General features: G+C 38.9%; 1 protein-coding gene across 5 annotated transcripts; it reads right to left on the bottom strand.

The window, feature by feature from the left end:
- Positions 1-32,297: 32,297 nt before the first annotated feature.
- On the bottom strand, positions 32,298-117,637 carry NETO1 (neuropilin and tolloid like 1). Of its 5 annotated transcripts, none has more exons than XM_081078978.1 (11): positions 117,293-117,637; positions 115,210-115,263; positions 114,821-114,958; positions 108,757-109,005; positions 67,059-67,100; positions 66,815-66,942; positions 59,391-59,619; positions 46,371-46,484; positions 43,721-44,279; positions 42,665-42,739; positions 32,298-34,657 (listed from the first exon to the last, which is right to left on the bottom strand). In XM_081078978.1, exons 1-10 carry the CDS (start codon positions 117,318-117,320, stop codon positions 42,679-42,681), a joined length of 1,602 nt encoding a protein of 533 aa, XP_080935104.1. In that variant the 5' UTR covers positions 117,321-117,637; the 3' UTR covers positions 32,298-34,657; positions 42,665-42,678. The 5 variants fall into 5 exon arrangements, with proteins under 5 accessions (XP_080935104.1, XP_080935103.1, XP_080935101.1 ...); XM_081078977.1 differs by lacking the exon at positions 32,298-34,657 and adding an exon at positions 34,664-36,319; XM_081078975.1 differs by lacking the exon at positions 32,298-34,657 and adding an exon at positions 40,865-41,840 and having other exon boundaries at positions 117,293-117,633.
- Between the last annotated feature and the right edge of the window lie 26,542 nt (positions 117,638-144,179).

The raw sequence follows: 144,179 nt of genomic DNA, 5'->3' as shown, positions 1-144,179 counted from the left end.
AAAAATAACTGTAGAGCAGGGACCACCTAGAACACACTCCAATTTTCTTTCTTTTACCCACAAAGTCCTTTGCAGATGTTTAGTACGTAATAAATATCTACTGGCTATGAAGGCAATCAGTATATATTTTACACAAACATATACGAGATCAAGCCACACATTCACAGAAATGTGGTATTTCCGGTGGGGTTCAGTACTGGGCAGAGCTCCCACTCCCACGTGCACAGATGTGTATATTCCTGACTTAGGCAGCCAATAGATCAATCCCTAAACTTACTGGAAGCACAAAGGCAAGGTGGCAGCCCCAGACTCCGCCAATGTCAGAGCGTTCATTTTTCTGCTCCTTCTTCCACAAAGGGTAAATTGTCACCAAGGATAATCCTGCCCCAATACGGTCCTACGAGGTAGGAAAGGAGCTGCGAGTTTCTTGTACATCTCACATCTATAATCTGCCTTTATCCACTCCACAGGAATGGATGGTAAAATCTGCCTTTCCATATCCAAGCTTTCAGCACTCCTGCTCCATAAGTTAATGCAGCATCAGCAAGGGGACTTCTTCCTGCAGGTGGCAAACCGAGGCACTGGCCAATGTCTGCCTCTAGCTCCTCAACAAGCCAGATGGCTTCTCTCTCGGTAGCTGTATTTACCCCAACAAACTTTGGAGGGTCCCAAATAACTTTTCTGTCCCTTTTATGTCCTCAGAAGTCAGTAGGAATTCTCCCAGGGGAGGAGAGAGTGCACTGAAAACCAGACCCCTCACCGCAGCAAACGGTTTTAATCTTTGTTTGCTTTTTGTTTGTTTTCTTATCCCCTTAGCAGACATCCTGTGTCCGTTTGACAGCAACTCGGCCCCAAAAGGAGATACAGTTAAAGACTTTGCTCAAACACAGGCTTTCCAGTAAGTGAAGGAGAACCAGAAAGCACAGATGTGGGTCTTGCCAGTCTTGAAGAGATCGCATCACCACTTTCAAAATAAATGTTTTATCATGTTTATGAGTCATTTAAATAACTTATGTTATTCCATAAATCATTTTATTAAATTACTCACTCCTGTTGTGACACTGGATTTTTCTTGTTAAAATGGGCACTTAATTTTCAATAGCTGGACAGAAAAATTGAGCATAATTTTATTTTTAAAGCATATTGATTGATTTTGGCAAAGATGGAGTAGCTACACTCTTCCCAGTTCCTCTCTCTCTGCTAAAAAATCCTGTTGATAAGACAACCAACAAGCATAAGACTCCAAAAGGAGAAAAAAAGGCAGAATAATAGGTAGGGGTCTCAAGACTTGGGAAATACAGAGGTACTGAGTTCCTGTATTTCATTATCACTTCTGTATATCCCAGACAGGGTGTTGCAGAAGTTCAAATGCAGAATGGCCAATAGGGATGGACAAAAATTCTAGAAAAGTCCATTTCTCTAGCTAAAGGACTGGGGGAAAAGGTGACCTAAGAACAGAAAATTTTTTTAGCAGTAGCCACCCCACTCCCAGCAAACACTGACAGACCAGCCCCATCTTCCTCCCTGGAAGTTTCCGTGGCGTTGGGTGGGAGCAGATCTGCCATATGACCAACCCACCCCTGGAACATGTGCCAGAACCCAGAGGGCTCAGTGGGCAGTACTGATGGCTGAGTGGGGAGCTGACCTTCTGTCTCCTGCCTGCTGGTGGGAGGTGGTGCTCTGATTCCCTGGTGTGATAGAGAGAAAGGGGTCGAACCTCTCACCCACAGCATCCCTGAGACTGAACAAGGTTGTCAGCCCTCCAGTGACCCATTCCCTTCAGGGGTCAGGGGACCCCATGGGCGCTGAGCCTCCACCTAACCATACCCATGAGATAGAATGGGGTGCTCAGAGGACAGGGCTAGCTGACACTTTGCTCTCCCCTGGAGTTAGGAGGTCTAATGGGAAGCTGAGCTTACACCCCACTTGGAGGCAATGAGGTGGTGCTCACCAGGACCCCACTTTCAAAGGGGGAGTGTTGATGGGGCCAAGAGTTTAGCTGAACTATCTCCTTATCCATCCATCCTGGAGGCAGTGTGAGTGTTGCCCCACATTTGCAGGGGTGGTGCCCCTGGTGCTCAGAAGAAAGTTGGGCCTAGGTCCACACCTTTGCTACACTGCAGGAAAGGTGCATGGAATAGGACACAGAGTCCTACAGAATACAATATCCAGAACTTCCGGTATCAATGAGGAACTCAGGTGTCATACCAGGAACCAGAGAAATCATTATATGAATGAAAAATAACAACCAAAAGATGGCAGCACAAGAGGACACAGGTATTAGAATTATCTGACAGACATCACAACATCCACCATAAAAATACCGCAACAAACAACTACAAATTCTCCTGAAACACATTTTCCAATGCTTGTTAATTTTGCGTTTATCTTCCTTGGAGAAAGATCTTTTCAAGTTGTTTCCCATACCACATTTTCTTTTTGTTGCTGAGCTGCAAAAGTTCTTTATATACTGGATACTAGGCATTTATCAGATAGATATATGATTTTCAACTATTTCCCCCATTTTTTAAGTTGTCTTTCTCTTTCTTGATAACGTCGTTTGATGCATGGAAGTTTTAAATTCTGATTTCCATACAGGAGTGAAGACAACGGTCTTTACAAGGGTTATGAAGTCTAACTTTTTTTTTAAATCTTTCTCTGAAAAAATATTGGTTGGGATGAAAACATATTTTTGATTCCTTTTTTTCAAAGATAGCATATAAAACTTTGGAGAATCTTGCCTTTTTTCTCTTAAATGTACTATCCTATGTGATTCTTTTTGTTTTTGTTTTTGTTGTTGTTGTTGTTCTACAGCAAAACTTGTATGAAGGTACACTCATGGTTTCATTGCACTGACTACTTTGGTCAGCAAATGTTTGGTATAAGAAACCCTTCATCATCAGTTAATGTCTCCAATTCCTGTTGAGATGCTCTCTCTCTCTCCTCTGAGGCCTTCTGACACCTGTCTTGTTGGGTTCAGCGGCTCCTTGAACCAAGTAAATAAAGAAATGACCAAATTAGCCACACCCTTTTGCCTCTACTTTCTCCCACTACCAATTTCCTTTATCCCATCTCTATCACCATGCTTTTATGAAGAGCCTGCATAAAAAATGGGAGCAGTGTCCACAACGAGATATCCCAAAGGGGGGATGACATTAATACACCTTGATTACTCTGTCATAACTAGCAATGCTTATTGGTACCTACCTGACAAATGTGGGAACGCTTCTTACTAGACTACATGACAGGACTCTCACATAGTTATTTACAAAAGTGCAAAAGCAAGATACACACACACACTAGATTTTATTCCTCCCAAGCTGACATTGAAAACCCACTGTTTTACAGATTTTACAGAATCATGAAGCTGGAGGGGACAGTGGACTTGCAGCTATCAACTGGCTGTGTCCCCTTCAATCAGACAGGGTGATGTCAAACTCTGCAGCTTAGTATTTTCTCCTCTGACAGCCACTAAAGGGGACAGCCATGTCCCAGTTCTGTGAGGATATTAAACAACCCCCCCAAACACACACTCCAACAGACTATTTCCACCTTGAAAGTCCTCGTCTTTGAAATAGCTGATTGCTTTTCATAAAGGAGAAGGGAGGGTGCTGGCAGGAGGGAGAGACAGCTCTGCGTGGTCAAATATCACTATGGTTTAGCTATTGGCTTCAAAATTGTATCTTAGGCTATGCCCCAAATTAATTGTAACATGTACTCAAGGAAATGTTTCTTGACTCATGAGTGCTCATCGATTATGTGATAAGCCCTACTGCTCTGTTGTCCTGAGGAACCATGCCTCATACACTGGGAGACTCTCTGAAATAATTGGTGACACAGAATTCCGATAGCAATTGGAATTACTTCAGAAGGGATAATAGAAAAAGGTTCCACACCCAATGGGGCAGCTGTGGTCTCTTATGCATATGTTTACTTATATATGTAAATATCTTTTTAGACAATAGAACTTACAGGTCATTTCACGATCTACTATCTAAACTCTAAAATATCCTGCCAGAACAAAGATAAAAAAATGTAACACTTTCCAAATCCTATAGCTATAACTGGTTTGTAAAGTTGAACTTCTAAACATTGGCTTGTTTTTGTTTTGCTATGTTTCCTGTGTTTATACTTACAGAAGCTGCAATTTGCCTGATACCAGCCCAAAGTTGTATGGTTCGAACTCTCTTTTTTTTCAGAGAAGCAAGTACCATGTCTTCAAAACTTTTGTTGCTCCCTCTATGTGTCCTCTGCTCTGGATTTGCCTGTCCTGGCTTATTTTTCCTGATAGGCAACCAGATTCTAGGATTTCTCCATTCCTACCCCCTACACATTATCACGGTTCCTATCAATTTAAATATGTTACGCAATTGTTAAAAATTAGTTTAAAAGCATACACCCTTATTTCACTGAACTGCAGAACTTAAACAGATCACACAGATCCAATCCAGTTGTGATTTTACAAATGAGAAAACTTAGCGAGAGAAGGTACCTGACCCACATCTTAACGTGGACTTGCAGCCAGGTCTGTGACACCAACTCTGAACCCACGACTGCTACTCTGCCCCTTTGGGTCACATTCCTACCAGTGAATTATTTGTAAAAAGTAAAGTATGGAACAAAGCCTACTTTGCACTTCAAACATTCTCACATTCTATAGCCTTTCCTCCTCTATGTAGATGGTGTTTGATACAATATTCAATTATTGTATTTTATAAAATGCTGAATGCTCATTGCATTCTAGACAATGAAATAGATGCTGGTCTGTCATGGTGTGCCAACGTATATGGTTCTTGCCTTCGTGGGACTTGCAGGTTAGTGAGGGACTGAAGTTAAACAAACAGGCCCACAAATGTAGATATTATAACAAACATGGATAAGTGCTAGGAAGGTAAATATAGGGTTGATGGTGTTGCAGAAAAGCGGCGAGGACCGAGACTCAAGCGGCACGCAGAGATCAGGGAGAACACAGCTTTATTAGCCGTGGACTCAGCGGGATTGTTCCCAAAGACTGAGCTTTGGGACTGGGGTCAGGCGCTTTGTTTTATAGAGTTAGGCCTCCAATTTGGAGGGGAAATCTGGCCGGGGTGGCGAGGAGGTCCGTCCCTAACAGCTGTGATTGCTCAACATTGTTTTGACGGGAAAGGCTCTAACTGCTATGTTTGCAGGAAATTGCTCCGATAAGGTATTGGAGGAAAAGGAGGATGGAAGTTCCTAGCGGTGCCCGCAGGAAAAAAACGTCCCAGCAATAGGAAGGTAAAATGGTAACCTGATCTTGTCTGGCTGGTCAGGGAAGAATTACCTTGAGGCAGTCATAGTTCATGTGACATTAGATGAGAAGGAGCCAAATAGAAAATAGGGGGGCAGGAGGAACAGGGAAGTGTGAATACAGGTGCTGAGGAGAGAGTTATGTGACTCTTCAGGGAACTGAAAGGAAGGGAGTGAGGCCAAGAAATGGACTCTGCTGGTTGTCATGTAGGCAGGCGGGGTCTGTGGTCTTCACGCCAAGAGCACTGGGGAGCAAGAGAAGGGAGTGACATTATTAGTCTTCACTGCAAAAATTATTCCGGTTGCATTTTGGAGAATATGCTACTGGGGGAAGAGAGTGGAGAACAGTGTATTGAAGGGAAGACTCTAAGCCACTATAGAAACTTTGAAAAACCTAGGCATTCACAAAATATACTCTAAGAATGGTACATAGAGAGAGGGGAGATGCAGATCCATTCACAGTTCCATAGAGATAAAGAGATTTAAAGACTCTGGGGCTGTGGGTATGTCTGAGCCCCACTCTTCCAGGTGCCTACATTAGTTCATCAAGCATGCTCCTTCCTTTGAACTTGACCTGTAGACTGGCAGCTGTCTGCCACCATTCACAGGCAGCCAGGCCCAATTCATTAGCAACCAAACTGCTGACACCTATGACAATAGTTATCTTTCCTTTCCTTTCCTTTCCTTTCCTTTCCTTTCCTTTCCTTTCCTTTCCTTTCCTTTCCTTTCCTTTCCTTTCCTTTCCTTTCCTTTCCTTTCCTTTCCTTTCTTTTGTCCCTTTATTCCTTGTAACTTTTTTTAAAACTATGGACCATGTCATATATTTTTAAATATATGTATTATAGATATAATTTTCATCATAATATACATTATAAAAGATAATTCAGGAATAAAATATATTGGACAATGCAAAATAAAGCTGTTATGCGATCCTCTAAAATGTATTCCATATCATACAAATGGCTAATAGATGTATGAAAAATGCTCAACATCACTAATCATCAGAGAAATGTAAATAAAAACCACAATGAGATATCACCTCACCCCAGTCAGAATGGCTATTATCAACAAGACAAATAATAACATGTGTTGGAGAGGCTGTGGAGAAAAAGGAACCCTCATCCACTGTTGGTGGGAATGCAGACTGGTGCAGCCGCTATGGAAGGCAGTGTAGAGGTTCCTCAAAAAATTATAAATAGAATTACCATATGACCCAGCAATCCCTCTCCTGGGTATTTACCCCAAAAATCTGAAAACATATATCCATAAATACATATATGCTCCTATGTTCATTGCTGCTTTATTTATGGCAACCAAGACATAGAAACAACCAAAGCAGCCTTTGATAGATGATTGGATAAAGAAGTTGTGGTATGTATACACAATGGAATACTATTTGACCATAGGAAAGGTGCCATTTGCAGCAACATGGATGGATGTTGAGATTATAATGCTAAGCGAAATAAGTCAAACAGAAAAAGCAGAGAACCCTATGATTTCACTGATGTGTGGTATATAAAACTGAAAACAACAAAAAGAACAAGACAAACAAATGAGAAACAAAAACTCATAGACACAGACAATAGTTTAGTGGTTACCAGAGGGTAAGGGGGTTAGGGGGTGGGAGATGAGAGTAAGGGGGAATCAAACATATGGTGATGGAAGGAGAACTGCCTCTGGGTGGTGAACACACAATGGGATTTATAGATGATGTAATACAGAATTGTACACCTGAAATCTATGTAACTTTAGTAACAATTGTCACCCTAATAAACTTGAATTTTTAAAAAATTGTATCCAATAGAAACTAAATACAGTGGGGATTTGATACTCATACAAGCCAATTAAAATACACTTGAACTTCTTTAAAAGCCAAGGGCTTTACACCGATTAGTGTCTCCTTGATTCTATACTGCCTCCCCACTTCCACCCAAGAACGCTTGCATGCGTGTTTTATTGACTGCCCTCTCACATGTCTACGCCACAAAATTCAGCATATGCATTTAATTTGAAGAATTCCCTACACCCAAAAGGCATTCAGGTTAAAATTTATTATAGATTAACTTATTGCAATTATTAGCAAAAATGTATTGAAAAAACAAATTGCTATATGTTTCATTCGTTATTAGACATAAAAAGCAAACTTCCATTGGAAATGAGCCTCTAAGTGAGATAAATGAGGTCTTTTCTATTTTCCAAGTTTTCAGATTTGATGTGTTAATACTATTTCTTGCTAGAATGAAGTAAGGCTAGGACCAATTTTATTTCTATTTTATTGTTTTTACAGATGTGTTTAAAACCTGGTTCAACAAAACAGGCGTGGAATGTTTCGTTTTAACAATGTCATTTATTTCTTTGAACCCCTTTCAAGATATATTCAAAATATCACAGAGTGATCTATGATACAAAATTATTTTTAATATTCTACCATATGACAACTTGATTAAGTTCTGTCAGGAAAATACATTAAGACTTTAAAATGGACAGAAAGATTATTTTGTGTTCTTTCAACTAAGCAGGATTTAGTGGGGTTATCAGATCTAGGCTTCTGAGCCGTTCATTATTTTGGCTGAGCTATTGTATAACCCTTTAAGTTGTGGAAAACTGAGTAATGCTAATGATTCTTTTTCATAGATAATCCAAAGGCGTTTTGTTAGGTGGAGATTCAATTAATTCCCACCCCTTGGGGAGCTGTTCCCAACATTACATTTTATGCCCTGTGGCTCGTGAGTGGTTTTGCGTCTATTAGCATCTTCATTTCAGCCTCCCTGATTACTTCTGTGTGTGTCTGTCTTCGCACTGTTCTTGGAAATGGTTTTCCCATCACACTGGTCCTATCATTAACTAATGAGTTAAGTAAAATCTTCAGCAAGTGTTTATTTGATATTTGTAAGGGAGTCACAATGTCACCTTTCTTAAAAGTTATCTTCTGATAGTTGTGGAGACACCTAGTGGACTCACCTGTCAGAGCCAGGCAGATAGAGAAGAGACAAATGCGTTCCTTAAGGTCACCTCAAGGGCAAAGGAAGCCCAACCACATCTTGGCCCCAGAGTGATTTCTAAGCAGCAGTAGATTGATCTGTTTCTGTATTTTTTTAATGTAATTTGTGTGGTTTTGTTTGTTTCTGGTTTGCACATGACCAATAAATTTTTTCCCCTTGGTAGCAACAATGGCTGGAAATTTGGTTATATGTTGTGACCATTTGAAGGTATCTATAGATGGATGATAGAAATCTATTCTCTTTGAAGTACGAACAGATAATTTTGTGTTTTAGTATTTTTGTCTATTTGTTATATTGAGCTCAAATCATTTTAAGAATTTGAAGCCCACTGGGAAAGAGAGGTCTGATCTCTCTTTGAGATCAGACCTGTAATTTTTTTATTGTTGTTCTTCTGTGTTTACTTTTGACCTGTGGCTGAGGTTGCAGAACTAAAGCGATACAAACTTTATGTTTCTGTGTGCATATACATGAAGAATTCTGTGACTGTAAAATGCTTTCCTATATGCACATAATCTGAATGGTCAGATTTTAACGCTCTTAAAAGAGATTTGTTCTGCTTTTTTTCAAGTGCTACATAAATTTAATATAAATTTAATTTACTATAACTTATTTCTGCTCTATGGAAGAGATGATTCTGAACAATACAGTTTATATCCTGGGGCTATTAACAAGTTTTGCATCAATTAGCAGTTAATTTCAGCATTTCTGATTGTTTATATATATGTGTGTCTCATGTCTGCCTTTGAATTATCTTTCAAGCCAGTTTTAACTATTTGCTTTTTAAAACCTTCGACATGGATTCATTTTACAATTGTATGAGAGCCCTGATCCTTTTTTTTTTTAAGTATTCTATAACAATCCTCTTTCACTATTTTTGCAAACATCTAACTAGAACCCATTTGAGTGGTAAAATAATCTGTTCCTTAGTCATTAAAGCCGCTCACTTGCTCAACACCTACACCCGATATTGTGATATGTTACTTTACTTACGGCACAGATGCATTTACACCTGTGGACAATGCAAACAATTCAATTCAGGATTCCTAGAGGTACACCTTTCTCTCTGAAGTGAGTAAAGAGAGGATAAACAGCACGAAGCAGGCACACACACTGATGGTAGGGTTGTTGTGTCCGTTAATTGAGTAAAGACACACAGAGCATTAGAAAAGCACTCACGGAGTGCGAACTCCCAATCCCAATCTGCGTTGGCTTTCATTACTCACTCGTGTTCTATGAATCAATCAGTCTGTCGCAAAACTATTCAAAAAAACATCCTGCATTGGGCTTATTGAAAAATGATAGTATGATGTAATTTATGGAAAATTGTATGTGGTAGTACACATTTTATAAATGTTAATTGAAAAATTGGTATCTTCCAAGGGAAATAATTACCTTTCCTTTAGACTTTTCCAGAAAATACTTCTTTAAAATGTGAATGACTCACCCTGTACATTTCATAAATTCTATTCCTATTTACATACAAAATAAGCAGAACACTTATCTGTGTGGGAGCTCTTCAAGCTAAACACCCGCTCTCATCATTCCAAATATTCTCCACATGACAGGATTTAGCTCCATTCTGATCACTGGCTGCCCTTTTGAATGGCTGCAGCTTATCGACCTGCCATACAGTAGGGAGTGTATTTCCCCAGAAGTCACATGACAAGAACAGAGTACTTATTCCCATGTTTCCCCAAAAATAAGACCTAGCCGGACAATCAGCTCTAATGCGTCTTTTGGAGCAAAAATTAATATAAGACCCGGTATTATATTATATATTACATTATATATTATATTATGTTGTGTTATGTTATGTTACGTTACGTTACGCTACGTTATGTTACATTATATTATATTATATTATATTATAGGCCCGGTCTTATTTTACTATATGTAAGACCGGGTCTTATATATTAAAGACCTGGTCTTATAGTAAAATAAGACCTTATATTAATTTTTATATTAACCTTTTATTAACCTTATATATTAATATAAGGTCTTATATTAATTTTTGGCTCCAAAAAAACGCATTAGAGCTGATTTCCGGATAGGTCTTTTTTTGGGGGAAACATGGTAGTGTTGCATTATTCTCTTTTCAGATCCTGTTCTTCTATTAGTTTAGTCTAAGCTTACATTAGACGTCCGTGTAGCCACAGCACACTGCAGGCCCAAGCAGAGCTTACTGGCAACTTAGCACTTGCACTGTGCAGTTTTGCATTCGCACTCCTCCTTGCTTCTCCTCATACAACTGATATTTATACCGCAATCTACATGCTATTGTGTAACTGTTAAATTTATGTAAAATTCACTCTATTGTTCAAAGTCGTTGAGTACTCTTGGCATTTTTATGCAGTTGTGCTATCTTCTCTCATATTCAGTGTTGAGTTATATGAGAAATAGATGAATAGGCTCTTGATATAATTTTCAAGTCATTAATAAATAGAGGAAAAAGGCAAGACAAGGTAGGTGTCAAGAGTCATTTTTTCCCCACAAAGACACCCAGCTGAACCAGTCCCGTTCTGATGTCTATCTGTATCTATCTGTCTATCATCTATTCACCAATTGATCTATCTATTTATCTGTCTATTTATCTACCCCAAGATAATGTCTTGACTTGCAAGTGGTAATATCTCAAATCCTGCAAGTTTTTAATGTAACATTCATATCATTTTAACATCGAGCATTCTAGTAAACTCAGGGAAGAAAATAAATTTCATTTAAATGAATTCTCTTCTACATTGACTCCTTTGTATTCCAGAAACCTAAATCTTTTTTTCACTGTCCTGTTTTTAAACAATCTTAATCTGTATTATTTTTTTGTTAACAGATTTATTGAGGTGTAATTGATAAAAACAGCATATACATAGCGTATAATTTGACAAGTCGGAACATGTACATCTCTGTGAAATCATCATCACAGTCACGGTGATAAACATATTCACCACCTCCAAAAGTTTCCTCATGCCTTCCTTTTTTATTTTTTTCTGGTAAGAACACTTAACATGAGATCTACTCTCTTGACAAATAAGTTTTAAGTACACAGGAAAGTATTGTTAACTACAATCACAGTGTGGCACAGCAGAACTGGAGAACTCATCTTCTATAGCTGGAACTTTACACCCACTGATAAATAACCCTCCATTGTCCCCTCCCCTAACCCCCGACAACCATTGTTCTGCTCTGCTTCTATGGGTATGGCTATTGTACAGATCTCATGTAGGTGGACTCCTGCAGTATTTGTCCTTTGGCAAGATGAATGAGAAGTTGGTGTGTAATGAACGTTTGAAAACGGCAAATTGATATATGTGTCCTCTATGGTGGCTTCATTACATGTCAAAATTAATGTAAATGATAGATACATGAATCTACAGAGATGATACAACTGTGTATAACTTAAAACACACGTAAACGAGTACAAGTGTAGCTGGGGAAGTCTGAACAACATCGATGATATAAGTGTCAATCTCCTGACTGTGAAAAAATATATAGTTTTATAAAATGTTACCATTTTGGAAGTCAGGTAAAGTACACAAGAGATTGTCTGTATTATTTTGTATAATTGCATGTAACTCTACAATTATCTTAATGAAAATTTCAATTGAAAATTAATGAAAGTACTTTATGTCAGGCCAATGAGTTTCAATAAATCACCTGCTTTATTACCCCAAGATTATTTCTACCTCAGTATTTACACAACTTCAACTTAATAATTGAGAAAATAGGACCTATTAGCATAGTCCCAGATATGTTCATCCAATAGCCTTTGTTCTAGTTCTAACAATTGAAGTTCAGTATATACACATACCAGGTGTGTCAGCATGAATTGACTGAGAGCAAGTAGTGAGGTTGATGTCTGAATACTACTGACTGAATGTTTGTGTACCCCCAAATGTATGTGTTGAAACCCTAATGCCCATTGTGATCGTGTTTGGAGATAGAACATTTAGGAGGTAATTAAGGTTAGATTAGATCATAAGGGTGAGGCCATCCTGATGGGATTAGTGCCCTTAAAAGGAAGGGACACAAGATTTTTTTCTCTCCACCATGTGAGGATGCCAAGAGAAAGATCTCTGTTTGAAAACCAGGAAGAGGGTCATCCCCAGGAACTGAATTGGCTGTCACTTTGAACTTGGATTTCCCAGCCTCCAGAACTGTGATAAATAGATGTCTGTTGTTTAAGCCTCCCAGTCTATGGTATTCTGTTACAGCAACAGGAAATTGTTAAAATGCAGTCAGAACTTACTAAAACAGCTTCCATGAGTGTATTGTAATGACATTATACTTTGTCTACCTATAAGCTCGATAAGAGTCCTCAGCACACATGCATGCTAAACCACATGAAGAATGATTTTCAGTTTATTTATATGGCACAGGACTTATTGTGCATTGGGGCATCTGAGTCACGTTTTATGTGACTTTCAATCACAGAATAATTGATCCACAGACACTTCAGTTAGAGGGAAAGCAGGACCTAACGTTACATCTAGTTCTCTCTGAAAACTGCTCAATTGTCAGCTGTGTATCTTGGATGGCTTTTCTTAAGTGTCATTTAGATAAGCAACACTTAAATGGAATTACCTAAATGGTTTCTATAGTCTGCTTTCGAATCAAACTTAGCCCTCTCCTAACAACTGATCATATGGTGTTCACACATTTTCATAAATGAACCTTCATACGTAACTATAGTAACATGTCGATCTTTGAAGTATGTGATATAAAATCTTAGGCAATGGAAATATACCTGTGTTATTTTCCGGAAATGGAAAATTCATCTGATAACAAGATATGTCCCGTTCTCTCCAGTAGATGTCTCCCTTACACTTTTTCAAGAATCTAGAAACTACAATAGGCGATGATTTTTTAAAAGTGTTTTCTGTAACTGTTTAGTGATAATTTCCACTCTCTCAGCTTTGTGTTTTTAGAAAATCAATCTCAAATCATGTCATCGCTAGGGAACCATTTTCCTAATACTTACACATAACTTTACATAACATTGGAGAATGATTCTAATAATCACGAAGGCTGCAGGAGTTTCCGCTTATTCTTTACATTGACTAAAAGCGTAGGAAAGATGCTTTACCTGCCCAGGTACGTGTAATCTCTATTCCCACTCCATTAAAAAGGCGGTGGGTCAGTGTTCTGGAAATGTAAAACGTGCCGTTCACCCTGGCAGCAAACCCCAGGTGATCAGACCTTGTTTGAACTCCAGGCTGCTGCCTTACTTAGCAGAGGGCATCTGGCAGCAGCTGTGGGGTAACAGCTGGCATTTCCCTTTAATCGAGTAAAATGAATCTTGAGAGCTGGGTAGACGTTCTTCTCTTGAAATGCTGTTTCCTTTACATTTGTTTCCACTGAATGTTGAGGGAGATAATGCGGGAAAAATGCTTTGAATCTCTTCCCCCAACGAAAGTTATTCCTAATCACCCAAATCTGCAAAATACCTAATCTTCCCACCCCTTTTTATAAGAGAGGCAACAAACTTGATGGAAGTTAAGTGAGAGAACTGAGATCAAACATCTAGGACTGGAAACTCAAAGTCAAGTCTGTCTTACTCCCATGTCAAACGCTTCCCACTGCAAAAAGGAACTCAGCTCTTAACCCAAATGGAACTGGATTATGTCCGAGTTATTCATAGTTTGTACTAGCATTCACCCCATATATGTGGGCTCAGAAATCACATCATTTGTATGACAATCATTTAAATAGTTTACCTTGCTTTAATAAACTTTTTTTTTCTGCTAAGTTTCTGAACTAATGTCAGGAAGTAAATATGAAAATAGAAACCAGTACTCTATCTTATCTTAGACAAAGGGTTTGGATTGCATAAGATCTCTGCAACTCTAAAACATGAAAAGTTTTATGATTTTACTTACCATGTCTTTCTGGTTAGGTAAGTAGAGTAACATTTCTTTGAAAGCCTTCTTCAATGATCAATTCTGCCCACAAAAATATTGTTATAAGGTGATAAGAAGGAAGAGCAGGAACCAAAGTGACCCACGTGCCTTTGGATAATGTTAATGCACAAAAGGGAAATTTAAAATGACTCTTTATAAAACCAGCATTCCTCCAGTATAACATTATATCAAAAGTACCTATTTCAACATTAAAGTTTCCAAATTATATTCGACTTTCTTCAGTAAAAGAAGTGAACTAAAAGTTTTATGTGAAACAAATTTTGCAGTCTTGCTTCAAATAATGAAACGTGAATTATTATCTCATCAAGAATAGGACAGTGGTATGATTTAGAGTGAGTGTGAAAATTGGATAGGTCTTCTAGAGAGGTGCATTTTTTTTGTTTGCTGCTATTTCAAGTTACTGACATTAAATTCAGGGACAAGTGGGAAATAATCACAATAATAATAACAATAATTAATAATAATAATAATAATAATAATAATAATATCTTGGTCAAAAAGGTATTATTTCCTAGTCACGCTTCTGAATTTTACATCAGTCATGTATACCCTCGTGGACTATTAGAGTGACTCTTTATAGGCCTGATATAAGCTTATTATTTTAAATGTCACAGGTCTCCAACTCATTTCTTCTGTTACTTGATCCCTCTAAACCAGGGGTGTCCAAACTTTTTTTAATGTTTTTCACCAAGGGCCATATGCAGTAAAATACACAAACAGCAGGGCCCCTCACTCGAGGTGAAGTGCATATTGCCTCACCTGGTTTATTTAAGTAAACTAAATATATTTTTGGAATTTGCTGCAGGCCAATTAAAAATGGATTGCGGGCCGCAGTTGGCCCGCAGGCAGCAGTTTGGACACCCCTGCTCTAAACACTTGCTGCCCCTTAAAAACAAGGCAATTCCAAGCTCTGAAGGGCCCCGTTGCTCCACCTCCACTGCTGGCTATGGGAGGGTTGACTCCACCATTTTTTTGAATTGTCAATGGATAGGACATTTTACCTTTCTAGCAAATTAATAGGAATGGTGTGCCTTGTAGATATTCTTTTAAGAATCCATATAAAGGACTTCAGAAGAGAAGGAGCAGTTTTACCTTTCCCCTTTTCCTTCTGCTAAGCACTAATACAACTCTGAACATTGCAAATACAAGAAGACTCCAAAAAGTGGAAAGATGGCGGCAGACCAACTGAAACTCCAGGAAGGCATTCACTGAGCTCCTGGGTTTTCTCTTGCCTCAGAGATCCCAGATCTGAAGCCAAGGAATTTCACCAGCCACCCAGACGCATGAATGGGCACAGTCAAAAAAAGCCCCTGCTCTCTCCGGCCAAAGGCCTAGGAAAGAGTGTCCTGGAAAGACAAACCATTTCAGACAACAACCTCTGTACTTCAGCAAATACCACAGGAAAACAATGAGGCTCCGCCCTATCTCCGCCATCAAAGAGAGAAAGGAGCTTAGATTTCTGCTCTTGCCAGTCTTGTAAGAATCTCACATCAAATATAGCAATATGAGTAGGTTGCAAATAAAAGGATGGAAAAAGATATATCATGCAAACGTTAATGAAAAGAAAACAGAAGTAAGCTGCATTGAAATCAGAGGAGACTGCAGAGTGAAGAAAATTATAGGGTCAGAAAAGGGCAATGCTTGGTAATGATCCACCATGTAGTCATAGCAACCCTCAATGGGTGTGTGCCAGACAATGGATCCACAAAATATGCTAGTGAAGCAGAAAGAAGGGAACTGAAAGGAGAAACAGACACATCCACAGGTGGAGTGGGAGACTTTAACACCTCTCTTTAAACAGCTAAGCAATCAAGGACAGAAAATCAGCAGGGAAGGAGAACTTGAGGACCCCATCAACCAACAGGAGCTGATCCGTAATCAGAGAACTCCCACAACAGTGGGACACACGTTCTTTACTAACACCCAGGGCCGTTTACCGAGACAGACCACACCCTGGGTCAGGAAACACACCTCGGTCGATTTAAACGATCAAAATCACATAGAATGTGTTCTTTGGCCACAGTAAAACCAAACTGGAAATCAATAACAGAAAGATAGCAGAAAAGTCTCCAAACATTTGGAGGCTAGAAATACAGTTCTGAATAATCCATAGGTGCTAAAAAAAATACTTTTAAATAATCCATAGTTCAAAGAGGAAGTCTCCAGGGAAATAAAGGAAATAGTACTTTGAACAGAATGACTACACTGAATTGAGTATGTCCATAGGATTTAAAGAATGATTCCTAGAGGATGAAAAAACCACTAAACTGAGATTTATTACAGTAAGCTAAGGTTGAATCTGTATCTCTGCAATACCAGTTTCTTAAAATTGCCGTGTCATTTCTCAATGTCTTTAATTATCTTTTTTTTTTCACTAAGTCAGGATAAAAATGACCATTGAGTACTAGCTTTTACAGTGGTTTGAGTTTTTTATTATCCCCTGCATAAAACAGAGTTTAAGTGGAAATCAACTAAGAACTACTGCTCTTTACAAAAGTTATTCAACATGCAGGTCCTTATTAGCCATTCTAGGTAACTAAGCTATTACCTCGAAGTTACTCACCTTTCTGTAACATCACAAACGGCTTCTTTTTGTGAAGGAACACAACACAATCTCCCATGGAGAGAACCAACAGAGATTTAATTCCACAACCCTGATTCTAGTAGGACAATTTAGCTTCCAAGAGGGAAAGGAAGACAGTCGAAGTACTTTCTAAACAGCTGATAAGACATTTTAAAACACTGAGAGGATTAAAGGGTTCCTGGACCCAACCTCAATGTGTGTGTGGAGGTTCTTCACACCAACAAGCAATTTTCAGAGGCCAGCAGGACATCCACAATTTAACTCCTTTCCAGCACTATCTCCCCAGAGAGAGCAGCAGATCCCACAGGTAAAGGGCTCAGTCCTACAAAACTGTCTCCCTCCACTTCAGGTGCCAACCACAAGTCTAGGTTGTCACCTGTGCTTCTCATTGACCTGCCACAAACCAGAGGGTCCCGTGACCCCCTCCTGGGGTTCGATGAATTTGCTAGAACACCTCACAGAAAACCTGTTTATTCACTAGATTACTGATTTACTACAAAGGATATTAAAAGATAGGAATCAAGAGCCAGATGAAGAGAGAGATACATAGGGCAGGTCAGGAACAAAGGAGCGACCATCTCCCTGGAGCTTGGGGCCTGGCATGGTGGCAGGTGTAAGTGTTCTGCTCCCCCACCATGGAGGCTTTCTGGAGAAAGGGGTGGTGGGCTGTCCTTCTGAGTTTTCATGGCGGCTTCAATACCTAGGCGTGGTTAATCCCATCAGGTGGGATGGGAAGGTTACCTCATCAACATAACAAAGGACAACTTTGTTGCTCTCTTCACTTAGGAAATCCCAAGGATTTTAAGAACTTTGTGCCAGAAAGGGGACAAAGACGAAAAATATATTTATTATAAATCACAATATCACAGAGGGATTTATAGAAGGTGCCTTCTTTTGCGTGCACCATCAGCAGGAGAATTACGAGTTTGTTTCATTTTCAAGACAAAGTTCCAACAAATTAATGTGGTGGTAAACTCTGAATAACTACCACTGACCCAACGTAACTTTTTAGTTCATATAGCAGGTACCTTAAAACCCTGCCACGTAGTAATAGTTATATATATGAAAAAAAATCCCTAAAATGCCATCTGTTATTCCCAATGGCAAATGAACGCCATGGTTTCTACATCACACTGTGGATGGAAGAGACAAAGGAGATGTTATAAAACGCACTGACAGGTATAAACACACTTCAAAATATGTAAGATCAATCACCACAAGACGCGACTTTCAGCAGCCAGCTGCTCCATGCAGATAAGACAACTGCAGAGTCCCAGCAGGACCATGCCAATCAAATGCCTTCTCCTAGGAGTGCTCTGCAAGCCGGTGACAGCTGCTTCCCTCACCTGCATCCACAGTCCCCAAGTGAATGCTCACCTCACTTAATTCAGGTGAGACACCAAGGGTTAGCAGAGAAGGATGAGTCGAGTCAGAAGTCAGTGCAACAGATAATTAGTACATAATCAGTGCACTATTCATCTAAAATGAGGGAGGGAGGGAGAGTGAGAGAGAGAGAAACTATTATTGAAATTGCCTTAGGCAGTTTATTTATTGGAAAGTAGTTTAGTGGGACACTGTGAGCAATATATGGATGCCTTTAGGCAGACACTTTCAATTTAACATGCAAGACACCCTTGCGGGGGTCTTGGAAATCTCTCTTTTTTTTTTTTTTTTTAACACCTGAGGAAATCACAGAGCTCAGTGATTTACTCAAGGGCATGGCAAGTCAGTAGCAGAGCTGATAATAGAAACTGCTTCTACCAATTCCTGGGTTATTTCTAATAGGATTGTTTATCCCTCTCCCCATTGCAGGCGTTCAAAACAGAACTCCAATTTCTTTCTTCAGTTTTCATGTCCAAGAGTAGACTTCCGTGGGCTGACACGTAGCTGGCTTGAAGATCAGTGGAGGGTGTGCTGAGAACGGAGTTGTTGGCCAGCCAGACAGGACACAAGGCCGGTTCCCTGACCACGGAGACCTGTGGAGTCTCTGCGTCTACCGAGAAAATGCCTTGTTGTGTTGGAAACGCCACGTACACCAAGCCTTTGGTTTTTCATTAGCAGGCATAGCATGCACACAAGGACTGCATAAGAAAGCAGGCAGGTAGCAAAATATACACAAAGAAAAGTCTGGCCTCCTTGTTTGTTCCGCACAGACCTGTGAATCTCATGAAAATTAAGTTCTAGACTTTGTACAGTCACAAATTAGGCAACTCATGTCCCCACTCCGATTCTTAGTTTCCTAGCCCTTCAAACGAGGAGTGGGAGTCGATGGATTTATGGTCACATGTCTGATTCCTAAATCTGCAAAATCAGAGTATCATTTACCTTTCTTTGACCTATGACAGCGCTATGGACAGGAAATAATGATACATTGCACAGAAAGTGGCCGATACAATGGAACAATGGCAGGTAGGAGGAGGAGAAGAAGCAGGTGACCTCCGTGGGTGGCATCCTGGTTCTTCAGAGGCACATGGCGGCCCTCGTGATGGTACATCTGATGTGCTCAGTCCATACCCAGAGCAAATGCAGCCCCATTGGATGTGGTGTGTCTGCTCCTTCATTCAACAGACAGTGTGCAAACGTCTGCTGCGTGCCAGGCACGGCCCTCTCTGTTGGGACTGTAGCTTCTCTGCTGGGAAGGGCGGGAGGGACACATCACATAAAGGAAGGAGCCCACTCCAGGCAGTAAAAGAGCAAAGGCTTTGGATGGAGCGTGGGAATGGTAGTGAAGAGAGTCCTCTGAGGAGGAAACACGAGTGACATCTGAGTGATAAGACGGAAATCGGGGTAAGAGGGGTCCAGGCAGAATGTCCAGGACAAGAGAAGTTCCATTTATGGAATTATTATTTTCACCATTCATTACAAAAAATTACTACCTCAGTGTATTTACTGGGCATTTAATGTTTGTGACATGGGCATTATAGGTAGAATTGTATTCCCCAGACGTTATGTGTTGAAGTCCTAACCCCCAGCACTACAGAGTGTGACCTCATTGGGAGACAGGGTCTTCACAGAGGTGAGCAAGTTAATGTGGGTTCTAATCCAATACGACTGGTGTGCTTATCAAAAGGGAAATCTGAACACAGACACGGACACACATCAGGGAAGAGGACGTGAAGTCGGCCACCTACGGGCCAAGGATGGCCTGGCACAGAGGCTCCCTCACAGTCCCCAGAGGAACCACTGGTCCTCAACTTGATTTTGGGCTGCCAGCCTCCAGACCTGTGAGACAATCAGTATCTGTTGTTTAAACCACCCAGTTTGAGGTACTTTGTTAGGGCCGCCTTAGCAATCAAAGCTAGTAGGTATAATAACATCTAGGAAAATTGAATCTCACCCCCCCCAGATTTGATTTTTATGCCAACAATAGTAAGTTACACAAGTGACAAATAACTTTGAGCTAGGAAACGAGACAGTGGAAAATGAACATGAGAAAGATTTTAGGACCGAGCGGATCCCCATGCCGTTATATATGCAGCTATTTCATGATTAAAAGCTGGCCCGTCACGCTTGTGGGCTTGAGGAAAGCCGAGACAGCATGCATTACGTTGTAGAAATACAGATGTGTAGCTTCTATGCACAGACGTGTGTATGTGTCATACATACATGTGTACATGTTAAGCTCTAACCAGCTCAGCCTAAAACAAAGTTAGATTGCTACTTGGCAGTGAAGTTCTTGCAGATAAATTAGCACAAAATTGAGTCTCTTTGGCTACAAGCTCCCTACAACTTTGCTTCCACATTCTGCCGTTAAGTCAGGAGGAATTGCCCTGGAGGATTTAGAGCTCTCTCACCATCACACCAATCAGTTAGCAGAAAAACAAGGTACTGAGAAGAATCCGGTGCCCTGATTCCCAGGCCTATACTCTCATCCCAGCGAAGCCACTTACTAACGCTGCTGTCTTTTGCAAGCATTTAAAACGACCACGTGAAAATGCATCCTAAACAGCCAAGCATGAAAACACAGCCCTGGTGCTATTCTCACAGGACTTCCTAATTGATTCCCACACATCCAAACTTTTCCAGTTCTCAGCAAGATTACAAATCGTTTGCAGAACGACCCTCTTAAACCGTCGCCCTGGTGCTCCGATTTCCTGTGCATATTGTCTTGCACCCCCCTTCCTTGCCTTCTCATGGCCTACACATAAAGGTTGAATTCCTCAGCCTGGTTGTCAGTCTGCCCACGCTCACCAGTCGGCACGTCGGATGGCCTGAACGCAGCTCCCGCCTTACCAACTGTTCACCTTTCTGCACATTATTTACCTGATCAGATGGCTCTTTCCTTCTCTGTTCAGCTGCGGGAAACCCCAGGTGACTAAGTGCCAACCCCAAGGCCACCTGTTCACTGGGCCTCCCTGCAAACGCATCTCCTCACTCAGGTGCCTCCTTTGGAACGAACTATTGTGTAATCAAAATGCATTTGACACAAAGATTTCTCACCAGTGAGTAAATGTCCTAGCATAGTATATACGGCAGTTTCATATTATGTCGAGTACATTTTGGAGGTTGATGACCTCCTGCCTCCGGAATAATGTCATCAACTATTTGGAGCGACTATGAGAGGAAACTCAAGACTTAACAAAATCTAAATTTAATTGAGGACATAACTTAGAGAACAGTTGGCCACATTAAAAGAGAATGTATCATTTATTTCTTGCAAACAGTGATTTCCCTGAGTGCCTTTAAAACACCATTTGATGTGTACTAAAGATTTCAGGGGCACGACATTGCATAAAGCAAGGTACGGGTTGTTGATTCAATTTTTTTAGAAGGAGAGGTTTAGTTCTCAGAGCTGTCACGGCAGAACTAAATTTCTTGGAAACTACAGTAGTCATACTGAATTGCTATTTTAGGAAAAACAATTGCATTTTCCCAAAAGTTTGGCACAGTTTGTTTCTTGTTTTTTGTTTTTTTTTTTTAAATGGAGAAGTCTTATGTTTGCTTTATGGATAGTTCAACTAAGTTACCAACATAAATCCAATAATTATCTTCAATATTACGGTAGTATTTGTAAATAGTAAAAAACAAAATAATTAGCAAATATACCTTGGGACAATGAGGATCTATGGCTCTGGCTTTTATCGATTATAAAGAATACATAGATACTGACATAGGGACATCCCAGTGCTCCATTGCAGTGAAAGAATGAAGGACTACACAGCATAGGACACGACATATGCACCATCAGTGGTCAGCAGCTGGATTTTACGGCGGTCAGGCACATCATCCCCAGGCCCACGGGATGCTGATAATCAATGAAAAACTCAATTGATTTTGATTACGGTAAGAGCAGCACACTGTGTTTGTCGAATGAATTCCAATGCACAACGGCAGTGCAGCTTTCTTAAATATCATCTAACAGTCTCCCAGATACTCCGTGCAGCAGGTAAGCCAGACTCACACAAACAAAACCAGGCGGGGCCAGCAGTAAAACAGAAACTGTTCCAAAAGCAAGCTTGATCCATGGCAGCTTTAACTGCAAAGTACCTAGAGGTGCATTAGCTAGCCTTTGAATGGAGAAAAATTAAAGGTTTGGCACATCCGCTGGTTTCCTGGTTAAACAAAGATGTAGACATCCTGCTCTGTGCAGTAGGAAGACTAACACATTTTGAATCCTCTTCATACATCAGTCATTTTGCGAGATGTCTTAGAATGAGCTTAGAAACCAGTACTAATCCAGAGAGACATGTTTCTGTTGCCCTCTCTTCAGATGTTTATGTCGCAAATTAGAATTTGATTTTCTCAAGTGATAGTTGTTTTGTAAGATTTTCTGAAGGACAGGATCTTTCTCTACCTTATAAATGTTGAAAAGCACATGTAGACCACATCCGTAGTTACCAGGATCAGACCTTCTGGAAATACCCAGAAGAATGTGTAATGCAGCAATCTGCCCTGCCCATTTACCCACTTGGTCACCATGTGTTTGGTGAATGCTTAACATGTTCCCAGCTCCCTGTTTGTGCTGAGAAGTTAGTAACGAGCAAAATGCACAACGCCCCTGCTGTCACAGAGCTCACCTTCAGAGAGTGGGATGAGAGAGCACAACCGACTGTACCTGGTAAGGCTTGGTCACTGGGAAAGCATAAGGCAGGGTAAACAGCTAAAGACTGACGGCGGGGGCAAAGGAGGATGAGCAGTGCTTTTTCAGATCAAGAGGTCACAACCGTCATCTCTGCTAGGATGACCCTGAGCAGAGACCTGCAGTCAGAGAGACAACGCTGTCTCTGTCTCAGGGAAGAGCTGACCGGGCAGAATAAACGGCCTGTGCTGTTTGAGTAACAGCCAGGAGCCCTTCCTGGTTGAAGTGGAGCCGATGAGAGATATAGTCTTATGAAACTGGGGGAAGACGATGCAGGAACAATTACAGTGATGACAAAACACAAATAAATGATATTAAATAGTGAATGGTCTATTTTGAGGCAGTCAGCCCTTTTTATTTCGGCAATGTGCTTCCTTCTACTGGCTTTCCACCAAGTATACTCTTGTGCAAATGTTCAAACTCTTCAAAGATAAAGTGCTTAGAATGGAGGAGACCCACACGCTCCCCCATCCCTGCCCCCATCCCTCTGACAGAGCAGAGCAGAGGGTAAACGGATTTTTAGCAAATATCTATAATGTTGATAAGCTAAATCCTTATAACCAATCACTCCTAACATCCCCCTGGGGGATATCTAAGCATGATGATTTCCATTTTCTAGATGGAGACCTGGAGTCAGTAATGAAGCTGAGTCTCTGGGGAAGTTATTTTCAAGCTTAGCTTAAATTTTAGGGCTTACGAATTTCATGTTATTATACTGGAAAACCTCAAATCATCAACCGGAATAGAGGCAAAACCCACACGGCTCATTGTCCACAAAAACACTTAATGGCTTTTGAGTCAGAAGAGGAGAGTTACAATCACAGACCCAGCTCCTGAGACTTTCTCTTCAATCAGATACACGTGGATTTAAGGTAGAACAGCCAGCCTCCTCACATTCAGAACTCCACAGCAGGGATCCTACAGAGTTAGAAACGCCATATTGAACAGAGTCAGAGACGTGTCTCTGTAGAATTACATTGTTGGAATCCAGGACAAGTACTTTGAAATGTCATCCTCTTATCATATAAATTTCAGAGACCATGTTACACATCATAAAAAAGGATATTAACCAGAAACACAGAGATGAAAGTCTTGTATTCAAAAGAAATAAGAAAGTAAAACATTGGCAGGATTTTGTAGGAGACTGCCCATATGGTTAAGAATAAGAGATTTGGAGTTCAACCTATGTGGGTTGAACCCCAGCCGAGTCACCTTTGGCAACACCCTTCATCTTTCTAAGACTCAGAACTCTTATTTTTTAAATGGACAAAATCATAATACTTATTTCATAGGGTTGCTGTGGGTACTAAGCAGGGTAATGCCTACTTGGTGAGCACAATTCTTGGCATACAATAAGCACTTAATAAACAATAGCCATTAGAAAAATCTTTTAACGATTAATTACTTTGTACTATAAGTAATAAAATGTAGTATTCTCAATTTCAGCCCTCTTTAAAATATGGTTATGTCTAAATCTAGGAAAGTTTGACATTTTTCAAAGAGATCAATGAAGTCTTTCAGTGTATTTTTGATGGTATCACACAATGCTGGTTTCATATGTTATAAAAGTATTTTTAGTAAAATTGCATTCACAAAAAATCCCTGCTTCAAAAGAGGTCAATTATATCTGCACCTAACAGTCGTCCATGAAGTTTATCTTTCAAGAAATAAGTCATGAAATGCTAAGTGGTTGTCTTATCTTAAGCTATTTTTTCCTACATATCATGTCAGCATGTTTTACAAGGATTGGAAAGAAACATTGCTCATGGTGAGACGAACACAGAGATATGTCAAGGACATTTTCAATCCCAAATTGTTTCCTAAAGCAATATATAGCCCTCAAATGTCAACACATCTGTGTTTCATGCTCAAATCATTGAATTGTAAAGGGGGGGGGGGGAATCGCTTACCTACTCAGAAGACTATAGAAGAATTTCAAGACGACAGTGGAGTTTTCTTTCTTGCAGAAATGAAAAAGCATGAGAAACATTGACTTATTCTTATCTGGTTTTTTGATTGTCTATTATTTCTGGAATAAAAATAGCATAAAGCAAATGCATTTCTCCTTTCTGGACTATAAACGTAACCTTGGCACTGATGCTAAACTACAAAAGCTCAGCCCTTCCAGAGGGGGCAAGTGCTGGATTCTCACAGCACTTGGTTGTACAAGAACTCTGAAATCTCTGTCGGAAACCTGCCGCTTCCATTCTGCTCGGTGTCTCTGTGGGCTTGTGGGTGCTCATTTAGGTCAACAACCATCAGCTGCACTGCCGGCTCTGTGACTAGCCACCTCTCTTGTTTTCTCTCACTGTAACTATCTGCAGATGATTTCACTTGTAGCGAAAGGGACTACCACTTCAAAGGTGTCTTCCCGAAGCTACCTTCTAGTTGGGGTGCTGGTGGTGGGGCATTATGTGAGGAGGTTCCCATGTGAGCAACACTATGCTGGGTGTTTGTTTGAGAGTACTTGTTCCTTTTGTGTTATACTATAGCAGAGATCATCATATAGTAAAGTGCTACTCAATGATGTAATTATCATACCCTGGGATTAAAAGCTCGTTTCCACAGAATGTATATTGAGAATGGAAATTTAAGGCCAACTGCAGCGATCAAAATTCAGATGTAGTTTGGGTTAAAACATTATAGTCCACAAGTCTGAAAACTAAGATTTGTCATCTTTCTCAATAAACAACAACAAAAATGCCACCATTTTACAGCATTTCTTTCTTGTCGGACAGCCTATATTTATGGTCTCATTAATCTCTCAAGGCATATAATGACCACAGTGCTATTCTTTAATAGATGAAAAATCAGGGAAATACACAGATATACACGATTGCATACCTAAGTGCCTTCTAGACCCTCTCAGCTTCCTGCTATGCAACCGTGGCCATCTCTTCAAAACCTTCTGAGATTCTACTGATCTTTTTGGAGCCATTTTTGAAGTCTATCTCTCCCCGTTGAAGTAGAAATTTAATTACTAAGGCCCATGTAGACAATTTTTATAAATACAAAACGACATAATCCATATTAATATGGATACATAAATTATCCCTTTACTTATAACAAAGTGAAAACAACCCTTACCTCTTATAACTGGAACCAATACTCTTCTTAGCATAACAACAATAGGAAGTGTTTTAAAAATATATATATAAAGCAACGTGTAATACCTTAGTACACATTTGAGGTGGAAAGCCTGGCTTTGTGTTGGTTGTGATGGCCTCAAAAAGCAGAACCCCAACTACAGCTCCTGAGATAAAGAGAGGGAATTGTTTTGAAGTTTTCACAGAGAAGTTGTATAAAAAATATAGATATGGGACTTGAAGGGCAAAGAGAAGACCCAAGAAGGATAGGACCTCAGACTTTACATGGAAAATTGTCAAGAAAAATCTCTATTTTTGTGGAGTCCAGGAAGACAGACCAAATTGAAAATCTCTGATTTTTGAATGTATGTTGGGGTTCAACAATACAAAACACTCATCGTGATCCTCAGCTCTTCAGCAAAGTCTTCTTTATTCACTTAGTTTTCACATGTATGGAATATATGTATATTTCACATGTATGGATATATGTATATTTTAACCCAAACTAGATCTGAATTATTGATCGTTGGAGTATTGATGAGGAGCTGATTTGCCAGCTTAGTATCCGGGTCTTTAGTCACAGAGGCCAGCCCAGAACAGTACATGGACGGGCAAGGCCACTCTGCGTTGGACTTTGTCCATTCTTCTGGTCTCCCATTCTTATCATGGGGATTTGTTCTTAGGAAATGCAAATAACCTGTTCAACTTCAGGCACCATGTCTGCAGCCCAAGTGGAAAGAAATAAAAACCAAAGTTATGGGCCACCTGAGTCCTATTCTTATTGGTCAAAAACTAGCAACCACAGAATCTGCCCTCAGCTGACTTTTCCTTGTACATCACTGACTAGAGCTGGTTCGTGTGGCCACGCCCAGCTGGGGAGGTGGACACTCAACACTGATGCTCTGGACAAAACCGAGATTCTGTCATTAACTGAAAAGTGTGAACTAGGGACAACACTATAGGCTGAGGGACTCTAGAAGGTGTTAGGGCATCATTCCACTTTTCAAAAACAATTCCTAAATTTGAAGAGTCTGAAGGTGCAGAGAACTGAGTCTGTCATTTTTGCCTCAATTTGGACAACCCTCTAAATGTTCCCCTATTCATACCATACAATTAATTAATGCAAATGGTAGTTTCCTGGAATAGACTCTTTGGGGAAATCCCAAATGATCCCAGGTTGCCAATGAGGAATAAAAAGAAGTAGGCTTTGTATAGCTACTGCATTAATTAGAACCCATCTGGTTTCGTGAAACAATTCCAAAATCTCCACAAGCCAAAAGGATGTGTTTCATCCTCTGTGACAATAACACCTAAGGCTCCGTGTCAACTGAGGTGATAATCGGTAAGCCAAAGGGACTGCAGCTCGGTGGTCTCAAGGTTCGCCACCTCCCGCCACATGTTTCAAGAAGTCAGCAAATTCTATAACATTATGACCAAAAAGGGCTAGCATTTCTATTCTCTTTCTAAAGGGACATTTTCCCCTTTTAGGTTTTGTGAGTATGGAATACAGTGTGGTCTTGGAAAATAAAAGCTGCTTGGCAGAGGCTCTGGGCTCTAACTTGTTTCTTCCTGACCTAATTCACATTGTAGTTGATACAAGCAGCCCGGGACTAGCAATTAGAAAAAAGAAATGTATCCTCTGATCTGTGGAAAGGTCTCTGGAGGAAGTGGAGTTGACTTTTCTGGCCCTGAGTTTCTGATTTCTAACACCAGCACCTTGCCGGAGCTGACTCAGATGACTCAGCCTTCACACATACTCCTCCATAGGCAAGACCTTCACTCTCTGCAATTCAGTACATGGATTAAAAGGCCCACATCGATCTCTGCAGATCATTGGATATCGTTTCCTCTTGTCAGAAAGTAGAGCTGCTCCCCCTTCACTTCTGCTCATTGTCATTCCCAAAGAAGACTGAGAAGGCAGGGAGATGTTGGCAAAGATGAAAACATGTTAAGTAATGTGAAAATGTTGGTTTACATCTAGACTTGATAGGACTTCCACCTTGACAGTAACTAATGAGAGATACTCACTGCAGTTTCAGCAATGAGATCACCCCAATTATTTGTGAATGTATATAAATAATAAATATTCCTGATAAGGGACAAAAGAGTACACTACATACAAAATGCATTTTATACAAATTATGTGTAGCAGTCCATAGTAACCCTGATGATGGTGGGGAATGGATCACAGAATCTTTTTCCCTTCCCTTCCCTTCCCTTCCCTTCCCTTCCCTTCCCTTCCCTTCCCTTCCCTTCCCTTCCCTTCCCTTCCCTTCCCTTCCCTTCCCTTCCCCTCTCTCTCTCTCTCTCTCTCTCTCTCTCTCTCTCTCTTTCTTTTTTGGTGGCAGGGAGGCAGTGATGGTGTGGAAATGAAAAAGGATAAAAAGAAATGGTAATAAATGATCAATAGAAGTGTGACACATTTAGTAATATAAATTAATTATAAGACTAATCACTGCCTTTCTTTATGAAAAATAAATAGTATCCTTTATAGCTACCATGGCTTTATTTGTTCCAGGAGTAAGTTGCCAAAAAATAAAAGATGTTAACAATTTCAGGAGTTGAAGAAAATAGAAGTTAATGGGGAAATAGGACTTAAATATGCTGACTGCCCCATTAAAGTTTTACTATTTTGTCCCTTTAAATGTGCATTTTCTAAAACCACAATTTTCACTATTACCTCCAAGACCCCAATCATCCTTATGTAATCACGATAATTAATATTGGTTAAAAATTTAGTTATCAAAGGAAGCATTTTTAACTTAAATTCACTGCTTATCCTCCTGAAGAGTACTGCTTCAGTCCCCTGGGTTTAAAAGACATAGAAAGTCTTTGTAAAATCCAGCTCATCCTTTGACACCTTGTATGTCAGAAAAACAGACAGACCCAACCATTCCCTCCCTCACAGTAATGCAGTTCAGATGAGTTAACTGATAAAAAGTGTCTCCTCGTACATAATGCATGACAATTATTAATAAATGAAGAGTAATTTTTGAAGAAAAGTACAGGAAATCATGACTAGAATACTAAGTAAAATTTCTATTTAAGACTGGGGTGAAGAAAGTTTACTTTCTCTTAATATATAAGTTTGCTCACAGATTTTAAAAACACTGATTGAATATAATCTGCATCAGAAATGTTCCGGATTCCAGTGATAAAATGTAAATAAGATCATCCCTCATCTGAAATATTCAAATACAATGGAGAGAAACAACCAAGAAAACCTGTCATTGCAATGACGTGCTAGGGTAGATGGATCTGAGTCTGTGGGAACAGGATGGAGGGGCGACCACACGAGGCTGGTAAGGCAGGTATATCCTGGAGTGCAGGGGAAACCCTGGACCTCTTATGTGGTTGCCAAGAGTCAATCTGACAGAAGAAAGACATAGATTGACACTGAAGAGCTCAGGTTAAAACAGAAGGTATGGTAATGCAAACCATGCCTCCAACATGCCAATGCGGCACCAAAGATACATTTAGATCTGAATGTTCTTCATGAAAGAAAGGCAAATTGATCTAGGATGTCAGGTTAGAAAATGTAGATGTCTGAATTTCAGTAATTTCAGTAATTATTTCAGCGATGGACAAGAAATAGTATATGTGGAGACTGAGAAAGAAAGGGAGAGAGACCTCAAAGATGCTTAGAGTAAAGAGGTCGTGGTTTTGCTGGAAGTCAGTCAACCGCAGTCCAAACTGATTGAAGCTAAAAGAAATGTTAGAAAACCCTAAAAGGGCTCAGAGCAAGTGTAGGAGCCTGGGAGTGATTTGAAGATGGATCCAGAAACCTCGGCCCGGTAAAAGTGACAGAAATGTAGGTAATTTCTGGATTCGGAGGCCAAGAGAAGTGTTGATATTTCACTGGTCCACACTGATTAGACTTCTGCTTTCTGCTCTAACAGGGTAGCTGTTCTCACACCAGACTTCCAAGAACCTGAACTCCCCACAAGCTTGCATTGATGTGTGTGCGAATACTCAATGAGTTTCTTCTCCTCTGCTAGTGACTAAAACCTCTCCGAGTCAGGGACATTCTTTTCTTGTTCATCCTTGTCTCTCCAGATCTAGCATCGTGCCAGCAAAGTTTGAATGACAGAAGTGAATGGTTAGTGGATGTATTAATTTGCAGGACGGTAAGCTGAGCGAGACCATCACCATGGAAATTAGATCACCTGGCCTCCAAGTCTCACCTGTCAGGCAGAACATCTGGAACATTCTGTCCACTTTATAACCCTAGCAGCCGTCTCCATCCCTGGAAGGCTCTTGGCAAGGCTCCTGTCATGGAAAATCCAAATTTTCCTTTGACTCTCAGCGTAAGTGTCACGTAAGTGGCACAGGCTTTATAACCAGGCAAACCACATTTGCACCCAGTCTCTTCCAGAGAAGGTGGTTGTCACTGTGAGGTCACGAGGACACAAAACCACCAGATCAGTATCAGACATGTAGGAACATATTTTTTTCACTTTCTTAGGGAAGTGGCTGCTTTCACAATATTCCATTTACACTTGCATTAGCAGTATAACTATAAATATCCTTACATTTGTAATTCTACATAGCTTGAATCTATGATACACGAATTCTCTGCTGACTTGTCTTCCACGTGAGAAAATGTTCGTATTTAAATTTCAGGGTCCTAATATAGGTATCTGGCACCAAAACTGTAATCCATAAATATCCATTTAATACATGAAACCATGATTAAAGGGTTAAGTGGACACATATTTTTTTGAAATTTAAAAATGAGAAAGCTTTTATAGGAGCACAATTAAATTATGGCACTGCAAAACTTTATCCTATAAATAGGTACATATATAATTATATATACATTATAACGCTTTCAATGCTCACCATAAAGATTTATTTTTTGTTGCTGCTGGTTACAAGTCAAATTAATAAACTCTTGATTTTTACAAAGAGCCTGAGAAGCACTACAGCGTAGCACCCAATTGGTAAAGTCAATGTGTACAGTTCAATTAATTGATTCGTTAAACGTTAGTATTTTGATTTCAGTTTAGATTCATTTCAGGAGCAATCAAATTATTTCAAGTTGGAAGACAGTACAGTCACTTTATTGCTTTGAAAGAATGTGGGTGGGAGACATGAGAGATTCTTTAAGAACGAAATTGAAAAGTTGAGTTTCTTGCTGCCAGTAATGATACTAATAAGTTTCTCAATACCTTTCTTATGAAGAAGGATTCAGGAAAAGACTGAAGGGATGACAGTGACCTATGAGCTTTCCAGAGTTAAAAAGGAAAAACAGAACCCTTCCTTTTTGTATCTACTACTGTCAGTTGGGAGAATATATTATTGCCTGTAGTAAGATAGAGAAAACAGCTGAAGCCAGGGACATGGAGATGGAAAACAAGCCCCAGGTTTCAATACCAAGGCCAGATTGTGACAAGTTAGCTACGGTGTTTTCTTGTTAAAAATACTGAGTATAGAGTTCAGAAAGTCAAATGTCACTGAGCAACACAGTGAAACTCTTTACTCTAGCATAAAGATATTTTAGAGAAAGAAAAAGAGAAAGAGGAAGGAGGGAGAAAAGGGGAAAGGGAGGGACAGAGAGAGAGAATGCTACTAGAGCTGTCCTTGCAACTTTTTTACATTATCATGTAATTTGCCCCAAAATTCTATAAGGTAGGTATTTGAACTCATTTTTTTTAATACATTCATATACTGACACTGAGATTCACAGAGGACATATAACCATGAAACTTACAAAGTTCACAGATAATTGCAACGCTTCAACTCAGTATGTTGGATGCCAAAGAACTTTCTGATTTCTCTAATTTTAGTTAAACATTTTAAATAACAAATGACGGTCCTTGAATTTTATAGTTAAAATAGAGATGACTTTCTGAAAGATACCTGTTTTATAGGATCAATTTTATGGAGAGATGAGCTGGATTGTATTTGCTCCCCCTTTCTTCGTTAGACAATTTTACACACCTCCCACTGATTTGGGGTCTGGCCATGTTACAGTTTTAGCCAATGGAATGTGAGTAAATGTGGCATGAGCCCAGACCAAGCAGACGCTTCAGAAATATCACTTGCATTTCCTCCAACTCTCTTGTTTTCCCTCCCCAGGGAGGATAGTGTGTCGCCAATAAGGGCTCTGCCTGCAGACTGGCCTCCAGAGAGAGAAACGTGGAGCAGCTCGGAAGGAGAAACAAATGCTTGTTGCCGGAGCCATTGCCTTCATGGGTTGCGTCTTACTGACGCCAAGACGACTGTCAAAGCAGAACCATACCTGGGGCTTGACACATCAAGGCGAAAAGTATCCATCTTGATGTCATAATAGAATATTGGAAATGGTCATGGCCCCTTGATATGAGAAAAAACAAACAAACCACAAACCTAAACATACACTATTATTTAAAAACGATTTTATTTGAATAATTTATACATTCATTCACCAAATACACATTGATAGCCTGCTCTGTTCCTGGGCCTGTATTAGACAATGTAAGAGAATAATTCAAACATGCAATACAGAGTCCCTGTCCTCTACGGAGATCTCAGTGTAGAGTGACGGCTGTTTTCTATACTCAATGTTGGCACATAGACTAATGGTCATCTCAGCAGCGAGGGTGACCGAGGGGTGCCCAGTTAGCATCACCCAACAGGAATGCAGGCACTCGGTACTGAGAGTTGCCTGACCACCAGTAACAGTGAATGAAGGGTACATAACGACAATAAGCAGGAAAAGTGGATATTAAAGAAGCTATAACATTAAGTAACCCACATAGGAGTCTTCCAAGAACACAAACACAATTGTTTTTTTCTGAGACAGTTGTGTAGTTCTTTAAATGTATACATTAAAACTTGACAAAACCTTGTTGAACTTACGCGGAGGCAAACACCACCAAACACATTTCCTTTTGGGCACTGGTGCCATTTGTCATCACTCACGGTCATGACTGAGCATTTCAAGTAAAAGAGGCAGAAACCAGGGGGCTTTGTTGTCGCTGTAGGTGATATTCTTCATTGGGAACGGGCCCCAGATACTTTCTCTGTGACACCGTGCGGAAAAGGTTCCCTAACATTACTTTTTGTAGACCTAGTCTTCTTTCAGCCTATTCTTGGAAATACTATACCCAATAAATCGCATTTGCGCTCACTGCAGTGTTCACTTATGTCTAACGTTGTCTACAATCTTGTTAGTCACAGATTGCAGCACGGTGTACAACAGTTGTGATCAGATGATTGAGTCGAACGCTAATGTATTTGTGTGTACATTGATAGTCATTCCAACAATAATAAATCCACAGCACGATTATGGATAAATGTTCTCTTATCCCTCAGAGACATAGAGACAACAGGAATAAGTAACACCTGTAGTGGAGAGAAACCCATTAATCTTCGTTAATCACGATTTAGCGGATGCTGATAGATGGGTCTGAATCTCACGTTAATTACATCGAGCATTTAATGGCAGGTTTTGTTTTCAAAGGACTTCCTCTGATTAATCTTTATGACAGCACCACTGACAGTCCTATCATTTTATACGTTTCGGTTTCTCCACTCAGCACACGAGATGCTGTTTGTTTTCTACCATAAATCGTTGAATATGCTACCACTTGCTCCATAATAAGATCTTTAGGATCTACAACGGAAAAATCCAGGCTTTTAAAATACATGCTTACCTGAATGCTTTATTTTCATGTTCTTGCACTAGATTACCTATTACAAAGATATATAATTTCTTATGAGCTCAATGTGCTCCAACTTTGTATGCTAAAGAAATGGCAGCCAAATTAATAATAAAAAGTGAAGTGCATTCTGTTGAGTACAAAATTTTTAAAAATATAGTCAATATATAATACACCAAAGTCCTCATCAGCATATTAAACCCTTAGTCTCATTCCTAGGTATTGATAAGAATATCTCTACTGTTTCTGTTTTGATGATGCTAAAATCCTTTTGTATATGTGGGTACAATCCAACTGGGGACAGGACCAATACATGTCATTGCTTTTCTCCATACAGCACTACTTGAAAGGTGAAAGCAATAAGGGTAAGCATTTATCATTTCTGCAGGCTTCTTTGTGCATGCTAATTGTTTCTCTGATGTCTTCCTTCCTCCCCTCCCCCCCCACACACAGTCAACTGGGTAGAATTAAGTGAACTTACAGCAATATATAAGTTTTTAAACTTCAAGTGTGTTCCACCCAATGACCATTGTTGTTCTTCAGAAATAGTCACTAATGTTGTGATAACTATGTGTGGTGCCAGATGGGTACCAGACTATTCAGAGGGGTCATTGCATAAATTACAGAAACGGCTAACCACTATGCTATACACCTGGGTGGCAATGCAGAGCTACTGTTTTGCTGGTTATTTCTTTTTTCAGATAGAACCCATCCTTTTCTGTGTGCCTTCAGAAATAACCAAATTTGCTAGGAAAACAGGAATATACACATATGAGGTGTTCTGGTAAAAATCCACATTAATGTAAAGTGGATATATATATATATTTTTTTTTTTGGTATGAAACGAGTCCATCAAAACAAACTATGGTTTCATCTGACTAAGACAGAAAAATGGGTGTTACCTCTGGGTAATCAGGAAACCATAGTTTAAACAGACCACTGACTGAGTCAAAATTGCTTCATTCACAAATCAGCCACATTTCCGTGTCTCCAGGTTCCTTTGAGATAAAAGTTGGATGGTGGTTGACTTTAGAAAGATTAAAATTCTTATCAGGTGATCAGATCTGAAGTCATTCCCTGTGAAAAAGGGAAGTGATAAGATTTTAACTTTCCAAACCTGTGGCTGATTAGTTAGAATTTAAGTTGTTAACCCTCCAGGAAATGCTCAGCAATGTCTAACAGACAAGGGCCGGTTTCCCAGACTCTGGTGAAGGCATCAGTATGCCCATACAATCCTGCCATTCTGAAAAGGATTTTCATTTAAAGAATCAAGTAAAATTGAGAAATCTGCAAGAACTGATTATGGTCCACGTAAATAAATTAAGAAATTGCCTACAGCTGGCCAGGTCAGGAATATAAATTAGAAAGAGGACCCATGCTTTTTCCTTTCCATGTTATTTTAATACTATAGATTCTATACCATTTAAATCACCATGAGAATTTATGTTTATTATAAACATATGTATTGTAGTTATACCAAATTTAATAACTCATGGTATAGAACTAATATTCCAGAAATAATTTAGCCACATACTTTTTTATCGTGTGAAATTGAATTAGGCAACGTTTCATAAGTTAAGCAACAAAATTTCAGGGAAGAATTTAAAAAGGCGCTTAACAAAGAAAAAATCCCAGTTAAAATCCATCATAATCCGCTGGCCAGTAAAACAGAAAACATACTTATGCTTAAGCATAAGTTAAGCAACAGAATTTCAGGGAAGAATTTAAAAAGGCGCTTAACAAAGAAAAAATCCCAGTTAAAATCCATCATAATCCGCTGGCCAGTAAAACAGAAAACATACTACTGTGTTTCCCCAAAAATAAGACCTAGCCAGACTATCAGCTCTAATGCATCTTTTGGAGTAGAAATTAAAATAAGACTGTCATGCAGGGTGTCACGCGAAGTCTCAGCTCCCGCTCCCCAGATAAGAACACAGGATATGGCTAGGCCAAAAAGGAACACCCACGGAGCCATAGATAGGGGAGTCAGACCACTATATTCTCGCTGGCGGCATCCACCTTTCTGTAATCCGCGCTTGCTAGCTCAGCCACCATCTTTTTGCCAGCCCCCATTTGCTGCTAGCGTATCCACGGTAGTTATATTAGTGACCAATGACTCACTGGTTACAGCTGACGGCCAACTAGCCACAGCTGATGGCCATCCAATCACAGTTGATGGCCATTTACTACCTGAGCCAGCACCTTTCCACGTGAGGCCGAGAGCCTGGAAACTGCACTCCTGGCTCTGTCCCCACAAAGATCCGGTCTTATTTTACTATAATATAAGACCGGGTCTTACATTAATTTTTGTTCCAAAAGACGCATTAGAGCTGATGGTCCGGCTAGGTCTTATTTTCAAGGAAACACGGTAGGTACATCCACAGATAAAGGGATTCTGTTCCCCAGGTTGAAAGGCTGGAGAGACGACAGGGAATAAGGAGGTGACACACGGATGATAAGTTCTTATGAAGCCTGACCAGCCCTAAGACCGAGGAAACAATGGGAATAGTTGGGGTTTCCAGGATCTGGAATCGAGGTGTCCTGGAAACGCAAGGCTCAGAGCTCAGAGGAGGGCACACCAGAGCCAATAGCTCTGAAGACACGGAGCTTGGTCCCTGAGTGCTAAAAGAAGCTGGAGGCTGCTCTTCAATTTCTAAGACGATGCTGACGGGAACAGGAAGCGAATAACAAAGCAAGTCCTTTTTGTCTTCCTGCGTCTTCCAGTCTTCCTCTATTACCCTGTGTGAGGAGAGCTGAACCAGGATCAGCAGCAAAGGACATACTAGTTTGCACAATCCCAGCCCTGGTAATTCCGAACAGGGGCGATTGGCAGGTGAGATATCATGTTTTACCAACTAGCACCATCCCTAAAAAATGATGTCTATACAAGTGACTAAAAAATAAGCATCAGGTCAGGAAATAACTTATCTGGTTTAGAAAACTCTCAGTGGAGCTGGGAGAGAGAGGCAGGCTCAAGAAAAGGAGAGAGTGTACGCATCTCCTTCCAAGTGCACTAACATTTTATAAAATACTTTACTACTCTCAGTTAATATTAATTAATTAACTAGTTAGATAATTAATCTTTTTAGCACACGAAGACTGTCCCTTCAGAAAATTGGGCAAGTATATTATATGAAAATGTGTTCATAGGCTACATCTTAACAATAATGATCTACCTGGAAAAGGTGCCTTTTCAAGGGTAATTTTTTTTTTTAAAGACACATTCATAAAGGCAGCATCTGTGAGAAACAAATAATCTAGAAAGACCCATGGTTTCTAAGTATACTGAACTGATATGTACTTCAAGCAATTCATTGCTTATGTTTTCTGGTCACTTTTACATTTGTTGCCTATATCTGTCACTATGAATGTGCCCTCCTGGGCAAAAGAATATTTTTTCAAAGAATGAACCAATGTAAACTAACATGCTTCAGAGTCTGAGTTTGAAGAGGTGGTAAGAATTGGGGATAAGTAAGAGCACGTTGACTGCATACTGATCATGAATTTCAGAAGTGGTTTACATGATAATACTGGAGCAGGAAAAAGAAGCTTCTAGAAACCAACGCTAGTAAATGACATCAGTCTGAAGCAGGTCGAGTTTATTAGTCACACCTTTAAGGAATTAAAGATGTATTACGACTGGTTCACTTCTTTAATAACACACAAGGAAGTGCAGAACCATAGGCCATAATATACTTTTATGTCATAAAAGTATATTATAATATACTTTTGAAATCATAGACTTCAGGATTCAAATAATTTTAATAATGAGATTGACCAGGAGTGTCTGACATCAGTAATTTGTATTTATTTTCATTACCCTGTGTGATTTGTCTGAATAATTCAGTTAAAAGATATCCATAATACAACTTAAGCAAACTCATTAATAAAATGATCAGGATAATTCTTTATTAACACAGGGCCTCAGATTTATTGAACAGGACTTTTTTTTTTTTTTTTTTTTTTTTTTTTTTTTATGAAATCACATCTCCGGCTTTTTGAACGATATAATTTTGCTACTTTATTCAACCTTAAGGTTGAATGGATAAAATATGGATAAGATATTCATAAGGCTCTCAATATGGCAAAGAGTGGATACGATATTAAGAATTAATTTAAGTTTTATTTATTTATTTTGTTTTCATCTACTTAACAACTTCTCGGTTGGGACCTCTGTCTCATGAGTGTCATAAACGGAAATGAGCAAAGGGAGAAAGAGGGGTGTGTGCAGTGGGCATGACACAAAAACGCACTCAAGTTAGTGAAGTCGCACAACGCTGACGCCCACTTTTGAAATCATAGACATTTAGGAATCAGATAATTTTAATGATTTTGTTTATTTAACCTCCCTCTCCCCCGAGTTGGATTCTGACAGGACTCATTTTGATCATCAAAATATACAAACTTCATAAGGTAAAATGCTATTATTTATTTTATCACCGAAACACCAATAACTTACTTGCTATTCCTTTCATAAGGCAACAACAACCAGTATGATATTTTGCAATTTAGTGTGCTATTCGGAGGTTGAGGAAAATCCATTCATGGATTTTTTTTTTTTAAAGCTATCAAATTTGAGGAAAACTCAAATTCCTAAGGGAAAAACATAGGAAAAGTTGATGCAATAGCTTACATGAATGTTCAGATAATGTAAAAAACCTAACTTTATTAAACACCTAGAATAACAGTTTGTGGAGTCAGATCCATTGAAATATTTTTAGTGAAAAAAAATAATAATAATGTGAAATAAGAGAAAAGCCAGCATCTCTAAAATGTGGATAGTTCTCATTTAAAAGTCCAAAGATATGAATCTCTACTTAGGTTTCTAGCCTCATTTTAATGACAAAATCAAGTGTAAGTTAATTATGACAAATCAAACATTACATGTCTATGTTGCAATATGATTCAATACGATACAGACTATTTCTGTAGCTTGACATTTTTTTAATATAGACTCATCAGAATGGTTATGATTCTTTATTTTTTCTGTCACTAAAATTTTCTTTTCTTTTCCATTTATTTGTTTTTGTGGCATAGGAAACTGAATTCCTAACAGGGATGTGTGTGGATAATTCATCTGTTGTTTGTAAAGCCTGCTTGAGATATAAGGTCTGAGTTGTGATAGACAAGATTGCTTTACTATTTGAAGCAATTCGACAGAATACTGTAGAATTCAGCAGTTTTGGAAATGTTGGCAAGCAGATTAATAGTAATTCTGATTTTTAAAATTTACTTTCTAAGAATACATAAAAATGGCATAAAAATGGCATATGTATAAAATCAGGTAAAAAAAACAACCCTATTTCCAAATCAGCATACCAACCTTGAATTAAGCAATCAAAATGCACTTGGACAAAAGTGAATAAGTCAATTCAGGGCTTTATAGATGTTGCACAGAATGACATGCCTCCCAGGTTTTAAAAGTGAATTCAAACATACAGAAATAAAATGAAAACAGCTATTTTCAAATTACCTAACAATGTGTAATTATATCACTGAAAACATCTTATGGAATTAATAAAGCACTTATGTAAGTAATATTTGAACTCACTTTATCAAAAATATAATTATTTCCTAAAATAATTTGATTTGAAATATCTCAAAAGTTTTGAAACATCTCATTCCTTACTTACCAGAGTCTGCCCATTTGAAAGTAAGCCAAAGGTTGCTATTCAGATGGTCCAATATAGTCAATAAATAGGAGTTTTCAATATATGGATAGATTTCAATACTGAATACTGGGTTTTAAAGAGCCTCCTCTAGAGGCCTCCAGAGAAAATCTACCAGGTATCCTGGAACCCCCACTTCCAAGATCAGGAGTCCAGAGTTAAACTGCGGACAACGGAACACGCTCAGGACCCTGCTTCAGCATTATCACTGTCTTCTTTTCTGATCAGCCAATGCCCATTGTTAATATTGTTTCGTATTACCACAAAGGAGGCCTATTCTATTCTTCATTTGAAATATGTTTTTGTGTCCCTATGCAGTTGTTATATATTAATATATGTAAGCAATCTATCTTTATCACTATATTTAGTGTAGCTGGATATTTTTTTTTAAGTCTCCATTAGTGGAGTTCTGGTGCAAATGTCTTTTAAGCAGTGAAGCAGCAAATCAGAAGAATGCTGTATATTTAGGAAGAACTGGAGGAGATGGAAGTCTTGTAGACTCCTACAGAATAAGTGACTATGAGTTGTTCACCTAATTTATTTACCTATCTTTCTACTGTTATAAAGAGTCTTGTCATGTACATCATACTTTTTTGAGATCATTCATTCAAAGTGTAAAGGACCCTATGAAGACTTCTAAATAAATTAATATAAAATATCGTTAATCACTTCAAAAAAAAAACCAATCTTTGCATGCAGATGCATCAACTTTGAATTAAAGAGCATACAAGTAGGTATGATAATAAATAAATCTGTTAAAGCAATTTTAAAAGGCTACATTTTAACATAAGCAATGTATATAAAAATATGTAGCAAAATAAAAAAATAATCTTTCTTTATTATAATATGTTCAATTTTTTTTTCTATTCACTGCTTTATCAAATTCATGGGAGTGATTATTTCTGTAGCTTGACATTTTTTCAATATAGACTATTCAGAATGGTTATGATCCTTTAGTTTTTCTATCACTAAAATTTTCTTTTCCATTTATTTGTGTTTGTGGCATAGGAAACTGAATTCCTAACAGAGATGTGTGTGAGTAATTCATCTGTTCGGTTTGTAAAGCCTGCTTGAGATATAAGGTCTGAGTTGTGATAGCCAAAATTGCTTTACTATTTGAAGGACAGAATTCTGTAGAATTCAGCAGTGTTGGAAATGTTGGCAAGCAGATAAATAGTAATCCTGATTTTTTAAATTTATTTTCTAAGAATACACATTCAATATTTTAAAAGTACCCAATCACTAAATCAAACTTTATAGAGTGTGTATGTAATTCAACAGCAATTAAATATATGATTTGACTTTATTTATATTTAAACACATCTTAATTAGTAAGATTTCAGGTATCATATGTGCCTTCAGTATAAGAACAAGTCAGAATGGTGTGGTGTGGGTTATAAACTGGCCTGTGATTTTAAAGCATTTAAAAAAGACTCTCCTATTCTAAACCGAAAACATATTCCATAAAATTTTAGAGATATAAGCCTCAATGCTAAAGGACGTCCTGTAGCTTAAAATGTGGACAGAGTTGATATAAAGCGTGGACTTGTGTAAGTCAGGTTTTTGTTTTTGTTTTTATCACTCTCATAGAAGAAAACATTTCTCTTAACTCAAGTTAGGAAATTATTATACACTTTTATATATCTTTATATAAAAAGTTACAAGTAGCAAGCATATGACACAAAGAAATGGAAGAGTAACAGCAGTATTCCAGGATACATGCTTTTTTACAATGTGTCTAAGAAAAAGGATATTTTTCCCACTGAAATATCCAGAACTGACATGCAGGGTATTTTCTCAAACTGTCAATTCAATCATATTGCTAAGTGCTCAATCAAAAACAAACAAACAAACAAAAAAACACATTTCTATTGAAGGGTATAAACGGTAAACTACCTGATTTCAAAAAACTATTTCTGAAACTGGGCATTTTCCTTTGATAAGAAACAAAAAGGAAACTGAGGGGATATAGGAAAGACCGAAAAACTGAGATTGTTCTTATTGCAAACCAGTAATTTTACTTGTGACTTTGGGCTGCACTTAATCATAACACAATAACAGATGTTATAGTCCGTAAGACCTCTAGCTGGAGTTTCCAGGGTCCATATTTTCACTTTTCACTGTAGCATGTTCAAAATCACTCAGGAACGCACTATTCTCAAGCAGTCTATATAATGAAAACAGTGTACATGTAATGCAAAGTTCATCCAAAATCGTGGTTGTTTTTTTTTTTCACAGATCACACAATGTACAATTATATAACAGAGACGAAAAACAACATAGAAACAAAGTGAAACCGACAGCAAAAATAAAGTCGGGGTAGTCTTAACCAGGAACTAATTTCCTCTTCAAGTTTCCAGTAAATCTCAAAATGTATTTAAATACTAAGGAGCACTTGGTGGCCAGCAACCAAATTAGGAAATGAACAAGTCATTGTGCAGCGGGGGTGTCTTGCTGAAGAAATAACAAATGTCTGTAATTCTTAAGTTGGGATAAAGGCAGTGGAATGAATTTAGAAATATGTCCACTTTTCACAATTCACTATAGAATTTTCTTTTCACAGTCCCCATGTTTGTATAAATAGTTCTTCTCTGAAAATAAAACACAGTTAAAACATTTTCTCCCGTTGAAAAATGCATACAAATACACCAATGTATCAAGGCAATATAGAGCATGGAATAGCATTCACCTAGTTTTAAAGACATTAGCTGTCAAGCAAATTTCACTGGGGACAAATTAGTCTAATATAGATATGGACTCTCAAATGCGAAAAGTAAAGCCATTATGATACCCAGCGACAAATTAGAAGTACACACAGACAACTGGTACTTATGACACACTCCACATTACAAGCATCCAACATAATATGCTGCATTAATTTTGATGAAAGAACCTACATAGTCATGCAAAAATAAGAGTGCACACATTCGAGAAGAACCAGTTAACACTTAATGTATGAGTTTGGAGTGAAATGTTGCCAAATTAAATCAATAAAACTATTATCAATTTTATGTATTGACTTCAATTATATTGAGACAATACTCAATTTTTTAAATTATGAAAACCCTGGGTTTCTTCTGCTATTTCTTGGAAGAGGTCACTAATTTTTGTATCTTTGCCTTAACACATGTAAAATTTAACTCGTTAATTGAACATCTTTTTACTAACACTGTAGCACCATGCTTCGTGGTGAGAATATTCACATTTATTTTAAACATACATGTACTAAGAATCATCTTTCATCAGCTTTGAATCCTTTATATCTCTCGTCATGAAAGGTTATGAAACACGTATCACAGGAAATAATGAATAAAGAACCCATTCCCTAAAAGAATACAAGACGAGTGCAACAAAACAAAACGAAACAAAACAGAATAGAACAAAGTGGGAGAAGGGACTGAGGGTATATGCTTACCTTGAATTTTCTTTTTAGACCCTAGTTGTGTTGTATTCAGATTCATGTTTGCTTAGAGACCCAATGAGGCAGAACCTGGAACGTTACGGCTATTTCATTCAACAAAGTAATATTTGCACACAAAAATAAATATGCACACAAGTAATTACTTAAAAGCATTCCTAAAAATTCATAAAACTATGGAAATATATTTTTGATATCAGCATGCAAAAGTATCAAATCAACTGAAATATTTTAGGTTTTGAAGATGGATGATGAATCGAAAAAGTATGTACACTTATAAAACAAACTACATGCTAGTGAACATGCAAAACAAGACATAAATAGACTGGATTTGGGAATTTAAAATAACTATTTCCCTAAACTTAAATTTTCTTTCCTCGATTTTTTTTTTACTCATTTTAGGGCTAATAATATAATGCAGATAATAGTGTCTCTATATTAAAAGGAAAATGAATTAAATGTTCCTACTAATGTTTGCTACATTTAAATATAAATATCTAGCATTTAGCATAGCATGCTATCCTAATGCAATTTGTAATATAACTATTATGTGATATGTGGAAAAAAGTATTTTCATACCAAAAATATAATACATTATATTGTAAAATATGCGATTTCTACTTTAAAATTATTCAACAAGATGGGGTTAACCATCTCGGTAAGGCAACTATTTCAAAATATCATTTCACCTATTAAAAGATATAAATATTGATTGGGACAACACCTGTGAGCATGTGGATGCAAATTTGCAATGGAAATCCGTGATATAAATGAAAACCATAGTTTTTGTAGAAATGCATATTATGTATGCATGGAAATAAATATCTTTGGTCTGTGTGTGCTCACACACATACACATACATGAATGAGATTTCGAAAGAGCATGGCGAGAGCACTGAAAAGGGAAAAAGAAGAGGGAAAAAGTCGAGACACTATGGTTGAAATCATTAATCAAAAGAGAAACTGAAATATGAAGACAAAATAGGACACGAGGTTCTGGAAGCATGTCTGTCCTCAGGTTATGGTTGTCACCAAGAAATCGACTGATACTGACCGCTGGACGGCTCTGTCGTGTCGTGACAGCCTGTGGCTGGTGGTGGGCACCTCCTCGATCTCGTCGATGTCACAGGTGGCCGCGGCCTCTTGCGAGTAGTTGTGTTTCATGACAAGGATGTTTCTCCGGTTCGAGGGCGGCACGAGGGGCTTGGGGGGCTGGGGGGGCATCTCGGCCAAGACAGACGCGTCTCTCGTGCTGAGGTTGGTGCGGCTGCCTTTCGCGCTGGACAGCTGTGATCCACAGTGATGCTCATGGACGCATTTGGAAGACGACCTCCGCAGCGTGTGGTAGTTTTCAAACTCGTCTGCCACATCGGCAAAGTCCGCGGCGGCCGCTGTCCCTCTGAGGGTGCACAGCTCGTAATGAGGAGGCTCAAACACCTCCTGGAAAACCGTCTGGTCACAGTCCGGCTTCCTGTGGACATATTTTTTACGAGGCTGTTTGATCTGCACAATGACAGAAATGATAATAAGGATGGTCACAATGCAGGAAGTCACGCCAATGACCGTCCCACTGGTGTTGGTCAGCTGGTCCAGCAGGCTGGTTTTCCTCTTTTCTACAGGTTGAGGGGAGTGAAAACAACAGAAAGAACAAGACACAACCCACCACGCATTAATATGGGAGTCAGAGCGCGGACCAAGAACTTTAAGATGCAACAGGCTAAGCACAGCATTTTTACAGGCTCAGAGCAGCACGAACAAATCTTTACAAATGAACCCAAATTTTCACTTTTCACAATGACCCTGTCTTCTCGCCTTGACACAGCCCTCCCAGTACCCAGCACCCCTGCTTTAAATGTCAATGTATGTTGGGAGAAGGTCTTCTAACACCTTTTGAATGACATCTGCCAATGATCTCTTAATTTTAAAAACAGTACACTCTTTTTCTTCTCACAGGTGTAAAGAAAACCTCCAAACTCCACTGCTGGGAGCATGACTCCGCCTATATTGTTGTGAATTTATTCCTGACGTGGATAACTGAAGTGAAAGCAAGAGTAATATTCTGAACCCAAAGGGTAACTAAACTTTACGACAGACATTTCTGGAATGGTGGCTCAAAGGCGTCTGGGCATTTTCCCCAGTGACACAACCATAAGTGGTAAAAAATTATCTTTAAAAATCCCAACCATTTAAAGTCTGAGAAATTATCCTAATGGCATACAGCACAGAAAGGTACATTTAATAGTAATGATAATAATAATAAATCTCCTACATTTCTTGAAGAATCGTGAGTGTCTGTGGCATTTAAGCTCCCACAAGCCCCAGTTTGTCATGATGAAAGCTGTACTCAGGGAGACTCCAGACAACACTGGCTGCCTCTCCCCACAGCTCCAGCCTGGAACTACAGGGCCTCCCCTGAGGGGCACGCCGGTAGCATTTCTCACCTCCCATCCATACTGCAAATGCTCAATTCCAAGCAGGGGTGGCTGAGAATCCCTTTCCCCACCAGCCCAACAGGTAGGACAGGGGCTCTAATTCAAGGGCAGAGGGCTGAGAATGTAGGCCTGTCACATTGGTCCCAGCTCCTTCATACAGTGGAACCATCTGGAAGCCAGCTGAGAAGACGAGATGGGACTGAGAGGGGCGCCACTGTCCCTGCTCCCCCTTCCTCCAGAGCTGCAGTGCAGGAGGGTCTGCCCATGAAGAGAGGCAGCCCAGAAGGACAGAGAGCACTACAGCTTTCCCTGAAGAAAGTTACATTATTTGGCACCCAGTGTGGACATGCTCAACAACAATGGAAATTCACAGTACTGTAGTGAGATTCTTCACAAAACATTTAATTTCCCATCCATTGCAAAGTGGCTCCTTGGACACAAAATGGATGGCACTCACATCTCGCCTTCAGATATCTGGGCCGGATCTGCCTCTCTTACACACTGTATGGAGCATGGCTGCTGTGCGTGGCCTATCTGCTTCTGCCCACAGGAGGTATTGGAATAGAGAATACTGGAGTTGAAGCATGAAAGAGTTCTCTGCCTGTTTCTTTTCCTTTGCCAGTCGGTTCTCATTAAATCTGAATAAAAGAGTATGGCTGGTATTTTCAACTTCATGAACACATGCAACATTTCCAACCAAGCCAAGCTCAACGTCTACAGAACCAGACTCTTTACAGGCTGCAGGAGGGAGCAGGACTTTGCAAACTGTTCTCATCAGAAAGGAAGCAACGCATTTAGGTACCAAATCGAAGCTGAGTTTAAGTGGCTGGAAGTACTTGAAAGCACACACATGCCTTCAAGTACACTCTCTCCAGAGTACACAGGCCCCGTTCAGTGATGGCAAACTGGAATAATGGCAGATGCCACCACAGATTCAGGGCACCCGATGTGACAGGCAACTGCACTGCACTGAAAGCTCCCGTTGCCTCTCCATGGCCCCACAGAGTCTAGTACGGAAATGCCTTTAATGAGCCTTCAAGGGTTAAGGATGGTTCACTGTGCGTGAATGGATGAGAACCTTTGGGTTATAGGCGTAATGATGGCAAAAAAAAAAAAAAAAGGCTTACCAATGGATTATAAAACACACACAAAGTTCATAAAAGCCACTCTATACTCTATCTTTAAGGCTATCTGATCTGCATAAACATTGGCATAAATGTCCTTCCCACCTCCAGGCAGGGGATTTTGCAAATTTCAAGGATGAATCATTACCTTTACAATGATTTTCATCCCAAGGATACACACAGTTCTGGAGTCCATTGCACACCAGTGTATTGTTAATACACATGTTACTGTGGCAAAAGAATGTGTTGCCTTCACAGGGAGCTAAAAGCCAAAAGAAAAAGACAAAGGAGTTACAAGTGATGCTCAGTAGCAAACCGTTCTCATTGCAAATCTAAAAACACAAAGATCACAATGATAATTTGCCGCCCAACTAAGATAAACCACCTGACATTACGTTTTCAGAAGTGGTAGCGTGGTGGTAATTATTTCTTGTGTTACTAACAGAACTGGTGTTCCTCTCGAGATGTGTGGCTTATAAACCAGGCACGGGAAAGCTCCAGCATAAAAATGAAGTACATTATCCATTCGGTTCTCTTCTGTTTTTTTTTTTTTTACTCAGTGCATTCAATTAGCAAAACATAAGTGCTTATCACACGCACAATATTATACTTCACATTCTGTATGTACATATTTAGTTGTCCTGTGCAAAAAGACTTAATTTAAATGCTTCTGAAAAGTATATGCTTACACAATACTAATGAAGAAGGTATATTTCAAATGAAACCCGTAACATTATTTAAGTGTATGAAAAAGACAAAGAATGTCATGGAAATTCAGAACGGCAGAAAAGTAATCCTGATAAACATAAGAAAACTATATATGATTCCCATCAACATTTAACACATATGTGGTGATGAAATTAGTCTATTTTGCATGCATTTCACACATTCTAGGAACTTCAGGTACACGGGTCCATGATCTCCATATTACAATGCATTTAGGGGGATGGGAGGTAAAATAAGAACCCCAGGAAGGTGTATAATTTGGCTACATAAACATAAGAAACAGTGAAGAGTTTAATATAGCAAAGTAAAATGTTAGATGTAACTACGCTATTAGGAAAACATTATTTCTTTCATTATCAGAGTAACAGGATATTTAGAATAATCAGTCCCTAGAGTAACACTGCATTAGGTTTTATAGTTGACAGACAGTCCTTTAAAGTTAACTTTTGTTTTTACCTTTGTAATCATCCCATGTATCTCATAAAAGATAACTTTAGTGTCTATCTTTTTCAATAATATTTCTGTGACCCTTGTAAGAATGGGCATTCTAGAAAAACACATTAGCCACAACACAAAATTTATAGTGGTTAATGAATCAGCAAAGGTTTATTAATGATTGATATTATCTAAACACTGCAGTCATGTAACAAATTTTTCACCTTCAAAACTATATATTGCAGATATTTTCAAAAGGTACCATCTTTAAATGTACAGTTGACCTTTGAACAATAAGGGTTTCAACTGCACGGGTCTACATATTATACATGGATTTTTTTTTCAATAAATACAGTAAATGTATTTTCTCTTTCTTATGATTTTCTTCACAACATTTTTGTTCTCTACCGTGTCTCCCCCCAAATAAGTCCTAACCGGAAAATAAGCCCTAGCATGATTTTTCAGAATGACATCTCCTGAACATAAGCCCTAATGCATCTTTTGGAGCAAAAATTAATATTAGACCCGGTCTTATTTTTGGGGAAACATGGTAGTTAGTTTATTGTAATAATATAGTATATAACACATATAACATATAAAACATGTGTTAATTGACTGTTTCTGTTATCAGTAAGGCACTTACCTAATAGCAGGCTGATAGTAGTTAAGTTTTGGGGAAGTCAAAATTGTTTATGGGGAGGTCTGGCGCCTTTAACCCCGTTTTGTTCAAGGGTCAACTGTATTTTCTATATTAATCAAAATTGTCAGGAAGCTACTTTGTATAAGACAATTTAATATATTTTAACAACCCTAGAGGAATCCTTAAAACAAGCAAACAAACACTCAAGGCTTAAAAATCAAAGAGCACAGCAAAGATAGAGCCAACTCAAGAGAAACAGGTCCTTACAGCTCTCGGGGCCCTTCCCCCACCCCTTTCCCAGAAGAACAGCGTTTCTTCTTCCCTCAGCTTGGTTTCACTTTAGATCCCTGGTTAAAAAGTAAAAAAATATATATATAACAGTCATGTTGGAAAAAAAATTAGAATTAGAGAGTAGAAAATGTGCAATAGTCATTTTGAAAAGTCTTATGTTTAACATTTTATTGGGCTAGTGACTTGTTAAGCATCCTATAAACCTTTCATAATGTAAAACTTAATGACCCAATATATTATCCCCAAAATGTGCTTTTTTTGTAAGACACTAAATTTGAATTTCTGAAGTCAATCACAGTGGTTTTTGTAGAACTGATACAGGCTCTTTAGCAGATAATGAGTGTTGTCAAAATGTGCACACAGAACAAACAAGAGATTCCTGCAAATAGATTAGAGAGGCTGCAAAATGCAGTCGTAAAACATGTAAAAGACACATTACCTAATAAATTACAGTAGTTTTGAAAGTACAGTTATCCATCAAGTAAAGAATACCTTTAAAAGAGCATAAATATTTATTGACCTTCTAGAATGAGTTGGAAAAATTATTGTAATTACTATTAAATAGGATGGGTTACTTTAAAAAAATTAACATGTAAATAAAAATGACTTTGCATTCTATAATTGAGTGAAATATGACAGTATGTTTGTAAGAGCACTGAGATTGAATTCCAAATTCTCCAAATGTGATTTCAGTTTCTGCTGCTTAGTAGTTGTGAATATCTTATAAGCTACCAATCGAAGTCCCAGCATCCTTTATCATTAAATATTGGTGGCTGGAGTTGAATGAACAGGGAAGCCAGGACTGCCAATAAATCATATTCCTGACATACTTCTTTACATCAGATGATCATGCAAATGTGTCAGTAATTGGAATCATCGTCACTGTTTAAAGTTATTCCAGGTAGTAGTAGTCCATCTTTTCCCCTGTACCGTTGCTAACATATACAGAATTGCCATGCAAACAACAATAAAATAAATAAAAATAAAAAGCAAACCTTGTCATGGCAAAGAAACAAATGTATAACAACTTACATTCTTTGAACACAAATCAATTGTATTTCATAAACAACAAAAGTAAAACATATCAGATCCTGAATTTTCTTGATATTTTTATGTCTGAATATTTCTCTCATATAGTTACATCTGCAGTGTTTTAAGAAAGAGTCTCAGTTCTAGCTCCTGCTAAGGAAAACATCATGTGGCACCTTTGTGCCCCCAAATCAAGCTACGTTCTTATTGCTCTTTCAAGCACGTTGGGTACCCTCTGCAGTCCTGTCATTGTCCACACTCCCTGGCATGCTGCTGGTAACTTGGCTTAGTGGCCACCCCCCCCATGCCCCACCCCTCCCACATACACAGGCCTTGTCTGTCCTGGAATACCCCTTCTCCACTTGGCAATCCAAATCCCATCAGAATTGCATCATCGACACAGTTTTGAAATATTCCAACCTAACAGAAAATTACCTTTTCCGTAAATCCTATTACAAGTTTTAAACGAATTTAGCACTACATTCTATCATCTTTCCCAGCAAGTTCGTTGAGGCTAGGGGCATGACTTTTTAAAAATGTATATATTTTTAATCTCTTATAGGGCTTCACATGCTTAGGCTTGTAGGAAATATTCAACAGATATTTTTAATATGTTAATCTTATGGAGCAAAAATTTAACTCTGGCCAGGCGGCTCCTGCGAGCTATGTCCCAGGGAGCTGACTCTGACAGGTGCATTGGTGAAGAAGTAACCTTCAATGCCATTTTCTTCACATCCAGTACAAAGTGGGATATTCTCAGAAGCTCAGCATCATTGCCCTGCTCTCTTACTATTACTGTCGAAGCACGTATTCTACCAAATTGTAGAGAACTTATTCTACTTAGAAATTCAATAGACACCTATCAAAAGCTCTTGACTCTTAAAAACCAGCCCCCTTAATTCCCCAAGTTATTTGGAAGAAAGTTTTTCTGGTAGTAAAGTGGCAACTAAGGAAGTGATACAGAGCACAAAATTCGGAGGACCGCACACTAGCAGTTTCCAGGACCATTGCTTTCTTTTGGGTTCTATTTTTAAATCCGCGTATGTTCCCATTCCGACCGCTAGGTGGCAGTGTGCACCATAGTTTGGTGAAATTACGGTTCACTCCATCGTGATGCCTTTAAACTATGAATGCATCTGGGACAAACAACGGTTTATATCTATATATTCCTGATCCTTGAGAAATAGAAACTCTAGCAGGAGATAACCAAAAGAACTTTGAGCATGTGTGAATTAGGTAAGGGAGGACAAGAGAGAACGGCAGCCATGTTACTCCACACAAAGGAAGTTTTATTTAAAATGTTAGTAAAGAATCAGGAAACCTACATGCTATGATGTTAGAGGTCTAATCACAATGCATCATCATTTTCAGTAGTTTGCACATGTAAATATTGCTCCAATTTTGTAATTAAAGGGTTTTTGATTTATAATTGCTATTTTAAGGCTAAAGCACGAATGCTCATTCTAAGTTATTTCTTTCTTCTCCCCCATTTCTTACTAAATCCAGAAATCCATCAAATACTGTTCAGGAAATAGTAAAACCAAATGTAAAATAAAATGGCGGATTTCTCTCAGAAATATTGATCTTTGACATACCTGTGCTTTATGGTTAATAAAACTATTAATGTCATTGGTAGATTCAGAGTCAAAGAACATCACACTTCAGCAAGAAAATTTAGAAATAAAGTGATGCTTGATCTATATTCCTTTAAAAATCATTACATTATCTAAATAACAACTCGGGGCTGAAGGTCAGATGCTTCCCCCCACGTCTCCCAGCCCCGGTCCCAGTTCTCGTCTCCACCCACATTCTCCTTGCTTTCCTCAAAACCTTTTCTTTTAACTCCTTTAATTTGAGGTTTGTCAGAAGTTCACCCCCCTCTGCTGGCCTGTATGTGCACAGCCTCACATACATACACATTCATACATTCACATACATGTGCGTGTTTGTGATCACACACATAAACACACACACGCTCCTTTGGATCTTCTACTTCTGCTCTTTTTTATGCTTCATTATTTCTCCAATCTGAAATGGAAATGGAAATGGTCACAGAACTATGTGGAGAAGCAGCAGAATGAGGAAATAGCTTGGAGGACACGGACATGCCCTTGCTTCATTTCCTGAATGCAACTTTTATCAGCATTGAAGACACTGACTTATTAAAACTTTCTGACACTCAAGACCCTCTGGAGTGTACCACCGTCTTTGCCTGACAGAGGGGAACAAAGCTTAAAAATACAAGAATGTATACCTTGCTACTAAGTATCATTTTTAACAGTGGTATTCTAATTATAGAAAAAAAGTAAATACAAAATAAGTAAGTAAGTAAATAAATAAATAAATGTGGCCATGAGAATTAACCCCAAAGCAAATGTTTTGTTCCCAAAATAAATGTTTTTCCTAAAATAAATGGAAAACATTTCCCTGTCGTAATACTTTCAACTTAAAATGGCCCTCGAGCTATGCAGTTAGAAGAAATGGCATTTTATTTGAAAAATGATGATCAGATTTGAGGCCAGAAATAGATTTGTGCATCTTCTCCTCATCTCCTTTACCATCTTCATTTTTTTGAAAAATCAATATCTGCTTCTAAAACTATGTTCCAATGTGACTCAGTTATCAGTCAAAATATCCAGTATTATTGACATATATTTTAATCTTTTTTTAATGCAAGAAAGTCTATTCACAAACTTCAATTTAATACCACTCGCATTAGATTCCCTACCATCTTTCTGCTAAAATTGCATATTCCTACTGTTCCAAAGGACATCATATTAAGAAAATAGGAACACCTTTGTGAGAAAATCATATTCTATAAATAAAGACCATTTCTTTCCTCACAGAGGACATAATCCACATCATGATTTAACCATTACTACTTGAGTCCAAGAAATTATTATACATTTTTACACGATGATTTTGTCTTCCTTGGGTCAGCAACACGATTTATTCATTGTGTGCAATTAAAAGTGACTACTGTTACAGCAAGGAAGATACTGTATTTTGTTGGGGTCTGAACTCTGATTATTATTAGAACTCAGACATCCGGCCCAGGCTTTGGTTCCATGACTGGTGTACACATATCTGGAACAGTTGTTAGTTTATACACACTGTTCTGTTAAAGGTACTGTATTCGGTTTCATGGTTGAATGTGCCAACTCCCAAAGGAGGATTTGTCATCAAGATTAGAGCCAAGTATAAATGGACCACCATAGCATCAGTCTTGTGACATGCTAGTTCAAAGGCTAACAATGCAGCATGTTTGTTTTCTATCTCCAAACAATAAATCTGCACTGCCTATTTTCAGTGACACGCATAAACTACAGTAGCTGTAAAACCAGAATCAGAGACCAATATACTCGTAAATTATACCCAAGAATCCTATCCAAAATGACAAGGAATGTGCTGCCTTTCTTCTGTCCACAGGATCCCTGGGAGACCCCCAACTTTACTACAGATCATGTTGATCTCAAACTTTCAAGGGAAGTTCTGCAAAATTTCCTAATTCAATAAACAAACAAAGCAGCCCAATTATTTCAATTAAGATGATTGGTTTAGGCTAAACCAAACTACTTGATGAAATTGACTTTAAAGTTTAGTTATTGCACTAAACTATATATCTATATGCATACAATATTTTCATTGATTTGAGTTAAATGAGCAAGTCAGTGATAAATGTCCAACAAAAATTAACTTATTTTCTATATCTTTATATTAAGATATTTTTGACAGTTATTTTCTTTATGGTACATTTGTACTCAACTAAATGTATAGAAGGAAGGAGGGAAGGGAGTCCCTGGAAGATTATAAAATTTTGTATCATTTTCCTTTGTTTAAAAGCCTGATTATATTTGAAAGCAAGAAACTGCTAACTTAAACGTGTCAATATGCGGCTATCCCATGAATAGACACAATTGTAGCCACCGTCTATTGACCGTGTGCTATAATATGTTCCAGACACATATATTTAAAACTTACAGTTGCCCTGTAATGTAATGACATGGCAGTGGGGCCAGGGAAAGACAGAAATGGGAAAAGCAAAGGAGATCTTGGATGTGGGAGAACAACCGTTTCATCCAGGACAGCCTGACAGCTCCTGAGTCACAATTTGCTGTGAAATGTTACAAGAGGAATCTTTTCTAATTATTGCCATCATTTAAAATATTAGGACTAATTCAATGATTCACTCATGCCACCTGGGAGAGAAAAAGCTGGTGCTACCTGCAGGGTAGTAAGAACATTGGAGAACCCTGGGCTCAGCCATCAGCCTTTGCCATGCAGTAAATACGCCATCCCTTGAGTGTGTCTTGGAGGTGAAAACAGGGGAGACACTGTAAAGACAGTAGTGATAATTGAGTCTAAGAGAATAGGTCATTAGATACTGATATGGTACCATCAACTGTTGGTATCTTTATCACCTCTCCCCAAAAACCTCTGTTGTTATTATACACGAGTCTTAATTATCCCAATATAAAAAATGAATACTGCTTTTATTTTCTTAGATTTAATAAATTCCTTCAGAAGGGCTTATCAAATTATATTTATTTATTAATTTTAACATGTGTACCAAAATGATAAACATGCCACGTAGAAAAATCAGAAAATACTGATAAGCAAAAAGCCTCATCACCTGAGATTAATCACTATTAATATTTCAATTGCATTGGCACCCATACATGTATATTACATATATAATAGGTATTATATATTAAATATTTATTGCACATATTCACAGGTGTCTATTTTTAATGTACATGTGTTCTGTTTGCTACTTTCTTTTAGACTCTTATTTCTTAACATAGTTCAATGTTATTAAGTATGAATCGAACGCATCATCTTAACAGTTAAAGAGTGTATAAACGTTCCAAGGAACACTTAACCGAGCTATTTAAGCAATTTCCACTTTTTAAATGGTTTAAACATAGTCATTACTAGTGTATATTTTTAGGTTAATTTTTTAGCTCAACACGTGAGATCCTATTATTTTTTACCTATTTTAGAATTGTCATATCTAGTGCTCAGTTGCCATTTAGCAAACTTTTACTTTGCTACCAGCATACATGAGTTTTCATTTTACCTCTATCTCCAAAAGTGGGTATTCTGTTATTGCTAATTTTTTAACTATCTGAGAGGTGAGAATGATGTCTCATTCCTATTTTAATTTACATCTCTTTCTTTACTCATATTGTTTGTTTCCTCCACCAACGGCCAATTATGTTTCTCTAAGATTTCTTTTTTTTTTTTTTACTTTATTTGCCTCATTTTGTATTTGTGTACTTATATAACTTTCTTATTGTCTTCTACAAACTTTATTCTTTATAACATCAGTTTGTTCACCCACTGCCTAGCACTTGTGGTGCCAATTGTTCTCCAGCTCACCTTTCTCCTTTATATTTTATTATGTTTGTGCACATTAGTGCATATTTTAAACTCTGTATATTTGTATATGGTGATATTTTCCTTTATCCACACTGTTCTATGTCTACTTTAGAAAGAGGTGTGAAAATATGACACACATTCAACAATTTCCCAGCACATTTTGTGTATTATAGATATTTAAATCTATGCCAGCTGGTATTTATGCTGCTATATGACATGCATAAGTAAATATTTTTCATGTTAATAAAGTGGTCTTAATCTTTTTTTCAAATGCACCAATTCACAATGGTGAGGCCTAGAGATCTCTATCAGTTAAACGTGAATTTACATTTTAGTCTGTGTTATAATGGGTCACATTGCTTCCTCTAGTATATAATATTTTCTCTCCTTGGTGAAGTATATAGTGAAAGCAATGACTTTTGAGTAATAATCAATCACTGTGCAGGAGAGTAGAGACCCAGCTAATGTAAACAACTGCTGGAGAAAAAACAAATGCTACAAAAGGAGAGTTGGGCTTCTTCAAATACAGTGTTAGCGTGGATAATTTACTAAAGTAGATGAGGAAGTGTGTAGTTGGGGTGTGGGACAGAGTACCAGATACAAATAAAATTTTCTGAAGTGACTCACACATTTGAACTTAATTTGAATGAGTGTGGTGACACCTGAAGAGGAACAGCCGTCTTATTCACCTTGTGCCATCAGTGCCTGGGCGCTCACCTGCTTACTGAAGGAACAACAGAATGAATGGAGCAACACCAATAGTATGGAAATGAAAACTCATCGATGACTAGCTCAATAGAACAGTAGTAGATACTCAACTTCTAGCCTCCAGCTGATTCTAGAGTGATGATTTTTCTTTTATTGCCTACAATTATATTTTGCCAGATCTCCTGAACTACCAAATTTAGGAATAGCAATACATTAATAAATAGTAATGTATTTATTAATGTATTGCTATCAAATAATATATTTAAGTAATATATTAAGGAACATATGTAGGTTGAGATTTGGATTATCCATCACATTAAACGAATATGTTTTAATTTTCTATGGCTGATTAACAAATTATTACAAACTTCCTGGCTTCAAACAACATCCACGTATTATCTCACAGGTAGGCAGGTCAGAAGTCTCAGTTGGCTGAGTTCTCTCCTTAGGGTCTCACTAGATTAAAATCAAGGAAGCTGCCTGGATTGGATTCTTATTTGGAGAATGGAGGCCTCTCCAAAGTCATGCAGGGTGATGGAAGACTTCAGTGCCTTGGGGTTGTGGGACTGAGGTTCCTGTTTTCTTGGTGGCTGTCAACTGGGGGACATTCTGAATTCCTAAAGGCCCCCACCATGCTCTGCGAAATGGCCCTCTCTATACCACGGCAGTGTGTCCCCTTAAGGCCAGCAGCTTAGAAGTCAGCCTTCGTCCATCCTGACCTTTAGACTGTCTTTGCAAAGGACATAAACTTAATATGAATATGTTTTGTGTAAAGTCAGACCAACCAGGGAAGACTCCTTTCTGATTAGCTCAAAGTCAAGTGATGAGGGATCTTAACTACTTATTTAAAACCCCTTTTGCCATGTAATGTAACATGATCACGGAGTGATACCCCACGATATTCACCGTTTCTTCCTGCTCTCAAGGGGAGAGCTATATACAAGCCTTGTGCACTGTGGAACTATTGGGGTCATCACAAAATTCTGCCCATCACAGTCCACCTGCTGGCCCTCAATGCTTCATTTCCCTCACAGGTGCCAAATATATTCCCTCTGCCCCAAGGCTTACAAAAGTATCACCCCATTACAGCATCAACTCAAAGTCCAAACTCTCACCATCTAAATGAGGTGTGGATGAGTCTCCTGAGAGCAGTCCTGGAAGGAGCCTGTCCATCAGGCCCCAGCCTGGCTCCTCTCCATGTATGTACTCATGAAAGCGAGCTGCCCTCACACTCCCAACACACAATGGTGGGACAGGCTAAGATGGTAGGTATGGAGATTCTGGTTCACAAAAGGGAGAATGAAGAATAAATAGGACTCACTGGGTCCACCACAGTTTTGAAACCCAGCAGAGGAAATGGTGGATTTTTCTGGATTATGTTTTGGGTTCTAGGACTAATCCTCTGTAGCTGAAGGCCTTGCCCTCCAGGCTCTTGGTTCTACTCTCTGAGTCATCCTTTCTTTCTCATAAAAGGTAATATACGTTTGCAGCCAAGTAGTCTTATCAGATTGCTTCATGCCATTAGGATTTTGGGTTGCAACAACCTCTTTCTATTTGGTTCTCTCTGTCTCTTTCACTCCAAACTGACAGCGTTTCTGCTGAAATAATTTTCTCAAGAACCTTGTGGACCTGGCTCGGAATTCATTGGATTTTGCCCTTAGGCAAAGTCACGCCCATAAATCTGTCACAGATAATCCTTTCTCTCCTCTTGGCTCCTGCTGAGATGGCAGAGGATCATTGCCCTTAATCCTCCAGGGCCCTCTAGTTTGATAAGGCAGAACTTGAACCTCTAGAAAGGACTTTTTAGTTACCAACACTGTTATCTTTGGACATTTCTGATGATGGTTAAGCAAAGGTTATATGGTTACAGTGTTTAGTACATTCCATTATTTGTTTCACACAACATTTAAATGTTAAATGCTCGTAAGCTATCTTTCTTAAAGAATATAAGATAAATTTAATAATTTCTATTATATTGAGGTCTCTTTTGGGGTGTCCATATATATGTCCTTTGCCACTGGATAAATAAAACAACAAAGACACAAGATAAATTTGTTTCAATTGAAGCTTATTGTAAATTTATGAGATTGTCACAGAGAATGCTATTATAATACTCGTCAAATGAGAGTAATCATCTATCTATTCTCTAGGAACATAAAGAGTTGGGTGCTTTCTTCCAATGGAGGACGAATACCCCGTTTCTTCTGGAATAGCTATTGAAAAGTCTACCCACTTGACTGATTTCCAGAGATTATTTAATTATAGGCATGGAAACTCTTACCCTTTAGCTCAATTAGAAGTACTTCTAATGATTTATGCACAGTGTGATATCTTTCACCACTTCTTACATAAGCAAAATTTTAAAGACTCATAGATCTTAATCAACCTTAGAGTGAAAGGGATCAGAGAGGTTCACTAGTCCTTTCCCCTTTCTAACATTTTCCCTACACCATTCATGCCAGATGATAATCCATTTTCAGGTCAAACTCATCCCTGGGAATACATGCAGTTTTGGAATATCACAGCTCCTATGAGCTAGACATTTTCTACTAAATTAGACTCAACTTGTTTCCCTATAATTAATTTAACAAATACTAATCTTACCTTTCAGACATTAATCAATATCACCCAACATAAGCCTAAGGTAGTTATCACATTTTGAACAAAAATAAAATCTCTAAGATAAACATTCCTTCTCCTTTGACCTTTTCTCACAATTCTAGATGCTTCTGCCTCCTGGTCAGCCTCTTCAATTGATTACTTTCCTCCTCATTAATGATACCCAGAAAAGAGCAGGCCACGCGATTTGCATTTTGACCCATTCAGCTTCCCATGAGACTATTTTCTTCGAGTTGTTTATTGTACTTTCCTAATATAAGCTAAGATGGCATAAAGTATTTTTGTCAATTATGAAAAATGGCTTATATCGAGTTTAATGAAATAAAACCTTAGGAAGTACAAGGAATTTGGATTCCTCTATACTATTGTTATTTACTTGATATTTGAAATGTAAGAATATATATTTTAATTGATCCCTACTACATTTTATGGTGTAGATTTGATAAAAATTAAAGATTTAATAAAAATTATAATATTAAAAAACTTGAGTATATTATCTAAAACATTAGTTAGCCTTTCCACATTTTCATCATTTAAATTAGACAGGAGTTCTCAGTATATCATTAACCAAGACTAATAAGAATATTGAATAAAATATACTCTAAACCCTTATCAAAGACATAACCTATGGAATCTGATAGAGCAATCAAGAATGAAAACACAAAATCTGCTATCTTATAGGCTGAATGTCTTCAGATTCTGGTCAAAAAAAAAAGACAAGAATGTCTCAGGATCATTTTCTATCGGTATAAATGTATTAAACATGAATTACTCAGAATTTCTGAAGAACATTCCAAATATATATCTATCCATCTGACTCATTAGTTGTGAGAACATAACTTTCTAAATTGCTGTGCTTTGCACAAAAGTCTGGGTGCCACTCTTTGTGCCATTTTAAATATTTTCTGATAATGGGAAGTCTGTAGTCACAGACCTTTTGGGAAGAAGCGGGACAGCAAGAGAAGCTTACTAAAGAGAACCTGACAAATACTTTTCTACAAGTTTTTAAGATTTAAACTCAAACTTCGTCAGAAGCTGCTGCATGAGTAACCACGGCTCTGTAAGAGCTAAACCAAAGACAAATGCACATCATCATTTCCCAGTTGAATAGTGGGAACTGTCTTAGGCAAGGCTGTAATGCATATGCAGGAATAAGTAGTCAGAATGTACGGTCTAACTCCTGTCACTGGGGCAAAACCAAGGGAAGGGACTGTCTGTGATGTCAACAAGGTCTGAAGGCACACCTCGCTGTGCTCAGACTGCGGGAAGAACACACCAGTGACCGCCGTGAGACCTGCATCATGCCACACACCGGAAGGACACAGTCAAGCATCTTACGCTCTTGGAAGGATGTGAAGAGCATCTGGAATCGGCTGTTGCGACTGCCCTCATCTGCCCACATGCGGATGACCCCCAGCCCCGTGCGGAGCATGACATCATTCGCCACCGTGCTGCAGAATTTGGCTCTCAGGTCCTCCACGGAGCTGCTGCCATCGTACACCGCCACAAAGTTCCTTTTGCACTCGTTGGAATTCTGCATCTCATAGTCCAAGAACCGTAAGTAGATCTATAAGACAACGAAGACACAATGATTTCCCTGAACAGAAGTAGGAAAGTGCTTCAGTAAGTACGGAAGTCGCTTCCTCGTTCTCAGTGTCACAAGACAGTCCTGATTGCAAACACTTTTATTCTTTTCCCCAATGGATGGCAAGAAGGACAAATGAAAGAGTGACTTCAAATTGGGCTTAATGTTTTCTTCTTCTTCTTCTTCAAATGTTACTATCCTTTCTACATGTACCGTTTCCCACGGCTGAGTATTTTTACCCAAAGGATCCTTATTTCTTCTCACAACATATCTGGAATCAGGTATTAGTTTTCATATGTATACACTGTTTGATTTTGGTCAGCACACATGTGCCATAAATATTCTTGATACATTCCTGTTAAAGTCCCATGACCTCCATTTACTTCTAAAAATGTATGGATATAAATAATTTGTGTTACTATTAAATTTGCACAAAAGTAATTGCAGTTTAAAAGGTTAAAAATAATTGTAGAAAACTGCAATTACTTTTCACCATCCTAATACCAAAGGAAAACAGAAATGGTATCAAAAGGTAGCCTTTGATTTCACTTTGTTTAAAGTATTTCACATAGTTACACTGCTTCACTTTGGGGGTAGAGCATATTAAAAAAAAAAAAAAAGACAGCTAATCTATGATTATTCTCACCATAATATAGAATCAAGCCATTCAGTTAAGTCCACAGAAATACAAATAAGATTAACTTTTAATGAGTAAAACTTATCGCACAAACCTACTTTATAGGTCATTTTTAAATACTCCCAACAACTCTATGAAGTTTTATTGTGACCCTCAAATGGAAAAACTCAGACTCACATGGTAGACAGTCTAAGTTAGAAAGCAGGTCCCACTACCTCACTGGCCCCTAATCCTTCCCCTGTACGACACTGCTGCACACATACTGTTTTATGACCAACACTTATTGTTTGACTCTCTCCCAATGCACATTGAAAACTCCAAGCCACTAGTTCAACCAACGGTAAAGCTAAAAAGAAGGCATTCGTTCATTCATCCATCAGTGCAGCCATATCTACCCCAGCCTCTTCCTGTGTCCCAGACGCCATTCAAGGCTCTGTGGTTACCATGGCAAACAAAGACTGAGGACCAGTGCTTAAAATATGCGTCCATTCAATCATGGCACAAAGCTGCAGTCCAACGGTGAGAAGTGACATGGAGCACAAAACCCAGACCCTCTGTGAAGGTTGTCTGGACCGGCTGTGGAATAGAAAAGGCATCCCCCACACAGATCTCTGCTAAGCGTCTCAGTTTTGTTTTGTTTTTAAACATGAATTCCTGTAGGCTATTTCCTCTTAAAAGCCCTTCTATTTAATGCCACAGGTATGAACTAAGACTTGTGTTAAATTAAAAATTCAACTTATTCATCACTTTGTATTCCTTTTCTTTAATTATTTCATAATCTGTGAATCTCATAAGACAGTTTCTCCCCCCAGATCTAGTATGCCTGCCGTGCATTAAAAACTTTTATTATTCCAGTTAAAAGACATTTCTCTTTTGCCCTCAGCGCTCACACTGCACCGGGCACTAGCCCTTGTTAATTTAATACTCAGAATAGTTCTTTTCCATCTCCACTGACACATCTGTGATATTTCAACAGTCTCCCAGATGCTGGGTGCTTCACAGGTACTAACTTTCCAGTTCATCCCCAAATCTGGCCCAGTCAAGGTTATATTTCTAAGAAATATGGTGATGGAAGGAGAACTGACTCTGGGTGGTGAACACAATGCAATACACAGATGATGGATTACAGAATTGTACACTTGAAACCTATGTAATTTTACTGACCATTGTCACCCCAGTAAATTTTAATTTAAAAGAGACACAAATCTGATAATCACAATAAAAGTCTTTAACTGGCTTCAAAATGGTTATAATGAAACACTTTAAAAACCATAAACTGGCAAGTTTTCCTTCTTATCTCTGAACATTGCACCTTTATTTTTGAAATGCCATCCTTTATGTGTATGGCATTAGTTTGACATGAAGTTACCATTCTCCATTCTCTATCAACTTCTTCCTGATTTTTCAAGGTCTAGTTCAACGATTACATACCCAGTGAAGAGTGTTCTCTGCTACCAACCACGGCTGAATTATTCCCTACATGCTCAATGCTAAAATATTATTTTGATATATTTTAAGCTTCAGTTACAGGTTATATGTACCTTCTCTAAACTGTGTGTTCCTGAAAAGCTGGAGCAATAGCATACTTTTTAAATTCTAAGTGCTAAACCATGTATCACATATATTACACAGTCTATGAAATGTGAATGGACATACCTTTGAATGACTGACTGATTAAAAATTCTGTATTCTTTTATTGACTTCATTTGTTCAGCACCCATCAAATATTTATTGAGCACCTATATATACTAGTGTGTTAAGTGTTACTAATAATGACAATTATACAGAATATTTGACATTTTGTTATTTGCAATAGGAAACTATATGAGATAATTCTCAAAACAACATATTTATAATATAACTCTAAACCATGACATAAAAGCCAAAGAAAGTGTGCTGTGAGATTATAAGGAACACTCGTCATGACTATTTTAAAATGCAAAATCTTGTCACACTACACAGTCTCATATAAAGTTATTTTTTTTTTAAATTTCCAGACTGATATTCCAGAAAGAAAGTTATAATCTCCAAGAAAACAAGCTTCAGTAAAATTAACAAATAAGCAAGAAGAGCAATATCATTTTCCTAAAAGGGTGAGGAAACATGTTGGCAATCGAGATAGAAATGAGATTCATAGAAACTAGATATATCCCTCTGAAATAAATGGGTGCCTTCAATTTTCTCAAAAGAGAAAGTGATTCTCTAGAGGAATATCACTGCACTGAGCCCATTTGCATACCCCACCCGTGTCTTCTCATTTGATTCTCGCGAGTCTCCATCTTCTCCCTAAGAGGTGACTGACTTGCATTCTTCCAGGAAGGGCGATGACTGAGCCCTCCGTACCTTCTATACTTAGAGGCCATTCTTGCTATTTATAGAGGAAATGAACAATTTCGGTCACTCGATTTTGTTATTCACTTCTGAAGTATTCAATTATTTTTTTTTTAACCTCATCTTTTTTCATTGTTCAAGAAAAGACATAAAACATGCCGGTGGGTATTTAGCTTTCCTGGGTGCAGAGCTGTTACTGCAAATTCAGGAGCCAGAAAAGCGATCGAGCTTTCCCATACTTGCTCTAGCAGACTTCACACAGAAGCCCTCCTGCACTGTGACTGAAATCATATTTCATCGGCTTAAAGCCAGTGCCATGCCAGGGAGGGATGGCATCTGACAATGTTTTTATTTAAGGTAGACAACTACAGAAAGCTCTTTAGTCTCCCTCCTGAGGGAAAGAGAAAATGATCAACAGAATCATATATAACTCCAGTAAAATAGTCAGATTGCAATCTCCTCTCTGTGAATCATTTCGATGCATTCTTCTTTCTAATCAATCACAAAGTTTGAGCTGACAAAATGATGTATTAAGCAAGACTCAGGAGGCTTCAGAACATAGAAGTGATTTCTAGTGACGTCTGTCTTTGAACCACACTAATACGGAGGGCAGAACCCCATCTGTATATGTACAGCAAGTAAATCTAGCTAATGATTTATTAAGCAATAGATGTACATTTAATACCCGCCATTCCACCTGAACCCTCCCTTCCTGTGGCCATGATAAGCGGAAGGCAGACGTTGTTTGGGACAATTATTTAAGACTTCCCAGAACAGTTTTCTCTGTGATAAACACAAATGAAGAACACCATAGTCTGAGAAAGGCTGTCTGTCCATGGATTCAAAACATTACACTTCAATAAATAGAGCTACGTCCCAAAAAAAGTGCGGCCCATGACTTGCATGGCTGCTGTTGTATTTGGACCTGGCAATGCCAGGCCGTACCATTTTAGGCAGGATTCCCCAGGAATAGAGAGCAGCAGCATTCCCTTATTTTGGAGAAGAAAACCAGAACATCATCCTCTTTTCTGAAATGGTGGAAACACACAGCCCTACAACAAATCCTGATGTAACAATATTAAAATGATTTTCTGATGTGCATAGACAAGTATCAACTTTTTAAAAAGCCCGTCTGAGCAGCCTCCAAACTCCGATAGGACAAAACTGAGATTCCGTTTAAAAACAGAGTTGAACTGTAGCATTTTCATTGGTAGTTATTTAGCCTGTTAAACTGTTCATTTTGTTTACCCAGTTTTTATTTTTATATTTGGAGATGATGAGGCATATGCAACCGTTAGAGCTCTGACAGCTATCATCATAACCAATTTCAGTTACTAACCTGTGTCTGTTGTATCAGTTTTCTCCTCGCTCCATAACACATTACTGCAGATGGAGCAGCTTTAAGCAACACCCGTTTGTTTATCTGAGTTCTGTGGGTTAGAAGTACTTGCAGGCTGGGCTGTGTTTTCTGTTATGGGTGTATGAGCTGAAAATCCAACTCTTCACAGTCCACGGACCAAGGTCCCTGTTTTCCTTGGTCCCTGTTTTCCTAAAGTTTACCAGAGATCACTTTAGCTCTGAGAACACCTTCTTAGTAGTTCTTCTGACTCTGACATCCCCTTTTCCCACAGCCGGAGCAAACGCTGCTTTTAAAAAGCTTATGCGATGAGATTAGGCTCACCTGGGATAAACTCTCTTTTAATTAACTCAGAGTCAACTGATTGGTAACCTTAATAACATCAGCAAAATCCCTTTTGCCAGAGCTTTAACATCATCAAGTGTATGCTATTTTCTCTTATTCACAGTCCCAGGGACTGGGCTGGAAATCTTGGGTTTCAGCTTTCAGACTCTGCGTACAACATTGAAGTTCATCATATAATTAACTTTAACACAACTTTGCTATATTTGTCAAATGTTTCTGTTTATTTTTATCCTCATTTTATTCAAAACATTTTTAAAATTCAAAACATTTTAAAAATTAATTTGAAGTTTTAAAAGATGTGTAATTACTAAAAGGTAGAGTTTTATTCTCCCAAGACCTAAAATCATTACATTATCTTCATTTGTACACAATTATAAATCTTGTTGACTTATCTCTTTTCCTTTTTCAAATTTGACAATTTCTCCAAATAGCATGGTTTGTGAAATCACAGTAGCCTGGCTGTCAGGAGGTGGAGACCATGCTTCAGCATTGTTACTAACTGGCCAACTATTCCGGCAGGCACTGATTACAGACTCATCAAGTTTTGATCTTAAAAACGGTTTACTATTATCTATGTCAAAACTGTACTTGACTTTTTAACTATTATACAACACCCCTGCCAAATTCTACTTGGACTCCTCCGATGGAATCTCATTTGATCTTCAGGCAGCTCCATTATAAAACCAAAAAACAAAAATCTCTATGTTGAATCAGAAGCTATTTCTCCATTTTCAAGCATTCAAATAAATTTCAGTTCTTAAAAACCATGCAGATTCGCCTTATCCTCTTATTTGTCTGTCATATGGCAGTCCTTCAAATATATGCTACCACTTTCCTTTCTCTAGATATACTTCAGTTCGTTTTTTCCATGAGTTTTAACTGAATGGCAAACATTTTGTTTGGCACTGATAAATAAACCCAAGCTTCGTGGAGCTAGCGTTCCAGTAGTTACCATGATTCGGGCATCCAACATTCTTTTCTGGATCAGATCCAGAACTAGACACAATGTGACCCTTCCACCATCCTTGCTCTGGAATCTGTCTGAATACTAAGTCGCTGCATATAGAGGCACACTCCTACATCGCATGGTGAACCCACAGAGAACGCGTTCTCCTCACTCAGCTCATTCATCTGTCATCTGAGCTAATGAGTAACAGATTTCCACAGTTCTTTCTGACTCTGGTATTCCAAATTCTAAGAAATCTAGATTAACCAAATTCTGATTAAAGACTACCATCTGTATTGCTATTCTCAAATAAAGCAGGTATCAGATATTATATTTTTAGTGGTCAAAAGGCTGAGAAGCAGCACATACTTGATATAAATTTTAACAGAACCCAAATAAGCTGGTTAGCACGTTGATCGTGCAATATGTTTCAGTCACCGGTTATCATCCAAATATTCACCAGGAGCCAGTTGACGTTTAAATTGGGCTTTGATAATCTATTCTCATAAGCTGCTAGGAACTCCATAAAAATAGAAAGCCCACATAGGCCGTCATCTGCAGTTCTTGCTTTTCTTCGCAGTTATTCAAAGCCAGTTTCTATCCTCTAACCTTTCATTTGACAGAGAAAACCTGTCACAATAGAGCCATCTTTGTCTGGCTCAGCATGTGGCTTCCCCATTGGGTCACAGAATGCCAAATTCTGTAACAGACAGGTACACTGCGGATTGTTGTTCTGTGATTGTACAAAAGACAGCCTATTGACCAGTTGGAAGAAAGCTGTGTGTGTTTACACTCCCATAAAAACCCTCTTTTTTGAACAGGGACTGTGGCAAAGATGTGGGCTATGGCAAAAAGGTGGGGATCATATGTTTCCTGTGTTTTTTTTTCTTTTTTTTAACTTAAAAAAAAATATTTTATTCACAGAGTAGAAGGAAAGTAATAGGACCTGCATGTGATTCCCACAGATTACGTAAGCGAGCATAACACACTGCAACTAGCTCCCTTACGATCTCTGCAGAGTTGAGCCCGATGGCACCAATAGCCTTTGATTTTTTTGAAAGAAGGAATCATTGTCTTTTTCCTGCAATTGATTTTTTTCAAAAAGCTGTTCAGAGGCAAGGAGATCTGTAAGTGGCAAAGCTGGGACCTGGACGACGGTCTCGGAGCCTTGGTACTAGAAGTTCGGAGAACATGTGTGACCCTTCCAAATTATGGACATCAAGAAAGGAAAACTCCCCTATTTCCTGAAATGCCAACTTCCTCAAAAATGACTCTTATTTCCCTCATCCCAAATATCCAGCCACCAAATGCTACTGTTTCTGTGAATACTATTCCCCTCAGCTGTGGCCCATCATAAGCGAGCGTCAGCGCCCGGGGTCATGGCCAGGACCGCCTAGTGGGGCCTCTGCTTGCACTGTTAACGCCTCCGTCCTCACTTCACAGGGAAAACTACTGTTTAGAATACACATGTGTCCCCGCACGTCCATGTGGTTGAAAGCAATACACGCTGCTGACACTTCCCAAGTTGACTGTCCAGTCTGGGTGTCCCCTTGAGACTGACCTTGGATCGTGGAGGTGCTCGGATGTACCACTTGCAATCAACAGCCTCTCCAGCAGAAGCTTTGCCTTCCTTCACGATTTGTACAGATTCCACAATTCCTTCAGGACCGCCCATCTCAAACTCACACACTGAATAACAAAATGCCAAACACACACAAAAAGGGAGCTTGAGTAATAAACCAAAAGTATGTATCATAGCAGAAAACAAAGGCTTCTGAACGTCATTAAATATCTATTTTACCAACCTGATAATGGTTTCAGAACTCCAAGGTCCTTAAAGTCAGGATCTTAAAAATTGAGAAAAAGACAATTAGTCTCAGTGAGGGTGAGTCACATACCATTGAACGATTCAGGAATCTGCCTAAAACTCCGCATTACGGGAAATCAAATGGTTAAGTAAAAACTGCATGATGATGTTAAGACTGAAATGTTAATTTATATGACATATCGTTAAAACTACAGAGTTTCTATCACTACAAAATACGCCATTTTTTAAAAACCTTCTAATGCCATTCTTTCATCTAGTCATTAAATAAGAATCTTATTCATTTGCTAACTCCATAATTGGACAACAGACGTTTTTTGTAAAATATATCCATAGGCAATTCAGGGCTTGAGTGAACCTCCATCTAGTCTAGATACAATTATTTTGTTTGATTTAAAAGATCCTGGAAGTTGCTGACACACTATTTTCAACTGAAATATCAGAAGCACAAATTTAAGATGTAAAAGCCATCTCCTCTCCCTGGTGGAGACACTGTCCCCTCAGTCGGATATCTGTCCATCTCCGCACATTAATGCCGAAGAAGCTTGATTTATCATGAGCCTCAGAAGAGTCCAAAAACGATGGTCTCCTTTCTATTTCCTGGAATTGATTTTGAAATAGGCATGTGGCCCATGTGGTACAGAGCTGAGCCTGTTGGAGGACTTCCTGCAATAATATATGAAGACGAAACATGCATAGTTTTCCCTGCTCCTGTTGAGTCATGTTTGCACTGGACCCTTGGGATGCTGGTGCTGAGGTGCGACCATGCCACCTGGTGTGATGAGCAGAATGGAAACCTGGAGATCTGAGTCTTTCCATTATCCTGGGGGCGAAGGTTTAACCAATTCTGCCATTGCCCCCTTCTTGGGGTTTTGCTTTTGAAGCAATGCACATCCTTATAGTCTTGGATCCTCTGAATTGGACTTTCTTTTATTTATGGGTGACCTATGATGTGTCTTGGAAAGGCATGTGTGCAATTTAAAAGATGATTGTGAAATTTAGTTTCATTTTACTACCATGGTAGTTATAATTTCAAAAGCTTATATAGTTATAAATATTTAATACCTACTGTAGACAAGAAAAGAACTATTTTTTGTATAGAGTTACTCAGATTGGTTGTCATCACGAGGCAGTTGGCAGTTTTATTGATATTGAAGAGACCCCTTCCATTCTTGTCCTTATTTTTACATCTAGCTTGCCCACCTCAGTTACCCAGACTCTTTATGATTTATCACGTCCTTTTTACTATACTGCATAATGCTTACTAATAGTCATTATTTCTACTCACTATCTCCCTCTTGATTAGAATGTTTCAGCCGTGCACGGCTGTTACTGATTCTTGTGGAAATGTAGCTGGTATTCTATTTTCTAGTTGAAGGCGAACATTCATCATTTTTATAACTCATGCCAGACAACGTTGAGAGAAATGCCAGTTCTGGGAATTGAAAATTTATTTTTATCTTTGTATTAATGGTGAGAGTGCTGATAGTTTAAAAAAAAAAAAAACTTTAGGAAAAAATCGTTTCTGCAATTCCATTTGAATTAGCAATGTCGTCATTACCATAATAGATGACCTGCAAAAACAAACAGAAATGAACAACACAATAATTTTTAAAAAGAGCCTACGCTACCTTAAGAATATTAAGATCGATGTATTGCCCCGGGTTGTCCAAGAGCAACGGCGAGTTATTTTGCAGAAGCACAATAAAGTTGACTTAGTAAGTCATCTTCTGCATGAGATCTCCCCAAATCTACTCTCCACTAAGCAACCTGAATAAATTTGTAAAGCTATAAATCTAATCCTAATACCTGCCTGTCCATTACCCTTAGAATCAAACCACAACTCTTTTTCATGGATCATACCGCCCTGTTGGTTCTTGCCCCTGACCCCGAGCTCCCGTCTCTGCTCAGCTTTGCTTTCTACACTCAAAACACACTGGCCTTTCCTCTTTCTGCAGCATTCCAGCCTCAGCACTTTGAACCTGAACTCTACTCTATCTGCAATGTCTTCCCCCAGGTCTTTTCAGAGGTGGGTCTCCCCATTCCTCAGTTCTTGGCTCAGATATTATATTCTAAGATACAACATTTTCATCCTACCTGGATGGTCCTCTTTACAGTAATAGTGTCCCTAACTTTCTTTCCTCCCTTTATGGTTTCTTTTTATTATAAATGACTATCATTTTGCTACTTGTTCACTTTGTATTGACCTTATACTCCACTAGACTGAAAGACTCACTTTCTTCACCAGCATTCACCTGTCTATAGCTCTGGTCAGAGAAAAGAATGAAACTGATATTTCAGAGGTCTCTTATATATGGAAAGGAGAAATCTACTCCAAATAAAATGGGAAAGGTGTACACAAGAGATGGACATATGATGACAACTACCATTTCTTCAGCTTTATAAGTGTTAAGAGTTTGCCTTATTGTGATTTAGGCAGAAAAATGACTTTCTAGTATTGTTACTGTAACAGTTTTATTGCAACAGTATTTTGAGACAAATAATTGGTTGGAAATTATTGAATATTTTAAATGTAGACATAATTACTTCTTCAAAAGTTAAGAACCTCTCCATTATTGTGTGTGCTTTCTCCAGCCAATAGGATAACTCACCCATTAAAATGCTTCAGCAGCTTTTAAACTTCTAGATTGAAAGAGACAACAAATACTTTTTGGATTTTAAAGAGCTTAGTTCTTTTTCTTTAATGATTGATCTCAAAATGATTCACAACTGAACTAGTGAGACAATACCATTAAAAAGTGTTCTGTTGCATAACACACAGTAAGTTAATTCTTCATATCCATGAAGCCTGGGGAATAATAGAGTTTATTATACTCTGGCTTCTTATTTAGAATTGTGTTTATTTTCTTTGGAGTAAATCCTCACTTCCATGAGTCAGAGAACTCTGCTGTGCCAGTTTCTTTATAGCATCTTTAGATGTTAAACAGTGGCGTTGGGTTAAGAAAGCAAGTCTTCCAATTTTCCTTTTAAAAGTCTGCAATGCATCTTTAACTATAAATATATATGTATATATATGTATATACTTTTTAATTTAGTTTATGGTGAAATAATAAATGTTAATATAATAATTGTATAAGTATATAATAACATGTTCCATAATGATATAAAATAGCTATTATTTATTATTTTTTAGTTAGGAAAGTTTTATAAAAACAATATTGCAGAAACAAAGCAAAAATAAAAAAAGCTGAAAATGGTTTATTGCCCTTCTCAAAGTAAAATGACAAAGTCACTGAACCATCTTACAAAGGTATGGAATGGCATTGGCTGGACAAGCCACACACAAGGCCTGAGAAACTAATCAAGTGACACACAGCTGTCATTGCTGAATGGCTACTGCATGGAAAGTCGGTTAAAAAAAAAAAATCAGGACACTGCTGCTTTCCAACCATCCAGTAACTCGCCATTAACCAAAAGACAGAGTTAGTATCTTGTCTTCAGAACTTTACTTTTGTCTAACAAGCAGGCAGCAGTATAGGCATGACCGAGCTTGCTTATTTGGCTTGAATTCATCCAGTTTCAACATGAACCAATCATCAAAGACCTTCTCTTGCGTAGATGCTTGGCAACAGAAGCAACAAGTGATGAAACAGTCAATCAGCGGGTAATTTTGGAATCTCATGACTTATCCTGGCATATCCGGTGGGCATTTGCATCGATGGTGCGAAGGTGGTGAAGACTGGGGACAATGGCACAAACCTTAGCTGTTAATAGTCTTATATAATTTATCCACATGTGTGCAGGGGGTAAAAACCACTTTACTTAAAAGTCTCCTTGATCTAGCACTGAAATTTACCAAATTTTCAAAATTTAAGATTTTGAGTACCTATCTTTTCTTCAGGATGAACATAGTGAATCTGTTGACTTAAAGGAAAACAATGGACAAACAATGTTGGCTGCAAATGATACAATTCAAGCTTCAAGCAAAGAAAAATGTATCCATCACTGTGTATCTGACAGCTTCTCAATACTTACGGATTTTTAAGTGTGATTGTTGATATGAACAAATACGATTTTTGATATTAAATAGTGAAATGTGTCAACATTTGGAAGATATGTATAACAGCGATCCAATAACTGTCAACTAGTAATGTATGATGTTCAACAGCCATACCTGGGTACCAGAGGCGTTTGAAGAGCCAAACATATTGACACGTTAATATAACAGAATATAACAATTCACTGATAAGAGTTTCCCATTCCTCATTGTAACTAACCTTTATGAAACTATCACTTGTTGAGGTTTGAGGTAGTATCCATCTGAAAAGCCTACAAAAATACCTTTCTCTTTTCCAACTACACATTGTCGTGAGGCTGAATTTCCTTCATATACTTCATCCATAAGAACACAACGCAACAGATTTAGTGTAGAAGCAGATGCAAGAATCTAGTTGTCTTCTAATAAGCCAGACATTAGCTTTACAAAAATGTGAAACAATTCTCTAGTCAGTATGTCAATATTTATTAATTAATATTTAATATCAATCAATGTTTTTAAAATATGCCTTTTATGCTAACACATAATGGGCTTTATAGTGTAATTTTTCTATGTATTAATCAAGATATTTAAAATTGTATCAGTTTAAATGCATACCATAATAAATATTGAATGGAATAGCTACATAAATCAAAGCACTTTGAGGTCTTTGGTATTTTGTAAAAGTGGATAAGGGTTTTGAAATAGTTCAGAACTTCCGCCCTAACCAACCCAGTCTTTGTATTATGGGTCACTGCCTTATTGCAACAAAACTCTAAATTATAATATATTAACTAGGCTTGTGCAACGCATTTATTTCATATTTCAAAGAACTTTCCACAATGCTAGGCATACTGTAAATGGACTTTCAGTAAATTACCACTTATCTGATTAGACTATGACCGAGTCAAATCAGATGTATCTCCATATTATAAATGAACAAAAGGGGGGTTCAACAACTCTAGAAAAATGCAAGCTGTTTTTTGACCTATAATCTCTATAACTTTGAACAAATCACTAAATATTTCTGAAACTTTTTTTTTTCTTTTTGCTGAAAGGAGGATGTTGTTGGTTTAGGCTTTTACACCTCAAGTATGCCATTATATCATAGAACACAGTGATATTCCCAGAACAACAGTTTATGGAAAAATCTAATTGCCTGACTTGGCCATGCAACGTGTATACTTACAAAACCCTCTGATTATAGCAATCAACTTTGATCCTTTGATATGTTTACAATACACAGCTCAGCTACCTGACAGACTAGTCTTAGAGAAAGCTAATCAACATTTTCCTCAAATTTCCCCAATCTTACGTGTCTCAAATTATATCATGAGCTCCATAATGTCTCCACTTCTCACCTCTACCTACTTTTGAAAGCCCTTAATATCTGTGGCCGTATCTTTATTGAATCAGCCCTCGCGCTGAAATGAACTGCCCCTTTAATGGCCATGTTCCTATCCCCTCCTTCTTTACTTGTCTGCAACCCATCACAATGTTGACACCTTGCTTCCTGCTCAATTTCAGAAACCCCTGCCTTTATAGTTTTTGGAATCAGTTACCTGAATTTAAGGGGCTGTGTTAAAATGAACTGCAAAAGAATCTGGACAGCACAGTAGTACAACAGTCTTCATCATCATCAGATTTTAATAACTTGATTTATTTCCCTCTTGTCTAGAAGCATGGCTCTGGTATAAAACCACAGCGCCATATCTTACATCTATTGATGAGGGTTTACTGTCACCACCAAGTATTGGGTTGGCGATTACCATTCACATCGTTTGCCTTCCTAGGTATCTTAATGTCAGCTCACAGCTTACATATCATTAGTTTTTTTTTCTAGTTTTTCACATAAAATTGGCTCATGTATGAATTTTAGAAATCAAAACATACAAGAATTTCAGGAACGAAGTTTGTAAGTCCTTTAAAATATTGTTGATATTTGCATGGCTTATATAGATTTTTGCTTCCTTGTTGAATTTACTTAGCTGTAATATATGAAGTTTCCTCATGATGTTTGTATTCACATTTTTAAATAAATCTAGGAGACAACGCTTCGTTACAAATGATTACACAAAAGCTGGGTTTCGCTTATGTTCACATTAAATAGGCTTTTACAGTATTTGTTTTTGATTGATAGTCAAAAGGCAATAGTATTGTTCTATGGGGAACATGGATTTACCCTTCAGAACAGAGGGAAAAAACTTGAAGGAAGGAGGGAAGAATAACACATCAAAAGACCAAAAGAGTTATAAAGCCAATCTGAAAAAAAAAAAAAAGAACTAGATTGTCCAAAACTGGTGTTTGGCATTTGCATATTTGAATGAGGTATCGTAGAACATATTTTCTCCTGTCCAAGACAAAACAGGAACGTCCTGGGTTGATTATTAAGAAACCACATGTCCCCCCCAACTCTCTCAGAACATCCTCCTTCACTTACCCAGTAAGCTCATCCTAAATCACATGAAACCCAAAATAAAGGAGTCCATCTTTTAAACTCGTTTTCACTAGAACTGGTTTAATGGAGCATATCTTGCTGGTACAACTGTGGTGCCAACACTGTTAGTTAACAAGACACCCCCAGTGCCCTCCTCTTTCTATAACTTCACGGGAACTCCTTCCCCAACATCCACTCATGTTTATTTATATGCACAGAAAGTGCTGTTTGGTAATCGAGGAGAAGGGCAGAATTGTGGATGAAAGAAGCACTTAGCACTAACATGTGCAGCCGTAAGCGGTTGTATCTGAGCTTTTAGGCCTAGAAGAGCGAGAGCAAGAAGTGACTTTTCATGAGGGCCCTGTGGAAGTCTGGGAGCAACTTACTGCGTTGCTTTGGCGCTGGGCTAGCAAGTGTCGCACATGGCTGCAGAGGGTGGCATGCCACGGACTGAACGTGGGGGTGACACCATAAATCGTGTGTGTGTGTATGTGTGTGTGTGTGTGTGTGTGTGTGCATGAGCGTGCGTGCACGCATACGGTGGGGGGTAGCATGGTCCTCACATCAGCCTCTTTCATCCCACTTACATCCCTGTTTGCTAAATAAATCATCTCATTGGAAATAAAAAAAAATAAAACATATTATAAGAAGAAGTTGTATTCTCTCAATTTTATTTAAAAATATAAATGTAAGTAACAGAAGGAAGCCTTATAAGCATAAGTTACAGCTCAATAAATATACTGTGGACACAAGGAAGCTGTACGAGCCATGCAAATGCACCTTCAGGACAAGACCGTTTGTGCCTGCAGGGAATTGGATCAGCCTCTGCCCCGTTCTAAATAGAGCTGGCATGGCTTCTGATTGGAAACTCTCTGCTGGTGCCTTTGGCAAGCACTCCAGAGTATATATGCCAAGCACCAGCAGGGCCCACGGGCTACGGGAGCCATCATGGGACTGGAAAGAAAAGGCAAGTCCGAGATGCCAAGGGGCTGCCCTGCCAATAGACTGCAATGGAAGCATGCGTGAGGCACCTCCCGCTAAATCCTGCAGAAGCCCACGGGATGATGTGAATAGGATTAATTTTCAGCAGCCAGGGCTGAAGTTATTATATTCTGTGTTTAAAAGTAAGTGTGTCCTTACTTTTTACTCACAACTCTCATCTCTTTTCACCAAGGTCAGAATCTTTGAGTGCTAGCCTCCTTCTGCTCTTCAAATCTACAAAATCAAGCCACACACTTTTTGATAAAAGCCATGTGCAATGAGTAATGATATGGAGAGACTGAGACTCAGAGGGCACACAGTGATATATAAGTCAAGTAATTACAAAAAAAAGCATATGGCAGTATTATGTTAAACAAAACACATTTCAAAGCAAAAACAAAATATATAACCAAAACATAGATATATTAATTTCGCAAATAATTCACCAGAAAGATTTAATGATGCCAAGCCTGTATTATGTAACGACAATTATGGACAGAATTCTACCTTCTAAGGCATCAATTTCCTCCTTTCTAAAAGATTAGGGTAAAAATATTACCTGGATTTGATACAAAGCAGAGGACTTGTGAATGTTGGTGAGATAACGGATACAATAAAGTCATATCCTTAAGGTGCAAAGTCCTATAGAGATGTAAGTTACCACATGCAAATGCAATTCAGAATTCTAGCTCCTGTGCGATAAATGGATAAAAAATATCTAAAATATTATATTTAAAATACACCTAAAGTATTACCGTTGCTCTAAAACCATATTTACAAAATCAAATACCATTGTTGTAACCTCACCATCTATTCTGCGTACTTTACTTATTTCCACTAGACGGCATTTAAATTCGGGTAAATGAGGACTTCATCTCAGTTCCTCAAATGCCTGATATCAGCTGGTAAATTCCTGCAGCAAATTCTAACAGTTTTTAATGCATGTTTACCAATATCCAAATAATGCCAGATCCTGGCAAATATGCAAATATCCACTTTCCCTTAATACGTAACAACACATAATAGCTACAAAAAAAGCCTTTTTAGGTCAATGTAGCTCAGCAACTATACCCAAATTTTAAATAATGGTAAAATCGAGCTACTCTAAGTATGTATGAAGCCATTTATTAAAAAGTATCATGTCTAATGTCACAACTGGCAATTGCAGGTCTTCTATGAGTATGTAGCTATCTCAGGACTAAGAGGATTATCACATATTTGTATTCTCCTTTAGCGAATACCTGGGCCCATTTTAAGTAGTTCCTATAGAGGAATTAATAGTGACAGAAAATTTCAGAATGCTTCCATCACCATTTGTCTCATCTCTTTTGATCCCCCTGGTACTCATTTCCCCAATGTCACAGTGACGTAGGTATCTGAATAATGAATATTCCACCTGAGAACGCAAGTCATTATTGTCAGGTACCTAGTTATTGAGAAAGGCCAGCGCTTCTTAAACGACTCCGCCTCTGAGAAAGAATTACTTCTCAGAGGGTAACCTCCCTCATGGTGGGTGGGGGAGAATTACCGATGCTGGAGTTTCAGACAGAGCTAGACTGTCATGGGTCACTTGGGCCCCAAATCTATCATCTAAGGATTGTAAGAATCCAGCACATTTCCAGCCTGTATCAAATACAATTCAAACGTCCTCATTGAAATGTGTCTTAGGATTTTTAATAGTGAGCGCTCTACTGACATTTCATCCATTGCCATGTAAACATTTTGTGCAATTGTAAAAACGCTGTTGCATTATAAAAACCTTGAATGATTCATGTGCCTTTAGGCTGCAGTTTAAGACCCAGCTGTTTACGGAAACACTTGCTAAATCTGGACACCCCTTTGCTCGATTTTCTATCAGTGAAATATAAGAGACCTACAGTTATTTCATTAAGAAGTCTGAAAATAATCCAAGGTTTCCTCAAAGTAATGGTCTGCAGCATTATAAGTCAATACCATGTTTTTTAGGTTGGAAAGAGAGAATTAAATCCCTCTTGTTTAGTCAGAGTATGATTGATGGACTCCTGTCAATTGTATTCCCATAGAATTTTCATTTTTGTCAATCATTAGCCTCTCCTGATTAGCTCAGCTGAAAACTTCAAAAGCAAAATTAACTTGACATCTTCACACTTTGCTTTCATCAGAAAGATAGCAAGAGCTTTCCATTATTCCTTGTAAAATCTCTCACTACCAGCCCCCCTTTCCTGTCTGCAGTGGTCTAGTCAGAGCCCCCATCACCTTAGGGCATCAGAATCCTAAGCAGTGTCTTTGTCTTAGCCCTTCCTTCCTCCAGAGCTTCACATGTATTTGCTGAGCTAAGGTGACATGAAAAGCTAGTGGCAAATACCATGGCCTACCATGGAGTGAGGGCATTGGACCCTCCCTGTGCCCATCCGCACACGAAGCAGAAGAACCAACTAGTGGGCCAACAAAAATGTGAGTAATCTTCATTGTTACTGATTCAATCCGTGAAATTTTATTTTTTGTTTTAACTCAACAAAGGTTGATACAAATACCAAAAGATTGCTGGTATTCACAAACATGCATACGGAGATGGAAATAGCATGTACTAAGGAGCCTCTAAGGTGGCCCTCAGGGTCCCACTTCCTAGTAACCTTGCCCTCCTGTAATTGTTTTCCCTGAAGTGTGAGCTAGTGACTCACTTCCAAGAAATAGTGACTCAAGCAGTGGTGATGGGATGTCACGTCTAAGATTTCTTACAGAGACAGTGACGTCCATCTCGATCCCTTTCTCTGTTTCTCTTCTGTTTGCTCTAAGGAAAGTCAGTTTTCATACTATGAACTACTCAACAGAGGAAATGTAGAGTAGGGAAATATTATCTCGAACCAAGGGCCCCTGAGGACTGAGCCACGTTGAGGGTGATGTGACTGAGCTGGGAAGTGCATCCTCGTCCAGTTAAGCCTTGAGATGACTGCAGTTATCTTGCACACTGAGCTCTTATTTTTTTTATTTTTTCTTTTGCCTTAAATAACAGTAACTTTTGGTTGGCATATAGTTAAAAAAAAAAAAAAGAAAAATCTAACCCTTGCACTTCTTGACCTTTAGTAGTTATTATTCATCAAAGATACCATACAACGATGAAGAACAAAACTAAATGGACACCTACCCGTTTAGCAATAATTGTTTAGCAATCAGCAGGGATACGACATGAAATGAAGTTGACCATGGCATTTATTCCTATTTAGAAGACTCCTAAAGCGAATACTATTTTCAAGAGAAAATATAAAATTCTCTCATGCACTTGCCTCTAGCAATGTCAGGATATTAAAAAAATATTGACAACATCGTAGACGACGGCCTCGGCCTCTGACCACGTGCTTTTCTTTATTTAAGAAACACGATTGAGGCCCCGTGAGCAGTTTGGGGCATTCTGCCACAGTGTTCACATCCTGTGCTGCACAAGCATGGTGAAGAAATGTCCACGTTTCTTATGTACTCCTTCCTCAAAATAGAAATACGCAACTTCATTTTCAGAACAAAATATCCCTTTGATCAAGTTAAGCCCATTCTTTGGAAAGCAAGACTATATTCAGCCTGGTATTTTCAGATTTTAAAGTTAAATGTGAGGTATTTTTAATTCCAGAGCATCCATTGCTTACTGAGATGTTATGATTGATGGAAGGATAAAAAAAATTATATTATAATATTAGTATTTATATTATTAATATTCCTTTGGGGAAATTATACCATAAAGTATTATGCTAATTATAACTTTATAAAAATATGTTCTTGTTCATCTATTAGTCTAATAAAGTAAACAAGCAATGCATTCTTTTGAAACTACTGTGTGTAGTTTTATTATATGTATGATTTTCCAATATTAAAAGCACATAAAATTAAAAATTAGCTAAAATATAAAAATGAATACACACACACACACACACACACACACACACACACACACACCCAGAGGGTGCCAAAAAATGTGTACACATTTTAAGAAAGGAAAAAACTGTATTAAAATTGTAATACTCAATATACACCGATAACAAAAGGTGAATACAAGTCATGTGCATACTTTTTGTGGCACCCCTGGTATATATGTGTGTGTGTGTGTATACATTCTATTCCTAAAACATACAAATATGTCTCTATTATAAATTCTATTTTTCTACTGATTTAGATTGAAATGTGGGTAAACTCCATAGAATCGTCCTTTTATTTATTTAATGTTTTATCTACCACGGACTTTTAAAGCCATGGTGAATGAAATCATCGCTCCATTTTCTAACTCCTCCTTCTCATCTTCCTTTCTTCTTACATTTCTCTCTCTCTCTTTGTCTCTGAATTTTCTTTCCCATTTACGCTGAGAATTATTCTGGAGAGCTTGGATGTGAGACCACGCAATCACGTGGCACTCATGTCCAGTCAGCAGGAATAATAGAGGTCTGCCACATGAAATTGTGCCATGGGAAAATCATGACACATTTGACTCCAGTGACGTATATCTGTGTACAACAAACCTTAGTTTATTTATATGTCTGATATCGCTTGCTTCACAGAAAATGTTGAGCTTCTAAGGAGCTGTATGAATTTCGAGATATTAAAAATTGATTCACTAATGCTATGATTTCTAAAATATTTGACATACATATTGGGTTTATTTCACATAGAGATATTTTCATAACATCCCTGTTTTTTTCTCATAATAAAGCTTTAATTAAACATAAAAATGCCAATACTATAATATATAATGAAATCTAGATTTTAAAAAAACTAACTTGAAATATTTAAAGATATAAGATATCTTTATGAAGATATAAGTATAATTTCTTTCCTTAATTTTCATGTTTAAAATTCTTTTCCTTAAACATTAAAATTTCTTGTCAGCTGTCATGAAAATTTCCATGTAGTGAGACATGAAGCAAAAGTAAATAATATTAAGCATAAAAAGCAATGTTAAATGTAAAGAAATTTCTAAATAAAATATGCTGAAAGCAAAAAAGTATACTTTTCCTTTAAATACATACAATTAATTTTGAATTATACTTGATATGAAAAATAATGTAATTTCACGATATTAAATTTAAATATTAAGACCAATTTATTTTAGTTCCTTCTATTAAAAAGAAAAAATAATTTCCACTCTCTATTTGAAAATGTATTTTGTGGGTGAGAGATGCATACAATAAAAACTCACATTATTCCGGCAGCAGAAAGATTGAAAGGTTGTATTTGCTTTTGTATTAGAAGGAGGTAAATAATAAATACTTTTTACATTAAAGGTCCATAAGTGGAAAAATTCAAATTTATAAGCTACTCTAAAAACTCTGAGAGAGGCCCTTTGACATATGGATATTCCATTAATGTTCATTTAACTTATATATAGAAAATTAGAGCAGAATGATTTATAATTTTCGTGTTTCAGGAAAGACTGACTGTAAATGTGTTAGGATTAAATTTTATAAACTTCTGTTTCTAAAATTTCAGTGCACCTCAATGTGGAACAATTAAACAAAGCGATTAATGTGTTGGAAAGCATACAGATTGGAAAGGAACATTAGTTACAGAACACGCAGCCTCCTTCCTCTTTACCTAACTACACAATGGAACGTTGCGTCTGCCCAGCCCAGCGCACTCACTCTGCTAGCAGTGCTGTCTGTTCAACAGACGTCTGGTCTCCTTGCTGCAGCTTTGAAAACATAGGACGGTGTGATGGTTAACGGTTCAACTTGACTGGGCCATGTGGTGCCCAGATGTGTGGCCAAACATTCTACCAGTGGGCCCATGAGGGTGTTTCTGGAGGAGACTAATCTTTGAATCCCAGAGAGAGTAATGAAGGCTGCCCTTCCAAGTGTGGGGGAGCCTCATCCACGCACTCGTTGAAGACTTGAATAGAACAAACAGGGAACTGGATTAAGAGGAAGTCCTCCTGCCTGACTGTTGAGCTGAGACATCAGCAGTTTTCTGTCCTTGGACTCAGACTGAAAACTTGGCTCTTCCTGGGTCTGGAGCCTGCCCGTTTCCCAATTGTAAGTGCAGCCTGGCTCTCCTGCTTGTCAAGCCTTTGCATACAGGCTGGAAGCACACCACCAGCCCTCCTGGCTCTCCAGCTTCCCAACCGTAGGCATGTGGTCCTCCAAGCCTCCAGAATCATGTGACCCAGCTCCTTATACTAAATCTCATGGGAAATTGATTCTGTTTCCTTGAAGAACCTTGACTAATTTGGATGGCATGGGCTCTCCACATCTTTCTTGCCCATCCCCTGCCTGGGAAACAGCCGTCAATCCCCTTCAGCTTCCCAACCCTGAAGCAGCTAGCTTGTCCTAACTGACATACTACGTCTCCTCCATTCCTTAGCTTCTTTCTGTCTGTTGTCACCTGAAGCTGAGTTCTCTTTGCCCTTTATGTTCTTCTCTTTATGTAAGTAAATAAACGTGTGGGAATCAACCCCAGAAGAATCAGGCACTATTTATATATGTCCAGCCCTGTGTATTACTGATGGTTTCCTTAATCCTCAAAATAATACCTAACTGACAGGGGGGTTATCATTCTAAATTTTCAAGTTGAAGAAAGCTAGTCTTGTGGTGACTGAGATAATTGATGAAGGTCATCCAGTACACAGGGCAAAGTGGAATTTGCATGCAGTTCAGTAGTCTCCCCTGACTTGTGGGGGACACGTTCCAAGACCCCCAGTGGATGCCTGAAACTGCACATAGTATTGAACCCTATATAGACAGATTCTATACATACATACCTATGAAAAAGTTTAATTTATAAATTAGGCACAGTAAGAGATTAACAACAATAATTAATAATACAATAGAACAATTATAACAATAAAATGAGTTACTTGACTACAATCCGTGCAATACCCCCAGAGCTGATCTGATAACTTAGATGGCTATGAAGTGACTGACAGGAGGGGAGCTGAAGAGCTTGACTGGGGCTCCAGTCCCTAGAAGCTGGAGGAGGCAGGGAGAGGTGGGTACGAGAGGGATGGCTGGTCATGAGGCGGGCAGGTGGATGGGGTTGGGGAGCCTGACTCCCTTGGCTCAGGATGCCAGGAAGCTGCAGATTACCCAATGTGTCATGTGGATAAGGTAGCACAGGGCACAACCCATGCCACCAGTCAGACTGCAATGGCAGTAGCACAAATAACAAAGAAGATGGTGTCAGGAACTCAGGTTCCCTGGCAGAACTCGGGGAAGTGTGGAAGCAGCAGGAGCACCATTTGCAGACAGGGTGTAAAAAATAATTGAGTTGAATCTTGAATACGGCGTACATAAAAGAAATTCCTGGATAAAATGGAGTTATCTACTGCCAAGCAAAACTGTGAGCTGGGAGTCAAGAAAAGTAGTTTAGTTTTGAGAGTCACATTTGTCTATGCCTGAGTTGTGTGCATCTCGTAATGGTGAAATAAATAATAACGGTGCTGCTATTATCAGAACAACATGGCTTGTGGTACAAATAAAAGCTGAAGACTTAACTCGTGGCAGACACTGTTCTGTAAGCTTTTTTATGAATTATTAAATTTGCATATACAATCAAATTTCTGGAAAAACAAGAACAACAAAAGCAACAATAACAATAAATTCTCCAACCTCCACCCCACTCAAAAATATATATATGTATATATTCCAAAGACACATCCATGCCACTCATTGCCTGGGGCTGCTTTCCTGTGAGCCGTGCAAATGCCACAGAGGTGCTGTGGCCCCAAATATTTACTATGCAGTCCTTTCCGGAAGAGAGTTTTAGCGATGACTGATGACAAAGAACAACCCGTGGGTGGCTGTTGGAGGAGTGACTTTGACCATGGTTTTCAAAGATCACTCTGGCTGCTTTGTGGTCAAGATTTGTTGGGAGCAAGGGCTTGACTTTATCATACAATTTTATGGCTGTAGCATTTTGCTCTACAGTCATAATGTTTACTCACCCACAAATCCCAACAGAGTCCATATGCACTTGCAAAGTAGGTAGAGTTTCCGGGTTTGTTTTAATCTCAGTACATATATTTCTGAGAATTCCTACCATGTAGTGGGTACTCATGAAATGTTTTTCAAAGAAAGAATGCACTCGAATCATGCCCTGGAAGTTGGCAGAAGGTAACTTTATTTCAAATTATATTTTCATGGCATTCTACTATGAATATGTTTCTCTTCTCATAAAATTTTTGTGAAACTCAATCTCAGACTTCAATCTCAGATTGAATTTATTATTATCTGGCTGTGTATACTTGATACAAATGAATTAGGTGTTCTTTTTGAACAATGAAAACTGTTCTGGGAAATACTCATTAACTACCTAGGACATCACCATATGAGAATAGTTCCCAAATATTTCATATGTTGAGACTGGAAAAGCGACTTAAATTACCACCAAAGAGATTTGGCTTAAATATAAAATTAACACCTTCATTTTAGAATAATAGAACAAGGGCAGTTGTCAAACATTCTTGTGGAAGATCTAATAAAGTAAGGAACAGCCAGCTGTGGACTCATAAGCCAACCATAAGAGCCATGGGAAAAGATCAGAAACGGGTCACCTTTCTTTTGCCTAGTGCTTCTCTTTTTATATTTCTAATTTTCAACCTTCCTGCTTGTGTATATGTATATTTTAATTTCAGGTGTGTTTCTTACAAGCGTTATGTTGCTGGATTTTTTTTTTTTTTTGCTTAGTCTAATTTACTTCTCACAGTTTAATTGGTAATTTCTCTGTTTATATTTATACGATTAGTAACATATCTGGGTTTACTTTTACAATATTTTGTGTTTTCTAAATGCTTCTTTTCCTCCACATTTCCTTTTTTCCTATTTTCCTGCCTTCCCTTTGATTTGTAAGATTTCTGTATTTCCATTTAATTCTCTGATGGCTTGGAAACCATATACTGTATTTCTATACATATATAGTGGTTGTTCTCAAATTTATAAGTTACCTATTTAATGGTAACCTTCCCATATTTTTAAGGGCTTAGCAATGAGTTTGCAAAATTTTAAATATGTTCCCTATATTTGTTTGATGTTTAAAGTATTCATTGTAAAATAATTCTTTGGAAATGACTCAGGATTTCTTTCTTGTCATTGAATGACTAGGAGCTCTGAGAAGCACCATGCACGTGCATGCACACGCATGCACACGCACACACTTGCCCACGGACACTCCTGTGAGGGTCACACTCACAGCCTCAGGATGACTCTCGGGCTTAAACAATCCCATACACATAAGCTGAGTCCCCGCTGCATTGGTAGAGCTTGGGCTGGAGTGACCTGCAGTAGCTGGGACAGAAACACCTGGAACCCAGGGCACATGGACAGGCCCACAGGAAGAGGGAACGAGGGGGGGCAAGAGTACAGGAAATTGGTCTGAATGTTTGGCATGTGAGAAGGGAGAGTTTCTCGCATGCGTGATTCCTATAACAACACTTCTGTGGGGGCTTTGAACTTTGGGAAGAACACGGAATCTAGACTGGGGATCTTTTCTGCACCCACCCTTTTGCAGGAGTGCTTGTGTTACTCTGTTCTACTGAGTCGTCTTGGGAGGAAAGTTTCCCAAAATGAGTTGACAAATGGCAAGAGATTCAAAGAGCAAATAAAGAGCTGACAGATGAGGTCTAAGCCTCTTGGCTTGCTCTGAAAACCAAGTATCAGCCCCCATCTCCTTTTTATTTCATCATTATTATAATTAATAACATCCTTACAATATAAATAAAGTTTGTACTTGGAGTTAAAGACAAAAGGTGATGAAAAGGAAAAGGGTCATCACTCTACAGGACAACAGCAGAAACAAACAGGATAGAAGCTAGAGTTTGGAACCATCCAATAGAGAATGTATGTCTTTAGATGAACATGCAGTGTCTCGAAAGGAGGCATGAGCAAAAATGAATACACAGTAAGAAATTATAAAAAACAAAGCGATTAACAATGGAATTTCCATATATAAATTTGTTACAGCACTGAAAATATTTAAAAAAATAAGTTACACATTTTTCAGGACTAATGAAAAATATGAAGCCACTGATCTAGAAAGTAGATCAGTGTATCTTCCGCGAAAAATAAAGGAAAATGAAAGGAAATCCGTGTCTAGACAGATGGGAATGGAATCACTAAACACTGAAGATAAAATCTTGAAGGGGCAGCAAGAAAGGCCATGTCAATTAAAGGAAATGACAGAATGATTTCAGACAGTCTGACGGCAAAAACACAAGCCAACAGTCAAATAATATCTACTAAGACCCAGGAGAAAACACCTGTCAACCTTGAATTGTCAGTCAGCAAAAGGATGAAAGGGAAATGAAAACATTTAGAGAATAAGCAAACACTGAGGGAGTTTTATCTCCAAGAGACCTGTTCTAAAGGAAAATTTGAGGATTAGTTCCAAGAGAAAAATAATCTGAGAACAGTTTCAAATGCAAGTAAGTCAGTAAACAAATGAAATGGTAACAAGAAATGCTTCGCATTTCCTATGAAAATACAACTTAAATTAGAAGTTCACAAAAAATATGAAAATCTCATTTTGAAATTGAAAACCACAATCATTGTAAAAAATAGGATGAGTCAAAGAAAAATTTTTAAAAGATTTAGAATTGAATGGCAGTGAAAGGCATTAGATAAGACCTAAAAGGATGAGTCACGCCACGCTCCATGTTCATGAAACATAACACGCAATGTACTGAAAATGGCAGCTCTCCTCATCAATTTGATCAACAGACTAACCACAATCCCAAGAGTGATTTTCTTTAATGGAAAGTGACAAGTTGATTCTTTTTTGTGGAAGAATAAAGGGCCAAAAATATCCAAGACACTCCAATGAGCTATTAAATCTTATTATAATAGCATTTATTATTATTATTATTATTAATTATTACTATTATCATTGTTGTATTTTCACAGTCCTAGTGCATTCCTGACATACCTGACATGATAAAACCTGTGAAATTTAAATGTATATTTTAACATCCAGCTTCTGCTTTGACTGTTAAGATAGATCTATGTTTGTTTTACCCTAGCATATATTTACTTTGTGGAATACAAGCAAATGATTATCTCCTTTGCCAAATAGTAGACTGAAAAACAAATGGAATAATAATGACAGGATAGGAACCCTAGGGAACAGAACAACGTTTGGCCAGCATCTCTCAAACGGAAGCAGTGAGCCCACTGTCTTCAGTCGAGAGCGTAAGATGGCCCTGCCCTCGCTGTACGGGGACCCATCACAGCCCTCAGCTCTCTAGGCAACGTGCCCTCCTGTAGGGTGATCACTGCCTGACTCTAGTTTGAGGCTAAACTGCAGGGCCCTAGGATTGACCCAAGCAGCTTAAGACACTTTTGAATACAACTGGAGTCTATCCATAGGGGGCAAGAAATAAACCTTACTCCAAGAAAAATGAGTTCCGGTCATACAAATAAAGAAGACAGTTGAAAGAGATCATACTGCATGTCTCAGAGACGGCCTGAACCCGGGCCCCAGAGCTTCCTGTGCAGTACTAGAAGACTTACTGCTTTACCAGGGCATCCTGTGGAAATACATGCCATGCACAGAACTGGGGAAGCGGCAGCGTGGGTGCGGACCCAGCCCCACATGGGAGTGGACCCGCAGTGCTATAACACATTGCGATGGTTGGTGTGATGAGTGGAGCCAGTGGAAACGGAGCTCCTGGACCAGGTACAGTTCCACACGTTCAGCACCCTGGACAACATTCAAATCCCAGAAACAGGATGACAGCCGGGTATGAACTTCAGCAACATCAGTAAAACCACTGTCCAGAAAACCATTGTCCTATCACTGCTATTGGACACTGGAAGGGATAGGGACATTTAAATAAGGATCCCAAGCAAGAAGAAAAATGACAAAGGTCACCGGGGCTGAGGGTGGGCTTGCGTTCCTCAGTGAGCAGCTATACTACTGAGGACTGCCAGAAGTTTTCAGGAGCTGATTTTGTTAGGTGCGGGTAGGAGGCCGGGAGCAGAAAGCATAAGGAAACCTGTCTTAACGCTAATACCTAATGGGGCAAAGTCTTCCATCAAGAAGTGACAAAAGGTCAACTTTAAAAATCCTCCCTTGATTCTGCATTGCTCCTCACATTCAACCGCCTACTCTTTCTTCAGCCTCCCCTGGCGTTATCATTTCACAAAGTTCCTGAAAGATTATTCTGCGTCTTTAGGCTCCAGTTGCTCCATTTCATTCATTGCTTAGCTCTCTACAGTCTGAATTCAACCTTTACCACTGTAGGAAAATTATAGTTTAAAAAGTGATCATTTACTTCTAATTGCAAAAATTTGATGGATACTTCTATTCCGTTTGATACACCACAGACTATTTAACTTGAATAGGTCTCTTCCCCTTGGTTTCCAGGACCCCCACTCCACAACCTGAAGCCCAGGAGCCACCCATCTGAGTATTTTAGGGTTCTCAAATAGCAACCTGTCTATTCCCTGGCCAGTCCACCTACTCAAGCTTGATCTTTCCTGATAATTCTTTGCTGAGCACTGTCATCCACACCCAGGGTTTCTACTACACATTTGATTCCACCGACCAGATCATTCTCATAATTTAAAATTCTATTCAATAAGTAGAGCTACCACAATGAATTAAAAATTATCTATTTCTTCATAGAATTACCATCTGGTATGTCAGATAATAAAAGATGCTGGGTTACTTCACGTCTATATTTCAAAGGAACCACAAACCAGACATACCAAGGTAACTCACTATCTTTTCTCCTCGTATGTAATCAGAGAACACGTGTCATCCATTTTAACATCTGCATCACTCTTGAAGCTCCATCTTCCCATTCATCCCCAGTGCTACCACTAGTACTAGTATCAGTTCACCTGGACAGTGTCCCAACTCATAAATAATTCCACCCTTTTCCAATTTACTACCTTGTGATCCGGAGGTGTTTCTGTGTTTCACCCATGATCATTTCTATGCATAAAATCTTTTGGGAGTTTCCATTGTTTCAAGACTAAACTCAAATATGTTAGCATAGCAAATACTGACTTCCATCTTGGATAACTTTTTCTAACACATCACTTATATCTTTGTGCATAGTCTTTATTTCAGCCAAGTCATACAACTTGCAATTTCTTTGTGGGAAAAGAGATAGCAACACTCTGTCTTTGGCCATTAGGGTCCTAGAGCCTGCAAGGCCCTTTCATACCTTCCTACTAGCTCCCTCTTCTGAGAGCTTCAAGATCAGATTTGGTTTCACCTCTGGAGAGTGCTTCTCTATTGCCTAGACTCATCTAAGTTCAGCACCCCTTCTCTTACTTCCTTAAAACCATACGTTATCTTTATTATGACATATGTCACATTGATTGATGTATGTAACAGACACCTTGTCTTTCCAGGTAGGACATGAGCAGAATCTGAGTTTTATTCACTTGTTATCTTCAGTGCCTAGTACATGTAAAAAACTAATAACTGGTAGATGAGCTAGGTGATACCTTTAAAATTCCTGCTGGCTATCCAGTGTGCTAATTCTTAAATTTTAATGTAGTATAAAATATTTTGTAATGTTTAGAAAATTAAAATGTAGTCCCTAAAATTTTTCTTAGACAGTATTTCACAATATCCTAGAAATTTTAGTGTGACTCAAATTTCTCTAGTCATTTTAATTTTTTTTAATTAAAATTAAAGTGACTAGAAATTTTAGTGTGACTCAAAATATTTCTAAGGGAGAACATTATTGTTTGCAATAGTCAATAATTCTCAGGTTTGAAATTAGAGTAATTTGCATCACTGTCATAAAGATCCAATTTCTATTGGGGCAATATAAATACTTCCGATTTTATTTACTTACATTTATTCTTCGGGAAGAGCTACTTCTAAATTACACTGCAAAATAATTAAGAAATAGCCAAGTAGACTTCTTATTAACCCAGGCACTGCAATAAGCAGATCTTATAACTGTCTCTTGAGCCTGTGGGTAACATCTGGCAGCGGATGTTTCCTAGTCCTTATAGGATACAACATCTGGCTCTTCAGCATCATCCAAGGGATGGGTATGTGACTAGACTAGCCTGCTATACTTTGCTGGCTGTTCTCACTGATACAGACTCTTGGTAACGCATAGGCTAAAGCATGGTTTATTATAATTCAGTTTTCCATTTACAACTTTATAGTGTTGGTGTTTACATATATTTTTACTTACACAGTGGTGTCATAAAAAGGTGTTCTTAATATGGCTGTATTTTTACTAGCATGTGATACTATTTTATGATGTGTAATTTATCATGGTGGTAATTTGAAACTTAAATAAAACGAGCAAAAGTTAGAAATGCCCTTGGATAGTTTGAACATTGTTTAATGGAAAGAAGTGTTACTAATTTAAAGATTTTCAAAGTCTTTATTCTGCTTTATTTTCTCTGACCATCAATCTATAATCATTACGCATATGTTGGTTCCAAAAGACCCTCAGTAGACGCTGTGTAAGATACAGCCTCAGGTCAAGGGAAGTTAAGACCTACCTAGGAATATTTAACACGTCAACAGGAAACTGTACAGAATAAAACAATGCTAACAACTACTGTCAAATCGGTGGATATAATCTAGAGGGTGAATGCTGCAGGAATTTAAAGTAAAGTCCCACAATAGAAAGATGTAAGGAAGAACAATTTTTGATTGAAGTAGAACATTTTCCTTCAATGAGGTAAAATTCAGGGAGAGCTGTACTTTTGATGATTAAAGGTGAGGAATCTGACAAAAATACGGCAAAGGGCAGTAAGGAGAAAATAGAAAGTTACTATCTTATCACTTGGCCTCTCTTTGGCTGTGGCAACCACCAAGTAAATTTTGATGTATAAAATTAAAAAAAAGAAAAATAAGACAAAATAATCATTTAACTGAATAATCAATTCAGTTAAGGGAATTTGGAGGTTGCATTTAGCTTGACTAAAATTGCCCACTTAGAAATATATTTTCTGCCCTGGAGATCGAGCTCACCATGCTTCTTACTCAAATGTTCAATAAAGTAAAATGTTTACACTGAATTTAGAGAAGAATAATGATTGCACTAAATAATGTACCAAAAACTTTCCATACCTTATGCTTTACATTGTCACAGTAACACAATGAGTTTGATACTATTTTTCCCACTTTATTGGTGAGAGATCTAAAGATCGAAAGGTCCCCAAAAGCCACATGATGACAAAGTGATGCAACAGGATTGTAACCAAACTCTCTGAAGTCTGATACTTCCCTCTGCCACAGGTTATATTTTGCTATAGTGAAATCTTTAGAACACCAGCTAAAAGGATCTGAATACATGCAACTTTATGCCAGGTCTTTAGTATTTAATACTAAGCTTTTCCACATAAATATGTTCTATTCTAGATAATAAAACACAAAAAATATTTGAGCCCAAGCTCCAATTCCATTTCACATACACACACACACACACACACACACACACACACACACACGAATGGCAGCACTTAAAGAAGAGAAGAGGGTTCTTCTATGCCTTGAGACAAACAAAGGGAAAAGGTATAAAAGGAAATAACCTAGGGGGAAGTATTAAGAAATGAAGAAAGGGTAATTATGTGAAGATGATGGTGTTAGCTAACATTACGGTGGTGATTGTTTCTCAATATATGTGTATCTGGGAAGCTCCTTATCTGTCCTTCAATTCTGAATGATAGGTTTGCTGGGGAGAATAATCTTGGTTGTAGGTCCCTTTCATCACTGTGAATATTTTGTGTCAATCCCTTCTGGCGTGCAAATTTCTATTGAGACATCAGTTGACAGTCTTATGGGAGCTTCCTTGTAGGTCACTAACTGTTTTTCTCTTGCTGCTTTTAAGATTCTCTCTCTGCCTTTAACCTTTGTCATTTTAATTATGATGTGTCTTGGTGTGGGCTTCTTTGGGTTCATCTTGTTTGGAACTCTCTGTGCTTCCTGGGCTTGCATGTCTATTTCCTTCACCAGATTAGTGAAGTTTTCCATCATTTCCTCAAGTAGGTTCTCAATTCCTTGCTCTCTCTCTTACCCTTCTGGTGCCCCTATTTAATATCTGTAACTAAATATATAAGGTCATTAACACAAAGATCCATATTTGTCTGGATTATCACTGGATCCCCAGTGTCCAGTATACAATTCAGAGCAAGCACACATACTTACTTGATTAATAAGAGCATACATAAATGAATGAGTTGAGAAAGACATTCTAGGCAGGAGAAACATATGCAAAAGCACAGAAGATTGGAATTGCAGACACTTTGTTATGAATGGAAGACTTTCATCAAAAAGAGAGTATTGGAAGAAGGCTGAGTATATAGACAGGGATCAGATTGTGAAGGCTCTGATGGCCATGGTAAGAAATGGTATACTAAACTACTGAATGGTTTTGATTGGGAAATGGATACAATTTGATTTCTTTTCCATATGACTGGCAGTCATGGGTTAGATAAATGGGGACAATGTATCTGAATGAGAGGAGGTAGGCTATTACCTGGCCAGATGAGACATACTGATGGCCAGAACAAGTGTAACATGAGTAGCAATGGAGAACAGAAAAAGCAAAGGTGAAATTTTAAGGATGTAGATTCACAAGGACTTAGTGATGAAGAAAGTGAGTAAGAAAGAGAAAATCAAATGTCTCATATGATTTGGACTTGAATTTGTGGGTGAATCATGATGCTATTGATCAGTAACAAAGGGAACATTGAAAAAAAGACAGGCTTGGGGAAATGTTCAGCACGTGCTGTTCACCTGGGGATATGGAGCTAATGAGTTCAAGTTCAGGCATCATAAATATAATGTCTAGAGTACATCTGGGAGATTCCTAGTAAGTACCTCAGAATACAGAACTGTGTCTCCTAAGAAAGTACAGTGAGATGAATGAGAGAGTACCAAGTGGCCGGAGGTTAAGAATAAATGATCACTGCATTAGTCAGCAAAGTAAAAATTGAGTCAAAGTATTGTTCTTCCTTACTGTGAAGATACCTATGACTAAATTCAGTTTATCATTCTAATTTTCATAGGAACTACTGCATAGGTCTCAAGAGGAAGTGTTTAGGGTCAGACTGCATGAGATTTTGATTTTTCTGCCGTCATTTGCAAACTGGGTGACCTTGGGTATGTTTTTTAACTTTTCTAAGCTTCTGTTTTCTTCTTTCTAATGTAGGAAAACAGTTTTATACCTAGACGATTCACTGGGCTTATCTTTATAGGGTTCAAAGAGGAATAATCTTACTTTAATTCCAACTATAGTCTTTGACTTACATAGAATTTCTTTTCCCTGTCCTTGAATGAGAGCTTGGGAAGATCCTATAGCTTTCCAATTTTTTAGACACTCTTTCAGATACTTCAGCTGTTAAAATCGAATAGTTGCACACCTCCAAAACATTCTCCCTCCCTCTTCTCCACCCATGAAAAGTGTCTCTCCAAACACCCTGCAGAGGTAAAGGGGAGACAGGACACTCTTTCCTCTTTCTAGTTCCCTTATCCTTCTCATCTTTGGCAACTATTTGCTTGAAGAACAGGTTAAAGGAAAAGAAGCAAACATTTGCATTTTGAGCTGATGATACCTGTACTTATTGCTTGACTGCTGATGAATCCTTGTAAGTGGCAGGCATTTAAATAATAGTTCCCACACAAAGGTCACAGTTATGTGAGCAATTTAGACTCTTTGACTGATGTCTTGAGACAATTCTTGTTACATCATGAGCTTTGATCTCCTTGATAGTCCACCTGTCTGGGCAGTGACCACCTGGCTGGGCAGTGACCACTTGACCACTTGCTACACCAAGACATGGGAGTGCAGGCTTGACCTACTTCTCCCCAGATACTTCTATTGCCATCACAAGCTGCTCCAGACCCTAGCCTATGAAATTCTTTGAGTAAGAACCAAGTACCATTCCTGTGGCTTATGTAAACTTCCAAACCTCAGGGCACAGCTGTCCTAAGAACCCAAGAACCCTGTCACCACCCTGCTCCAGTGCACCGTGCTGGGGGACCTTCCAGCTGCATTTCTGGCAGGAACCCACACTTTCAAAGACTGGTTTTCATAGAGAATCCATAACCAGAATGAAAACTGTCCTATTTTCCAACTTTGTGAATTTTCAGTTTTCTATTTGATAAACATTGTTGGGAAGTTGAGGGTAAAATGTGAATCACAAGCTTCATCACTCAAGTTCCACATGCATATATCTAACTTCTGCCTTTAGAATTTAAGATTCGTTTTGCCCATTTTTTCTCAATTGTAATGTTTCGACTAAAATTTTCAGTCAATAGGAAAATGAACTATGTCATATTATATTCATGGTAATGTTTAAGTTTTTAGGGTTGTTGTGGAGGTTGAAGGAATAACGTATAAAGAACCTAAGTCATTGTGCTTATGGTTGTTATTTTTCTACTGGTCCACAAAGCAGACAACTACATGACACATAACAAATTTCACCTCCTGTTACTACAATGTCGAATGTAAATAAAAGAATCAATATTTTTTTATTGCAGAACTATTTTAAGAACTGAACGTCAAGGCAAAGTTCTGCTGAATACAGGAAGTGAAGATTCTGAATCTGTTGTCTCCCAATTTGAATAATAATTTAAAAAACAAAACACTGCAGAATTTAGAGTTAGAAAGAGTAGGTATGGTCAGTAGCTCCTCCAGTTATCAGTCATGATGTTGTGTACAAGGCCCTTGGAGCTGCCGGAACTGAATGTTTGTGTCCTTCAAAATTCATTCATATACTCATATGGTATACCATCATGAATACCATACCCAAGATGATGGTATTTGGAAGTGATTAGGTTATAAGAGCAGAGTCCTAATGAACAGATCAGAAAAAGGCCCCAGAGAGCTGCCTTCCCTTCTACCATGTGAGGGCACAGTAAAAAGACACCATCTGCGACCCAGGAAGAAGACTCTTACCAGCCCCCGAGTCTGCCAGTACCTATATCTTGGACTAGTGCTTCTCCAGAACTGGAAGAAATAAATTTCTGTTGTTTACAAGCCAGTCTTAGGGATTTTGTTGTAGTATCCTGAGCAGACTCAGACATGCTACAAAGTTAAAATTACTCTTCTATAAAACAGGTGAACAGGGAAAACAATATAATTTTGTTTTGAAAAATCAAGTGATCCATGTTTTTATGGATTTTTTCATTTTAATAGAATAGTGAATGATTCCACAATTTGAGATTGTTACAGTTCCTATAAGGTTGGATGACATCAAGTTGTTTGAGGTCCTTTTATAAATGAGCAAATGGAGGCCTAACTGGGTGAAGGACCTGCCCAAGGCCACATGACCAATTCTTAATTCAGGACCCATCAGACTGTGGTGTTATGTAAGTGCTTTCAAGGTGAGACAACTTTCCCTCATTTCAGGTGAACACCTCAAATGCCTTTAAAATAATTACTTCTATTTCTTGTCACACACACACACAAAAGGACAGACTCTCCCGAAGGTAGAGAGAGAGTGTAGCCAGAAAGATATCATCCACATTAAAGAAACAGAGAAGGGGAAAAGGCTATTTTTTTCCTTAGGCTCCAAGGTTCAGACATACTTAAGAAAGATATTATTAAGTTGTTTTTGTTTTTCATTCTGCCATAGCCCTTTGTATTTATGGTTACTGCATTTGTTTGTCTCCTTCTCCTGGAGTAGTCTGTATATCTATCACTTCTTGCCTAACACACAGCAGTGAACTCAGTGCTCAGTGAACATCCAGGTAATGAAAGCATGGAGTCTATGAGTGAAGGATTGTGCAAAGTCCTCACAATCCGAAGGTGCTTCTATCACTCCACAGTTGGCCCCATTGCCTAAAAGTTCATTCCTTTGAGAATAGCACGTTTTTCAGTCCTTGTACGTCATTTAGAATGCAGATTGCTCTAGCTGGAGGGAATAACCTTCCTCATCAGGTAGAATCCCTCCTCAGTAGAGGCAGGTCTATAGGACCATTGTCCAGCCAGGACATTAGCTCAGAATAAACATCTTCACAAAAGAGACACCAGGTGGGATCCTAAGTGAAGATGGAGGAAGGGAGGGAAGCATGGTAGGCGGAAGTGTGGAAATGCAAAAACGGTGGCTATTAAAGAACTAAACCTAATTTCCCCTCGCCACATTTGCCTAGACTAGTTTGCCTTTTATTCCCACTGGAAGCCAGACTGTCCCTCATGTACGCATTCTTGGTCTAACAACATTCAATTGCTACACGTAGGCAGTTATGTGACCGAGACTTAGAAGCCATCATACATATTATCGGAATGCTAATTAAAAGCAAATAATAACCCCAACAAACAAAGGCACTTTGGGTGCCAGTCAAGCATTTCATATTTCAAGGATCAATCTTCCAATGATACAAGCAACAGGGGAATAATTATTGAGAGTGATTTATAAAGATCTCAGAAAGTCTATTAATGGCCTAGAGAAATTTTCCACAAATATGCATTATATAACCCAATAAGAAGTTTGAGTTTGCTCCAACAGCAAATTCAGAGGTGAGGGAAAGAGGGAGGGAAGGAGGGAGGGGGAAGAGAGAGAGAGAGAGAGAGAGAGATGCTTATTATTGACATTAAACCAATTATACAGATAAAAGGTTGTGGATAATTTAAGTTTAAAGGAAGACAATTTTTAATCTTCCTGGTGAGGTCAATGTTTGTTTTAGGTTTTCAAGATAGAATGACTGACACTAGATATGATTGCAAAAGTATAGTACGGAAGAGCTCTGTAGACACTAAATAGCACAGATGATGGGTGGGTACCAAAATCAGTGCATAGAAGGCTGTTTGTAGAGTGTCCACTAACCCATAGCCCAAGGCACGGTGCCAAGTATGTTCCAAAGGATGGAGTCCCTTCCTCTCTTTTATCAGCAGCATAAATTTGGGGAACGACCATTGTTTGTCATGTAACTGTTGGCAGGCTTCTGTTTTGGTGACAGTTCTTTCAGCTGGTTATCAAGGGCATGGAGAAGAGGGGTGTTTGGGAGGCGGAGGCTGAATCCAGGTCTATAGAAAGTCTGAGAAGAGTTTGAGCTAAGGGAGATGAAAAGAATACTTGGAGGGAAAGCAAATACTTAACTAAAGTATATGGGACATTGTCTTTTATATATTTGAATTCTTATATATTTAATTAACTAATCCAGCTCCTTGAGAAGCCTTTAGCAAATCTGCATTGCCATCAATGACTTCACTATTATATTTGCGGTTTGGTATGGTGGGATGAAATGGTTTCTGAGATCAGTCTATACACAGGCCCAAAGAAAGAGAAGACGTGCAAAGGACCCTGTGGAACAGGTTACACAAATAGTATCTTCCTTAATCCTCACAAAGTTGGACCGAAAAGTTAATACAAAGACTTGGCAGAGCAGAAATCTAGAACTCAGAAAGGCCAACTGTTTTGTTTTAATTAACAGCGGGACGGTGTCCTAAAAGTGCAGCTTGAATGCAGGCCTGCCTGACTTCCCAAATCTGTGTTCTTTTAGCCCACATTTCCAGGTTTCCCAAACTTAAAGTGTTAGTGCAGCTGGCTGGCTGTATAGCTGTGTTCTTTTCACTGTGTCACATGGCACTCTCACCTGTCACCACCAACTGAAACGAGGGGTTGTACCATGTTGACACTCATGGCCAAAAAAATGTTGTTAAGAGAAGATACTGAGTTCTTTCCGAAATTTAATGAAAAGGTAAAGCTGACTGGTGCTAATTTTCTGCTGAGTAAAATGATTAAATAAAATGTGTAGAGAAAAGGGTTCGGAGGTGGGAGGGAAGATGTTTTCATTCTACTTGCAACTTTCCTCAAAGTTCAAAATTGTTTCAAATTAATTTTTTTTTGAAGTCCACAGAAACGTAAAGTGGTGCCTGTGGGGGAATTATTTGAAATGAAGATGGTTGAGCTCCATTATTATTTCAGCATTCGGAATTGTTATTCACCTTTTTTTTTACTAGTGACAACATATAGATTGAGTAAATTAATCATTTTTCTGTGGCAAATGCATATTATAATGTACTTGACAAATATAAAAATTATTTTATAGGTTTAAAATTGATTCATAAGATATAAATTATAAATAGTGGTATTATCATTATTATTGATTACTAATGTTGATGACTAATATGATGCTAATGATGAAAGTAAAATATTATAATTAAGATCTTAAAAATCCAGAGGAAATTTTTATTTAAATACGATATAGAGACAAACATTTCATTATATGAAAGATGTCAGAGTGCAAAGATAAGATAAATTGTAAGATCACTGAAAAAAAAACATGTCAAATCTCAACAATAAATTCATAAAGGGTGAAAAAAATAATGTTTTTGAGATATTAAGCTCTGAAGCAAATACATATTTACTTGTTGACAGTGGGGTATAATACCTTAAATTATACACTTCCTGTGATCAAATCTCAGCTTTGCTAGGGAGATAACCTTCAGTATGGCATTTAAACAGTTTAAATCTATTTTGTTTTAATTCAAAACTAGTTTGGCAATGATACACCTCAGAGGTGGGCTGTAAACATCAAATGAGATAATGTGTGCAAAGTGCTTAGAACATGCCATGTAATAAGAATTCAGTAATTAATTGCTTTCATTAAAATGGATGTCTTATTAGGAGATTGCAGAAAGCAGGAATCAAACACACAGAGTAGATTTGGCGTCTCAGTTATTTTCGTATTTCAGCATACAGTGTAGCATTTAGACCAATCATGGGTCAAAATCTTTTACTGTTGTTGAATGCACATATGAAATAATGAATCAGAGGTTCAGACATGATCTCAGGGAATATCGTATCACATGTGAAATAACGGCAGTATTTGGACTGTGTCATTAGGCAGCAAAATTCATAATGATAATGTGTGAAGTGCTACTCTCATGAGGAAACTGAAACTCTAAGAGATTAAGTGCATTGCTGTTGCCAAAAGTCACATAATAATAATGTTTTGAAGCCAGAATTTGAACTTAGAAAATCTGGAACTATGGCCCATGTTTCATGAAACTATGTGTGTTACACAAGCACACATACACACATATCATATGAAACTCGAACAAAAATTAGGTTGATGCAGATATATATTTAAAAAAAAACAAAACAGAAGTCCTGTACAAATAGACCATTCAATGATTGGGCATATTACCAATATCCTCTGAAAGGAACCCAGTGTCTACTAGTATATTTTAAAGAAAAAGCCTAAAGTAAACTCTTTTTAGTTGAATATGCATTATAATGACCTCAAATGATTAGTGATTTTTTTTTTCTCCGACGAAGAAATATAGGATACATTGCAAATAACTTGAAATTATTGAGGAACTTTTCTAGAACACTTGCAGGCATATCAGAACATTTCATCCACAGATAATGAGAAGAACATACCGAAACACAGTCTTAGAACCATTTTACCCTAGATGAACAGAAACTTGAGCTTTATTGTGGATTACTTTATGATCTAGAATAGAATATGTAAGCTGTTCTTAGAAGAAAAAAATGGCGTCCAATTCAAGCTAGACCATGAAAAGTGTAGCGCAATGAAGATAAATGCCAACACTGATATTTTATGCTGGAAATTAAACACCCTAATTACTAATTGCTACATTTCTCCATTTTAAGGGCTTATAAATAGTTCAGATGGGAATGGTATCTGTATTTATTTTCTAGAAAATGGGAGAAGAGACAACCCCCAAAATGAGGCTGATAGAGTCAACAGGTGCAATGAAGAACCTCAAGATGCAGCAGCCCTGAGAAGCAGAGTGTAGGGATGAGGAAGTGGGAAGTACAACGCCGAGGAGTCTTCAAGGGAAGTTATGCAGCCCTTGCTCAGGTAAGTGAAAGGGGCTGAGGAGGAAGGGGTGGCAGGTGGAAAGCAGAGCAAGACCCCAACAGGATAACAAATGCAATGGAGAGAATGGAAATGGCATAAAAGGGAAAACTGTTGTAAACAAACATGAGCATGGTTGTACAGACTTTAAATGATTGCTTTCTTGGAATTTAAAATTGAGATGCAAATGTTATTTTAAGATGATTACTAAAGTAATACGCAAATACAAAAAATCTAGGAATAATTTTCTTACCAGTTAAGCAATTACCCACGCCAGCTGATCTCTGCAAGGCTGATTCATTTTAAACCCATGGAAACCCTCTATTTCAGCCTTCACTTCTCATTGCCATGACAACCCTCATCTGCTCTTTCCTAGCTCATCACCACAGCCACTGACCATTCTCCAACTCCTACTCTGATCACCCCTGAATCTGCTAAAGGAAATACACGTTCCTTCCAGTGGGTACCAGCCAGCATAATAGATTCTGGGGATGTGTTGCAGTAGCACTGATTTCTGTATCCAATTTCTCTCGGAATCACTTAGAGGAACTGCTTGGGGCTTTGAAGTGCAAATTTCAGAAGAAAAGTGTCCAGGGAATAGAACAGTCTTCCGATTCGGGTAATGATCGATAGGGAACAGAATAGAAGTGACATATTTATGACTAATATGTCCTCCTGCTTAAACAAGTCAAGTTTAAGTCTTTTGTGGGTACATGCCCTGCCCATTGTGAAGAGTCCTGCTGCATTATAATCACTCTGGGATTCTTCTGGTAGTCTAGTTGAAGTGAGGTGTCTCAAAGGAAGAGAACGGGAAAATGCCATTGGGATGTACTGAAGCCCAATTTCAAGCAAGTCAGCATAGCTGTGGAGAGGTGGGAAGCCAGCCAAACAAGCAAGAACACACAGCACAGCTCTTTTGAAGCAAAGGCATCGGGCAAATGTGCCGTGAAGGGGCAGAGCCTTTGAGTGCCAGGTTCCACAAATAGCTATTATTGCCACGAGCAAAAATGCCACCATGCACGTCTTTGGGAAGAATTGCAAGTTGTTATTGTGTTGGGGTTGCAGCCACATTTGTGCATAAAGATGACACTCACATAAAATCAAATGTTCCTATAGATATAAGGGATACATTTATGTGTAGGAGAGTCCAACTAAGAGGTTCGGATATTGTACACTTGGAATAAAGGCGTTTTCACTTCTGGATGTCAAGTCTGAAATGGGTCTGAATTAAAATCAAGGTTGCTTAGGGTTGTGTTCCTTTCCTGGAGACTTTCCTAGGAGAGAATCTATCTCTTTGCTTTTCTGAGTTCTGGAGCCCACCTATATTTTTTGGCTCATGGGCCCCTTCCATCTTCAAAGACAACCATGACCACTTGAGTCTTTCTCATACCACACCAATCTGACACTGTGTTGTCAGTGTCTTTTGCTTCCCTCTTCCACATTACAAGACCCCTGTGATTGCACTGGGACCACCGAGACAATCCAGAATAATATCCTTATCTTTGAATCAGCTGATTAGCAATATCAATTCCATCCATAGCCTTAGTTTTCCTTTGTCATGTAACATAATGTATTCACAGGTTCCAGATTCTCAGATGTAGACATATGTATGGGCCATTATTCTTCCTACCACAGTCCAATCTGGGGCCCACAGAGATGCAAGTCCCTCCCACATGGAAAGTATATTCACCTCATTCCAGGATCTCCAGAAGTCTCAACACCATCAACTCAAAGTCTAAATGCCATCAGCTCATCAGTCTCATATCTCAACATCTATAGTTTCTAAATCAGGTATCAATGAGGCACTGGGTATAATTCATTCTGGGACACAAATACTCGCCATCTGTAAACCTGTACAACTCAAGAAATATTTAGCTGCTCCAAAACCATCATGAGGAAGGCATATGATAACATTTATAGACATTTCTGTTCAAAACAGGAGAAAATGGAAAGAAAAAAAAATCTACCATTTCCAAGCAATGTGAAATCCAGCTGGAAAATTTCCCTGGGTTTCAAAGCCTGGGATAATTCTTTGTGTTTCTTAGCTCTTCCTTCTGCGCTCACAGCCCCACCCACTGGACTTGGGCTTGTACCCTCTGAACCAGCTCTCCTTTTTCATGAAAGAGAGAATATGTCTGCTGCTGAGTAGTTTTATCAGCATGTTTCTTGCCTGTAGATATTTGAGTTGTCTGACAACTTTCTTTCATTTCAACTTCTCTGTTCACATTTTGTCAGGTAAGTTTTTACAGCAGCATTCCACGTTCAGGCACAAATTTTGTGTTTGTCTCCTATTGCTGCCATAACAAATTACTACAAACTTAAGAGGCTTTAAACAACACAAATGTATTATCTTACAGTTTTTGATGTCAGAAGTCTATGATGGGTCTCAGTGGGTTAAAACCAATTTGATGGTAAGGCTGTGTTCCTTTCTGGAGGCACTAGGGGAGGACCCATTCCTTGCCTTTTCAAGATTCTAGAAACGTCATGTATTCCTTGGCGTGGGGACTCTTCCTCCAGTTTCAAAGCTAGAAATGGACATTGGCGTCTTTCTTACATCACATCACTCTCACACTGACTTTCTGCCTCCCTCTGCCACACTGAAGGACTTTTGTGATTACATTGCCCCCCTCCCCTGGAATAATCCAAATTAATCTCCTGGTGTTAAAGTCAGCTGATTGGCATCCTTAATCCAATTGCCTTAATTTCCCATTGCCAAGTAACCTAACATATTCAGAGTCCCAGGGATTAGGTCAAAGACATCCTTTTTCACATGATTTCTTTTTTTATAGATTATGAAGTTATTATAAGGAAGATAGTGTCTTGTACATACTGTATTTCTACAGTGTTAGCGTAGTGAATCAATAAATATTTGTTGAATAAATGTAAGTGGTAAACACTCCCTAGTGGGAATTAAGTTATTCATTGCATTTGCTTTAAAAATAGTTACATGAGCTATACTTAAATACCTCTAATGGCATACAAATTCTAAAATAGGAAAACATTTCTGGTCAAGAAAATAACAGTACGAGTAGTTTTCCTGATAATTCCTTGATTTATTTTGTACACACACAAAATAACAATAACCTTTAGAGTAAATCATTATGAAAAGAAATGTTTTAAAAAATGAAAATGCTAGATAATATTTTCCAAGGCAAAATATGTAGGACGTTTATAACTTGAAAAGCATACTTCTTGAATATACAATACGTTAAACGTTAGAGTTTTCTAGGCGACAATTTTACCAAGAAGTCTAGTAACTAAAGACACCCAGAAAAAACCTGAGAATGCAAAATGGAGACAGAGTGTATGCATTATTTCTCTCTTTTGTTTTGTTTCTTGAATATTCCTCTTGCTCAAATGCTACAACTTCTCTTTAGAACAACTTAAGTGAAAGGTAGATGTCTGTCATGGGACTTTGGGACTATTGTGTGTTTGGATGCAGAGGTGACCTTATGATCGATTGAGGCATGGCCTCGGTGAGTCCAAAAGTCACCTTCATGTAAATTAGTAACCAGTCCCCAGTCCCCTAAATGGGTATGGATGTGACTCTGCTCCAGGGTGTATGAATAGGAATGCAATTAGCCCGTCTTTCCCCATCAACCAAGTGTCGTTGATGTACAGACTCTACCAGCAGCCCTGGAGGGAGGAATGGTGGTGCTGACTGCAAGCACCTGACATCACAAGAAACAGTCAGAGACGTGTGTTACGAAGGAGGAAAAATTGTGGGAGATCTAGGAGGAGGGAATTAGAGTTTTCCCTTGAGTACTTAGCAGGTGAGCCACAGGTTTCAAGTCATGAGACCGTCATACACTGACCATGTCACTAACAGCAGATACTTGAGAAGCACAGGAAATGAATTGTACCTTCAGGCTCAGGTGGGTTGCTAAGGCAGAATTGTATAATAGAGGTAGAGGGAAGGGGGACAAATCACTGCCTCATTGGTCATTGTGAATTGAAAGACATTTCAGACAACATGGGAGAGGTGAATTTTTAAATTCATACACTGGTTAATGGTGAAATGTGGGTGATACAGTATTATCCCTTAATTAAATTCCTTAATATAACTGTGCTGAAAGTACTTGCAATGTGTGATGTAATTAAGGTTGTAATCTCTACCCTTTATAGAAGGTGGATCAGCATGGTGGTTACATAACTGATGTGCAAGCAGTAGCTTAACTTCTACACAGAATTCAATGTGTAGGAGTTTTCTCTAGACCTTTATGTATTTTCTCTAGACCTGTAGTTCTCTATCTTTACAATGAAAAGGTTCAAAGAGATCAACTCCACGGTCTCTTCCAGATCTAAAGAAAATACACATCTGCAATGGAAATATACCTGGGACCCTATACACCATATCCCAAAACACGCAGGTCCAGCGAGTAACCCCACTAAATAAATATAAACACACCTGAACACTTTTCTCCAAATCTCCAGGACACAAGATGTGGAAGGCATTCTTTCTGTACAGGAAACTTCTTAAAAATATCTCTTCTCTTTATCCTTTGCTACTGCGTTCAATGTTGTCTGTACAGATGGGAGCTAATCCTGGAATTTTCTCTCCCACTCTCAACTTTCTCCTGAACACCCACCTAGACCAAACAGCATATTCTCTCTCTCTCTCTCTCTCTAGAGCATGCACTCTCTTGCTCTCTCCCTCTCTCACCCTCTCTCCATCTCTCTCCTTCTCTCCCTCTCTCCCTTTTCCTCTCCCTCTCCCTTTCTCTCACCCTCTTTACCTCTCTGCCTCTCTCCCTCTCGCCCTCTCTCCCCCTTTTCCTCTCTCCCCCCCTCTCTCTTTACCTCAGCCCTCTGCCTGAGCCCTCTATTGTACAGATAGCTCACCCAAGTCACAGCTGGGTGGATGAGAGTAAGGGATCGATGAACTCACCCTCACATGAATATCTGTGGTACCTACTAGACGTTGATAAATTTGTTCCTCTGGGACTCTCAAGTTTTTAACTTCATTTCTTGAAAAATATGCCTCAAGAACACATGTGACCATCAGATACCCTACAAAATCTTTACATGCCTGGTCACTACACTGTACAGTGGAAGCTGAAGCTGAACAATAATGAATGTCAACTGCAAGTTTATATATACATATAGTTAAAAGAAGCGGAGTACAGCATTAGGAACAGAGACAGTGGAAATGTAATGGCTGTGTGCGATGTCAGAGGGATAGTGGATGGGGGGAGGGGGTTTGTCACTGTGTGAGGGATATAAATGATAAATGTCTAACTATTACATTGTTTTGTGCACCTGAAACTAATTAAAAAAAGTTATATATAAAAAAAGAACACATGTGATTTTGCTCCATACATTTTCTATTTGATGGCCTTTGCTGGGGCTGAAATTAAAATATTTTGGGCCCACAGTGTAAATATAATAGAAACAAAAACAAACTATCTGACCTAAGTTTATTCCATCTATTATTTCTATGTGAAAAAATGAAGTAATCAAATAAAGTTCTTCTAACCATAGCTTCTCAAACCTTTTATTCTTTCATCTTTTAGTGCAAAATCCGACTTAAACTTTAGTTGTTGAAAAAGTGATATAGACTATGTTGTTTTTTCCTTTTTTTCTTAAACCACAGCATATATCAAAACTCTGATTAGACAGGAACTTTCAACACGGTTAGTACTCACACATGCATTCATATTTTAGATAAAAAGAAGAGAGATATTGCACTGAATAATTGAAATAACATTGACTCCGTGACGATATTTTACCTAAATAACATATTTGATTTAGTATGCATAGGCATCTTTTTAAAACACTCAGCCAAAATGGCTGCATTGCGGTGCGTTCTTCCCATTGCTTTGAAGTCAGTCAGCATGGCACTTGAGAGGAGGCTCGGAACTGGGCCCAACACTCTAAACCACTTGGAGTTCCTCAGACCAAAGTTGCTATTTCAGTACAAAGTATCCTAATCAATTCAACTTATTTAACAACTCCACTCACTTCACTTCCATGCCAGCACCTAACTCCCCCTCACCTATTTGGTAGGCCCAGGCAGAACCCTTCAATCAAATGTCTCCAAGAGGGTGTGTGTAACTTTGCTTCATAAGACTAGTTCAGAAACAACTATCCAGAGGAAGATGCCATAAGCTTCCCATTCTGTGTCTGTAAACAGCAGAAAAATCTCTCTATCAGGAAGTGGACTAGAAGGTGAAGAAACAATACTTGTTCCTAAAGACATCGAAAGGGTTACTCTCCCCAAGATTACACAGTATCCTGGATGTTTTTCTTGATAAAATTAAACAAAGCCCCCATGAAGCCACTGGACTGGGAATACAGCAGACACTGTTCTATGTTTTTTCTTTAGTTTATATTTTCAACTGGCAAAAATTGAGGCATAAAGGCAGCTGGCTAGAGGGGAAACTTATTTGCTACTCAAAAGGCATTCTTAGTCTGATTAAAAAAAAAAAAACCAGAATATAGAGAAATGGTTATTCCCCCTTCTAAAAATTCATTGGAAAATTACCAACTATGGTATTTTTCTTTTTAGATGCTTTTATCTAAAATAACTTTATTTATACAAATAATACCAAAAAAAAAGCCAGTATTTTTCAAAAATTACAGCATTGCTGACAATGCTGGTAAATGTTTACATCTTGGCACCTTCAAGTACATCATGACCCCCTGACAGCATTGTTTTAAGTTTGGTAAATATTATTCCAATATTATTAAAGTACTTTTATCACAAATATTTTCTCATTATTCATTTTTCTACAGTAAATGTGGTTTCCATCTTTTTTAAGAAAAAGATTATCTTATGAAGATGAAAAAACAATATCATTCTATTACAGCGAGTATTTTTATATGTTTTCTTGTTAAATTACATGTGGGTTACCAAATTTTCTATCATGCAACTCAACATTTTCAGTGATTCTGAATTTCTCTCTCTTCCCAGAGGTGGGAGAATGTACTGTTTGGGAGACATCACGACACAACTCTGTTTATACAGGAAGAAGAGAGGTTTCCCCTGCAGGCATCATCCAAAAGCATCCTGTTAGGGCTCTGGACCCCTCTGCCCTTCCTTAAGCCTCACCCTCCTCCTTCAGTTCTGCAGATCCCAGGCTGTGAACCAGCTGACTCCTGCTATCGCTCAATCTCACTGTCCTTCTTATGCATACTAGACTATAATCCTGAGTGATTCATCACTGCGCTGTGGACCCTGGAAATGACACAGTATCCAAAAATAACCACGATCCTTGAAATAATGAGGAATCATCCAAATGAATCAGGAGATACTGGAAAACCCCAGTGAAGAGCATTTCCATGGTGTCTTGTCTGGCTTTGCCCTCCTACCCTCCAAACCCATGCCTGACGTCCACTTGGCTAGTTCCCACTTGCCATCAGTTCCAAAGTACCGTTACCAGCTTCCCAGCAGCCAGGCACTGAAGGGTTTTGTTTTTTCAGTTGAGTAGAAAAGGAAGTCAAAGAGACTTGGATATGAAGAAATAGAAACACGTTTTAAGATAAGAGCTGATACAAATTAGTGTTCTGGCCAGGCAGGGTGGAAGCTGAAGACTGGACAGGGGATCTGGCTCATGGCAGTTTGAGACCTAGAACCTCATTGGGAGAAAAGATCCATGTTATGGAGCTGAGTCATCAAGCATCGTAGCTGGATGGTGCTAAAATGCACGTCATCTAAGCTTCCATATTTGGGTTTCACGTTTGCTATCAGTCCTCTGCTTATAAGCCGGGTACCTGTGAATGCTGGCTTATAAGAACAACTGAGCTGCATAATTCTAAAAGTTCTTATCGATAACATACATATGTTTATGTGTGTGTATGTATGTATAGATATGTGCATAAATGTACATATGTATATATGTTTATTCAACCTTTTCAGCTCGGTTAATGTGATTAATTCCTATGAGGACTGACATCAAGTTTCTGAGACTGTAAGATTAAGATCGATTCCAGATCGTGGCAAATTCACGGAAGTAATAAAGACCACTTAGTTTTTCCACTGCCATTTCTGCTCTGACATGTTTCATGACTGCCGTCACAAATAACAACAACCCCCATACGGAGGCCTGGACTCATTTAAACAAGGCTAACAAGGAAACGTGGCACACATGTAGGTGTTAGGTTTTCACATCTACCCCCCAAAATCAGAAAGAGCTGTTGTAATTTTTAAAAATCTGGGAACTTGTTTTAATAATCTATACCAGGCCTCCTTTGCTTTTAAGAACGTATGATCAAATTAATGAAACCAATAGCTGCCAACAGTTGAGATCTTACAGGAAGTGAGAAAATGCCTAAGTGCATTGGTTGACAATGACTCTTCAAACAATCCTATGGGGTGTTCAATAGTATCCTTATTTTACAAATAAAAATACTGAGGCATGGACGTAAGGATTATGTGCAAAGTTTTACAGCAAGCAAGAAACAAGAAAGCCAGGACTGGAAACCAGATCTGGTTCCCACACTGGTGCTCCTTACAGCCAGGCCAGAGGCCAGCTCTCCAGTTGACCAGGTCAGCAGGCCTCCCCTCCAGTGTACCACCTACTGGGTGCCCCGGTGACTGCAGCCATGTCTTAGAACTGAAATCATGAAGCGGACTTGAAGAACACTTCCCCCCTCTACTTCCCCAAATCACTACTTAAAGCATACCACCAAATGAATATTAAGCCAAATTAAACTGAAGCCTGCCTGTTCCTTTTCCCTAAAAGCTCCCTAAATTATCACTCATCCCCGCCACCTTCCTATTTCATTAACTAATTGGCTTCCTCAGTCCTGCCTCTTTATGGAATGAATTGTAGACGATTGTGCCACCAGGCAATGGCCTGGGGCCACGGAGCCTCAACTTCCGCTGCCATGGAAGTGTTACAAGCCTCCTTTTTATGGTCCTGCTTTTCCCTCAGAGGCTCAGTGTCCCTTTGCCAATGTGGGAGTGGAAACAGAGCCTGGGTCTATCCTTAATGCATCTTCTTGAGTTCCCTCCCAATTCAGTTGTTCCTGATAATAGAATCTCCTCCTTTAGATGAAGTGAGGTGGCCCTAAAGAAGCAGATAGGAAAGAAATGTGCCCAGGGAACAAAGGGGCTGTTTAAAACCTACGGTGCCACATTGAGTGCCACAGTTTATGGGATCGCCAGTCAGCCTAGAAAGGTGGGTCGCCTCATGTACATTGATAAAGTATGTTAGTTGACCCTCCATTCTTTATGAATCCACAAATTTAAATCCCAGATATTATTCCCACGATCACCAATTCCAGAATGAAAATACAACTTATAAAAGCCTGCACCATACCATGTGCCACTCTCTAGGTCCTGTTTAGACTCAAATATCAGTTAAGAAAAAATACATACTTCCATTTCCAACTCTAGGACTCATCAAGTCATCTAAATGTTTGCACCCTTTTTGGAAAACATCAAATGAGTTCAAGCGCCATGTGTAAAATATCTATGATTTCTGTGAGCTGTCCAGTATTAGCAAAGCACAGTTAAAACCCCAGCCTCCTGGCGACATTCTTAAAACACAGCTAATGTTTAAGGTTAATATGTAGGGTACAGTGACTATCTGACTTATTTACCATAAAGCATGCTATCATAATGAAGCTCATCATTAATTACACATCATTTTTTAAAATTTTAGTGTCTGAACTGAGCATCGCATCCTTGCTCTGATGTTACCTTTGTAACGTACACTAGAAACTTCAACAAATTTTTCACAGTATATTCCAATATCATCTATTGCCTATTATAACCTAAGTAACACCTAAGTATAACCTAAGTAAAATATGTGCAAACTGAAAAAAAGCAATTATATATAATGTGCTTTATGTCATTGAGACATTTTTCCATAAAAAAATGACTTTTCATCACATCTCAAATGGCTTCAGCCTGACACTCTTGCAATTTGAAAATGTGATAACCAATTTTTATTGTAACAAATGATAACTCATGATAAAGTGACCCTTTTAAATATTAGCAGGTTAGAAGGAAAATTGACATAGAATGCACAATTATATAATTACAGATAATGACTGCCTCGCCTTGCAAATGAATATTTGGATGCTATGGGTCCAGTTTTCCTTTCATCCTGACTCTTAGGGATTTGCATTTCTATAAAGAGATTAGTCTGTTTTATACTAAGATCCATTTGCTTTAAAAATTATGATTTTCAGAACAAATGAATTTCTTGTTCAAATTCTCCAAAGATCATTTTGATGGATACATTTTACAATAATACAATTGCTTTTTTAAGTTTATTGGGATTTAATGTATAATTAGTTTCTTTACTACAGATTGTCTCTGAAATTACACATTTCAGCATAATGGAAGTCCATTTAATTAACTGAGTTGCTGATGACCATCCAGACCCCTGAGTCACCTTGCTTTACCTCCAGTGTAGGCTTACGGAAAATTCATTTTTCTTTCAGAATTTATGAAATGAAAGGAGAGAGCGTTGTAGGCTTGGTTTTAAATAGAATGGGAAAATTCTTTAAACAATTATGAAATTGTCTTACAAAAGTTCTTGCTCCAGGAAGACAGAAACTAAGGAAGAAAAAGATATAAGGAAAAAACAAGCCCCTACTTACCAGGTGTGAAATTGTATCGAGCTGAAAATCCCACAGATTCCAGTTCTCCATCAGCAAAAAACTTAATCCATAGAAATCGTCCACTGGATTTTATTGCCGGTGGATTTTGTTGTCCACAAAAACGTCCAATTATTGGAGAAAATCCAAAAGGTCCATCTCGAACTTCAATATGATCAAATTTGCACTCCCAAGACGGTTCAATAGAGTACTTTTCATCAAAGTAAAGTTCAATGCACTGTCTTGGGGCAGCTGGGGGAAAAAAAAAGAAAGAAAAATCATGTCTAGAAGGCCCTTCTTGAATCATTAATTTGATTTTTCTGATTCTACTTCAGATTTTATCTGCACATTTATCAAACTTTGAGCATGAAATGATGGAAATACTAAGCAAGGATGCTATATGGAGGATTCCAACGGTAATATTTCTGTAAGACTAAGGGGTGATCCTTAGACACTGCACAAAACATTCTTCTGATATAAAATGACCATTTTGATGTCTAACATAGAACTAACAAATCACAATATTTTTGTGAAAGGCTGCTGACTCAGATTTATAAAGTAGAGAGGCATCTTTCTGTACTTTCCCCAAATTTTCTGGACTAACCAGTTTTAAGTTCAGATACCACTTGAGAATTGTTTAGCATAGAGTTATGCAGCCGTTCAAATAATCACAATCAGATGGCCATGATCAGATCAAAGTATATGCAGGAGGAAACTAAGAGCCATTTTTCTCCAAGCACAAATCTCATCATGTCACTCTCAGGTTCAAACTTCTTCAGCAACACTCCAACAGTTACAGAAAAATGATCCATGCATTTGACATATACCATGTCTCCCCAAAAATAAGACCTGGTCAGATCATCAGCTCTAATGCATATTTTGGAGCAAAAATTAATATAAGACCCAGTATTATATTACATTGCATTACATTATATTACATTGCGTTACTTTACATTACATTATATTATATTATATTATATTATATTATATTATATTATATTACATAAGACTCGGTCTTCTAGTAAAATAAGATCAGGTCTTCTATTAATTTTTGCTCCAAAAGACACGTTAGAGCTGATTGCCCGGCTAGGTCTTATTTTCGGGGAAACACGGTAGCCTACAACCCACACTTCCAGGGTCTCTTTACCTTACACGCAGCCCAAGCTCAGGCTACACCAGACATGTCATGTTTTCTGAGATATGCTCTTTCAGGCTGTCAAGTATTTTCCCCACTTTCTTCAGTATCTAAATACCTCCAATTTGTTAACTCCTCTTTTTGTAGGCAAATCTTGCTTAAAAGAATCCTCCTCTCTAAATCTACTCACCAAACACAGAAACCCTACCTATTCACCTTCTTTTTTCAGCACTCAGCACAATATTTGTCATTGAGGATTTCTCAAAAAAAAAAAACACAAAAAAAAGTTTGTTGGTTGAAATGTAAATGAGCTTGTTGTCTTCACAAATGTTTTTATAGCTCTCTAAAGCATCATGGAAGGGCCTTCTAGGGCAGCTCTGTAAACCTGCCCTATGGGAGCACTTGCTACTGCCCACCCATTTTTCCACGGTCATGTCCAAAACAGTTCAACATTCTGGCATTCCAGACGGATATTTCGCCAGGATACCCCAAAATAACCTTGACGGTTGTTGAGATACCCACACACATTTTCCCTAGTTTGTGAAGAACTGTTGACTTGAGTCCCCCGAGTGCTTCTCAGCTACTTAGCCCTCTTCAGGAACCAAACTGCTCCAGGAAGCTGGACCTTAAGACCTGGCACAGAGGGACCTGCTCCCCCTCATGTGGTCGGTGACCATTCTGAGTGACTGCGGTTCACACCATACCGGTTCTGAAATATATATTGAATGTCACCCCTGATGGCTTCAAAATCAAAGCCTTGTATGTACGGATGCCGAAACTTATACAGAATTGAGATACATCATGACTTGGAAATCAGAGACTTATAAAATGAAATATAATCTTGACACTTTCCAAAGATAAAATTGAAGATGGATTGCTTAAAGGTCAATCCATGTTAAAATACAGTTTTATGGATTACTTTTAATCTCTAAAAATGTTTCTGACTCTTTGGACATTGAAAAGAGACAATTATTACTCTTACAAGACAAATCAGCAATAATTTTATCTACTACTAACACAAAGGTCAGCAAATATAGTATGTACCATAATGATAGATTCAAGGGAATGCCAATGATTTGTTTTTAAATCTGAAAATTAGAAAATATCCTATGAAATTACCTGGAAAACCATGTGCCCCCCCCACACTACTCCACTCCCACCTCTTTTTTTGTCCAATAACAACAAGGCAAATGCTTAAGAAACTGGGCCTATTTATGTATTATCATTAAAGTACTATTTGTATGTATATTATCCTATAGGACGTATCTGCTTATCTTTTCTTTGAGAAGCTAGTATGATAAGTTTTATGAGGAAATAAATGATTTCAGAATATAAGATATTTCTTTTAGATGTACATAATGTATGGTTAGCGAAAGGTAAAGTGATGAGAACCGTCCTGTGCTAATTTACCTAAAACTCTATCAATCAACGTATATCCATCTATTTTTTTCCCCATTACCATAGGACATAAATGGCCACCTAACATGAATTCATTTACTTAAATCTTTATTTCCATTGTCATTTACGTTCTGTCCAACATGGATGAACCAACCACTCAATGTTCCTTCAGGAAACATACCGTCATTGTGACTTGGTAGAATACGCGACGTGTTGACAAGTCATTTTCCTTTGGGCCAGCATGAAGATAACTACACAAACTCGTATCTGAAATTCCACTAACTGAATTTTAGAAGGTGGTAAAATAAAAAATAAGCGTGTCCTATAAGTTTCATTGTAGATTTAAAAATAAAAATGAGTGATTATGGTGAAGTAAATCATTTGAAGCTATGCAGTTCCAACCCCCTAAACTTACATTTTCTTTACCTTCAAATGTCTCGATTTACAGCGACCTTTCACTTCACCATTTTCTGTAGGCTATCTCTGATCAAACACTGAGGTTCCTTTTCAAGTGCTCTTAACCTCTTAGAAAATCTTTGTACACGTGTGGAGCTATGGACAGTTCCACCTGAATCGTGCACAATGACATTGGAAGGTGCCTCTTCGTTGTGGGAGTTGTAGGACAACCTGAAATCCATACAAGGGACCCTCCCTTCTGTGATTGAGACTCCATCTGTGTTTATCACAACCTATCTTCTTACTTCAAATAACTTGACCAGCTATTTATCCATTTTTGTCTTCTATTCTAAAGGTACCTTTTCCGACAGAACAGGCAAGTCTCAGAATTAAACACGACAATTTATTCCATTTAAAGAAGAGAAGACAAAGGAAAAAAAGAAACCTCCTTTCCACCATGGGCCCATCAGCAGTCCCAAGAGCTCCTCCATCCGCAGGAAGCTGACCCCCACCCCCCCATGTCTATGACAGCGCATGCTCTGAAGTCCTCACAGCTTCTTAATTGCCTCCTGCACTAGATGCATTTGCTATGAACTGATTTTTCTGTGCTGTAGCAGCTGGCTCTTGGGCTCCTCTCTGCCTCTTGAAACTTTGTCCTCTGCAGTTACTGTGGCATCTTTCACCTGATTTTCCAGTCCCCCTCTCTGGATTGTCCCTGTATTTACTCTGCCCTTCCCTTACAGGTTGTTTTCCAGACATCTAGCCTATGTCTTCTTTCCCCTCTTTCTAAACCAGAGCTCCGGTGCCACTGACTTCCCGATGGACAGACATTATAATGCAATGATGCAGGCAGCTCTACCTAAGACCAATCCAGTCAGAATTCATGAGCAGCACACCTAGGCATCTGTGCTTTTTGAAAGGGTTGAACAACAGTGTTCCAAATACTCTCTCTGGTCAATTTTATTTATAGTAATACCTTAATAGCAATCTCTACATTCTCTACATTTATGACCTATAAATACATATTTTCAGCCCACAACGCTCCACTGAGTTAAACATCCATCTATCCAATCTCTTTATGAGACATCTGTGTAAACACCAACATTGAACACACTATTCAAACTCTCTTTTTCCACCTATATTCCTTATCTGGCATTGCAATGCCATCTAACAAGTCACCAACCAAAAACTTAAGAATGGTCCTGGAAGTCTCTATTCTCTTAGCCATGTCCCATCACTCAGGGTTCAGTTTCCTAAATACTTCTCATTTCTTCCTCTGACCTGTCCCCAATATCACTTCTCTAGTTCAGGCTTTTACTATGATTTACTTAATCTTTCATAACAAGTTTCCACTTAATGTTGTTTTCCTTTAGTGACTTCATCAAAATGTCACCTTTTTATTTCTCTACTTACATTATTCCAATTGTGCCCCACTGTCTATAACAAAGTTGAAACTTTCCTGGGAGAACAGATGGAATTCCTGATCCACCTGGATTTAAGACTGTCCATGTGTTGAACTTCCTGGCTGGTGCCTGACCTCACTCTCAGCGGACACCACATGTGGGTCCCGCGCACCCTGCATCTCTGAACTTCTGCTTCTGCTGTTCTATACGGAATGATGACCGCCTGCATGTTGGTCAAAACTGAGTGTGACCCTCCCTCTCTTCCTCCTCACAGCCTTCTCTTCCTCCCGCCATCCCAGAACCTGTGCTAATTTGGGGGACTTCACATTGTTTACTGAAAGACCATATTTTTAAGCTCCACAAGTACCATGTCTGCTTTGTTCAGTATTCTTTAAACTGTACCTAGAGGAGTGGTTGTTTCATAGTAGTTGTTTCAACAAATATTTGAATTTTAAATAAATGAATTTAAAAAATGACTAGTATAAAGTATTTCAAAAAGGCTACAGAACCAAGGTTAACAGTAACAAGAGGCTCTAGTTTCCAACTTTAAGTTTTGTCTTTGGTGTAACTAGGAATGCATGTGAGTATGTGCGTGATATTAAAATCAAAAGTTAGTAGTGCTGTTTAATTCTAAATAATAGTAAACATGAAAGCTCAATTAACATGCAAAGATTTGCTTCTGAATTAATCTCTAAAATGAGAACTACTTACTTTTGTTCTTTTCAATAATGTGAAGTTTAAAAAACTGTTATTTCAAAAGACAAGTTATGTGACATTAAGTGAGATATTTAACTTGACTATGTCTCAGTTTTCTTATCTGTAAAATAGGGAGAACAAATATATCTATTTCCTATGATTAAATGTTTTAATATATCTTAAGTTCTTTTAAAGTTCCTAACTTTATATTTATAATAGATATGTAATATTAACTTCATAACAGTCACAACTAATTCTAACCCCAAATTTCCATATTTCAGCTTCCTTTTCTATGAGGTCATAAGAGGAGGAAATACTGCCAGAGTGCCATTTTCTCAGCTGTACCCATCTATTGCCAGAGATCATTCTTTCTCCTTCTTCTTGTAGCGTAGGACACCTTTGCTAAAGGTTCAACCTCAAGCAGAAGCAGAGAGGGAAGAGTCTTGGCCCAAAAATTACAAAAAGAAAAAGAATCATTTCTAAGTAGAAAGTTTTGAAGACAATTAAATACAAAGACTTTTTCTTTAAAAGATCAAACAAACGAACGAACGTGTCCTTGATTTGTACATAAATACTGAGCATACATACCTTTCATTGAGGCAACTCCATCTGTGTGTGTGTGTGTGTGTGTTGGGGTGTGGGGAGGGGCTGCAAGTTTGGGGTCATCCGGTGCTAACACGTATTATATTAAAACCTATCACTAGACAAAATACTCATCTGTATTTTTAAAAGTCACACTTTTATCATGGAGAGGTGTCTACAAGGGTAACGCCAAGTGTGTATCCATTCCATTAATTTAGACTTCCAATCATTAAATCCACTGCAAAATAAACTAAGTCGTCAAACTGTTCTTCCTTCCCAGGTGTTACTTGTTCATAACCCTCAGAATTTCCATCCTTAGCTTCAGTGCAGATATCACAGGCATTTGATTCCTGGAGAGCCCCTTATGTGCAGGGTCTGCAAAGCCTGTCTCCGTATGTGTGTTTGCACACTGTCCATCCACCGCACAGAGGCGGGTGGCTGGGCAGCGGCCCCTCACCTTCTATGATGTAGACGCACTCTCGGTCAGGGGGGTACTTGCTGGGATAGTTGGGAGAGGTGAAGACGCCTCCCTCTGCATGTTTCGTCCAAGTTCCACACTGCATCGACTTCTGTGTTTCTGAGATGGCTTGCTTTTCTGTAAAAACAAAAAAAAAAGAGAGAAATTTAAAAGAGCCATCATCCAATTTTCTATAAAACTAAAAATAGAGAGGACATTCTTATAATACCCATTAGTAAATTAATTTCTAAATGTTGTCTTGGTCAAAACCAATCAATTATACACACTATAAAATGTTCAGATATTCTGGAATATCAAGAATATGGGGGGAAATAGGAAAATGCAAATAAGTAGAGGTGTTCCACCTGCAGTTTTCCAAAGAAACACACCTGTTCCTTTCTTGGTTGCCCCAGACGAATGGAGGATGATTAAACTTGCTACAACTGAAACAGAAAAGAAAAATTAGAAAGAGATAATATTAATACTCACTGAAATGATCACATTCTATAACAACATAACAGAATTTAAAGATAAAATGATATCAAATCAGATTAATTTTATTACTGTGGACTGCTCCAAGTGGATTGAGGACTTGGACAAACCGATTCAAAATGTGCAAATCAGGAAACCTTAGAGATGGCTTCAAGAGGTAGTGCCAGTTAAGAATGGATGAGACCCAAACTCCTTAGGCAAAGGCCTGCTTCAGGACTAAGGGGCAATATTGTAATCTTAATGTCGTACTACAGTAGGATTTCAGGACCCACACTAAGGGGCCGTTGGTGAATGGCTGTGCTAACATCTCTAAAGGAAGAGTGGTGACATTAGGTAAAAGAATGAAAAAGAGAAGCAAACAGTGAGAAAGGACTCCAGAACTGACCCTAACACATTGCCAATGTTGTTGTATTTTAGAAAAGATATGCTTAGGCAAATCCTATGGCTGGAGGGAGAGGGGAACAGAGAAAAACAGATGAATGTGGATGGGGGCATGAGGCAGTATTATAAAAACATTCCTTATAAAAATGTATTACCGAGTGACCACGTCCTCGGCACTTTCTATGCTATAAAATTAGTATCTTCTAACCTTAACTTTGATTTACATTTAGTATTTTCCAGAAGTAGATTATTAATTTGACAAAGGAGATTTCTATAAGCATTTTATTGAGTCAATTTTTCAATATCAAAAAGAGACTGATCTGTAATTTAACAGTAAATCGGCAAAGACCATTGTAACCTGAACTTCTGTTTTATGTCTAGTCTTGATTCGCTGGACACTTTTACAAAACCTAAACCTAGGAATGTATTAAAGTGGTCTTCATAGTTTCTGATTTTTCCTCTTCTACTTTGTTTGTTTGTTTTTATGTAAACAGCTCTAAGTTCCATTATGTGTATAATCATATTTCCACTTCAAATGAAATGGGGAAAGGGATGTTTCTGATTCACAAGGACTTCCTAAACTCAAGCTCACTCCAGGGGCTTATTATAAATGTATGCCTAAGGAGGATTCCGAGAAAAGTATCCGGGTCTTGATATTAGCATTTGAGAAATTATATCAATTATATTACTTTGTTCTCTTGCCTGGTCATCTGCTTTAAGATGAAAACATTAGTTGTTGTTATTGTGTGTGTTTAAATAGAACAAAACCTTGTTTTAACTTGCCATAATTCTGTACCCACACAGGCACACAGGCAAACAGCCATCAATATCAGGACATATGTTTGGTGTTTTCTTTACTCTGTTTTTCCTGTTTTTAAGGAATCGCGTTATGGAACTTGTACTATAATGAACGCATCAGCAAAACCGGTCTTTTAACTGCGTGGCACAGGATTAAGACTCTAATCCTTGCTTTATAATGTGAAAATCCCACCACACATTTTCTTATATTGCCTTTTGCTTGATGACTTTTCACACTACTTCCTTCCAGTTCGCCTCCCCTCACTTCATGTGTACCACAGGGTCCTACCTACAGCCAAACTAGAGGTCTGCGGGCCAGAAGAGTTGAGCCCCCTCCCCCAGCCTTCCCCTCAAGCGCTGCGTCCAGGTGTGCCCTAAACTACCTACTGGGGGGAACGCGGGCCCGCCGAGCTCCAGAAGCCCCTGAACGAGGAATATGCCCTCTGGTCCCACGAACTGTCCCCGCTGTCTCTCCCTTTCCACCCGCGCCCTCCCGCGGGCCCACTCCCCAGCCGCTGCCGCTCGTGCCCAGCCCTGAACTACCGGCCATTCCCAGGACCTCCGTGCACACGGAGAGGCTGCCTTCCCGGGCGGGTTTGAGATCCCGAGACGACTGACTGCGCCGCCCCCAGGTCCCGCTCTACCATGCTGCAATACAGAAAGTTGACACCTGCCCCAGGCTCGCGGGGCCCGCGGGGTCGGCGGGCGAGCGGGGGCCAGGCTGTGCCCGGCGCCTGCGGCCACGAGGAGGGAGGCGGGCGGGATGGCAGCGGAGCGGCCGGCGCGCCGGGCAGTACTCACTGGGAAACAAGCTGCGTCCATAGACCATGTCTGATCCTTACACCAGGGGATCCGAGCTCCGCTAATTCCATTTAGAGACGGGACGACGTCCAGGGGTGGGCGACAGGACGGAGGGCAGAGACGTGAAACGTGCCAACCGGGAGCCAAAGGAGCGGGGGCCCAGAGCCAAGGGCGAGAGCGACCCGAGCGCACCCCGCGGGAGACCCGGGCCACGCGCCCTCCGCGCCCGGCTCGCTCTCGCAGTCTCAGCGCGAAGCCAGCGTCCCCACCATGACGTTCTCATCACAGCCGGGCGCCGGCCGCCACCCTCAGCGCCGCCCGCGGCAGCACGCGCCCGCTTTGCACCATCGCGCCGCGGCGGGCAGGAGGGCGCGCGGGCGGGCGGCGGGCCCCGGGGGCCCCGAGCCGGAGGGGCCGGGGCCGGGCCACACCGACGGCGGAGACGGGCCGCGCGGCGGGGGCGACGGGGCGCGCTCAGTCCCCAGTTTCATACACCACGAGCAGCAGGTCGGAGCCGCCTCTCCGGGAAGACGTCCAGCAGCAGTCCTCCTCCGTCCGGCCCTTGGGGACCTTCCGCTGAGGCATTGAAGACAGGAGGACAGGGCCGGTCGTCGGCTCGCAGGGCTCCGCGCCACCTCTGCTGTCTTGCAGGCGGAGGAGCTCGTGGGTGGGCGTCTGGGAGGAGCGCGGGAGGCTGGTGAAGAGGCTCGGGGGCGGCAACGGGGGGCGGGGAAAGGGGGGAGGGGAGCGAGCAGGAAGATGGCAGAGTTACCAAGTGGGCGCCTGAGTCATCGCCGTGGGCTTCGCGACCCTCCGGGAAGCAGGGGACCACGGGGAACCTGGGCAGCTCTGCGAGGCCGGCGCCCCCTGGGCCGGTGCGCGGCAGAATGGGGCGGCAGCAAGGACATCACACCCGCTGGGATTCTGGGGGGGTGGGGGTGGGGGGATGGGGGGGGTGGGGGTGGGGGGATGGGAGGGTGGGGGTGGGGGGTGGGGGGGATGGGGGTGGGGGGAGGACCCGGCTAGGATCCGTCCCTCGGCCACTAGGCGAGGGGGCCTGAAGGGAGGAGCAGATCCCGGGCTGGCTCCGCGAGCAGCACACGAGGGGGAGGAGCCGTCCTGTGCAAATACCCCTGGGGTTTCTTGCTCTCTCCTTAAGGGTTAGAAATCGCAGTGGATTCCGTCTCCCACCCCTTACATTCCATCTGTCTAGAGGAAGTGGGCGCTCTCTCTTCTCCGGGGTGACGGCTTTGTCTTGGAATCGGAGCTCAAGCTGGGAGACGAGGAAGGGGCGCGCTGAAGGCAAAGGTGGCACGAAAACTTTTGCGGTTTATCTCCCGGCCTGATGCGGAGGTCGGTCCCACCAAACGGCTCCTGCAGACTCGGACTACTCGCAATTTACCTTCACCCTCCCTTAGCATTTAACCCCCCAAGGCACACAGAGATCTCCCCTTACACACCTCAACAGGGACCCACGAGCTTGCGCTGCTCGTTCAACTGAGGGCGGGGGCGGGAGGAGAATTGCCGAGGAAACAGCCCCGGAAAAGCCCCAGCTTATAAATGCCAATAAATAAATAAGACCTGTAAACAGGAGCCGGCAGCAGAGGGCCGGAGCGCTCAAACGTGCGGGGGCGTCTCGCGCCCCCACCCCCGCTCCCTCGTGCTCTCCCCGCCGCTGCGACTCCCGCGCACCCACCCTCCGCCAGCCGGACCGGGGGCGTGCGGAGGGCTGGCACCCAAGGACCCCAGGGCGCCGAGCCACAGACGCCGCGCCTCTCGTTCCGCAGCAGCCCGGACCCGGGCGCGGGTTGGAGACGATGGCGGTGAGGGGATTGGAACAGGAAGAACTGAGAGGTGGAAAGCCGACATACGCTGTGGTGCTAAGACTGGGGTCACCTCAAAAGGCACAGGAGAGAGGAAAGCGTCCAGAGAGGGGACCGGCGAGCGCTTGGGCCGGGCCTGCACCTCCTGGCACCTGCTGCTGCTGCGCTGGGTCGCCCACGTGGGTGTGCGCGGGTGGGCCGGGTGCTCGCTGCCCTGCCCTCGTTTCCCCCAGCAAAGCGGCTAGGAGAGTAGAGGTCCCCTGCCAGTCATTTGAGATGCGGGGTATAAGGTGACCCCAAGGCTGGAGGGGATGCCCCAGTCCCAGATGCAGCCTCCAAGATTCCTTCCACAAAGCTTCCAGTTCCCTGATTCTGGGCAGCTGTCAGTTCTGGATGGTGGGGAAAGTTCACAAGTGGAGAGGGGCTGTGTGTGTGTGTGTGTGTGTGTGTGTGTGTGTGTGTGTGTGTGTGTGTGTGTGTCCCCATCCACTTCAGGAAAGGCAGAGCAATGGGAAACAGAGAACTGGAGCGAGAGAAAGACAGGCTGGCAGAGACTGCGCGCCCACAGAATGCCAACTCCACCAGAACTCGCGCCTGCGAGTGGAGCTACAAGCCCGAGAAAAGAGCCCGGGCTGAGCGGATGGATGGGAGCCGCGAGGAGCGCCTCAGAAAGCCAATGTGTGCCTACCCTTGTGTGTGCTTGTCAGAGGGTCCAGGGGCAGAAGGCCCCGTGGAGTCATGTGACCCACGTGTGATTCTTATGCCAGCGTGGGCTTTGGGAAGAGGTGGGTGCGAGAGGAGTTGAGAAAGAAATGCCCCAACTGCAAAGAAACAAAAACGACCAAAGGGGTGGGAGCGCTGAGTAGATAGGTGAACAGATACAAAGGATGTGGCCAGATGTGGCCGTCAACAGGGGCGAAAGGCTCCTTGAAAAACTGCCAGTGACTGACGCCTGATCACAGTGGACTTGAAATCTTTAAGACTGCATATTTTTAAAACCAGAAATACATCTTCTTTACGAAAATAATACAGCCCTTCAGTGAAACAGTGACAACGTTAAAAATTATCTTAAGGAAAATTACTGTATTCCCCAAGGGCAATGTGAGCAAGGTGGGACGGAAATCTAGTCAGTGCTAAATCCATCCACTCCAGTATGTGTAACCTTTCCCCTGCTCTGTCAGGTCAGTTTCTGGACCCACAGATTTTGTTACCTGGCCACGGAAGTAGCCACGGAAAATTTGCTGAGCGAGTTGTCCTTACATCAGGAGAGGGGAATCCAGGAAACTCAGGAAGGAAATCCCAGGGATAAGAAAAGAAAGGGGGCTCCAAACGTTTTGTTCATGTCCTCATTCCCCCTGTAGCCCAGTGGCCAGCATGTCTGTGTTTGAAATCAAATTCTCATAAACGCTGTCTTTGATCTCTGAACCCCAGTGATCTCCGCAGCAGTGCCTGGGCTGTAGGGTGGCACTTGCAATCCAAGTTCAGGGCTCAGGGAGTGAACGTGCAAGTCCTGGACACGTCCTGCCAGACGCACTCATCCGTGCTGTGTCCACTCATCAGGGGCCCGGGACAGGCAGATGCGGTGGTTTCTACAGGGTTCCCCTAATCCTCCCAGGTGAGGGTTGCAACTTTTTCCTTGAAAATCTCATTTATTTTCTTGCACAGACATGCACACACACTTTTAACCATTTTCCACTTCCTGCTTGCTTGGCAAACCGCCTCCCCACTTCTGAGTTCCGAACCATCACTGGCTAAGTAACGCTACCTCCCTAATGGGGACCCATGCAATCGTCTTTCAGAGAAAAAACAACATAAGGGAAAAGTCCATCTTCTCCAAGGGAAAGTTATGCACTCATATGAGTATGGTCTGATGTGCAGATGGATTATTTTGATAGGAAGACCGTATAGACCAAGAGCTTCAACAAATGAAAGGTGCTGTCTTAGAAGAGGGTGCTCGGCACAGTTCTGCAAGGCTAGCACTGGAAAGGAGACTACTTGCAGAAGTTAAGGCAAAACTAACACTTCTTGAACCCATAAAGTGTCACTGGCGTTCTTTAAGTTTGCACCTCATGACACTGAATGGTGAAAAGGGTTTTCAAAACCTTAAACAGGATCTGATGTAGGACACTGATCTTCTGATGCAGGATTTGTCTACGTACATGTAGTTCTCTAGACAAAATGGGAAAGCTGCAGGCCTACCAGGGCACTCATGTGAATCCATCTGCAGGATTGGCATCTTTTTCAAGGATGATTTTCTACAACTGCAAGAGGTAATGTTACAAAAAAAAACCAAAAAACCAAAAAACAAAACAAAAACAAATAAAATAGTGCTTCTTACACATTCTATATTACGATAGTTTCTTGAAAATGTCTAAATAAATTTTAATTTGTTTACATAGTTGTGAGCTATAAAGTTATGTTCTTAATTTTGTTAACTGAACAATATACAAGTCATAATGTTAGTTAATCAAAACATGTATTCATAAATAATTTGCTGCCAAATATTGGAATGTTTCTAAAAATTATTGGCAATGTGGTAACGTGCAAAATTGGTTTTAAGCACTGCGGGTGCAGCCATTTCCCTTCAGCAATCTCTAAATGTTATCACGACAGTAGAACGTCTTCAAAAAATAGAAGAGAGTTAAAATCTTTGAAACCTCACATCTAAACGAGACAGGCTAGTTAATGCACATGACTAGAGAAGAGGAACACAGTTTCCTTAGAAGTACCAATATACTATGTATTGTTAGATATCACCAGACTATTAGCCTCCTGTGGGTAAGAAGTGTCGTAACACTACATTATTCAACCAACTTTCATTAGTACTTACAGATCCACAGTCATTGTCCATGTTTCATATTAAATGAAAATCGTTCTCCAGGAACAATGTACTACGATCTCTGGGGAAATGTGAGGGGAATAAAAATAATTCCATGAGCCACAAATCTATGCTAAAATTTAAAAAATATATATATTTTCCTTCTGATTAATATTGAATTGACAGTGACTTATAAAAATAATGTCAAGATTTTCTACAACCACCAGCCTAATTAATGGCTAGTACTCTAAATCAGCATAAACTAAACGAAAGTTTATAAGCCCATATCTTGAGAGAAAGAGCATTTCTCTGTGAAGGAGCTGCCTTTGTACTAAGTATTAGGCCATAACTAGTGTTATTTTGGGGAGAAAATAACTTCCCATCCCTAGTTGAAAAGGGATTTAATTATATTTGGAAAATATAAGTTAATGTGAAGACTGGATCTGTATATTCTATTTTAAAACATCCGTTAATGAATACACACAAAACTGACTTAAAATTGCTAAATCAAATATGTGAATGTTACTTATGGGTCAGATTTAAATGTTTTATCCTTAATTACATAAATTAATAGTATTACCTAAATTCTTGCTTTGTCTCTTTAAGACACATCATGTTATTATTATGATTTATTGGGTGTTAGGTGGATGATTTGGAAAGTAATGAAAGCCAAGAATGGCTTGTTGTAAATAACCTTGACTATTAAGGTAGGACAGGACTAATATCTGACTCATGAAATAATTCTGAAGACAGAAGCACACTTTGGGTCATGGAAATAAATGCTGAATGAAAGCACAGCTTTTTTATAATAGCCATCATTTATCCATTCTTCTTTCTTTGACTGTCCATTCTTTCTTATACTCAACACGTACAAGGAAACGTTCCAAATGTTTTCATTACCTTTTGCAAGACAAAAAGAGAACTATGAAAGGGCTTTTGCCCCCAGCTCTAGAGCAGACAAAGTTGGAAAAAAATACAGTTTAGGAAGGAGTGATACTGCAGCAGAATTTTTGCCAAGCAATTATGGTTATGATATTTTTTTTTAAATCAAGGGAAAATGTCATCAATGCTTTTTAGTAAATGTATCAATTAAAATAATAGTCTCCAAAATAGTTTTCTAATTGACATACACAGTTAATTTTTCAACACATTTCTCTGGGAAATAAAGGATTTATTATAGTTATTACCAGGCTATGTATAATACATGAATCCTGTCACAGTTGCATTTCCTCTAAATTGATGCTTTCTAATGGAGTGAAAAGAAAGAAAAGGTTGTTGAAAATGACAAAAAGCAATAACATTCCAAGAGGCCCTGTACAAGCTGTCTTAACACAGTCTTCTGAACAGAACGGACCTTTATTGAAGAAACAGATAGGTAAGTACTGGGGAAAATTGTTATATATGCATAGGATACAAATTGGAAGATTCATTAGAAAGATGGGTTTCTTTTAAGGTTTTGCTTGAAGACAGTAAGATGGGAGATATACTTTGGCATTATAAGAACTTGACAGTCTCACCAGGTCAGGCAGGGTATGAGAACTAAGTTAAAATTAGAGAGGATGAGGTTAAAATCATTTTAATTCATGACTGAAAGGCATAACTGAATTCTTTTGGTCTAAAGTTTATAAGCTGACGCTTTTGAATAATGCATTTTATTAAGTCCAATTCTAGATAGCGCTTACTTCATTTAAAAATCTTGATTGGACAACAGTTAACCCAAATCTCCAGTGTCAGCAGCCCTTTGAATCCAAAAGAGCAATTGATAAATGACTACAATCTCCACCAAACTCACCTCCTCCAGGATGCTAAGAAGGAAATATCCACAGCACTTTACCATTTCCTTTGCACTAACATAGTTTTATATCTCAGTCAATGTTTTTATGACTCCAGGCTTGACTATTTAGGGCATTATTAGGGTTCATTCAGCTAACCTCTATAAGCATTTGAGTTAACAAGCCTTGATCTTATCCTACCTTATCATTTTAAGAGCAAGGAAAATGACATCAAAAGAAGTGCAATGATTCCACAATGTCACTTTATTCATAACATGATAACTAAGGGGATCCCAGGTCCTCCAATTCACAGGGAAATAACAAAAGCAAAACTTGCTACTCAATTGAGGTCGTTTCTCTTGAATTCAAAGGAAAGCCCTAATGTTTTCTGCCTTTGTCCCCATACTCGCTTCCAACAAGAGTGTGCAGGCCTCTAGAGCCACTGCGGAACAAAATAAGTGTCCATGCCTGACACAATAAACTGCATTGAAGAAAACATAGGTACTAAACTTATGGACCTTGGGTTCAAAGAGCATTTTATGAATTTGACTCCAAAGGCAATGGAAGTAAAAACTAAAATAAATGAATGGTATTATATGAAACTGAAAAGCTTCTGCACAGGAAAAGAAACTATTGACAAAATAATGAGGCAACCAACTGAATGGGAGAAGATTTTCGCAAACAGTGCCTCTGATTAGGGACTAATATCCAAAATATACAAGGAACTCATGAAACTCAACAACAAAAAACAAACAACCCAATTGAAAAATGGACAGAGGACCTGAAGAGACATTTCTCCAAAGAGGACATACAAATGGCAAATAGACATATGAAAAAATGCTCAACATCGCTAATCATCAGAGAAATGCAAATGAAAACCACAATGAGATATCACCTCACCCCAGTCAGAATGGCTTTCATCAACAAGACAAATAGTAACAAGTGTTGGAGAGGCTGTGGAGAAAAAGGAACTCTCATACACTGTTGGTGGGAATGCAGATTGGTGCAGCCGCTATGGAAGGCAGTGTGGAGGTTCCTCAAGAAATTACGAATAGAATTACCATACGACCCAGCAATCGCTCTCCTGGGTATCTATCCAAAAAATCTGAAAGCATTTCTCTATAGAGACACGTGTACTCCAATGTTCATTGCAGCTTTGTTTACGGTGGCCAAGACACGGAAACAACCAAAATGTCCTTCGATAGATGAATGGATAAAGAAGTTGTGGTACATATACACAATGGAATACTATTCGGCGTTAAGGAAAGATGATATAGGAGCATTTGTGACAACATGGATGGATCTTGAGAGTATAATGCTAAGTGAAATAAGTCAGACAGAAAAAGCAGAGAACCCTATGATTTCACTGATATGTGGTATATAAACCAAAAACAACAAAAGAACAAGACAAACAAATGAGAAACAAAAACTCATAGACACAGACAGTAATTTAGTGGTTACCAGAGGGTAAGGGGGTGGGGGGTGGGTGATGAGGGTAAGGGGGATCAAATATATGGTGATGGAAGGAGAACTGACTCTGGGTGGTGAACACGCAATGGGATTTATAGATGATATAATACAGAATTGTACATCTGAAATCTATGTAAATTTACTAACAATTGTCACCCCAATAAATTTAATTTAAAAAAAAGTGTCCATGATGACTAGCTTTCAGAACAAAACAAAACAAAAACACAGTAATTCAAGAAAATAGCAAGTGCATTGGAGGAAAAAGCATAGGGAGCAGAAATACCTTGGTACATAGAAAGTAAAAATGGGGACTGGCCAAGCTCATCATATTGTAGTCTTACAATAAAGTCTGGAATATAATGACGCCGTGACTACACACATGCAGACATGCGCGTGCAGCGTAAGGACAAGTCAGGTGGGTACACATTGCAGACATCCAAATGAAATAACATATGACCTGTTAGAAAAAAATGACAATTCCTTAATACTATTTTCACAATATGTAAAGGTGACGTGTAGATGTTAAGAACGTTGGAGTCAGAACATCTTGTGAGAATGCCAGGTCTGTCAATTAGTAAATATATAAAAAATACTTAAACTTCCTTAGCTTATGTGCTTTTATCTGTGAAATGGGAATAATAACACATATAGTTATTTAATAATAAATGGATAGACATATAAAGCCCTGAGCACAGTGACAGGCATAAATAATAGGCAATATTTATTGTTATTCTTTATCAACACAATGATCAGAACTACCTATTTTTGTGTCTTGCAGTTGGAAACAATTCCATGAAAACTTTGGTACCTGGATAATATCTGTACCTACACTTATAACTATACTCATATCTATACACGTACCTACTTCTTTATCTATATCTACAGCCATAGTACAGCTATATCATCAAGCCATAAGTATTTAAGGTTTAACATAACAATGCTGATAGATAGCAAAGCTGAGAAAGGTTGGCATATGAGTATATCACAGCCAAGCTCAATAACTAATCCATTAGTCCCTCCATATTTGCAGTTTTGCTTTCTGTAGTTTCAGTTACCTGTGGCCAACCATGATTTGAAAATATTAAATGGAAAATTCCAAAAATGAAGAATTATTAAGTTTTAAATTATACACTGTTGTGTGTAGCATGATGAAATCTCATGCCATCCTGCTCCATCCCTCCCGGGACATGAATCATCCCTTGGTCCAGTGTATTCACATTGTATATAGTACCTGCTCATTAGTGACTTGGTAGCCATCTCGGTTATCAGATCAGGTACTTGAGAGAGAGAGAGAGAGAGAGAGAGAGAGAGAGAGAGAGAGAGAGAGAGAGAGAGACCACATTCACATTACTTTTATAACAGTATATTGTTATAATTGTTATATTTTATTATTAGTTATTATTAACCGCTTCCTGTACCTAGTTTATTAATTAAATTTTATCACAGGTATGTATGGATAGGAAAGAAACACTATATTTAAGGTTTGGTACTATTTGTAGTTTCAGACATCAATTGGAGGTGTTGGAATGTATCCCCTGCAGATAAGGGGTGAGTACTGTACAAATAATGTGAGGACCTCTTCAGGAAGTATTTGATAGCTGTTTCCTGGGTTGAGAAAATTGGGGTTTGCAGCAGAGTTGGAGAAGACTAGCGACTGTGGTGGGGTTTCCTTCAGGAGAGCTTTATAATAATGCCATAACTCTCCTTTGCATTGCTACAGATGCTTCTGCCAATATACTTTTATTAAAATTCTTGTGGGTTTCTCATATATCTTACTGGGGTTTTCTCTATCAGATAAAAATCATGTTCATAAATCTCTTTGAAAGATTTCCCTCTCTGCCTTGGGCTGCAAGTTAGGAGCTGAGGAACAACGCCCTCAAGACCAATAGTTGCCCTATTGTCCAGTTGAGAGGAACGAGATACACAGATTCCTGGGGCCTTTTCTTGTAGTTGAATTTTGAATCAAGGTTCTTGTAGCTGCAACTTTGATTTGAACTTACCCTGAGAAACCCTGTTTCACTGGCCTTGCCCCAGATTTGACTGTTATTTTGAAGCCATTTCTTAACTTTGAGGGTGGTTGGGGTTTTTTTTGGGTTTGTTTGTTTGTTTGTTTGTTTGTTTGCCATCTGGAATGGCTAGAGTAACAAAAAATATATATATTTTTTTGCACTTAGAAAGTTCTGGCTCCTTTATGTTTCCTCTAAATTCTGCCTTAAAGATGAGCAGTTTCACTTTTACCTGTTCTCTCTTTAGTACCTTACCCACAGCTAAAAGAAACGTAGGCATAGAACAACATCAACACAGAAAATGCTAGAAATCAATGACATGGACTGATAGAAAGAGGATGATTATTAAAACCAAATTCTAGTTCTTTCAAAAACTATATTAGATAAGTCTCTGGCAAGGTTGATCAAGAGTAAGAAAGAAAGAGGTATATAAACACCTTAAACAATGAAAAGGAGAGAAAACAGACATAAAAGCAAAGCAGGGGATGTTATGAACAATTACATACACACAAATTTGAAAACCAGGATAAAGTTACAGAAAAAAATATAAAATGCAAACATTTCTAAATTAAAAAAAAAACAGAATCTTGAACATACCAATAACCATAAATAAATTGAATTGTTAATTCTGCTCACCACCTTTCAACCCCACAATACAAAGAAAGAATGAATGCATGAATGAATGGATGAGGAAATAAGTAAACGAATCCCTGGACAGGATAACATTATATCTAAATCTACTGTATGACACATTTTACCTCTAAGGACATGATAATCCACATATTAAACAATGTTTCAGAAAAAATTTTAAAAAGAAGCCTATAAATTTCGTTTCCTGAAGCTAGCAGAAGCTTGACATGGAAACGCAGTAGACTGAACTCGGATGCTGTGTGTCTGAGCAGTACCCACTTGCCCCTTACCATGTGTTGCACACTGGCCATATCTCCACTGCCAGCACCTGCAAACGTTTCTCTAGGGCTTTCCTCTGGCAGGGTGCCGCTCTGAGTAGGCTCATGGCTGGAAAGGTGCAAGCAGCCTTCCAAGAGTGACTGCCGGCAGTTGGTCCCTCCCCGATCCTGCAGTACAATCCTAACAATCCTAAAGTGGGTGCTTTCCCCTGGGCCCAGACTTCCCAGCAGGATGAAGGTCTCATTCATTACCCACAGCCATGGCTTGTTTGCTCACACACTTACCTGCCTGTCTTCCCTTCCCAGCCTCAGTTCCCAATATCCTAGCACTATTGCTTGGAAACCCTATAAAATAACGACGTATATTCTGATTCATATCCTGGGGTTTGGTTTTGTTTTGTTTTCTGGGGAAAGGCGACAATTGCGTTGATCTCAAAGTGTTCCTAGGGTGCAGACGCTTCGGACTGGGTTCTGGTTTGGACTCGCTCACTGGGATGTGATGCCCCCGATTGTCATAAAATCCCAAGCCCTGGGGCTTTGGCCTATGGATAGTTAATAGAGAAAACAGAATGGGTGGCCTGGCACATACGCTCTACGTTGAAGTCGGGCTGTGACAGAGAAGTGGGACCTTGAGACCCGTGACGTTGAGATGAGGGGTGGTCTGTGCTCGAGGACATTGAACATTCAGACTGCCGCCCCCCCTGGACCAGCACCTGTGTCTCATCCACACTCGCTGGAGAACAGCAGCCTCCCTCGTGTCAACACTGGGATTCCCCATCCCAAGGCCAATGCCATACAGGACCACACTTGCTCTCAAGTTCTGACCTCGTCCTTCATGGACTCTAGACCAACGCTGAGGTTCACATCTCAGCCTGGCTTAACTGGGGAATTCCTGCCTGTGTTCTGAGACAAAAGACAGAATTCGCAGAATCTGAAGCTGGGTGTTGAGGGTGCTACATGCCCTCAGTAGCGGCATCTCCACATGATTCGTGCTAAGCCCTTATTTTCTCACTATTTCCAGGAGATATTCCAGTCATTTATTACTAGCTCAATTTTAGTGTTTGCTTCAGGTGTCCTTGTCAAATTATTAACTTCTGAATCACAGGAAAGATCCCCAATGCCCACTGTCTTACTGATATCTTTATTTTGTCCCCAGCCTGGCATCTGCTCAATAATTCCCAGGTCCTTCCAGTGATTCCGTTTCTCTCAAAACAGCATTCCCGCAATTGGGCCATGCTGACCCTTGAACTTAGTCGTTTGTCTATAATCAACGAAGGGTGGTGGGGGACTGACTTTTAAATCATAAATGATTGTCATCTTCGGGGTAGAAAAGAATTGTTTTCCTGTATTTGAGCTTGGGGATTAGACTGACTTCATACATAAGAAAAGAGAGCCTGCCATATTTTTGTACACTGCTAAACGTATACACACTTGACTCCTTTTGCTCCGCGAAACTTATTTCCAAATTTGAATGAGGAATTCCTCATGACATTCACAGAGCTACTCTAAAAATGAGGAAAATATAGGTGTGGATGCCTGCAACACATACTTTACAACTCATACAACACATAAAGTATTAAGGATGATTCCAGAGAATTTAGGGGGATAATCAAATGAATGTCAAATATGTGTGTACAAATTTGTGGTTATGACAATTATCTTAGTGAGTAGACATTTACATTGTTTTGTTTGTTTGATTTTGGAGTTTCTCTCTACTTATTTTTTAAATGATGATGTCTCCCAGGGAAGAATAAAGCTTTCATGTAAAGCCTCTTTGAGTTTTTGTTCTCCTTTTCAAGAAGATTCTGTATTGAATGAACAGAGCATAGATTTGCGAGGGAGGGAGAGAAGGTCAGATTGATTCATGAACAGTCCATGCACTGTACTGAAATAACTTCTTACACAGCTACTAGATAGGGTTTGCATAACCAAGGCCAACGTAAGTAGGCAACAATACTAATAGTGTAGATTACTTTTAAAAAGAATGAGAGTTATGCTTTTGATCCCCCCAATAGGAAAAACACATTCCATAACTGAAAATAGATTAAATAAGTAGACAGATAGATAAGTAGATTAGATGCTTGATAGATAGATAGAAAATGAATACTCATCTATTGGAATTCAATACTTTTTTTTTTTTTTTATCTATTTAAGTACCACCCTATCCATCTTTTTGAAAAGAAGGATTTGCCTTTCCTTAGAAAATCTATATATTATTCTAAAGATGCAACTCATTTTTTTCTGTCACCCTTAGCAATAAGGATTTTTAAAAAAATAATTTATTCTTAGTATATGCCTTTAACTCATATTCTTTTAATTTTGATACACAACTCAGGATTCATAACTACATACACATGGATAGATGTGCTTGGATAGAAAATCTGCTCTTCTGGAATACTGAATGTAAAATTAAAGCCCACAGCCTCACGCAGAATTTGCGACAGGAAATACAAGCTGGAACCCAGCAGTTAAAGGGACTATGGAAACCTAACAAGCCTTCACTTTGCTTAGATAATATAAAACATAAAAGCACATTGCTCCACTCCTGCCTCCAGGCTTACAGGAGGACTTAGGGTCAGCCAATCAATATGTTAAATTCTGTGGCCAAAGAGACCAGCCAGAGATGAAAATGTGACCAAATCAAGCAAATGAGATGGAATGCCACCATTTCTGTCAAATATTCCCATAGACTCCATGGATCAAGGTATCTAGGTGTAATAGGAGACAAATGGATATTTACTTCACAGCTTCAGGAACATGGCTAAATGGTTGCTTGAGTATATTGAACCCACTGGACTAGTCAGTAATGACAATTTTATACTAACATACTATATATCTATTAGGTTGGCACAAGAGTAATTGTGGTTTAAAAGGTTAAAACTAATTGCAAAAACCGCAATTACTTTTTCACCAACCTAATATGTTATTAAGAAAACACAGATGTACTAGGAAAGGAGCATGCATATTTTTGGGGTAGGAGAGCTCCTGGAGAGGGCGTTTTGTGTGTGTATGGGGGGAAGTGGGGGGTTTGGCAAGGGTCCTCAGACAAAGGGGCCAATAGAAAGAAAAGCAGAACAGAAACAAATTAGTCCAAATAATTTGAGCTTCTGGATTAAATTGTGCCTAAAATACTACTCCTGGGTTTTTCCATCTTACGAGTCGATAAATCCAGTTTTGCAAAAGTCGGTTTGCATGGAGATGTCATTTGCACAAGATAGAAATCCTAACTGATGTGACAGAATGGTAAGTAATTTTATCGGATGAAATCTCGTTCCAGTCAGGTTGGCCGGTAGGCAGAGGAGCGCAGAGCTACAAGTCTAAGTTTTGTCCCCTCAGCAGTAGGAGTTGAAAATGGAAAACACAGATCATTAGCTGGTCCTTGGACTGTGCGGTAGAAGCCCCAGTCAATTGAACTGATTATTTTTGAAATATGTTAAAACAGAGATAACTTGGAATCTACCCTCAACACATTTTAAGTGTATGTACATTGCTGTAGAGTAGATCTCTAGAACATTTTCATCTTGCAGGACCAAAACTCTATACCCACTGTGCAACAAGTCCCCATTTTTACCTCTGCCCTACCCCAGCCACCAGTCTACTCTCTGCTTCTGTGAGGTTGATTAATGTAAATACCTCATACAAATGGAATTATGCAGTGGCCGTCCCTCTCTGACTGGTCTATTTCACTTAGTAGAACATGCTCATGGTTCATACATGTCGTCACATATGGCAGGGCAAACATCTTTTTAAGGCTGACATACTCCATTGTGTGTATAAACGACATTTTCTTTATCCACTCTTCCACTGAGGGACTTTTAGGCTGTCTCTACCACTTAGCTACTGTGAATTATGCTGCAATGAACACGAGAGTGCAGATATCTCTTCAAGATCTTGATTTCAGGATTTTTGTTTGTTTGTTTTTGGATAGGTACCCAGAAGTGGAATTGCTGGATCATATGGTAGCTCAATTTTCAATTTTTTGAGGAAACTTCATACTGTTTTTCACAAAGAATTTTATATTCCCACCAATAATATATAAGACTTCCAGTTTCTCCACATCCTCACCAACACTTGTTATTTTTTTTGTTTTTGAGAATGGCCGTCCTAACAGGTATGAGTAAAATACACAATATCTCATTGTGGTTTGGACTTACATTTCCCTGATGACTAGTGAAGTTGAGCATCTTTTCATAAATAACCTATACTACTATTGTTTAAGTCAAGGCTTTACTTTTCAAAAAAATACACAATAATTTTTCTCTACTATGCACTAAAATTTAGATGCTGGTTATAAAGCTTTTAAAATTGTGTTTGGATTTATTGGTATTGAAATTCAACATTCATAATGAAAAAAAGCATTTCAGAAATATCAGTGCCTTGAAGAAGTATGCCATGATATGCACAGAAAAAAAAAAGGATTCAGTATTAGAAAAAAACTTCAAATGCACAATTTGCAGCTAGTAAGGCCAGAAGTCACAGTATCCTTTGTCCCACCCCCCTTTTCCTAAATCAATTTCAAGAACTCTCAAATAGCAAAAATGTCATTTTGAATAAAGTTATTTCCACCAGATGTGCATTACAGAGACTTGCTGGGAGAGGAACCAGGTGCCTAGAGAAACAGAGCAGGTGGGGGAGGAGGAGGGACCCAGCAGTGAGGACTAAAACAGGCCTGCACTATTCCTACGTGCATGTTCATGAAAAACAGGTGGGGTGGAAGCTGCCAGACACCCCCTCCTGCTCCCCTTTCCTTTATATTCACTCTCAAGTTGCCTGCTTTTTTATGTGACATAATCTGTTCCTATTTTCTCATTCAAGCTTGTTGGTTTTGTTCATTTAAGATATATTTAAACTGTAGACAAACGAAGAGGGGCAGATAAACTAATTTTGATCTCTTTTGTTTTCTTTCTCTGTCACTGTTACCAAAAGACAATTTCTAATACCTGATGAGATGGTGAATGATAAGACAGTGCTTCATTTCATAGATAACAGAAGAAGCCATGTGTGGACTGCATACCTGTGATGGCTCAGACATCCATCCATCCATCCATCCATCCATCCATCCATCCATCCATCCATCCACTATCTACTTTTAATTGTTGCTTCATTACATCAAAACTGGGACTGTACAGACTTCGGACCAGTGACAATACCAACCCACGGTAAGAACTTAGCATTAGTGGAATGCAAGAAGAAAAATGGTTGTTTTGTTTACAAATTCTTTCTTGGCCATAATTTGTTTAGAGAAACAAATCTAAGGAAAAACAAAAATTTACTCATTATTGAAAACTTGATAGGATAATTAACTTGAAAAACTTAAGTTGAAAGACTCTGTGGTTCTAAAGTTGACGTCGGACCAACAGAGACACCTTAAGCTTATCTTTTAAAAAACAAAGTTAATTTTGCCCAAACAACACGTGAACATGGATAAAAATAAAATAACCCTAAAAGTGTTTTAAGAGAAAATGACCACCTCATCTTTTTTTCTTTGCCTCTTCTCTTCCAAGGCAATGGGGTTTTCATTGTTTAGAGATATGACTGTAACTACCCAAATAAAAAGCTAACGTTACAAAGATTGCTATATCTTGAGTTCTCCAAGTTAGACACTGCCATTTACTTCTTCTTCTTTTTTTTTTTTTGCCATTTACTTTTTGATAAGAGTAAAGATTTAGCATTCTTTCATTAAACACTACTTCCCCTGTCTCATTCTTTGGAGAGATTGGTAGTACATTTACTTAATTAGAAAATGAATATTTGTGGTAACAACTATGTGATCAGGTAAATAGTGTTCCATGATTATTTTTCTTTCACTTAGAAGTTCTGATTTTCAGTGGAATTTCTGACCTTTTTTTTTTTTTAATCTCTTTCCACAATAAAATGGTTTCTACAAAAGTTTGTCTAGCAGGTGTAATAGCAGAATTACCTTATCTCCCCTGATCATCTCTAACCTGAATGGATGGAACTGTTAGTGACAAAAACCAACCTTGAGCCTAAACTATTACACAAATGAGTAAGAATAACCTGCCCAATTATTATCATTATTATTAGCTTGTGCTAGTTAATGGTTTTCAGTTATTTAGAGTTAAAACTGACCTATTTGGTACACTGTAACACTTTTGGTTTAATTCTCTGTTTGGCTACAACACATGTAATTTAAGAAAAGGTTACTTTACTAAGGGAAGGAATTTTTCTGAGTTCTTCCATAACTGAAAAGTCTCCTACTTAACTTCCATTTAACTGCTAGATTTGTAAGGTATAAAATTTTTAATTGAAAATAGCTTTCCCTCCATATTTTGAAAGCATATAGAGTCTAGTACTCAGAATAAGAAGAAAAAAAAATTTGAGGATCATTCCTGGGTAATTTAAATGCATTTTTATTTCTGGAAGTATTTAGGATTTTGTCATTATTCCTGATTTTCTGAAATTTCACGAGCCTTGGTGCGTTTAGTTGGTTTTGTTTTGATTCACCTTACTAGGAACCTTAGTGTGTACTTTTGGAATCTTCTTCACCTACTTGTCCAAACTTTGTTTTATAAGAACAATGTGAGTAAAAGATAGTAGGAAATTGGGTACATTTACAAGACTTGTCCCTGTCAGACATACTTAAGAGTGATTGAAAGTAAGCTAGATGTAATTATGCTGAGAGATAACCAAATTCCAGAGTACGGACTGTTCTATTAAGAAAGTTTAATTTCCCCTGGGATGAAAACTTAGATCTCCTGCCTGTGGAGTGGGAGGCAGGACAGACACCAGGCATGCAAATTCTGCACCTGAAGATGGGGTTTGACAGCCCGCAATTGCACATATAGACTTTCAGCTCATTCTCCTCTTTTCAGCCCTGATGAATGTCCACCCTCCTGGGTACCTTGCATCTCCAGCACTAAGCGAAGGTGAATGCTAGAATTGTATAGCAGATGCTGGAAGAAAGGATAACAAATCTCAGGCAAATGGGCATGCAGGGGTGGGCATATGTGTGAGGCTGGAAGCCCTGCACAAGGTGACACTCCACAAAGAAGCCCAAAGAATATGCTATTAACTATCATCACGAGGAAAGAACGGTGACAAGGGCACCAGTACCTCTAAATGTTAATTGGCACCCCCCTCTTTATGCCAGGGTCTATGGTAAGAGAGGTCATGACAGAATTAGGCACAGTTATAGCAATGGGGACAACAGAGGCCAATCTCAGTCACCCCAATCTCTGCTTTCTTCTTCACATGTTCATTCTGTGTGTGTGTGTGTGTGTGTGTGTGTGTGTGTATCTGTCCAAATTGCCCTGTAAGGACACCAGTCACCTGAGTTTAGGGCCAACCCTTTGCAGTATGACCTCATCCTAACTAATGACATTGACAATTACTTTATTTCCAAATAAGGTTATATTTGAGGTCCTGGGGGTTCAGATTTCAACATATCAATTCTGGGAGGACACAAGTTAACCTACAACACTGAAAAACAGGTGCTATCAAAATATTTTGAGGACCACTGGACACAGGGTCTACAATGACATTATTATCTGGAGATCCCAAGCTTAATCACGGCCCCTGTTAGAATGGGGGTACAAGGGAGGCAGACAACAGATGTCTCTCAGTGTGGGACAGCCAAGCAAAAGAAGCCTGGAAAACTGCCCCTCCATCCTCAGCTCACGTAGTGAATGAAAACAACACTGCAGTTTGGTGTGGCAGTGAGGACAGAAATCAGAGCCACCTATAGGAATCCAAATCAGGGATAAGCAAACAACAGCCTGTGAGTCAAATCCAGACTGAGAGCTGTCATTGCACGGCCCGTAAGTGAAGAATGGTTTGTGTTTTTTAAAGATCCTAAAAATAGTCAAAGAAGCATCGTCACAGAGGTCACAGGTGGTTTATGAAGCTTGCAATATTCACTATCTGATCCTTTCCAAGAAAACTCTGCCACTCTGATCTAAATGAGTCAAGCCCCCAAATATTTCTCTTTAATGATCGTTGATCATTCTGGCCCTTGTAGAAAGGGCTGGGTCCTGGGGGGGTGACCTTACATGGCAGCAGTAACCCCAGTTGCTAGGCAGATAAATACGGCAGCAGTTATATGCGAGAGGACCGCCTATTTGTCAAACACATTATTTTCTGTTCCATCAGAAAAGAGGCAGCTGTCAGCGGACAACACCTAGATGTCAGCTCCTCCCAGGTTTGCTTCAGCACCTCATAGCTGAACCCAATACAAACAAAGCCAGGATAAAGTCTGGGCCATTCAGCCCTTGGCTCCGGCTGGCTGGTTCTGCCCCAGGTCACGCCATGGAGTGGGTGGAGGCTTTGCAGGATCTGCACAGCACCTTTCCTTTTCCTTCGATCCAGTCTTACTTAAGCGGATCCTCTCTGGTACCTACAGTTGCTCATCCCTCACACTGCAAGGATCTAAGCTTCTCCTTCCACAAAAGGCAACACAATGACAGTCACCAACTGGACTTTACATGAGCAATAATTCGACTTCTACTCTGATTTTGTGAGGAAGTTATGATAGCATGACCTTAATAGAAAGGCTTAAAACATGTTCCTTCCATTGAAGAAATAGTAGACGTTAATCAAAAGCAAGCAAGTAAATGGTACCTTGTCCCTTGAGTCACGATGGTGAGGACTCCAAGAGGCTCAGGTGCTATAGTTCTTGTCCTCCCTTTGATGTAGGTCAGGCCGTGAGGTGCGCTGAGCTGCATGTCCCTTTTCCTGGAAAATGTCCCGATTCACCAGACTGTCCGAGGTAAGATGAAGCCCTGACTTGAAGCCTCCAAATCTAACAAACATGTAGGGTTCTACTACTCCCATCATAGTTTCAACAACAAACAAAACTCTTTACCGGAAAAACCAAGATTTTACGAGCATGGAGGTTCTTGCTGAAAATTTATAAATATAAATCTATGGTTATAAATGTGGAGTGTCCGGGCTGACTTCAGGACTTTTCATTTCCATGTGTTTTGTCATAGATGGCATTTGCATGGGAAGCATGCGTGCTTTCATCTTGGGATAACAGGCATATATCACAATGGTCAACACCCTTGAAAGTAATTACTGTGAGCTCAAAGAGAAGTAATTTTCCTGATGGCACACCTTTTTATTTTTCTTTTATTTCTTGAAAGAATGGGGTAGGGTTGTGTGAAACTGTAATTGAATGCTACTAGACATTATTTTTGTGTTTTTGAACTGAAGAAAATAAAACTCAGAAAGCATATGCTTTCCATGCCAGTTCTGCCGTTTTTCCTTTTTAAGTTGGTGCCATGAGAACGTTTGGTAACATGGATACGTGCTGGGTCCAGTCACAAAGCTGCCCCGTGGTCTGAGCCAGCCAGGTGGCTCACTCCTGACAACACAAAGCCGAATACATTTGGCCAGATGAGGACATTTTGGGGGAAGATGAGCATTTTATCCTGTTGATAGCCATTACTTTCTAAATGTTCTCTTTATTTTGACCAAACCCAAACCTCTTTGATTAGGATAAGCTACATGAGCAGAGCGACTCTACTATATAATTCGAATTAAATGCAGTTAATTGAAAAACCTAGCCAAGTTTCTATTTGGCAGATTTTATGACTAGAGCACTTTCATTAAGTGGAATTTCCAGGGGATATTGATAATAGTGTTTGGTTTAAAGTGAAAACAAAGTCATCCAACCTCAAGAGAATGAGAGAAGTAGATAGAGACCTTATTTGCTTTTCATTAAAGAACAACCATGTTGCACTGCAACAGATGACAGATGTGTCTCCCTAATTAGGCCCCGGAAGCAGCCAGGCTCCTTTAGGCAGCACAGGCGCTGGATGGCGTGTGAACCTGGCTGCTTCAGTGCACGGAACCCTCCACTGCGGCCAAGGCATGCGAGGACATCGCCCTCTGAAGCTGCGTGTGCAAAATGGAAATCCAGAAAGTTTAAAATAGAAAATCCTTGGCAATTGGCATCTGGGCTGAGGTCTTCCTTTACCTCTGTTTGCTGTTTGTTTGTTTGTTTGCTTGCTTGTTTATTTGTTTTTTAATACTTGCCTGTCTACTTGAAGAAATAAGTAAAATAAACAGAAAACCGGCACTGTGCTAGAACTGCTCTTTTGAAAAGCTCAATTCTCCCTGGAGGTGCTGTTTCCTTCATTCTCCTGGCACCGCCTCTTATTCACTTTCACACCTTTGCTGGGGAGAGGTCACACATGCTTCTCTGTCATCCTTGCATTCAGAATGCAGAAAGCCGGGCATGAAAAGATAGACTTAATCGTAATAAACAGAATTAGATGATGAAGGGAGAGTGGAAGACATTTACTTTCTACCCAGAGATATGAGGTATGGGGCGCAGGGGAAAGGACCACCTTTCAAAGAGCTTCCATCACACGTTCGGTTTCAAAGTCACACTAGATCTCACTGACATAAGAAACTACACATTGTTTCCTAATTTCCAAGCACTGGTTAGGGTGAGCAAACGGTGCCTTAGAGTATTAGGAACAAAAATGATGTTCCCTAATCATAGTGATACAAAGTTACAAAATAATAAAAAGTTATAAAATTTTAATAACAAAATCAACGAAGCTAAAAATTATTTTCTGTCCCCTTGCGTTAGTTAGCTTTGATAAGAACTTCTAAAATAGTAAGCTTTATTATTCATATTCAATACAAAAAAAAATCCTGCTCATATATCATGTCTGATAGAGTGGGGTCTGAAAGTAAAATAAAAACTACTATGACAGTGTATCCAGTGAACATTATACTCTAGTAGACTATAATAAAGTTATCTTTTAGCGTATTACAAAGAAAAGAACATTTTTAAGCTCATGCTGTAACTATAGAAGCAGTAAGGTATTTAAAAACATAGCAAACATTATCAGAATATGAAGTGAATCTGTCTTATACTCTTTATCCCTAAACATAATAGCCACTTCACAGCTGTTACTTTATAAATAGTGTTCATTAAATTCAATAATCTCCTTGGATTTATGGAATTATATCAAATGGCACATGGGACACTGACATGCATTCACGACGAGTATAATGTAAATTTTGACTGGAACCAAAATTTGATATGTTTATTTGAAATATTTTAAAATGTATCAAGAGTATGTAATAGCTTCTTCCCTTCACAGGACTTTCAGTTCTACATATGTTTACTCTGTCTATTGATAAGACTTTTAGTCACCTCTAGAGCAGACTTCTAATTAATTTACTTATATCTACATTGTGATGAATGGACTGAACGTTGAAAACAATACAATATCAATAAAAACATTCAGAATATTTAGTTACCATAGAGTATATTTCACTCAATGCAACAAAATGAAATGAAACATATTTATATAGTTTTTATGACACTGACTTGCAAAAGGTAAAGATATGACATTTTTTTTCTTTAGAGCACATTCATTTGACTCTAAACTGTAAATTCTGTGAATTCTTCATAACATGGGAGTCACTTGTTCAAAGATGGAATGCTCTTAGTTAGCTTCACAGAGGCAAACTTGCTTCTATAGAGAATCAATGAAATTTTAAGGCCTGGTCAGAATAAAATTTAGCATCAACAAACTGTTAGATGAGGTCAGATATCTTTCTACTCATCCTCTCTATGCCATCTTTGTTCTAGACTTAAGTATACAAATTTTTCTAGTTCAGACTTTTGTGTTTAAGTGCACAATGTGCTTTTGTACCTAATAATTACAATTCAACTTATTCAATGTATTCTGCATAAGTTATCTAAAATATATAACATTAAGTTTCATCTATTCTTTTTCTATGGCCCAAACATTATGATAATAAAATTGAGAGGCAGTACAAAAAATAATCACTTCTGAGGTTCAGAGTAAAATGCTATTTTAATTAAAATAATTATAAATATTAATGGATTGCTGTCACTGCTATGCTCTTACTAAAAGTTCTCTTGGTCGTGATGGCTATTATAGTTTTAAATTAATTGACCCAATAAACCTAGAGGACAAATAACACTAGTCAAGGAGGATTATGAAAGAAATATAAGAAATTATTAACGCAACAAGAGAAACTACTGAGATTTATCACTCCTTAAGAAATGCATATTAAACACAATATGCATTACACTGATTGCTCACAATCAAGGTAATTAACACATCCATCACCTCACATAGTTACTTTTGTGTGCATGTGGTAAGAATATTTAAGAGCTACTCTCTTGGCAAATTTCAAGTATTCAATGCAGCAGTGTTAACTATAGTTACCATGCTGTAACTTAGATCACCAGAACTTCTTATAACTGAGTTTGTACCATTTGACCACTACCTCCCAACTTCTCCCAGTCCCCAAGCACTTGGCAACCATCATTTCTACTCTCTATTTCTATGAGTTAGACTTTTTTTTTTTCCAGATTCCATATATGAGTGATATCATATAGTATTTGTCTTTCTGTGTCTGGCTTATTTCACCCAGCGTAATGTCCTCCAGGTTCATCCACGTTGTCATAAATGGCAGAATGCTCCCCCCTCCCTTTTTTTTAAAAGCTGAGTAATATTCCATTGTGCGACGTCTGACAATTAAGTTCACAAACTTGTTGCAATGATATTGCTAACCCTTTTTTGATATCAGAGGCATTATTCATTATGAATTTATGTTATGACAAACAGTTAACCACGTTTACTATTTGGAAGTGCTGAAAAGGCTGCATGAAAAAGTTAGATGACCTGAACTTTTCGCCAACATTTCATGGCTCTTGCATCATGACAATGCACCAGCTCCCACAGCACTGTCTGTGAGGGAGTTTTTAGCCAGTAAACAAATCACTGTATTGGAACACCCTCCCTACTCACCTGATCTGGCCCGCAATGACTTCTTTCTTTACCCGAAGACAAAGAAAATATTGAAAGGAAGACATTTTGATGGCATTCAGGACATGAAGGGTAATACAATGACAGCTCTGATGACCATTCCAGAAAAAGAGTTCCAAAATTGCTTAGAAGGGTGGACTAGGCACTGGCTCCGGTGCATAGCTTCCCAAGGGGAGTCCTTCAAAGGTGACCATAGTGATATTCAGCAGTGAGTTATGTACCACTTTTTTGAGAATGAATTCGCGAACTTAATTGTCAGACTTGTATATACCCCATTATCCATTCATCTGCAATGGACACTTAGGTGTTTCCATAACTTGGCTATTGTGAATAATACAGCAGAATCTTTCATAGACTCTCCTCTCAAGTTTGCCTTCACTGAGCTCCAGTGTCATGTACATCTTCATCCATCTCCCAGCTACACTGTATTATAATACATTCTTTACAGGCCTGGTTTCCATTAAACAATGAGACAAGGATTATATCCTTAGCATTTCATCTGCTTTCACTGTGTCTGACAAATTTCAAATTAACTGAACTTCATCTTTCTCCCCATCCCAAACCTGCTTCTCCTTTTCTGCTTCTCCTCTTGTAAGTGACGTCACTTCTCTTTGGCTCAGGGCAGCCTTAAAACACTCATAATAACATTCCTCAAGCTTTCAGCTCACATCTGATTACTCCACAGTCCGGATCTTAAGTAATACCTGGCACTTATCCTTTGGATTCGGACAGTATTGTCCCTGAAAGTATAGATGTCCCTTAAGTGCTTTGGCTGCACTGAACTTTAAATTATTATATTCTGCAACACAGCGAGGTAATGCATGACGGCTGTTATCAATTCCGAATCTACATCGCAGACATATCTCTTTAACATCTGGTAAATACAGTGTAGCATCTATGACAAATACTGTACTCTTTAATTTGGCTGGTGGATGGAAGAGCACATTCACCTTTGTGTGGTAGCAATGGTTGATCTAAGGGAGCAATCTGTGTGGCATGTCATATAGCTACGAAGTATCAAAATTGATGGTCCTAAGTCTAGAATCTAAGGTACAAGACAGTCTATTTTCATCTAAAATAATATTGTTCCATTTATTGGCTTGTGATGGATCACTGTCTTATGGATACAAAAAATGTTTTAAAATGCATTAAACAGAAAATACAATTTGCTACACAAATGAATATGAAATGAAAATACCTCAAAATAATTAACTCATCTTCATTTTCATCACCAGAATGGCACAATTTACCAGGACCCAAAAAAAAGTAAACTCTAATTTTTCACACCTATTTTTTTTTAGAAATATGTCAACCTAATTTTAATATTGTTGATAGTTTATCTGTTAAAATTATTAAAACAAGGGCAGGTAATCAGTATGGATAACTGCAATTTCCATTACAGAGGTATATAAATATGTGACTGAGGTATGATTTTTAAAATAAAATTTTTACTGTGGAATAATTTTAGATTCACAGAAAAGTTGCAAGGATAATGCAGAGTCATTGTATACCTGTCATCCACTGTCCCCTAATGTCCACATCTTACATTACCATAATATATTTGTCACAGCTAAGAAACCATCACTGGTACATTATGACTACGTCAAGTTCACACTATTTACATTTCAGTCCCTCCCAATTAAAACTTTTCATTTTTCTTTCCAGGACTCAATCCAGGATACCACACATTGTGTTTAGAACATTATGATTTTTGATCAATCAATTCTCATAAGCAAGTTTAAAATATGTGTTTTCATAAAATTGACTGCAAACATGATAACATTATATAGAAGTGTAAGTAAAGTTTCTATAAAATAAATTTCTGTGAAATAAATTTAAACAAAGGGAAATATTAGATTGTCCAAATTTAAAATGGTAAAGATTAACATTCTTCAAATAATCTCTAATAATTTTTATATTCCTTTTAGTAGGTTTTATTTTTATTATCACCCTTATCATGTGTTTGACATTTCCCTTTCAGTAATTTTTTTCTTCTTAATTATATTTAAATATTTTAATATAAAAGGTAAGTAGTAATTTTTGGAAACTGTGAAATGCAGGGAGAAATTCAGTTGTTTGGCCTAGAAAATAACAACTATATATGAAAAAACACACCAATTTTAACACAAAGCACATTTGATGGCACCAAAGCAATAGTCATGGCTATCATGTTCAAAGAGAGGTGATAATCAACCCAAAATCCCCATATTCATATTTCATATTGCAAACATTGTTTACATTTGAAGCAAAGCCTGTGTAGTTTTGAAAAAGCTTAATAGAGACTCTGGCTCTTCTTTTAAAAAGTTGGTGTGAAGTCTATATTTCAATAAGTTGGACTAAAATATTATACAAAAGGAGAAATTGTGTCTTTATCACTCCAACTGACTTCAGAATTCCATCTAAATTTAGCACTGAGAGATTTCTTATGTTTGTGGTATGTGGGCAGGATCCGTCGCTCATCAGAGAGTGTGGCACAGAGTTGATCAAGTTGGCATGATGAAAAAAGTGAGTTAAGTGCTGAGACAGAAACTCCCCTTCCATGCTGCAAGTCTCCGTCTAAAAGTTAACTGAGCAAGAGCCAAATACAAATTAAGTTCTTAGAATAGAATGAATATCATTTCAAAGTGGGACACTTTAAACTGCAATATAATCAGAAAGGTAGATGTACATATATGGATCCTTGTAAAAGCTATATTTAGTGACTTCTTTGCTCTGCATATAACGGTATACTTAAGGGTGAATTATACTAATTTTAAAGGGATTGTACTCATTCTCCTCAAATTAATACACAGCACATTTTCAATCAATCGCTGTTATTCATTTGTTCCTTTAAAATATGGAAAATGCAAAGAGTTGATATTGTGTCATTGCTCAGCAGTCCCACCTCATTTATCTTGTCCCTCCAGATTTGTCCAAGACGCAGATGTTTGGAAAGGAAGGCTCACCTAAGTTGTCTTTCTACTTCAAAAGGTGCTGTGGACCAGGGATTTCAGGAGACTTTCTATTTTCCCCTCTCACTGGCCCTGGAGGGTTCCACTATTTCCTTTCTTTCGTATTTCTTTTAAACTAGCTATTAGCAGTTTGCTCCATTAACCATTCTGAGTCAGTACCAGCACCACATGGATATGAGAAACACGGATGTATTTTCCGTGTGTCTCCCTGGGTTCACGGTCCCAGGACAATCTGTAACAGCCTGGTTCCCAGAGTTCTGTAGCCTCTGCTCCACCTGTGCGGTCACAGCCTTTCTTTGACACAACTATCATTTCAGGTTTCAAGTCACTGAATATAGCTGCAGGGGTTCATCTGAC

This window comes from Rhinolophus hipposideros (genome assembly GCF_964194185.1).
Source record: "Rhinolophus hipposideros genome assembly, chromosome: 17".
NCBI lineage: Eukaryota > Metazoa > Chordata > Mammalia > Chiroptera > Rhinolophidae > Rhinolophus > Rhinolophus hipposideros.
The sequence above is the reverse complement of the archived record's forward strand: the minus strand, read 5'-3'. Positions and strand labels throughout refer to the sequence as shown.

What these genes read in the sequence shown, in the direction of transcription:
- NETO1 (XM_081078978.1), bottom strand. Translation starts at nt 117,320, where the DNA reads ATGGTCTATGGACGCAGCTTGTTTCCCA. An exon ending in AGTTCTGAAACCATTATCAG is followed by an intron (nt 66,943 to 67,058) that starts GTTGGTAAAATA and finishes TTTGTTATTCAG; the next exon opens with TGTGTGAGTTTGAGATGGGC. An exon ending in CACGACAGAGCCGTCCAGCG is followed by an intron (nt 42,740 to 43,720) that starts GTCAGTATCAGT and finishes GTAACGTTCCAG; the next exon opens with GTTCTGCCTCATTGGGTCTC.